Below are 144,179 nucleotides of genomic sequence, written 5' to 3' on the forward strand. Positions count from 1 at the left end.
GTCCCCCAGTGAGAGTCAGCACCTTCAGGAACTGTATCCCAGTGAGAGTCAGCAACTTCAGGAACTGTATCCCAGTGAGAGTCAGCAACTTCAGGAACTGTATCCCAGTGAGAGTCAGCACCTTCAGGAACTGTCCCCCAGTGAGAGTCAGCACCTTCAGGAACTGTATCCCAGTGAGAGTCAGCACCTTCAGGAACTGTATCCCAGTGAGAGTCAGCACCTTCAGGAACTGTCCCCCAGTGAGAGTCAGCACCTTCAGGAACTGTAACCAGTGAGAGTCAGCACCTTCAGGAACTGTCCCCCAGTGAAAGTCAGCAACTTCAGGAACTGTCCCCCAGTGAGAGTCAGCAACTTCAGGAACTGTATCCCAGTGAGAGTCAACACCTTCAGGAACTGTCCCCCAGTGAGAGTCAGCACCTTCAGGAACTGTATCCCAGTGAGAGTCAGCACCTTCAGGAACTGTCCCCCAGTGAGAGTCAGCAACTTCAGAAACTGTATCCCAGTGAGAGTCAGCACCTTCAGGAACTGTCCCCCAGTGAGAGTCAGCAACTTCAGGAACTGTATCCCAGTGAGAGTCAGCACCTTCAGGAACTGTATCCCAGTGAGAGTCAGCAACTTCAGGAACTGTATCCCAGTGAGAGTCAGCACCTTCAGGAACTGTATCCCAGTGAGAGTCAGCACCTTCAGGAACTGTATCCCAGTGAGAGTCAGCAACTTCAGGAACTGTATCCCAGTGAGAGTCAGCACCTTCAGGAACTGTATCCCAGTGAGAGTCAGCACCTTCAGGAACTGTCCCCCAGTGAGAGTCAGCACCTTCAGGAACTAGACCCCAGTGAGAGTCAGCACCTTCAGGAACTGTATCCCAGTGAGATCCAGCACCTTCAGGAACTGCACCCCAGTGAGAGTCAGCACCTTCAGGAACTGTTCCCCAGTGAGTGTCAGCACCTTCAGGAACTGAATCCCAGTGAGGGTCAGCACCTTCAGGAACTGTCCCGCAGTGAGAGTCAGCACCTTCAGAAACTGTACCTCAGTGAGAGTCAGCACCTTCAGGAACTGTATCCCAGTGAGAGTCAGCGCCTTCAGGAACTGTATCCCAGTGAGAGTCAGCACCTTCAGGAACTGTATCCCAGTAAGAGTCAGCACCTTCAGGAACTGTATCCCAGTGAGAGTCAGCACCTTCAGGAACTGTATCCCAGTGAGAGTCAGCACCTTCAGTAACTGTCCCCCAGTGAGAGTCAGCACCTTCAGAAACTGCCCCCCAGTGAGAGTCAACACCTTCAGATACTGTCCCCCAGTGAGAGTCAGCACCTTCAGGAACTGTCCCCCAGTGAGAGTCAGCACCTTCAGGAACTGTCCCCCAGTGAGAGTCAGCACCTTCAGGAACTGCCCCCCAGTGAGAGTCAACACCTTCAGGTACTGTCCCCCAGTGAGAGTCAGCACCTTCAGGAACTGTCCCCCAGTGAGAGTCAGCACCTTCAGGAACTGTACCTCAGTGAGAGTCAGCACCTTCAGGAACTGTACCTCAGTGAGAGTCAGCACCTTCAGGAACTGTCCCCCAGTGAGAGTCAGCACCTTCAGGAACTGTATCCCAGTGAGAGTCAGCACCTTCAGGAACTGTCCCCCAGTGAGAGTCAGCACCTTCAGGAACTGTACCCCAGTAAGAGTCAGCACCTTCAGGAACTGTACCTCAGTGAGAGTCGGCACCTTCAGGAATTGTATCCCAGTGAGAGTCAGCACCTTCAGGAACTGTATCCCAGTGAGAGTCAGCACCTTCAGGAACTGTATCCCAGTGAGAGTCAGCACCTTCAGGAACTGTCCCCCTGTGAGAGTCAGCACCTTCAGGAACTGCCCCCCAGTGTGATTCAGCACCTTCAGGAACTGTATCCCAGTGAGAGTCAGCACCTTCAGGAACTCTCCCCCAGTGAGAGTCAGCACCTTCAGGAACTGTACCCCAGTAAGAGTCAGCACCTTCAGGAACTGTACCTCAGTGAGAGTCGGCACCTTCAGGAATTGTATCCCAGTGAGAGTCAGCACCTTCAGGAACTGTATCCCAGTGAGAGTCAGCACCTTCAGGAACTGTCCCCCAGTGAGAGTCAGCACCTTCAGGAACTGTATCCCAGTGAGAGTCAGCACCTTCAGGAACTGTCCCCCAGTGAGAGTCAGCACCTTCAGGAACTGCCCCCCAGTGAGAGTCAGCACCTTCAGGAACTGTATCCCAGTGAGAGTCAGCACCTTCAGGAACTGTCCCCCAGTGAGAGTCAGCACCTTCAGGAACTGTCCCCCAGTGAGAGTCAGCACCTTCAGGAACTGTCCCCCAGTGAGAGTCAGCACCTTCAGGAACTGTCCACCAGTGAGAGTCAGCACCTTTAGGAACTGTATCCCAGTGAGAGTCAGCACCTTCAGGAACTGTCCACCAGTGAGAGTCAGCACATTCAGGAACTGCCCCCCAGTGAGAGTCAGCACCTTCAGGAACTGTATCCCAGTGAGAGTCAGCACATTCAGGAACTGCCCCCCAGTGAGAGTCAGCACCTTCAGGAACTGTATCCCAGTGAGAGTCAGCACCTTCAGGATCTGCCCCCCAGTGAGAGTCAGCACCTTTAGGAACTGTATCCCAGTGAGAGTCAGCACCTTCAGGAACTGTCCCCCAGTGAGAGTCAGCACCTTCAGGAACTGTCCCCCAGTGAGTGTCAGCACCTTCAGGAACTGTCCCCCAGTGAGTGTCAGCACCTTCAGGAAGTGTATCCCAGTTAGAGTCAGCACCTTCAGGAAGTGTATCCCAGTTAGAGTCAGCACCTTCAGGAACTGTCCCCCAGTGAGAGTCAGCACCTTCAGGAAGTGTATCCCAGTTAGAGTCAGCACCTTCAGGAACTGTCCCCCAGTGAGAGTCAGCACCTTCAGGAACTGTACCCCAGTGAGAGTCAGCACCTTCAGGAACTGTATCCCAGTGAGAGTCAGCATCTTCAGGAACTGTCCCCCAGTGAGAGTCAGCACCTTCAGGAACTGTACCCCAGTGAGAGTCAGCACCTTCAGGAACTGTCCCCCAGTGAGAGTCAGCACCTTCAGGAAGTGTCCCGCAGTGAGAGTCAGCACCTTCAGGAACTGTATCCCAGTGAGAGTCAGCACCTTCAGGAACTGTCCCCCGGTGAGAGTCAGCATCTTCAGGAACTGTCCCCCAGTGAGAGTCAGCACCTTCAGGAACTGTCCCCCAGTGAGAGTCAGCACATTCAGGAACTGTCCCCCAGTGAGAGTCAGCACCTTCAGGAACTGTCCCCCAGTGAGAGTCAGCACATTCAGGAACTGCCCCCCAGTGAGAGTCAGCACCTTCAGGAACTGTCCCCCAGTGAGTGTCAGCACCTTCAGGAACTGTATCCCAGTGAGAGTCAGCACATTCAGGAACTGCCCCCCAGTGAGTGTCAGCACCTTCAGGAACTGTCCCCCAGTGAGTGTCAGCACCTTCAGGAACTGTATCCCAGTGAGAGTCAGCACATTCAGGAACTGCCCCCCAGTGAGAGTCAGCACCTTCAGGAACTGTCCCCCAGTGAGTGTCAGCACCTTCAGGAACTGTCCCCCAGTGAGTGTCAGCACCTTCAGGAACTGTATCCCAGTGAGAGTCAGCACATTCAGGAACTGCCCCCCAGTGAGAGTCAGCACCTTCAGGAACTGTCCCCCAGTGAGTGTCAGCACCTTCAGGAACTGTATCCCAGTGAGAGTCAGCACCTTCAGGAACTGTATCCCAGTGAGAGTCAGCACCTTCAGGAACTGTATCCCAGTGAGAGTCAGCACCTTCAGGAAGTGTATCCCAGTGAGTGTCTTCTGCCTCTACTATGTTGGGTGTAAGTATCTGGTGGGTTTGTGAGCTGTTTGAATGTGGCTGGAAGCCACAGCTGGCATCAGATGGAATGAGTTTATGAGGTTCTGAGTTGTGAGCTGTCATAAAAGCTCTCTGTCAGAGATCTATGTTTAGAGTAATAGTTCCTCAGTTTAATTTAACCTTTCTAACTGTGTGAGAGTCAGAGCAGGAGGCTAAACACAGAGCGTGCCAGGAAATCACAAACTTTCATTAGCATTGTGTGGGATCAAAATCCTGCCTGGATCAGGACTGTGTCTGGATTGGGAGTGTGTTCTGAACAGGGGTGTGTCTGGATTGGGACTGTCTCCGCATCGGGATTGTGTCCGGATTTGGACTGTTTCCGGATTGGGTCTGTGTCCAAATTGGGATTGTGTTCTGAACGGGAGTGTGTCCGGATTGGGACTGTGTCCATATCGAGAGTGTGTCCGGATTGGGACTGTGTCCAGATTGGGACTGTGTCCAGCTTGGGATTGTGTTCTGAACGGGAGTGTGTCCGGATTGGGACTGTGTCCAGATTGGGATTGTGTTCTGAACGGGAGTGTGTCTGGATTGGGACTGTCTCCGCATCGAGAGTGAGTCCTGATTGGGACTGTGTCCATATCGAGAGTGTGTCCGGATTGAGACTGTGTCCGGATTGGGACTGTGTCCAGATTGGGACTGTGTCCAGATTGGGATTGTGTTCTGAACGGGAGTGTGTCCGGATTGGGACTGTATCCGCATCGAGAGTGAGTCCTGATTGGGACTATGTCCAGAACGGGAGTGTGTCCGGATTGGGACAGTGTCCAGAATGGGATTGTGTCCGGATTGGGACTGTGTCCGGATTGGGAGTGTGTCCAGATTGGGAGTGTGTCCAGACCGGGAGTGTGTCCGGATTGGGACGGTGTCCAGAACGGGAGTGTGTCCGGATTGGGACTGTGTCCAGAACAGGAGTGTGTCCGGATTGGGAGTGTGTCTAGAATGGGAGTGTGTCTGGATAGGGACTGTGTCCAGATTGGGACTGGGTCCAGAACGGGAGTGTGTCCGGATTGGGACTGTGTCCAGATTGGGAGTGTGTCCGGATTAGGACTGTGTCCAGATTGGGACTGGGTCCAAAACGGGAGTGTGTCCGGATTGGGACTGTGTCCAGATTGGGAGTGTGTCCGGATTCGGACTGTGTCTGGATTGGGAGTGTGTCCAGAACGGGAGAGTGTGCGGATTGGGAGTGTGTCCAGAATGGGAGTGTGTCCGGATTGGGATGGTGTCCAGAATGGGAGTGTGTCCGGATTGGGAGTGTGTCCAGATTGGGACTGTGTCCAGATTGGGACTGTTTCCAGAACGGGAGTGTGTCTGGATTGGGACTGTCTCCGCATCGAGAGTGAGTCCTGATTGGGACTGTGTCCATATCGAGAGTGTGTCCGGATTGAGACTGTGTCCGGATTGGGACTGTGTCCAGATTGGGACTGTGTCCAGATTGGGATTGTGTTCTGAACGGGAGTGTGTCCGGATTGGGACTGTATCCGCATCGAGAGTGAGTCCTGATTGGGACTATGTCCAGAACGGGAGTGTGTCCGGATTGGGACAGTGTCCAGAATGGGATTGTGTCCGGATTGGGACTGTGTCCGGATTGGGAGTGTGTCCAGATTGGGAGTGTGTCCAGACCGGGAGTGTGTCCGGATTGGGACGGTGTCCAGAACGGGAGTGTGTCCGGATTGGGACTGTGTCCAGAACAGGAGTGTGTCCGGATTGGGAGTGTGTCTAGAATGGGAGTGTGTCTGGATAGGGACTGTGTCCAGAACGGGAGTGTGTGCGGATTGGGAGTGTGTCCAGAATGGGAGTGTGTCCGGATTGGGATGGTGTCCAGAACGGGTGTGTGTCCAGAATGTGAGTGTGTCCGGAGTCGGACTGTGTCCAGAACGGGAGTGTGTCTGGATTCGGACTGTGTCCAGAACGGGAGTGTGTCCGGATTGGGACTGTGTCCAGATTGGGACTGTGTCCAGAACGGGAGTGTTTCCGGATTGGGACTGTGTCCAGATTGGGAGTGTGTCCGGATTGGGACTGTGTCCAGATTGGGACTGGGTCCAGAACGGGAGTGTGTCCGGATTGGGACTGTGTCCAGATTGGGAGTGTGTCCGGATTAGGACTGTGTCCAGATTGGGACTGGGTCCAAAACGGGAGTGTGTCCGGATTGGGACTGTGTCCAGATTGGGAGTGTGTCCGGATTCGGACTGTGTCTGGATTGGGAGTGTGTCCAGAACGGGAGAGTGTGCGGATTGGGAGTGTGTCCAGAATGGGAGTGTGTCCGGATTGGGATGGTGTCCAGAACGGGAGTGTGTCCAGATTGGGAGTGTGTCCGGATTGGGACTGTGTCCAGAAAGGGCGTGTCTGGATTGGGACTGTGTCCAGAATGGGAGTGTGTCCGGATTGGGACGGTGTCCAGAATGGGATTGTGTCCGGATTGGGAGTGTGTCCAGAATGGGAGTGTGTCTGGATAGGGACTGTGTCCAGAACGGGAGTGTGTGCGGATTGGGAGTGTGTCCAGAATGGGAGTGTGTCCAGATTGGGGTGGTGTCCAGAACGGGAGGGTGTCCAGAATGGGAGTGTGTCCGGATTCGGACTGTGTCCAGAACGGGAGTGTGTCTGGATTCGGACTGTGTCCAGAACGGGAGTGTGTCCGGATTGGGACTGTGTCCAGAACGGGAGTGTTTCCGGATTGGGACTGTGTCCAGATTGGGAGTGTGTCCGGATTGGGACTGCGTCCAGATTGGATCTGGGTCCAGAACGGGAGTGTGTCCGGATTGGGACTGTGTCCAGATTGGGAGTGTGTCCGGATTAGGACTGTGTCCAGATTGGGACTGGGTCCAGAACGGGAGTGTGTCCGGATTGGGACTGTGTCCAGATTGGGAGTGTGTCCGGATTCGGACTGTGTCTGGATTCGGAGTGTGTCCAGAACAGGAGTGTGTCCGGATTGGGTGTGTGTCCAGAACAGGAGTGTGTCTGGATTGGGACTGTGTCCAGATTGGGAGGGTGTCCGGATTAGGATGGTGTCCAGAACGGGAGTGTGTCCAGATTGGGAGTGTGTCCAGAACGGGAGTGTTTCCGGATTGGGATGGTGTCCAGAACGGGAGTGTGTCCAGATTGGGACTGTGTCCAGAACGGGAGTGTTTCCGGATTGGGAGTGTGTCCGGATTGGGACTGTGTCCAGAACGGGAGTGTGTCCAGATTGGGAGTGTGTCCGGATTGGGACTGTGTCCAGAAAGGGCGTGTCTGGATTGGGACTGTGTCCAGAACGGGAGTGTGTCCAGATTGGGACTGTGTCCAGAACGGGAGTGTGTCCAGATTGGGAGTGTGTCCGGATTGGGACTGTGTCCAGAAAGGGCGTGTCTGGATTGGGACTGTGTCCAGAATGGGAGTGTGTCCTGATTGGGACGGTGTCCAGAATGGGAGTGTGTCCGGATTGGGATGGTGTCCAGAACGGGAGTGTGTCCAGATTGGGAGTGTGTCCGGATTGGGACGGTGTCCAGAATGGGAGGGTGTCCGGATTAGGATGGTGTCCAGAACGGGAGTGTGTCCAGATTGGGAGTGTGTCCGGATTGGGACTGTGTCCAGAATGGGAGTGTGTCCTGATTGGGACGGTGTCCAGAATGGGAGTGTGTCCGGATTGGGATGGTGTCCAGAACGGGAGTGTGTCCAGATTGGGAGTGTGTCCGGATTGGGACTGTGTCCAGAAAGGGCGTGTCTGGATTGGGACTGTGTCCAGAATGGGACTGTGTCTGGATTGGGATGGTGTCCAGAACGGGAGTGTGTCCGGATTGGGACGGTGTCCAGAATGGGATTGTGTCCGGATTGGGAGTGAGTCTAGAATGGGAGTGTGTCTGGATTGGGACTGTGTCCAGAACGGGAGTGTGTGCGGGTTGGGAGTGTGTCCAGATTGGGACTGTGTCCAGAACGGGAGTGTTTCCGGATTGGGACTGTATCCAGATTGGGACTGGGTCCAGATTGGGAGATGTCCGGATTAGGACTGTGTCCAGATTGGGACTGGGTCCAGAATGGGAGTGTGTCCGGATTGGGACTGTGTCCAGATTGGGAGTGTGTCCGGATTGGGACTGTATCCAGATTGGGACTGTGTCCAGAACCGGAGTGTGTCCGGATTGGGACTGTGTCCAGATTGGGAGTGTGTCCGGATTGGGACTGTCCAGATTGGGACTGTGTCCAGAACGGGAGTGTGTCCGGATTGGGATGTGTTCAGAACGGGAGTGTGTCCGGATTGGGACTGTGTCCATAACTGGACTGTGTGCAGAACGGGAGTGTGTCCGGATTGGGACAGTGTCCAGATTGGGACTGTTTCCAGAATGGGAGTGTGTCCGGATTGGGACTGTGTCCAGAATGGGTGTGTCCGGATTGGGACTGTGTCCTGATTGGGACTGTTCCCAGAATGGGAGTGTATCCGGATTGGGAGTGTGTCCGGATTGGGACTGTGTCCAGTTTTGGACTGTTTCCAGAATGGGAGTGTGTCCGGATTGGGACTGTGTCCAGATTGGGACTGTTTCCAGAATGGGAGTGTGTCCGGATTGGGACTGTGTCCAGATTGGGACTGTTTCCAGAATGGGAGTGTGTCCGGATTGGGACTGTGTCCGGATTGGGACTGTGTCCAGATTGGGACTGTTTCCAGAATGGGACTGTGTCCGGATTGGGACTGTGTCCTGATTGGGACTGTTTCCATAATGGGAGTGTGTCCGGATTGGGAGTGTGTCCGGATTGGGACTGTGTCCAGATTGGGACTGTTTCCAGAATGGGAGTGTGTCCGGATTGGGACTGTGTCCAGATTGGGACTGTTTCCAGAATGGGACTGTGTCCGGATTGGGACTGTGTCCAGATTGGGACTGTTTCCAGAATGGGAGTGTGTCCGGATTGGGACTGTGTCCAGATTGGGACTGTTTCCAGAATGGGAGTGTGTCCGGATTGGGACTGTGTCCAGATTGGGACTGTTTCCAGAATGAGAGTGTGTCCAGTTTGGGACTGTGTCCTGATTGGGACTGTGTCCAGTACGGGACTGTGTCCTGATTGGGACTGTTTCCAGAACGGGAGTGTGTCCGGATTGGGACTGTGTCCAGATTGGGAGTGTGTCCAGAATGGGAGTGTGTCCGGATTGGGACTGTGTCCTGATTGGGACTGTTTCCAGAATGGCAGTGTGTCCGGATTGGGACTGTGTCCTGATTGGGACTGTTTCCAGAACGGGAGTGTGTCCGGATTGGGACTGTGTCCTGATTGGGACTGTTTCCAGAATGGCAGTGTGTCCGGATTGGGACTGTGTCCTGATTGGGACTGTTTCCAGAATGGCAGTGTGTCCGGATTGGGACTGTGTCCTGATTGGGACTGTTTCCAGAATGGGACTGTGTCCGGATTGGGACTGTGTCCAGATTGGGACTGTGTCCAGATTGGGAGTGTGTCCGGATTGGGACTGTTTCCAGAATGGGACTGTGTCCGGATTGGGACTGTGTCCGGATTGGGACTGTGTCCAGATTGGGACTGTTTCCAGAATGGGACTGTGTCCAGATTGGGACTGTTTCCAGAATGGGACTGTGTCTGGATTGGGACTGTGTCCTGATTGGGACTGTTTCCAGAATGGGAGTGTGTCCGGATTGGGACTGTGTCCAGATTGGGACTGTTTCCAGAATGGGACTGTGTCCGGATTGGGACTGTGTCCTGATTGGGACTGTTTCCAGAACGGGAGTGTGTCCGGATTGGGACTGTGTCCAGATTGGGACTGTTTCCAGAATGGGAGTGTGTCCGGATTGGGACTGTGTCCTGATTGGGACTGTTTCCAGAACGGGAGTGTGTCCGGATTGGGACTGTGTCCAGATTGGGACTGTTTCCAGAATGGGAGTGTGTCCGGATTGGGACTGTGTCCAGATTGGGACTGTTTCCAGAATGGGACTGTGTCCGGATTGGGACTGTGTCCAGATTGGGACTGTTTCCAGAATGGGACTGTGTCCGGATTGGGACTGTGTCTAGATTGGGACTGTTTCCAGAACGGGAGTGTGTCCGGATTGGGACTGTGTCCAGATTGGGACTGTTTCCAGAATGGGAGTGTGTCCGGATTGGGACTGTGTCTAGATTGGGACTGTTTCCAGAATGGGACTGTGTCCGGATTGGGACTGTGTCCAGAATGGGAGTGTGTCCTGATTGGGACTGTGTCCAGAACGGGAGTGTGTCCGGATTGGGACTGTTTCCAGAATGGGAATGTGTCCGGATTGGGTCTGTGTCCAGTTTGGGACTGTTTCCAGAATGGGAGTGTGTCCTGATTGGGACTGTTTCCAGAATGGGAGTGTGTCCGGATTGGGAATGTGTCCAGATTGGGACTGTTTCCAGAATGGGAATGTGTCCGGATTGGGACTGTGTCCAGTTTGGGACTGTTTCCAGAATGGGAGTGTGTCCTGATTGGGACTGTTTCCAGAATGGGACTGTGTCCGGATTGGGAATGTGTCCAGATTGGGACTGTTTCCAGAATGGGAATGTGTCCGGATTGGGACTGTGTCCTGATTGGGACTGTTTCCAGAATGGGAGTGTGTCCGGATTGGGAGTGTGTCCAGATTGGGACTGTGTCCAGATTGGGAATGTGTCCAGATTGGGACTGTTTCCAGAATGGGAATGTGTCCGGATTGGGACTGTGTCCTGATTGGGACTGTTTCCAGAATGGGAGTGTGTCCGGATTGGGAGTGTGTCCAGATTGGGACTGTGTCCAGATTGGGACTGTTTCCAGAATGGGAGTGTGTCCGGATTGGGACTGTGTCCAGATTGGGACTGTGTCCAGATTGGGACTGTTTCCAGAATGGGAGTGTGTCCGGATTGGGACTGTGTCCAGATTGGGACTGTTTCCAGAATGGGAGTGTGTCCGGATTCGGACTGTGTCCAGATTGGGAGTGTGTCCGGATTGGGACTGTGTCCAGATTGGGACTGTTTCCACAGTTGGAGTGTGTCCGGATTGGGACTGTGTCCAGATTGGGACTGTTTCCAGAATGAGAGTGTGTCCAGTTTGGGACTGTGTCCTGATTGGGACTGTTTCCAGAACGGGAGTGTGTCCGGATTGGGACTGTGTCCGGATTGGGACTGTGTCCTGATTGGGACTGTTTCCAGAATGGGAGTGTGTCCGGATTGGGACTGTGTCCGGATTGGGACTGTGTCCTGATTGGGACTGTTTCCAGAATGGGACTGTGTCCGGATTGGGACTGTGTCCTGATTGGGACTGTTTCCAGAATGGGAGTGTGTCCGGATTGGGACTGTGTCCGGATTGGGACTGTGTCCTGATTGGGACTGTTTCCAGAATGGGACTGTGTCCGGATTGGGACTGTGTCCTGATTGGGACTGTTTCCAGAATGGGACTGTGTCCTGATTGGGACTGTGTCCGGATTGGGACTGTGTCCGGATTGGGACTGTGTCCAGATTGGGACTGTTTCCAGAATGGGACTGTGTCCGGATTGGGACTGTGTCCAGATTGGGACTGTTTCCAGAATGAGAGTGTGTCCGGATTGGGACTGTGTCCAGATTGGGACTGTTTCCAGAATGGGACTGTGTCCTGATTGGGACTGTGTCCAGATTGGGACTGTTTCCACAGTTGGAGTGTGTCCGGATTGGGACTGTGTCCAGATTGGGACTGTTTCCAGAATGAGAGTGTGTCCAGTTTGGGACTGTGTCCTGATTGGGACTGTGTCCAGTACGGGACTGTGTCCTGATTGGGACTGTTTCCAGAACGGGAGTGTGTCCGGATTGGGAGTGTGTCCGGATTGGGACTGTGTCCTGATTGGGACTGTTTCCACAGTTGGAGTGTGTCCGGATTGGGACTGTGTCCAGATTGGGACTGTTTCCAGAATGAGAGTGTGTCCAGTTTGGGACTGTGTCCTGATTGGGACTGTGTCCAGTACGGGACTGTGTCCTGATTGGGACTGTTTCCAGAACGGGAGTGTGTCCGGATTGGGACTGTGTCCAGATTGGGACTGTGTCCAGATTGGGACTGTTTCCAGAATGAGAGTGTGTCCAGTTTGGGACTGTGTCCTGATTGGGACTGTGTCCAGTACGGGACTGTGTCCGGATTGGGAGTGTGTCCGGATTGGGACTGTTTCCAGAACGGGACTGTGTCCGGATTGGGAGTGTGTCCGGATTGGGACTGTGTCCTGATTGGGACTGTTTCCAGAATGGCAGTGTGTCCGGATTGGGACTGTGTCCTGATTGGGACTGTTTCCAGAACGGGAGTGTGTCCGGATTGGGACTGTGTCCTGATTGGGACTGTTTCCAGAATGGGAGTGTGTCCGGATTGGGACTGTGTCCAGATTGAGACTGTTTCCAGAATGGGACTGTGTCCGGATTGGGACTGTGTCCAGAATGGGAGTGTGTCCTGATTGGGACTGTGTCCAGAACGGGAGTGTGTCCGGATTGGGACAGTTTCCAGAATGGGAATGTGTCCGGATTGGGTCTGTGTCCAGTTTGGGACTGTTTCCAGAATGGGAGTGTGTCCTGATTGGGACTGTTTCCAGAATGGGAGTGTGTCCGGATTGGGAATGTGTCCAGATTGGGACTGTTTCCAGAATGGGAATGTGTCTGGATTGGGACTGTGTCCAGATTGGGACTGTGTCCTGATTGGGACTGTTTCCAGAATGGGATTGTGTCCGGATTGGGACTGTGTCCTGATTGGGACTGTTTCCAGAATGGGAGTGTGTCCGGATTGGGACTGTGTCCAGATTGGGACTGTTTCCAGAATGGGACTGTGTCCGGATTGGGACTGTGTCCTGATTGGGACTGTTTCCAGAATGGGAGTGTGTCCGGATTGGGAGTGTGTCCAGATTGGGACTGTGTCCAGATTGGGACTGTTTCCAGAATGGGAGTGTGTCCGGATTGGGACTGTTTCCAGAATGGGACTGTGTCCGGATTGGGACTGTGTCCTGATTGGGACTGTTTCCAGAATGGGAGTGTGTCCGGATTGGGAGTGTGTCCAGATTGGGACTGTGTCCTGATTGGGACTGTTTCCAGAATGGGAGTGTGTCCAGATTGGGACTGTGTCCAGATTGGGACTGTTTCCAGAATGGGAGTGTGTCCGGATTGGGACTGTGTCCAGATTGGGACTGTTTCCAGAATGGGAGTGTGTCCGGATTGGGACTGTGTCCAGATTGGGAGAGTGTCCGGATTGGGAGAGTGTCCGGATTGGGACTGTGTCCAGATTGGGAGAGTGTCCGGATTGGGAGAGTGTCCGGATTGGGACTGTGTCCAGTTTGGGACTGTTTCCAGAATGGGAGTGTGTCCTGATTGGGACTGTTTCCAGAATGGGATTGTGTCCGGATTGGGACTGTGTCCTGATTGGGACTGTTTCCAGAATGGGAGTGTGTCCGGATTGGGACTGTGTCCAGATTGGGACTGTTTCCAGAATGGGAGTGTGTCCGGATTGGGAGTGTGTCCAGATTGGGACTGTGTCCAGATTGGGACTGTTTCCAGAATGGGAGTGTGTCCGGATTGGGACTGTGTCCAGATTGGGACTGTGTCCAGATTGGGACTGTTTCCAGAATGGGAGTGTGTCCGGATTGGGACTGTGTCCAGATTGGGACTGTTTCCAGAATGGGAGTGTGTCCGGATTGGGAGTGTGTCCAGATTGGGACTGTGTCCAGATTGGGACTGTTTCCAGAATGGGAGTGTGTCCGGATTGGGACTGTGTCCAGATTGGGACTGTTTCCAGAATGGGAGTGTGTCCGGATTGGGAGTGTGTCCAGATTGGGACTGTGTCCAGATTGGGACTGTTTCCAGAATGGGAGTGTGTCCGGATTGGGACTGTGTCCAGATTGGGACTGTGTCCAGATTGGGACTGTTTCCAGAATGGGAGTGTGTCCGGATTGGGACTGTGTCCAGATTGGGACTGTTTCCAGAATGGGAGTGTGTCCGGATTGGGACTGTGTCCAGATTGGGAGAGTGTCCGGATTGGGAGAGTGTCCGGATTGGGACTGTGTCCAGATTGGGAGTGTGTCCGGATTGGGACTGTGTCCAGATTGGGACTGTTTCCACAGTTGGAGTGTGTCCGGATTGGGACTGTGTCCAGATTGGGACTGTTTCCAGAATGAGAGTGTGTCCAGTTTGGGACTGTGTCCTGATTGGGACTGTTTCCAGAATGGGATTGTGTCCGGATTGGGACTGTGTCCTGATTGGGACTGTTTCCAGAATGGGAGTGTGTCCGGATTGGGACTGTGTCCAGATTGGGACTGTGTCCAGTACGGGACTGTGTCCTGATTGGGACTGTTTCCAGAACGGGAGTGTGTCCGGATTGGGACTGTGTCCGGATTGGGACTGTGTCCTGATTGGGACTGTTTCCAGAATGGGAGTGTGTCCGGATTGGGACTGTGTCCAGATTGGGACTGTTTCCAGAATGGGAGTGTGTCCGGATTGGGAGTGTGTCCAGATTGGGACTGTGTCCAGATTGGGACTGTTTCCAGAATGGGAGTGTGTCCGGATTGGGACTGTGTCCAGATTGGGACTGTGTCCAGATTGGGACTGTTTCCAGAATGGGAGTGTGTCCGGATTGGGACTGTTTCCAGAATGGGAGTGTGTCCGGATTGGGACTGTGTCCAGATTGGGACTGTTTCCAGAATGAGAGTGTGTCCAGTTTGGGACTGTGTCCTGATTGGGACTGTGTCCAGAACGGGAGTGTGTCCGGATTGGGACTGTGTCCAGATTGGGACTGTGTCCAGAATGGGAGTGTGTCCGGATTGGGACTGTGTCCTGATTGGGACTGTTTCCAGAACGGGAGTGTGTCCGGATTGGGACTGTGTCCAGATTGGGACTGTTTCCAGAATGAGAGTGTGTCCAGTTTGGGACTGTGTCCTGATTGGGACTGTGTCCAGAACGGGAGTGTGTCCGGATTGGGACTGTGTCCAGATTGGGACTGTGTCCAGAATGGGAGTGTGTCCGGATTGGGACTGTGTCCTGATTGGGACTGTTTCCAGAACGGGAGTGTGTCCGGATTGGGACTGTGTCCAGATTGGGACTGTGTCCAGAATGGGAGTGTGTCCGGATTGGGACTGTGTCCTGATTGGGACTGTTTCCAGAATGGCAGTGTGTCCGGATTGGGACTGTGTCCTGATTGGGACTGTTTCCAGAACGGGAGTGTGTCCGGATTGGGACTGTGTCCAGAATGGGAGTGTGTCCTGATTGGGACTGTTTCCAGAATGGGACTGTGTCTGGATTGGGACTGTGTCCTGATTGGGACTGTTTCCAGAATGGGACTGTGTCTGGATTGGGACTGTGTCCGGATTGGGACTGTGTCCAGATTGGGACTGTTTCCAGAATGGGACTGTGTCCGGATTGGGACTGTGTCCAGATTGGGACTGTTTCCAGAATGGGACTGTGTCCGGATTGGGACTGTGTCCTGATTGGGACTGTTTCCAGAATGGGAGTGTGTCCGGATTGGGACTGTGTCCAGATTGGGACTGTTTCCAGAATGGGACTGTGTCCGGATTGGGACTGTGTCCTGATTGGGACTGTTTCCAGAATGGGACTGTGTCCGGATTGGGACTGTGTCCTGATTGGGACTGTTTCCAGAATGGGAGTGTGTCCGGATTGGGACTGTGTCCTGATTGGGACTGTTTCCAGAACGGGAGTGTGTCCGGATTGGGACTGTGTCCAGATTGGGACTGTTTCCAGAATGGGAGTGTGTCCGGATTGGGACTGTGTCCAGATTGGGACTGTTTCCAGAATGGGAGTGTGTCCGGATTGGGACTGTGTCCAGATTGGGACTGTTTCCAGAATGGGACTGTGTCCGGATTGGGACTGTGTCCAGAATGGGAGTGTGTCCTGATTGGGACTGTGTCCAGAACGGGAGTGTGTCCGGATTGGGACTGTTTCCAGAATGGGGATGTGTCCGGATTGGGTCTGTGTCCAGTTTGGGACTGTTTCCAGAATGGGAGTGTGTCCTGATTGGGACTGTTTCCAGAATGGGAGTGTGTCCGGATTGGGAATGTGTCCAGATTGGGACTGTTTCCAGAATGGGAATGTGTCCGGATTGGGACTGTGTCCAGTTTGGGACTGTTTCCAGAATGGGAGTGTGTCCTGATTGGGACTGTTTCCAGAATGGGATTGTGTCCGGATTGGGACTGTGTCCTGATTGGGACTGTTTCCAGAATGGGAGTGTGTCCGGATTGGGACTGTGTCCAGATTGGGACTGTGTCCAGATTGGGACTGTTTCCAGAATGGGAGTGTGTCCGGATTGGGACTGTGTCCAGATTGGGACTGTGTCCAGATTGGGACTGTTTCCAGAATGGGATTGTGTCCGGATTGGGACTGTGTCCGGATTGGGACTGTGTCCTGATTGGGACTGTTTCCAGAATGGGAGTGTGTCCGGATTGGGACTGTGTCCAGATTGGGACTGTGTCCAGATTGGGACTGTTTCCAGAATGGGAGTGTGTCCGGATTGGGACTGTGTCCAGATTGGGACTGTGTCCAGATTGGGACTGTTTCCAGAATGGGAGTGTGTCCGGATTGGGACTGTGTCCAGATTGGGACTGTGTCCAGATTGGGACTGTTTCCAGAATGGGATTGTGTCCGGATTGGGACTGTGTCCGGATTGGGACTGTTTCCAGAATGGGAGTGTGTCCGGATTGGGACTGTGTCCAGATTGGGACTGTTTCCAGAATGGGAGTGTGTCCGGATTGGGACTGTGTCCAGATTGGGAGAGTGTCCGGATTGGGACTGTGTCCAGATTGGGACTGTTTCCAGAATGGGACTGTGTCCGGATTGGGACTGTGTCCAGATTGGGACTGTTTCCACAGTTGGAGTGTGTCCGGATTGGGACTGTGTCCAGATTGGGACTGTTTCCAGAATGAGAGTGTGTCCAGTTTGGGACTGTGTCCTGATTGGGACTGTGTCCAGTACGGGACTGTGTCCTGATTGGGACTGTTTCCAGAACGGGAGTGTGTCCGGATTGGGACTGTGTCCGGATTGGGACTGTGTCCTGATTGGGACTGTTTCCAGAATGGGAGTGTGTCCGGATTGGGACTGTGTCCTGATTGGGACTGTTTCCAGAATGAGAGTGTGTCCAGTTTGGGACTGTGTCCTGATTGGGACTGTGTCCAGTACGGGACTGTGTCCTGATTGGGACTGTTTCCAGAACGGGAGTGTGTCCGGATTGGGACTGTGTCCGGATTGGGACTGTGTCCTGATTGGGACTGTTTCCAGAATGGGAGTGTGTCCGGATTGGGACTGTGTCCAGATTGGGACTGTTTCCAGAATGAGAGTGTGTCCAGTTTGGGACTGTGTCCTGATTGGGACTGTGTCCAGAATGAGAGTGTGTCCAGTTTGGGACTGTGTCCTGATTGGGACTGTGTCCAGTACGGGACTGTGTCCTGATTGGGACTGTTTCCAGAACGGGAGTGTGTCCGGATTGGGACTGTGTCCGGATTGGGACTGTGTCCTGATTGGGACTGTTTCCAGAACGGGAGTGTGTCCGGATTGGGACTGTGTCCGGATTGGGACTGTGTCCTGATTGGGACTGTTTCCAGAACGGGAGTGTGTCCGGATTGGGACTGTGTCCGGATTGGGACTGTGTCCTGATTGGGACTGTTTCCAGAATGGGAGTGTGTCCGGATTGGGACTGTGTCCTGATTGGGACTGTGTCCAGTACGGGACTGTGTCCTGATTGGGACTGTTTCCAGAACGGGAGTGTGTCCGGATTGGGACTGTGTCCGGATTGGGACTGTGTCCTGATTGGGACTGTTTCCAGAACGGGAGTGTGTCCGGATTGGGACTGTGTCCGGATTGGGACTGTGTCCTGATTGGGACTGTTTCCAGAACGGGAGTGTGTCCGGATTGGGACTGTGTCCGGATTGGGACTGTGTCCTGATTGGGACTGTTTCCAGAATGGGAGTGTGTCCGGATTGGGACTGTGTCCTGATTGGGACTGTTTCCAGAATGGGAGTGTGTCCGGATTGGGACTGTGTCCGGATTGGGACTGTGTCCAGATTGGGACTGTTTCCAGAATGGGAGTGTGTCCGGATTGGGACTGTGTCCAGATTGGGACTGTTTCCAGAATGGGAGTGTGTCCGGATTGGGACTGTGTCCGGATTGGGACTGTGTCCTGATTGGGACTGTTTCCAGAACGGGAGTGTGTCCGGATTGGGACTGTGTCCGGATTGGGACTGTGTCCAGATTGGGACTGTTTCCAGAATGGGAGTGTGTCCGGATTGGGACTGTGTCCTGATTGGGACTGTTTCCAGAATGGGAGTGTGTCCGGATTGGGACTGTGTCCGGATTGGGACTGTGTCCAGATTGGGACTGGTTCCAGAATGAGAGTGTGTCCAGTTTGGGACTGTGTCCTGATTGGGACTGTTTCCAGAACGGGAGTGTGTCCGGATTGGGACTGTGTCCGGATTGGGACTGTGTCCAGATTGGGACTGTTTCCAGAATGGGAGTGTGTCCGGATTGGGACTGTGTCCTGATTGGGACTGTTTCCAGAATGGGAGTGTGTCCGGATTGGGACTGTGTCCGGATTGGGACTGTGTCCAGATTGGGACTGGTTCCAGAATGAGAGTGTGTCCAGTTTGGGACTGTGTCCAGATTGGGACTGGTTCCAGAATGAGAGTGTGTCCAGTTTGGGACTGTGTCCTGATTGGGACTGTGTCCAGAATGGGAGTGTGTCCGGATTGGGACTGTGTCCGGATTGGGACTGTGTCCAGATTGGGACTGTTTCCAGAATGGCAGTGTGTCCGGATTGGGACTGTGTCCTGATTGGGACTGTTTCCAGAATGGGACTGTGTCCGGATTGGGACTGTGTCCAGATTGGGACTGTTTCCAGAATGGGACTGTGTCCGGATTGGGACTGTGTCCTGATTGGGACTGTTTCCAGAATGGGAGTGTGTCCGGATTGGGACTGTGTCTAGATTGGGACTGTTTCCAGAATGGGACTGTGTCCGGATTGGGACTGTGTCCAGAATGGGAGTGTGTCCTGATTGGGACTGTGTCCAGAACGGGAGTGTGTCCGGATTGGGACTGTTTCCAGAATGGGAATGTGTCCGGATTGGGTCTGTGTCCAGTTTGGGACTGTTTCCAGAATGGGAGTGTGTCCTGATTGGGACTGTTTCCAGAATGGGAGTGTGTCCGGATTGGGAATGTGTCCAGATTGGGACTGTTTCCAGAATGGGAATGTGTCCGGATTGGGACTGTGTCCAGTTTGGGACTGTTTCCAGAATGGGAGTGTGTCCTGATTGGGACTGTTTCCAGAATGGGATTGTGTCCGGATTGGGACTGTGTCCTGATTGGGACTGTTTCCAGAATGGGAGTGTGTCCGGATTGGGACTGTGTCCAGATTGGGACTGTTTCCAGAATGGGACTGTGTCCGGATTGGGACTGTGTCCTGATTGGGACTGTTTCCAGAATGGGAGTGTGTCCGGATTGGGAGTGTGTCCAGATTGGGACTGTGTCCAGATTGGGACTGTTTCCAGAATGGGAGTGTGTCCGGATTGGGACTGTGTCCAGATTGGGACTGTGTCCAGATTGGGACTGTTTCCAGAATGGGAGTGTGTCCGGATTGGGACTGTGTCCAGATTGGGACTGTTTCCAGAATGGGAGTGTGTCCGGATTGGGACTGTATCCAGATTGGGAGAGTGACCGGATTGGGACTGTGTCCAGATTGGGACTGTTTCCAGAATGGGAGTGTGTCCGGATTTGGACTGTGTCCAGATTGGGAGTGTGTCCGGATTGGGACTGTGTCCAGATTGGGACTGTTTCCACAGTTGGAGTGTGTCCGGATTGGGACTGTGTCCAGATTGGGACTGTGTCCAGTACGGGACTGTGTCCTGATTGGGACTGTTTCCAGAACGGGAGTGTGTCCGGATTGGGACTGTGTCCGGATTGGGACTGTGTCCTGATTGGGACTGTTTCCAGAATGGGAGTGTGTCCGGATTGGGACTGTGTCCAGATTGGGACTGTTTCCAGAATGGGAGTGTGTCCGGATTGGGACTGTGTCCAGATTGGGACTGTTTCCAGAATGGGAGTGTGTCCGGATTGGGACTGTGTCCAGATTGGGAGAGTGTCCGGATTGGGACTGTGTCCAGATTGGGACTGTTTCCAGAATGGGAGTGTGTCCGGATTTGGACTGTGTCCAGATTGGGAGTGTGTCCGGATTGGGACTGTGTCCAGATTGGGACTGTTTCCACAGTTGGAGTGTGTCCGGATTGGGACTGTGTCCAGATTGGGACTGTTTCCACAGTTGGAGTGTGTCCTGATTGGGACTGTTTCCAGAACGGGAGTGTGTCCGGATTGGGACTGTGTCCGGATTGGGACTGTGTCCTGATTGGGACTGTTTCCAGAATGGGAGTGTGTCCGGATTGGGACTGTGTCCTGATTGGGACTGTTTCCAGAATGGGAGTGTGTCCGGATTGGGACTGTGTCCAGATTGGGACTGTTTCCAGAATGGGAGTGTGTCCGGATTGGGACTGTGTCCAGATTGGGAGTGTGTCCGGATTGGGACTGTGTCCAGATTGGGACTGTTTCCAGAATGGGACTGTGTCCAGATTGGGAGTGTGTCCGGATTGGGACTGTGTCCAGATTGGGACTGTTTCCAGAATGGGAGTGTGTCCGGATTGGGACTGTGTCCAGATTGGGAGTGTGTCCGGATTGGGACTGTGTCCAGATTGGGACTGTTTCCAGAATGGGAGTGTGTCCGGATTGGGACTGTGTCCAGATTGGGAGTGTGTCCGGATTGGGACTGTGTCCAGATTGGGACTGTTTCCAGAATGGGAGTGTGTCCGGATTGGGACTGTGTCCAGATTGGGACTGTTTCCAGAATGGGAGTGTGTCCGGATTGGGACTGTGTCCGGATTGGGACTGTGTCCAGATTGGGAGAGTGTCCGGATTGGGACTGTGTCCAGATTGGGACTGTTTCCAGAATGGGAGTGTGTCCGGATTTGGACTGTGTCCAGATTGGGAGTGTGTCCGGATTGGGACTGTGTCCAGATTGGGACTGTTTCCACAGTTGGAGTGTGTCCGGATTGGGACTGTGTCCAGATTGGGACTGTTTCCAGAATGAGAGTGTGTCCAGTACGGGACTGTGTCCTGATTGGGACTGTTTCCAGAACGGGACTGTGTCCAGAATGGGACTGTGTCCGGATTGGGACTGTGTCCAGATTGGGACTGTTTCCAGAACGGGAGTGTGTCCAGATTGGGACTGTGTCCTGATTGGGACTGTTTCCAGAATGGGAGTGTGTCCGGATTGGGACTGTGTCCAGATTGGGACTGTTTCCAGAATGGGAGTGTGTCCGGATTGGGACTGTGTCCAGATTGGGACTGTGTCCGGATTGGGACTGTGTCCTGATTGGGACTGTTTCCAGAACGGGAGTGTGTCCAGATTGGGACTGTGTCCTGATTGGGACTGTTTCCAGAATGGGAGTGTGTCCGGATTGGGACTGTGTCCAGATTGGGACTGTTTCCAGAATGGGAGTGTGTCCGGATTGGGACTGTGTCCAGATTGGGAGAGTGTCCGGATTGGGACTGTGTCCAGATTGGGACTGTTTCCAGAATGGGAGTGTGTCCGGATTTGGACTGTGTCCAGTACGGGACTGTGTCCTGATTGGGACTGTTTCCAGAACGGGAGTGTGTCCGGATTGGGACTGTGTCCAGATTGGGACTGTTTCCAGAATGGGAGTGTGTCCGGATTGGGACTGTGTCCAGATTGGGACTGTTTCCAGAATGGGACTGTGTCCGGATTGGGACTGTGTCCAGATTGGGACTGTTTCCAGAATGGGACTGTGTCCGGATTGGGACTGTGTCCAGATTGGGACTGTTTCCAGAATGGGAGTGTGTCCGGATTGGGACTGTGTCCTGATTGGGACTGTTTCCAGAATGGGAGTGTGTCCGGATTGGGACTGTGTCCAGATTGGGACTGTTTCCAGAATGGGACTGTGTCCGGATTGGGACTGTGTCCAGAATGGGAGTGTGTCCTGATTGGGACTGTGTCCAGAACGGGAGTGTGTCCGGATTGGGACTGTTTCCAGAATGGGGATGTGTCCGGATTGGGTCTGTGTCCAGTTTGGGACTGTTTCCAGAATGGGAGTGTGTCCTGATTGGGACTGTTTCCAGAATGGGAGTGTGTCCGGATTGGGAATGTGTCCAGATTGGGACTGTTTCCAGAATGGGAATGTGTCCGGATTGGGACTGTGTCCAGTTTGGGACTGTTTCCAGAATGGGAGTGTGTCCTGATTGGGACTGTTTCCAGAATGGGAGTGTGTCCGGATTGGGAGTGTGTCCAGATTGGGACTGTTTCCAGAATGGGAGTGTGTCCGGATTGGGAATGTGTCCAGATTGGGACTGTTTCCAGAATGGGATTGTGTCCGGATTGGGACTGTGTCCTGATTGGGACTGTTTCCAGAATGGGAGTGTGTCCGGATTGGGAGTGTGTCCAGATTGGGACTGTGTCCAGATTGGGACTGTTTCCAGAATGGGAGTGTGTCCGGATTGGGACTGTGTCCAGATTGGGACTGTGTCCAGATTGGGACTGTTTCCAGAATGGGAGTGTGTCCGGATTGGGACTGTGTCCAGATTGGGACTGTTTCCAGAATGGGAGTGTGTCCGGATTGGGACTGTGTCCAGATTGGGAGAGTGTCCGGATTGGGACTGTGTCCAGATTGGGACTGTTTCCAGAATGGGACTGTGTCCGGATTTGGACTGTGTCCAGATTGGGAGTGTGTCCGGATTGGGACTGTGTCCAGATTGGGACTGTTTCCACAGTTGGAGTGTGTCCGGATTGGGACTGTGTCCAGATTGGGACTGTTTCCAGAATGAGAGTGTGTCCAGTTTGGGACTGTGTCCTGATTGGGACTGTGTCCAGTACGGGACTGTGTCCTGATTGGGACTGTTTCCAGAACGGGAGTGTGTCCGGATTGGGACTGTGTCCGGATTGGGACTGTGTCCTGATTGGGACTGTTTCCAGAATGGGAGTGTGTCCGGATTGGGACTGTGTCCAGATTGGGACTGTTTCCAGAATGAGAGTGTGTCCAGTTTGGGACTGTGTCCTGATTGGGACTGTGTCCAGTACGGGACTGTGTCCTGATTGGGACTGTTTCCAGAACGGGAGTGTGTCCGGATTGGGACTGTGTCCGGATTGGGACTGTGTCCTGATTGGGACTGTTTCCAGAACGGGAGTGTGTCCGGATTGGGACTGTGTCCGGATTGGGACTGTGTCCTGATTGGGACTGTTTCCAGAACGGGAGTGTGTCCGGATTGGGACTGTGTCCGGATTGGGACTGTGTCCTGATTGGGACTGTTTCCAGAATGGGAGTGTGTCCGGATTGGGACTGTGTCCTGATTGGGACTGTTTCCAGAATGGGAGTGTGTCCGGATTGGGACTGTGTCCGGATTGGGACTGTGTCCAGATTGGGACTGTTTCCAGAATGGGAGTGTGTCCGGATTGGGACTGTGTCCAGATTGGTACTGTTTCCAGAATGGGAGTGTGTCTGGATTGGGACTGTGTCCAGATTGGGACTGGTTCCAGAATGAGAGTGTGTCCAGTTTGGGACTGTGTCCTGATTGGGACTGTGTCCAGTACGGGACTGTGTCCAGATTGGGACTGTTTCCAGAATGGGAGTGTGTCCGGATTGGGACTGTTTCCAGAATGGGAGTGTGTCCGGATTGGGACTGTGTCCTGATTGGGACTGTTTCCAGAACGGGAGTGTGTCCGGATTGGGACTGTGTCCGGATTGGGACTGTGTCCAGATTGGGACTGTTTCCAGAATGGGAGTGTGTCCGGATTGGGACTGTGTCCAGATTGGGACTGTTTCCAGAACGGGAGTGTGTCCGGATTGGGACTGTGTCCGGATTGGGACTGTGTCCAGATTGGGACTGTTTCCAGAATGGGAGTGTGTCCGGATTGGGACTGTGTCCAGATTGGGACTGTTTCCAGAATGGGACTGGTTCCAGAATGAGAGTGTGTCCAGTTTGGGACTGTGTCCAGATTGGGACTGTGTCCTGATTGGGACTGTGTCCTGATTGGGACTGTTTCCAGTACGGGACTGTGTCCAGTACGGGACTGTTTCCAGAATGGGAGTGTGTCCGGATTGGGACTGTGTCCGGATTGGGACTGTGTCCTGATTGGGACTGTTTCCAGTACGGGACTGTGTCCAGTACGGGACTGTTTCCAGAATGGGAGTGTGTCCGGATTGGGACTGTGTCCGGATTGGGACTGTGTCCTGATTGGGACTGTTTCCAGTACGGGACTGTGTCCAGTACGGGACTGTTTCCAGAATGGGAGTGTGTCCGGATTGGGACTGTGTCCGGATTGGGACTGTGTCCGGATTGGGACTGTGTCCTGATTGGGACTGTTTCCAGAACGGGAGTGTGTCCGGATTGGGACTGTGTCCAGATTGGGACTGTGTCCAGATTGGGACTGGTTCCAGAATGAGAGTGTGTCCAGTTTGGGACTGTGTCCTGATTGGGACTGTGTCCAGATTGGGACTGTTTCCAGTACGGGACTGTGTCCAGTACGGGACTGTTTCCAGAATGGGAGTGTGTCCGGATTGGGACTGTGTCCGGATTGGGACTGTGTCCTGATTGGGACTGTTTCCAGTACGGGACTGTGTCCAGTACGGGACTGTTTCCAGAATGGGAGTGTGTCCGGATTGGGACTGTGTCCGGATTGGGACTGTGTCCGGATTGGGACTGTGTCCTGATTGGGACTGTTTCCAGAACGGGAGTGTGTCCGGATTGGGACTGTGTCCAGATTGGGACTGTGTCCAGATTGGGACTGTTTCCAGAATGGGAGTGTGTCCGGATTGGGACTGTGTCCGGATTGGGACTGTGTCCAGATTGGGACTGTTTCCAGAATGGCAGTGTGTCCGGATTGGGACTGTGTCCTGATTGGGACTGTTTCCAGAACGGGAGTGTGTCCGGATTGGGACTGTGTCCAGATTGGGACTGTTTCCAGAATGGGAGTGTGTCCGGATTGGGACTGTGTCCGGATTGGGACTGTGTCCAGATTGGGACTGTTTCCAGAATGGCAGTGTGTCCGGATTGGGACTGTGTCCTGATTGGGACTGTTTCCAGAACGGGAGTGTGTCCGGATTGGGACTGTGTCCTGATTGGGACTGTTTCCAGAATGGGAGTGTGTCCAGATTGGGACTGTTTCCAGAATGGGACTGTGTCCGGATTGGGACTGTGTCCAGATTGGGACTGTTTCCAGAATGGGACTGTGTCCGGATTGGGACTGTGTCCAGATTGGGACTGTTTCCAGAATGGGACTGTGTCCGGATTGGGACTGTGTCCAGATTGGGACTGTTTCCAGAATGGGACTGTGTCCGGATTGGGACTGTGTCCTGATTGGGACTGTTTCCAGAACGGGAGTGTGTCCGGATTGGGACTGTGTCCAGATTGGGACTGTTTCCAGAATGGGACTGTGTCCGGATTGGGACTGTGTCCAGATTGGGACTGTTTCCAGAATGGGACTGTGTCCGGATTGGGACTGTGTCCTGATTGGGACTGTTTCCAGAACGGGAGTGTGTCCGGATTGGGACTGTGTCCAGATTGGGACTGTTTCCAGAATGGGACTGTGTCCGGATTGGGACTGTGTCCAGATTGGGACTGTTTCCAGAATGGGAGTGTGTCCGGATTGGGACTGTGTCCAGATTGGGACTGTTTCCAGAATGGGACTGTGTCCGGATTGGGACTGTGTCCTGATTGGGACTGTTTCCAGAATGGGACTGTGTCCGGATTGGGACTGTGTCCTGATTGGGACTGTTTCCAGAATGGGAGTGTGTCCGGATTGGGACTGTGTCTAGATTGGGACTGTTTCCAGAATGGGACTGTGTCCGGATTGGGACTGTGTCCAGAATGGGAGTGTGTCCTGATTGGGACTGTGTCCAGAACGGGAGTGTGTCCGGATTGGGACTGTTTCCAGAATGGGAATGTGTCCGGATTGGGTCTGTGTCCAGTTTGGGACTGTTTCCAGAATGGGAGTGTGTCCTGATTGGGAATGTGTCCAGATTGGGACTGTTTCCAGAATGGGAATGTGTCCGGATTGGGACTGTGTCCAGTTTGGGACTGTTTCCAGAATGGGAGTGTGTCCTGATTGGGACTGTTTCCAGAATGGGATTGTGTCCGGATTGGGACTGTGTCCTGATTGGGACTGTTTCCAGAATGGGAGTGTGTCCGGATTGGGACTGTGTCCAGATTGGGACTGTTTCCAGAATGGGACTGTGTCCGGATTGGGACTGTGTCCTGATTGGGACTGTTTCCAGAATGGGAGTGTGTCCGGATTGGGACTGTGTCCAGATTGGGACTGTTTCCAGAATGGGAGTGTGTCCGGATTGGGACTGTATCCAGATTGGGAGAGTGACCGGATTGGGACTGTGTCCAGATTGGGACTGTTTCCAGAATGGGAGTGTGTCCGGATTGGGACTGTGTCCAGATTGGGACTGTTTCCAGAATGGGAGTGTGTCCGGATTGGGACTGTATCCAGATTGGGAGAGTGACCGGATTGGGACTGTGTCCAGATTGGGACTGTTTCCAGAATGGGAGTGTGTCCGGATTGGGACTGTATCCAGATTGGGAGAGTGACCGGATTGGGACTGTGTCCAGATTGGGACTGTTTCCAGAATGGGAGTGTGTCCGGATTTGGACTGTGTCCAGATTGGGAGTGTGTCCGGATTGGGACTGTGTCCAGATTGGGACTGTTTCCACAGTTGGAGTGTGTCCGGATTGGGACTGTGTCCAGATTGGGACTGTGTCCAGTACGGGACTGTGTCCTGATTGGGACTGTTTCCAGAACGGGAGTGTGTCCGGATTGGGACTGTGTCCGGATTGGGACTGTGTCCTGATTGGGACTGTTTCCAGAATGGGAGTGTGTCCGGATTGGGACTGTGTCCAGATTGGGACTGTTTCCAGAATGGGAGTGTGTCCGGATTGGGACTGTGTCCAGATTGGGACTGTTTCCAGAATGGGAGTGTGTCCGGATTGGGACTGTGTCCAGATTGGGAGAGTGTCCGGATTGGGACTGTGTCCAGATTGGGACTGTTTCCAGAATGGGAGTGTGTCCGGATTTGGACTGTGTCCAGATTGGGAGTGTGTCCGGATTGGGACTGTGTCCAGATTGGGACTGTTTCCACAGTTGGAGTGTGTCCGGATTGGGACTGTTTCCAGAACGGGAGTGTGTCCGGATTGGGACTGTGTCCGGATTGGGACTGTGTCCTGATTGGGACTGTTTCCAGAATGGGAGTGTGTCCGGATTGGGACTGTGTCCTGATTGGGACTGTTTCCAGAATGGGAGTGTGTCCGGATTGGGACTGTGTCCAGATTGGGACTGTTTCCAGAATGGGAGTGTGTCCGGATTGGGACTGTGTCCAGATTGGGAGTGTGTCCGGATTGGGACTGTGTCCAGATTGGGACTGTTTCCAGATTGGGAGTGTGTCCGGATTGGGACTGTGTCCTGATTGGGACTGTGTCCAGATTGGGAGTGTGTCCGGATTGGGACTGTGTCCAGATTGGGAGTGTGTCCGGATTGGGACTGTTTCCAGATTGGGACTGTTTCCAGAATGGGAGTGTGTCCGGATTGGGACTGTGTCCAGATTGGGACTGTTTCCAGATTGGGACTGTTTCCAGAATGGGAGTGTGTCCGGATTGGGACTGTGTCCAGATTGGGAGTGTGTCCGGATTGGGACTGTTTCCAGATTGGGACTGTTTCCAGAATGGGAGTGTGTCCGGATTGGGACTGTGTCCAGATTGGGAGTGTGTCCGGATTGGGACTGTTTCCAGAATGGGACTGTTTCCAGAATGGGAGTGTGTCCGGATTGGGACTGTGTCCAGATTGGGACTGTTTCCAGAATGGGAGTGTGTCCGGATTGGGACTGTGTCCAGATTGGGAGTGTGTCCGGATTGGGACTGTGTCCGGATTGGGACTGTGTCCAGATTGGGACTGTTTCCAGAATGGGAGTGTGTCCGGATTGGGACTGTGTCCAGATTGGGACTGTTTCCAGAATGGGAGTGTGTCCGGATTGGGACTGTGTCCAGATTGGGAGAGTGTCCGGATTGGGACTGTGTCCAGATTGGGACTGTTTCCAGAATGGGAGTGTGTCCGGATTTGGACTGTGTCCAGATTGGGAGTGTGTCCGGATTGGGACTGTGTCCAGATTGGGACTGTTTCCACAGTTGGAGTGTGTCCGGATTGGGACTGTTTCCAGAATGAGAGTGTGTCCAGTTTGGGACTGTGTCCTGATTGGGACTGTGTCCAGTACGGGACTGTGTCCTGATTGGGACTGTTTCCAGAACGGGAGTGTGTCCGGATTGGGACTGTGTCCAGATTGGGACTGTGTCCTGATTGGGACTGTTTCCAGAATGGGAGTGTGTCCGGATTGGGACTGTGTCCAGATTGGGAGAGTGTCCGGATTGGGACTGTGTCCAGATTGGGACTGTTTCCAGAACGGGAGTGTGTCCGGATTGGGACTGTGTCCGGATTGGGACTGTGTCCTGATTAGGACTGTTTCCAGAATGGGAGTGTATCCGGATTGGGAGTGTGTCCGGATTGGGACTGTGTCCAGATTGGGACTGTTTCCAGAATGGGAGTGTGTCCGGATTGGGACTGTGTCCAGATTGGGACTGTTTCCAGAATGGGATTGTGTCCGGATTGGGACTGTGTCCAGATTGGGACTGTTTCCAGAATGGGAGTGTGTCCGTATTTGGACTGTGTCCAGATTGGGAGTGTGTCCGGATTGGGACTGTGTCCAGATTGGGACTGTTTCCACAATTGGAGTGTGTCCGGATTGGGACTGTGTCCAGATTGGGACTGTTTCCAGAATGGGAGTGTGTCCAGTTTGGGACTGTGTCCGGATTGGGAGTGATTCCGGATTGGGACTGTGTCCGGAGCAGTGGTATGTCCCGTTTCGGAATGTGACCGGATTGGGACTCTGTCTGGAACCAGAGTGTTTCGGATTGGGACTGTATGCGGAACGGGAATGTGATCGGAACGGGAATGTGTCCGGATTGGGACTTTGTCCGGAACAGGACTGTGTGCGGACTGTGAGTGTGTCTGGACCGGGAGTGTGTCGGAATTGGAACTGTTTCCGGAATGGGAGTGTGTCCGAATTGGGACTGTGTCCGGATTGGGACTGTGTCCTGATTGGGACTGTTTCCAGAATGGGAGTGTGTCCGGATTGGGACTGTGTCCAGATTGGGACTGTGTCCTGATTGGGACTGTTTCCAGAATGGGAGTGTGTCCGGATTGGGACTGTGTCCAGATTGGGACTGTGTCCGGATTGGGACTGTGTCCTGATTGGGACTGTTTCCAGAATGGGAGTGTGTCCGGATTGGGACTGTGTCCAGATTGGGACTGTTTCCAGAATGGGAGTGTGTCCGGATTGGGACTGTGTCCAGATTGGGAGAGTGTCCGGATTGGGACTGTGTCCAGATTGGGACTGTTTCCAGAACGGGAGTGTGTCCGGATTGGGACTGTGTCCGGATTGGGACTGTGTCCTGATTAGGACTGTTTCCAGAATGGGAGTGTATCCGGATTGGGAGTGTGTCCGGATTGGGACTGTGTCCAGATTGGGACTGTTTCCAGAATGGGAGTGTGTCCGGATTGGGACTGTGTCCAGATTGGGACTGTTTCCAGAATGGGAGTGTGTCCGGATTGGGACTGTGTCCAGATTGGGAGTGTGTCCGGATTGGGACTGTGTCCAGATTGGGACTGTTTCCAGAATGGGAGTGTGTCCGTATTTGGACTGTGTCCAGATTGGGAGTGTGTCCGGATTGGGACTGTGTCCAGATTGGGACTGTTTCCACAATTGGAGTGTGTCCGGATTGGGACTGTTTCCAGAATGGGAGTGTGTCCAGTTTGGGACTGTGTCCGGATTGGGAGTGATTCCGGATTGGGACTGTGTCCGGAGCAGTGGTATGTCCCGTTTCGGAATGTGACCGGATTGGGACTCTGTCTGGAACCAGAGTGTTTCGGATTGGGACTGTATGCGGAACGGGAATGTGATCGGAACGGGAATGTGTCCGGATTGGGACTTTGTCCGGAACAGGACTGTGTGCGGACTGTGAGTGTGTCTGGACCGGGAGTGTGTCGGAATTGGAACTGTTTCCGGAATGGGAGTGTGTCCGAATTGGGACTGTGTCCGGATCGGGAGCGTGTCCAGTCCAGGAGTGTGTCCGGATTGTGGAGTTTGAGAAGGAAGCAGCTTGGTGCTTGGCTGTTGACCTGAAAAGAGACAATGCCATCTGCAGCAGCTGTAATCTGGTTGAAGCTAATGAGATGTCTCCCATCTCCCTGACAGGCTGTTACACCCCCCACCCCCATGGCACTGAGCCCAGAGAGTCTCACTCTGCCCTGGGGTGCCCTCTACTGCAATGCTCAGGCAGTACCAGTCACTCTGTCCTTTATTAAACTCAACATGCTCTCCAACCACCAACCATTCACAGTGCAACTGAAAACCCATCCAAACACCGCCCCCGCCCCCCCAGAAAAAACACCCAAAAACCCAAACAAGCACTCCAAAAAATCCTTCCGATTGAGAGGATATGTGGGGCCAGAGCTCAGCTGAGGATAGGACACCGTGACAGGTAACGGCTGTACAGCCAGAGACAGTAGCCAAGTGGTCTCGGCAATGACGATGATGTCTGAAAGAAACAGCGATTGTTTTTACAGATATAACAGATCTGCCAAACCTGGGTTCCTGTTTCTGCTCCTCCCCGCTCTCCTGAAGACAATGATTTTTGCTGGGGTACGGGTTGCACAGGTCCTAGCTGCTCTCCTGTACCTCACCCAAGTAGCCCATTCTTTGTCTGGGAACTCAGTGAGTGTAGACTGGCATTCAACCAAGGAGTGCATCACGGCTTAGCCTGATTATGTTCTGTGCTGACAAACTGTACAGATGCATTTTCCAGTCATTAGGAACAGGAACACTGGAAGATTTCACTTCTCCTTAATCCAGAGGTATTGTGGTCACTGACGGCCTGAGACACAGTCCCAGCTAAGACACAAAGCTACCTTTATATAGCACCTTTAACAGAGTAACTTATCTCAAGGTGCTTCACAGGAGAGTAATCAAAATAAGAGATATTGGGACATGTGACTAAAAGCTTGGTTGAAGAGGTGGGTTTCCAGGAACATCTTCTTCGGCAGTCCCTCGAGATAAAGGAGGTTTTGCTTCCACTCCGGTTCCATGGGTTCTGAGATGGCTGATAAGTCCAATATGTGATTTGTAGATTCTGCCACGTGAGGGGCAGGTGGTGCTTGAAGGGTCATGTATTTGAGTAGTTTGGAGGTTTGTGCGCTCCCTCTGACGTCTCAACTTTCGCCTCCGCATTGCTTGACAAAGTCCCTTGGTCTACGATGTCTTCCCGAATGCTTTCTCCATCTAGGACAGTCGTGAGCCAGGGACTCCCACGAGTCAACGGGGATGTTTGATCTCTTCAGGGATGCTTTGAGGACATCTCTAAAGCGTTCCCATTGTCCTCCTGGGAGTCTCCTGCCATGACCAAGTTCTGGGTAGAAGAGCTGCTTCAGGAGTCTGGTATCAGGCATGTGAATGACAAGTCCCACATAGTGGAATTGGTCTTGGGTGATTAGCACCCCAAAATGCTGGGCAGGTTGGCTTGGGAGAGGACGCTGCTGTTTCACTGCCTTTCTTGCCACCTGATTTGGAGGATCTTGCGGAGGCACCTCTGGTGGTGCTTCTCCAATGCTTTGAGGTGCCTGCTGTAGGTTGTCCAAGTCTCTGAAGCATATAGCAGCGCAGAGATCACTGCTGATCCGAAAGGAGGAGAGGGGGAGAGGTTTAGGGAGGGAATTCCAGATCTTAGGGCCCTGGCAGCTGAAGGCAACTGAAGAGGATGCTCAAGAGGCCAGAATTGGAGGAGTCTCAGAGAGTTGTAGGACTGGAGGAGATTACAGCGATGGGGGCCTGGGGACGAGGCAATGGAGGGATTTGAAAACAAGGATGAGAATTTTAAAGTCAAGGCGTTGCTTGACTGGGAGTCGATGTAGGTCAGCGAGCACAGGGCTTGGTGCATGTTAGGACACGGATGGGAGAGTGTTGGATTGTGATGGATGGGATATGGAATTGAAAGCTCAGCTCAGAGTCAAAAATCATGTAATTGAGCAGAAGCTGGGGTTTGAATCGATTTGCTGCTCCCTGTGGCATCAGTTACTCTCGGGGCCCCCAGGTGGCGCCAGTGCTTTTCCTCTGAAAGCCTTTGGGCAAGGGGGGGTTCCCTCTTGACTGCATCTTCCACTCATTGGCGGCGGCTGGTCCTCCGGCGGCGCCAGGAGGGAGCGGTGCGGCTCCTCTTGCCCCCGACTGGCTGCTCGTTGGTTGGAATGGCGGCGGTGCGGGGCCTGCGGGTGTGTGTGGAGCCGGGGGCCGAGTGTGGGGCCGGGGAGCGGGGCTCGGGCTCCGAGTCGGAGCGGGAGGAGGAGCCGATGGAGGTGGAGGAGGGAGAGATCGAGCCCGAGAAGCTCGATTCCATCTCGGTGCGGAGGTCCCTCAAGGACCTGATCCCGGTGAGGAGACAGCGCAAAGCCGAGGCCTCGGGGCCCAGTGCAGCCGGGGCGGGTGGCGAGCTCCCGGCGCTGGCAGGCCCAGAGGACGCGTGAGAGCCTCGGAAGGGGCGGGAGGCCGGGGCCCATGGTGGGGAGGGGAAGCCGGAGCAGGAACCATCCCCCCCCCGGGGCTCCGGCCTCGGGATCCAGGCACCTGCTGTTCACCGGACTGAGAGCCGCCGGCCGCGGGTTCACTGTGAAAGCAGCAGGAACAGCGCTGTGAAGCCCCTCCTAGTCGAATGACCTAGGAGAGAGAGTTAGAAATGAAAGGAACCGCCAGTAATACAGAGAGTGCGGCACTGTCACAGGGTCAGTACTGAGGGAGCGCTGCACTGTCGGAGGGTCAGTACTGAGGGAATGCTGCACTGTCGGAGGGTCAGTACTGAGGGAGTGCTGCACTGTCGGAGGGTCAGTGCTGAGGGAGTGCTGCACTGTCGGAGGGTCAGTGCTGAGGGAATGCTGCACTGTCGGAGGGTCAGTACTGAGGGAGTGCTGCACTGTCGGAGGGTCAGTATTGAGGGAGTGCTGCACTGTCGGAGGGTCAGTATTGAGGGAGTGCTGCACCGTCGGAGGGTCAGTGCTGAGGGAGTGCTGCACTGTCGGAGGGTCAGTATTGAGGGAGTGCTGCACCGTCGGAGGGTCAGTGCTGAGGGAGTGCTGCACCATCGGAGGGTCAGTGCTGAGGGAGTGCTGCACCATCGGAGGGTCAGTATTGAGGGAGTGCTGCACTGTCGGAGGGTCAGTATTGAGGGAGTGCTGCACCATCGGAGGGTCAGTGCTGAGGGAGTGCTGCACCATCGGAGGGTCAGTACTGAGGGAGTGCTGCACTGTCGGAGGGTCAGTATTGAGGGAGTGCTGCACCATCGGAGGGTCAGTACTGAGGGAGTGCTGCACTGTCGGAGGGTCAGTACTGAGGGAGTGCTGCACTGTCGGAGGGTCAGTATTGAGGGAGTGCTGCACCATCGGAGGGTCAGTACTGAGGGAGTGCTGCACTGTCGGAGGGTCAGTACTGAGGGAGTGCTGCACTGTCGGAGGGTCAGTATTGAGGGAGTGCTGCACCATCGGAGGGTCAGTACTGAGGGAGTGCTGCACTGTCGGAGGGTCAGTACTGAGGGAGTGCTGCACTGTCGGAGGGTCAGTATTGAGGGAGTGCTGCACCATCGGAGGGTCAGTACTGAGGGAGTGCTGCACTGTCGGAGGGTCAGTACTGAGGGAGTGCTGCACTGTCGGAGGGTCAGTACTGAGGGAGTGCTGCACTGTCGGAGGGTCAGTACTGAGGGAGTGCTGCACTGTCGGAGGGTCAGTATTTAGGGAGCGCTGCACTGTCGGAGTGTCAGTATTGAGGGAGAGCTGCACTGTCGGAGGGTCAGTATTGAGGGAGTGCTGCACCATCGGAGGGTCAGTGCTGAGGGAGCGCTGCACTGTCGGAGGGTCAGTACTGAGGGAGCGCTGCACTGTCGGAGGGTCAGTACTGAGGGAGCGCAGCACTGTCGGAGGGTCAGTACTGAGGGAGTGCAGCACTGTCGGAGGGTCAGTACTGAGGGAGTGCTGCACTGTCAGAGGGTCAGTACTGAGGGAGTGCTGCACTGTCGGAGGGTCAGTACTGAGGGAGTGCTGCACTGTCGGAGGGTCAGTACTGAGGGAGTGCTGCACTGTCGGAGGGTCAGTATTGAGGGAGTGCTGCACCATCGGAGGGTCAGTACTGAGGGAGTGCTGCACTGTCGGAGGGTCAGTACTGAGGGAGTGCTGCACTGTCGGAGGGTCAGTACTGAGGGAGTGCTGCACTGTCGGAGGGTCAGTACTGAGGGAGTGCTGCACTGTCGGAGGGTCAGTACTGAGGGAGTGCTGCACTGTCGGAGGGTCAGTATTTAGGGAGCGCTGCACTGTCGGAGTGTCAGTATTGAGGGAGAGCTGCACTGTCGGAGGGTCAGTATTGAGGGAGAGCTGCACTGTCGGAGGGTCAGTATTTAGGGAGCGCTGCACTGTCGGAGTGTCAGTATTGAGGGAGAGCTGCACTGTCGGAGGGTCAGTATTGAGGGAGTGCTGCACCATCGGAGGGTCAGTGCTGAGGGAGTGCTGCACTGTCGGAGGGTCAGTACTGAGGGAGCGCTGCACTGTCGGAGGGTCAGTACTGAGGGAGCGCTGCACTGTCGGAGGGTCAGTACTGAGGGAGTGCTGCACTGTCAGAGGGTCAGTACTGAGGGAGCGCTGCACTGTCGGAGGGTCAGTACTGAGGGAGTGCTGCACTGTCGGAGGGTTAGTACTGAGGGAGTGCTGCACTGTCAGAGGGTCAGTATTTAGGGAGACCTGCACTGTCGGAGTGTCAGTATTGAGGGAGAGCTGCACTGTCGGAGGGTCAGTATTGAGGGAATGCTGCACTGTCGGAGGGTCAGTACTGAGGGAGCGCTGCACTGTCGGAGGGTCAGTACTGAGGGAGCGCTGCACTGTCGGAGGGTCAGTACTGAGGGAGCGCTGCACTGTCGGAGGGTCAGTACTGAGGGAGCGCTGCACTGTCGGAGGGTCAGTACTGAGGGAGCGCTGCACTGTCGGAGGGTCAGTACTGAGGGAGCGCTGCACTGTCGGAGGGTCAGTACTGAGGGAGTGCAGCACTGTCGGAGGGTCAGTACTGAGGGAGTGCAGCACTGTCGGAGGGTCAGTACTGAGGGAGTGCTGCACTGTCGGAGGGTCAGTACTGAGGGAGTGCTGCACTGTCGGAGGGTCAGTACTGAGGGAGTGCTGCACTGTCGGAGGGTCAGTACTGAGGGAGTGCTGCACTGTCGGAGGGTCAGTACTGAGGGAGTGCTGCACTGTCGGAGGGTCAGTACTGAGGGAGTGCTGCACTGTCGGAGGGTCAGTACTGAGGGAGTGCTGCACTGTCGGAGGGTCAGTACTGAGGGAGTGCTGCACTGTCGGAGGCTCAGTACTGAGGGAGTGCTGCACTGTCGGAGGGTCAGTATTTAGGGAGCGCTGCACTGTCGGAGTGTCAGTATTGAGGGAGAGCTGCACCGTCGGAGGGACAGTACTGAGGGAATGCTGCACTGTCGGAGGGTCAGTGCTGAGGGAGTGCTGCACTGTCGGAGGGTCAGTACTGAGGGAGCGCTGCACTGTTGGAGGGTCAGTACTGAGGGAGTGCTGCACTGAGGGAGTGCTGCACTGTCGGAGGGTCAGTACTGAGGGAGCGCTGCACTGTCGGAGGGTCAGTACTGAGGGAGTGCTGCACTGTCGGAGGGTCAGTACTGAGGGAGTGCTGCACTGTCGGAGGGTCAGTATTTAGGGAGCGCTGCACTGTCGGAGGGTCAGTATTTAGGGAGCGCTGCACTGTCGGAGTGTCAGTATTGAGGGAGAGCTGCACTGTCGGAGGGTCAGTATTGAGGGAGTGCTGCACCATCGGAGGGTCAGTGCTGAGGGAGTGCTGCACTGTCGGAGGGTCAGTACTGAGGGAGCGCTGCACTGTCGGAGGGTCAGTACTGAGGGAGCGCTGCACTGTTGGAGGGTCAGTACTGAGGGAGTGCTGCACTGTCGGAGGGTCAGTACTGAGGGAGTGCTGCACTGTCAGAGGGTCAGTATTTAGGGAGACCTGCACTGTCGGAGTGTCAGTATTGAGGGAGAGCTGCACTGTCGGAGGGTCAGTATTGAGGGAGTGCTGCACTGTTCTAGGGACAGTACTGACAGAATGCTGCACCGTCGGAGGGACAGTACTGAGGGAATGCTGCACTGTCGGAGGGTCAGTACTGAGGGAGCGCTGCACTGTCGGAGGGTCAGTACTGAGGGAGCGCTGCACTGTCGGAGGGTCAGTACTGAGGGAGCGCTGCACTGTCGGAGGGTCAGTACTGAGGGAATGCTGCACCGTCGGAGGGTCAGTACTGAGGGAGTTTTGCACTGTCGGAGGGTCAGTACTGAACGAGCGCTGCACTTTCGGAGGGTCAATGCTGAGGGAGCGCTGCTCTGTCGGAGGGTCAGTACTGAAGGTCCGCCGCACTGTCGGAGGTGCTGTCTTTCACGAAACGTTAAACTGAGGCCCCGTCTGCCCTCCATAGTGGGTTTAAAATACCCGCAGCCACTATAAGAAGAGCTGGCTGCTGCTTCCCTGTGCCCAGGACCATTATTTATCCCTCAGTCAACATCCCTAAAACCGTTTTAAAAATATATTTCATGGTATGTGTGCGTTGCTGGTAAGGTCAGCATTTGTCCCCTGCCCCTATTTGCCCCTGGCAACTGACTGTCTTGCTCAGCCATTTCAGAGGGCAGTTAAGAGTCAATCACTTTATTTTTAGTGATGCGTACCTCGATTCTAAAATCCATTTGCTTCTCTACAAGTCCAAGTCTCTCCCTATCAGGAATATAAGGAAAGGGAAGCCAGCCTGGTAACAGACAAAGCAGCTGGACCTCCTGTTTTTTCATCCTGTAAATGTTGTTCCTATTTTCTAGTTTTCTTGTATTGATGTCCATTTAGAGCCCTGCTTCCTCCTGCCTCACGAGTGTGACATAATCCCTACAAATTCTGCTGAGGCTGCACAGTGAAACTGGCACATTAGATACCGGAGGCTCCATGTAACTAGGTCGCGTGAGAGAATCGCAAGCGTTTTTCCGCAGGGAAATGTGATTGGAAACTGCAGTTGAAAAGTACTGGCAGAGCTATGATGGGTCAAATGATGTACTTCTCTTGTAATACATGTGGCCATACTAGGATCTCCAATGCAAATACATTATTGTTTCAAAAAAAGATTCTGACAGTGAGTGGCTGAAGTGTTCAGTCACACTGTCGTTATGGAGTAATCCAGTCAGATGGCTCCTGTAAACAGCAACAGGAGGAGCCATTCAGCCCCTTGAGTCTGTTCTGCCATTCAGTTAGACCATGGCTGATCGGTAGCTTAATTCTATTTTCCTGCCTTTGTTCTAATTTGAAGATTGTGACCCCTTGTTCTGGATTCCCCCACCAGAGGAAATAGTTTCTGGAAGGTGTAACGTGGATGAGGTCATAGAGAGTCATACAGTCATTAGGGCACAGAAGGAGGCCATTCAGCCTATTGAGCCCATGCCAGCACTTTGTCGAGCAATTCAACCAGCCCCAGATCTGTTAACCCTGGATTAACTGAGCCAGCTGCCTGTACCCACCTCATCTCTACTGTCTCTATCATTGTGTGAAACTTGATTGCAAAGGGTGGGTAGAGCCAGCAGTGTATACTAACACTTTGTAATATGCTGCAGACTGGATTCCATAGTCTTATCTCTGGCTCCCACAGCAGCTGTTTACAAGGTGCAGGGAACTTGCTGTTTGTCAACATGTCTTCACTGTGCTTACAGTTAACACTGCAGGTCTCCTGGCTCAGGCTGAGCAATATTCCTTGCACAATGTCGTTCACTCTCCATAAACTTGAGCTCATACAAAACTCAGCTTGCCCAAATCCTAATTTACAGCAAGTCCCATTCACCCATCACCCCCTGTACTTGCTTATTGATATTGGGTCCTAGTCCAGCAACGCGTCAAATTTACAATTCTGATCCCTGTTTTCAAATCTTCCCATGGCCTCGTCCCTCCCTATCTCTGTGAACTCTTGCAGCCCCACAACTCTGCCAATTCTGGCCTCTTGTGCATCCCTGATTTTCATTGCTCCACCATTACTGGCTGTGCCTCCAGCTGCCTAGGCCCTAAGCTCTGGAATTCTCGCCTTAAACGTTTGTGTCTGTCTCTGCTTTAAAACACTTCTTAAAACCTACCTCTTTGACTAAACTTTTGGTCGCCTGCTCTAACATTTCCTTCCAGGGCTCGAAGTGCCTTACGACAGTTTACTCCATTAAGGCGCTATATAAATGCAGGTTGTTTTGCACGCACAGTAAGTTGTTGAAGTGTGTATTGGTCCCTAGGACCCAGCTCAGCGCTTACCTTACCAGCATATACAGCAAACTCATGAGGCAATTAGAGACAAACGGTAAAATAAAAGCAAAATACTGCGGATGCTGGAAATCTGAAATAAAAACAGAAGTGCTGGAAATACTCAGCAGATCAGGCAGCATCTGTGGAGAGAGAAGCAGAGTTAATGTTTCAGATCTGTGACCCTTCACCACAAATGCTGCCTGACCTGCTGACTATTTCCAGCACTTTTCTGTTTTGAGAGACAAACGGTATGAGATGAAAAATAAAACAGCTTGTATTTATAAAAAAGTGAAAGACTTGCATTTCTGTAGTGCCTTTCACTACCTCAGGATCTCCAAAAGTGCTCTACCGCCAATGAAGTGTAGTCACTGTTGTAATGCAGGCAGACTGTTGTTGTATAGCACATTATGAAATTGTCTTCAAGCATTAAACACAACGCGTTACTTCAAAATGCTTTGTTTGCTAAGTGGACAGCACAACAGAAAAGTCCCACAAACAGGGCTGAAAGGAATGAGTAGTTAATCTCCTGTTGATTGCTTGAGATATGTTGGCGTAGTCAGTGAAAGTGGCTTGTACTCAAGGAGGTGTCACAGGATCTTTTATATCCACTTATGACCGGGGCCTGTGTTTAACGTCTCATTCGAAAGACAGCACCTCCAACAGGGCAGCACTCCCTTTGGTACTGCACTGAAGCATTGGCCTGGATTATGAGTATGGGACTTGAGCAAACCACCTTCAGACTTCGAGGGGCACGTGCTGCCACTGGGTGAAGGGATGTGTTACTGATGAGTTAAGATCAGGCACCAGTGTATTGAGGGGAAAGGTCAGCTCACTCACTGCTAGAAAGCCAAAGGGCTGTGTTTTGCCTTTTGATACTGAATGTTTGGTGTTTCTCTGTCATTCACCACTACACTTCGCCATGAGGGTGGGATTCGGTGACACATGGGCTGCCCTTAGTGTCAGCCTACAGGGAGCTAACGGTGAGAAGGAGTCTCTTCAGTGGACATATATTAGGCACTGGGAGAAACAATGGGTCTCCAGTTTATTAAAGGCCCAGTAGTGCAGAGGATGCGTGACATGAGTAGTAATATAGAGCATTGATCCCCGGTCAGAGTCCACTCACAGGCACTGAACCTCCTGCAGCTAAAGAGAGCGGAAAGCTTGATTTCCACCCTGGGAGGGTCAGGAATTTGGGGTGGAATCCAGTTACGCCAGAATTCCACCCGATTTGAATTGATCCTTTAATTGTGATCAGGAGTTGATGGGGTAAGGGAACGATTAGATTTTCTGCTTTACTTGATGGGGGTGAGACTGGGAGAACTCTCATTCCACTTCACATACTTTACATCAGCTTCATCAGGACTCGCGCAGTGCAGAGCTACCCAAAATCCTGTGGAGGACATAAAGAGTCTCCAAACCTTTATTATGGAATAATAATCCATCCTGGGAGCTGAAGGATTGAGGAACACCGGTGGTAGTTGACGTTACAGGACAAGTAGTCCAGCGAATGGGAGTTTACATCCTACCATTGCAGTTTGAGAGATATGAATTCAGGTTAAAACAAAATCTGTAAATAAAAAACTGGTCTCAGTAAAAGTAACCATGAAGCTGTCTTCTTCTTTGGCCTCCTTGTCTCGGGAGACAATGGGTAAGTGCTTGGAGGTGGTCACTGGTTTGTGGAGCAGCGCCTGGAGTGGCTATAAAGGCCAATTCTAGAGTGACAGACTCTTCCACAGGTGCTGCAGATAAAATTGGTTGCCAGGGCTGTTACACAGTTGGCTCTCCCCTTGCGCTTCTGTCTTTTTTCCTGCCAACTGCTAAGTCTCTTCGACTCGCCGCGCTTTAGCCCTGCCTTTATGGCTGCCCGCCAGCTCTGGCGATCGCTGGCAACTGACTCCCACGACTTGTGATCAATGTCACAGGACTTCATGTCGCATTTGCAGACATCTTTAAAGCGGAGACATGGACGGCCGGTGGGTCTGATACCAGTGGCGAGCTCGCTGTACAATGTGTCCTTGGGGATCCTGCCATCTTCCATGTGGCTCACATGGCCAAGCCATCTCAAGCGCCGCTAACTCAGTAGGGTGTATAAGCTGGGGATGTTGGCCGCCTCAAGGACTTCTGTGTTGGAGATACAGTCCTGCCGCCTGATGCCAAGGATTCTTCGGAGGCAGCGAAGATGGAATGAATTGAGACGTCGCTCTTGGCTGACATACGTTGTCCAGGCCTCGCTGCCGTAGAGCACGGTACTGAGGACACAGGCTTGATGCACGCGGACTTTTGTGTTCCGTGTCAGTGTGCCATTTTCCCACACCCTCTTGGCCAGTCTGGACATAGCACTGGAAGCCTTACCCATGCGCTTGTTGATTTCTGCATCGAGAGACAGGTTACTGGTGATAGTTGAGCCTAGGTAGGTGAACCCTTGAACCACTTCCAGAGCGTGGTCACCGATATTGATGGATGGAGCATTTCTGACGTCCTGTCCCATGATGTTCGTTTTCTTGAGGCTGATGGTTAGGCCAAATTCGTTGCAGGCAGCCGCAAACCTGTCGATGAGATTCTGCAGACACTCTTCAGTGTGAGATGTTAAAGCAGCATCGTCAGCAAAGAGGAGTTCCCTGATGAGGACTTTCCGTACTTTGGACTTCGCTCTTAGACGGGCAAGGTTGAACAACCTGCCCCCTGATCTTGCGTGGAGGAAAATTCCTTCTTCTGAAGACTTGAACGCATGTGAGAGCAGCAGGGAGAAGAAAATCCCAAAAAGTGTAGGTGCGAGAACACAGCCCTGTTTCACACCACTCAGGATAGGAAAGGGGTCTGATGAGGAGCCACCATGTTGAATTGTGCCTTTCATATTGTCATGGAATGAGGTGATGATACTTTGTAGCTTTGATGGACATCCGATCTTTTCTAGTAGTCTGAAGAGACCACGTCTGCTGACGAGGTCAAAGGCTTTGGTGAGATCAATGAAAGCAACGTAGAGGGGCATCTGTTGTTCGTGGCATTTCTCCTGTAGCTGGCGAAGGGAGAACAGCTTGTCAATGGTGGATCTCTGTGCTCGAAAGCCACACTGTGCCTCAGGGTAGACATGCTCGGCCAGCTTAAGGAGCCTGTTTAAAGCGACTCGAGCGAAGACTTTCCCCACTATGCTCAGCATAGTGGTCTCAGTAAAAGTAACCGTGAAGCTGTCAGACTGTCATAAAAGCCCATCTGATTCACTAATGTCCTTTAGGGAAGGAAACCAGCCATCCTCGCCAGGTCTGGGTCTCTATGTGACTCCAGTCCCACATCAACATGGTTATTTCGTAACTGCCTTCTGGCCTATCAAGCGCCTCAATCATATTAAAACTGCCGCAAAGAATCAGATGGCAGCAGTTCAGGAAAGTGGCTTATCGCCATCGAGGGATGCTGCTCTTGGCAGCAATGAGAGTGGATTAAAAATAGTTTCTATTCAGGAGACTCTGTAAAGAATGTTATACTGAATATAATCAAAAGCACCATCACATGTAAGAATAAGTCCTGGAGGCTCTGAAGTGAATGTGTCACCCTGGAAAGTACTGAGACAACAAAGTGCTCAGGTTTCAGCCTGGTCTGTGTTGATTTGCCTGATCTCAGATGAGATGTCATTTGGGGTACTGTGTCTGATATTGATCCAGGCTTATGCTCATGATCATTGTCCAGAATCCCCCTTGCAAGAAGTCCGAGGCTTAAAAGGTTAAATTATGAGGACGGTTTGCATGAACTTGGCTTGTATTGCGTGTTTAGAAGGTTGATGCGTGATCTAATTGAGTATTTAAAATGTTACGAGGATTCAATAGGTAGGGTAAGTGTATCAAGGGGTATCAGGTTAAGGCCTGAAAATAGAGGTAAAGTAGAGATCAGCCATGATCTGCTTGAATGGTAGAACTCGCTGTAGGGGCTGAATGGCCTCCTTTCCTATAATACATAGATATTGGTTGAGGAGAGGGTAGGGCTTGTGTGATGATTCCCCAACAGTCTAATAGACTAATGTTTGAAGAATGGCGAAGAGAACAAGGTACCAGAGACAGCTGGGTACCCCAGTGAGAGTCAGCCCCTTCAGCAACTATCCCCCAGTGAGAGTCAGCACCTTCAGCAACTGTCCCCCAGTGAGAGTCAACACCTTCAGGAACTGTCCGCCAGTGAGAGTCAGCACCTTCAGGGACTGTTCCCCAGTGAGAGTCAGCACCTTCAGGAACTGTACACCACTGAGAGTGAGCACCTTCAGGAACTGTATCCCAGTGAGAGTCAGCATCTTCAGGAACTGTACACCAGTGAGAGTGAGCACCTTCAGGAACTGTACACCAGTGGGAGTCAGCACCTTCAGGAACTGTATCCCAGTGGGAGTCAGCACCTTCAGGAACTGTATCCCAGTGGGAGTCAGCACCTTCAGGAACTGTATCCCAGTGGGAGTCAGCACCTTCAGGAACTGTATCCCAGTGGGAGTCAGCACCTTCAGGAACTGTATCCCAGTGGGAGTCAGCACCTTCAGGAACTGTATCCCAGTGGGAGTCAGCACCTTCAGGAACTGTATCCCAGTGGGAGTCAGCACCTTCAGGAACTGTATCCCAGTGGGAGTCAGCACCTTCAGGAACTGTATCCCAGTGGGAGTCAGCACCTTCAGGAACTGTATCCCAGTGGGAGTCAGCACCTTCAGGAACTGTATCCCAGTGGGAGTCAGCACCTTCAGGAACTGTATCCCAGTGGGAGTCAGCACCTTCAGGAACTGTATCCCAGTGGGAGTCAGCACCTTCAGGAACTGTATCCCAGTGGGAGTCAGCACCTTCAGGAACTGTATCCCAGTGGGAGTCAGCACCTTCAGGAACTGTATCCCAGTGGGAGTCAGCACCTTCAGGAACTGTATCCCAGTGGGAGTCAGCACCTTCAGGAACTGTATCCCAGTGGGAGTCAGCACCTTCAGGAACTGTATCCCAGTGGGAGTCAGCACCTTCAGGAACTGTATCCCAGTGGGAGTCAGCACCTTCAGGAACTGTATCCCAGTGGGAGTCAGCACCTTCAGGAACTGTATCCCAGTGGGAGTCAGCACCTTCAGGAACTGTATCCCAGTGGGAGTCAGCACCTTCAGGAACTGTATCCCAGTGGGAGTCAGCACCTTCAGGAACTGTATCCCAGTGGGAGTCAGCACCTTCAGGAACTGTATCCCAGTGGGAGTCAGCAGCTTCAGGAACTGTATCCCAGTGGGAGTCAGCACCTTCAGGAACTGTATCCCAGTGGGAGTCAGCACCTTCAGGAAGTGTCCCCCAGTGAGAGTCAGCACCTTCAGGAAGTGTCCCCCAGTGAGAGTCAGCACCTTCAGGAAGTGTCCCCCAGTGAGAGTCAGCACCTTCAGGAAGTGTCCCCCAGTGAGAGTCAGCACCTTCAGGAAGTGTCCCCCAGTGAGAGTCAGCACCTTCAGGAAGTGTCCCCCAGTGAGAGTCAGCACCTTCAGGAAGTGTCCCCCAGTGAGAGTCAGCACCTTCAGGAAGTGTCCCCCAGTGAGAGTCAGCACCTTCAGGAAGTGTCCCCCAGTGAGAGTCAGCACCTTCAGGAAGTGTCCCCCAGTGAGAGTCAGCACCTTCAGGAAGTTTCCCCCAGTGAGAGTCAGCAACCTCAGGAAGTGTCCCCCAGTGAGAGTCAGCACCTTCAGGAAGTGTCCCCCAGTGAGAGTCAGCACCTTCAGGAAGTGTCCCCCAGTGAGAGTCAGCACCTTCAGGAAGTGTCCCCCAGTGAGATTCAGCACCTTCAGGAAGTGTCCCCCAGTGAGAGTCAGCACCTTCAGGAAGTGTCCCCCAGTGAGAGTCAGCACCTTCAGGAAGTGTCCCCCAGTGAGAGTCAGCACCTTCAGGAAGTGTCCCCCAGTGGGAGTCAGCACCTTCAGGAAGTGTCCCCCAGTGAGAGTCAGCACCTTCAGGAAGTGTCCCCCAGTGAGAGTCAGCACCTTCAGGAAGTGTCCCCCAGTGAGAGTCAGCACCTTCAGGAAGTGTCCCCCAGTGAGAGTCAGCACCTTCAGGAAGTGTCCCCCAGTGAGAGTCAGCACCTTCAGGAAGTGTCCCCCAGTGAGAGTCAGCACCTTCAGGAAGTGTCCCCCAGTGAGAGTCAGCACCTTCAGGAAGTGTCCCCCAGTGAGAGTCAGCACCTTCAGGAAGTGTCCCCCAGTGAGAGTCAGCACCTTCAGGAAGTGTCCCCCAGTGAGAGTCAGCACCTTCAGGAAGTGTCCCCCAGTGAGAGTCAGCACCTTCAGGAAGTGTCCCCCAGTGAGAGTCAGCACCTTCAGGAAGTGTCCCCCAGTGAGAGTCAGCACCTTCAGGAAGTGTCCCCCAGTGAGAGTCAGCACCTTCAGGAAGTGTCCCCCAGTGAGAGTCAGCACCTTCAGGAAGTGTCCCCCAGTGAGAGTCAGCACCTTCAGGAAGAGTCCCCCAGTGAGAGTCAGCACCTTCAGGAAGAGTCCCCCAGTGAGAGTCAGCACCTTCAGGAACTGCCCCCCAGTGAGAGTCAGCACCTTCAGGAACTGCCCCCCAGTGAGAGTCAGCACCTTCAGGAACTGCCCCCCAGTGAGAGTCAGCACCTTCAGGAACTGCCCCCCAGTGAGAGTCAGCACCTTCAGGAACTGCCCCCCAGTGAGAGTCAGCACCTTCAGGAACTGCCCCCCAGTGAGAGTCAGCACCTTCAGGAACTGCCCCCCAGTGAGAGTCAGCACCTTCAGGAACTGCCCCCCAGTGAGAGTCAGCACCTTCAGGAACTGCCCCCCAGTGAGAGTCAGCACCTTCAGGAACTGCCCCCCAGTGAGAGTCAGCACCTTCAGGAACTGCCCCCCAGTGAGAGTCAGCACCTTCAGGAACTGCCCCCCAGTGAGAGTCAGCACCTTCAGGAAGTGTCCCCCAGTGAGAGTCAGCACCTTCAGGAAGTGTCCCCCAGTGAGAGTCAGCACCTTCAGGAAGTGTCCCCCAGTGAGATACTGAGCTCATGTCAAGGCTGTGAATCTCACTGTAATGCTGTGTTGGGTGTCTGCCAGTGTGTTTGATCATGCAGAATTTCAAAAACCTGGGTTGATGATCGCGGTGATGCGACTTAATCATTTTTTCTTTCAATTCCTTTTATATAGGACACCAGCAGGCGTTATGAGAACAAGGCTGGTACATTCATCACTGGCATTGATGTCACCTCAAAGGTACAAACTGCTTTCATCTCTGTCCAGATTTGGGATGTGGTTTAATAATCTCGGGGAATATTTATCGCTGTGAGTGAATGATGGAATGGTTTCTAGCTGTGGGTTCCAGGCAGATGGCGATTAGGTCTCCTTTAAGGCACTGGTTCACTCTGTGTTGTACTATCTGTCACAGGAGATGTTAGCCGAGGAGAGGGATTATCCGTAAACTCCAAGCATCCTGGCATGGTGAGCGGCCCACCTCTAAAGAGGTTTGTGCTGCGTGGCTCACTATGATGGGTTGGCTGAGATAGGCAACCTGTCGTACCAGTAGAGTTACATAAGACACAAGAAATAGGAGCAGGAGTAGACTATATGGCCCATCGAGCAAGCTCTGCCATTCAATACGATCATGGCTGATCTTCGGCCTCAATTCCATTTTCCCGCCCACTCCCCATATCCTTTGATTCCCTGAGAGACCAAAAATCTATCTATCCCAGCCTTAAATGTATTAACGATGGCACATCCACAACCCCCTGGCGTGGAGAATTCCAAAGATTCACAACCCTTTGAGTGAAGAAATTTCTCCTCATCTCAGTCATAAATGATCAGCCCCTTATCCTGAAACTTTGCCCCCGTGTTCTAGATTCCCCAGACAGGGGAAGCAACCTCTCTGTCTGCCCTGTCAAACTCCTTCAGAATCTTGTAAGCTTCAATGAGATCACCTCTCATTCTTCTAAACTCCAGAGCCCATGGACCCAATTTACTCAGCCCTTCATTACAGGACAACCCTCTCATCCCAGAGACCAATCTAGTGAACCTTCGCCTCCAGTGCAAGTATATTTTTTCTTAAATATGGAGACCAAAACTGCACACACTATTCCAGATGTGGTCTCATGAAAGCCCTGTACAATTGTAGTAAGACTTCTTTATTCTTGTACTCCAATCCGCTTGAATAAGGCCAATATACCATTTGCTTTCCTAATTGTTTGCTGTACCTGCATGCTAACTTTGTGTTCCATGAACAAGTACACCCAAGTCTCTCTGAACGTCAACACTTAACAAGTTTCAAGCCTTTTATAAAACATTCTGCTTTTCTATACTTACTGCCAAAGTGAGTAACTTCACACTTCCCTACATTATACTCCATCTGCCACCTTGTTACCCACTCACTTAAACGGTCTATATCTCTGTATATTTCTTTGCAGCCTCTTTGTGTCCTCACGGCTTGCATTCCCATCTACCTTTGTATCGTCAGCAAACTTAGGTACATTACTGTCTTGTCTCTTCATGTAAGTCATTAATATAGATTATAAATAGCTGAGGCCCAAGCATGGATCCTTGTGGCATTCCACTAGTCACAGCCTGTCAACTTGAAAATGTCCCTTTTAACCGTTTTTGCTTCCTGTCCATTAACCAATCCTCTATCCTTGCTCATATATTAACCCCAACTCCATGAGCCCTTGTCTTGCATATTAACAGAAAGCGGCCAAACCTCCATCCTAATCCTTGCAATGCAATTCTTCAATAAAGTTCCAGAATGGGCGTGTGATTGACAAATGAACTTTAAGTGTGAGGTGGTGCATTTTGATGGGAAGTTTTGGGGGGCACCTAATGCTTGAAAAATGAATCAAAATGGGTTAGAGGAGCAGAAGGTTTGAAGTTACTGATTTACAAATCATTAAAGTAGCAACTTGGGTCAATGTGCCATTATTTTTTTTAAAAAAAGCAAACCAAGAACTGGGGTTCATTTCTAGACCAATTGAATTGAAGAGCAGAAAAGTTAATTTGCATAGAATCTTGGTTAGACCACACATGGATTACTGTGAACAGTTCTGGTCTCCATATTATTAATAGGATATAGAGGCTTTGGAGAAGGTGCAGAAAAGATTCACAAGGGTGATACCGGAACTGAAAGGTTATAACTATCCGTAAAGATTGAACAGGCTGGAGCTTTTCTCAAGAAAAGAGAAGGCTGAGGAGGGGTGGCCTCCTAGAGTTTTTTAAAATTATAAAAGTGTTTGATAGGGAAGTTATAGAGAAGATGTTTCCACTTGCGGGCGAGACCAGAGCTAAGAGCCATAGATATAATCACTAATAAATCCAATCGGGAATTCAGGGTAAACTTCTTTACCGAGAGAGTGGTGCGAATGTGGAACTCGCGACCACAGGGAGTTGTTGAGGTGGGAGGATTACTGTTATGAAGGTGCTTCTCTTTTTAAAATTTTTTTTTTGAGGATTCATGTGTTAGTATTGTGGAGACGGATTCACTGGAGAACTGAAGTAATTCCATAGATGTTGGACTTTTTTTTTTAAAAGAGGTCGCCAGAAGAACACTTGAGGTCTTGTTTGAAAACAACCTTTACTGGAAGTCACAGGCCTTAAACTCAATAAACAACAGAAATCTTGGTGACTTGGAGATGTTTATGGAGAAGTGACATGTCATGATTTATGAGGGTCAGGTGGTTCTGACTTGCTGTTTGTTTTCGCTTCTGCAATATTGCTTTGGTTCAGTTGGGGTGTAGACTGTGTTTGAAAGCAGTTGGAGATCAACCTGCAAAGAGAGAAACACCCAGCTTGCTTCCTTCCTCTTGTCTCTATGAAATGCCGCATTTCTCCTAAGGAGCTCCTGGAAAGCTTGCCAGATTAATTCTTGATGCTGCCTGAAAAGAACTGCTCCAAAAAAGATCCCAGTGACCCATCTACGTGTACTTGGATGCCAGACTTAATGCCATTTTGGGACACAACATATCTCGTCCGTTTTCTTCAAAAATTAACAAGTATTTGGCCAAAGTAATTTTTTTTTGTTTTGTTTTTGTTAAAGAGCTCTGCAAAGAAAACCTCCTTATTTTCCGGTTAACCGGGGGAAGTCTTGTTTTATAATAAACTGATAATTTTGTTTATTAAAGAAACCTGGTTGGTGTATTTTATTTGGGGATAAAGAGTAGAGTATATGATTGACTGAATCGGTAACTGGATAAACATTTAAGTATATGTTGTGACCTGTGGAGAAGTGAAACTAGAAAAGACAGTGCACTCCTCCCGCCTCGGTCATAAAATGTAATTGGGAGCTCTGTGCGGGATAGCCCAAAACCGACGACGTGCAATTGTAAGTGGGGTAATAATAATTGAAATGGGAAAAGGAAAGATAAACAGGTTTCTTGTGCATTGGAGTAAAGTTTACACTACCAGAATGTCTTTGTCAATTGCTATGACTTTTCTGGAGAAGGAGGATGTATCCCTGAATGATTAGAGAAACTTAATAGCACTGGAAGCAAAATTGGAGTTAGAGTTAAAACCAGGAGTTAAGAGAGCAGACATAATTAAAGTAGAGTCATAGAGTTTTACAGTACAGAAACAGGCCCTTCGGCCCAACGCACCTGCGCTGAACATCAAGCACCTGTCCAAAACTAATCCCACTTCCCCACAGTTGGCCCGTAGCCTTGCATGTTATGGCGTTTCAAGTGCTCATCTAAATGCTTCTTAAATGTCATGAGTGTTCCAGCGTCTACCACCCCTTCAGGTAGTGTGTTCCAGATTCCAACCACCCTCTGGGTGAAAACATTTCTCCTCAACTCCTCTCCAAGCCTCCTGCCCCTTACCTTAAATCTATGCCCCCTAGTTATTGACCCCTCCGCTAAGGGAAAAAGTTTCTTCCTATCTATCCTATCAGTGCCCCTCATAATTTTGTATACCTCAATCAGGTCCCCCCTCAGCCTTCTCCCGCTCCAAGGAAAACAACCCCAGCCTATCCAGTCTCTCTCCATAACTGAAATGCTCCAGCCCAGGCAACATCCTGGTGAATCTCCTCTGCACCCCCTCCATTGTAATCACATCTTTCCTATAATGTGGTAACCGGAACTGTACACAATACGCCAGCTGTGGCCTAACTAGCATTTTATACTGCTCCATCATAACCTCCCTGCTTTTATATTCTATGCCTCGACTAATAAAGGCAAGTATCCCGTTGGCCTTCCTAACCACCTTATCTACCTGTGCTGCTGCCTTCAGTGATCTATGGACAAGCACCCCAAGGTGCCTCTGTACTCCCTACGGTCCTACCATCCATTGTATATTCTCTTGCCTTGTTAATCCTCCCAAAGTGCATCACCTCTCATTTTTCAGGATTAAACTCCATTTGCCACTGCTCCTTACCATCTTACCAGCCCATCTATATCTCCCTGTAATCTGAGGCTTTCCTCCTCACTATTTACAACACCGCCAATTTTCGTGTCATCTGCGAACTTACTGATCATACCTCCTATATTCACGTCTAGATCATTAATGTACACTACAGACAGTAAGGGTCCCAGCACCGATCCCTGCGGTACACCACTGATCACAGGCTTGCATTCACAAAAACGACCCTTGACCATCACCCTCTGCCTCCTGCCACTAAGCCAATTTTGAATCCAATTTGCCAAATTACCCTGGATCCCATGGGCTCTTACCTTCTTAACCAATCTGCCATGGAGGACCTTATCAAAAGCCTTACTGAAGTCCATGTAGACTACATCAATTGCTTTACCCTCATCTACACACCTAGTCACCTCCTTGAAAAATTCAATCAAATTTGTTAGACATGATCTCCCCCTGACAAAGCAATGCTGACTATCCCTGATCAATCCCTGCCTCTCCAACTGGAGATTAATCCTGTCTCAGAATTTTTTCCAATAATTTCCCTACCACCGACTTTAAACTCTCAGGCCTATAATTACCTGGTTTATCCCTGCTACCCTTCTTGAATAATGGTACCACATTCGCTGTCCTCCAGTCCTCTGGCACCTCTCCTGTGGCCAGAGAGGATTTGAAAATTTGTGTCAGAGCCCCCGCTATCTGCTCCCTTGCCTCACATAGCAGCCTGGGATGCATCTCATCTGGGCCTAGGGATATATCCACCTTCAAGCCCACTAATACAGCCAATACTTCCTCCTTTTCAATGCTAATTTGATCAAGTATATCACAATCCCCCTCCCTGATCACCACACCTACATCATCCCTCTCCATAGTGAACACAGATGAAAAGTAATTGTTCAAAGCCTCACCTATGTCCATCCACACACACATTGCATCTTAGATCCCTAATGGGCCCCACTTTTTGCCTGGTTATCCTGTTGCCCCTAACATATTTATAAAATGCCTTGGGGTTTTCCTTTATCTTGTCTGCCAGTGATTTTTCATGCCCCCTCTTCGCTTTCCTAATTATTTTTTAAGTACCCCCCCTACACTTTCCATACTCCTCTTGGGCCTCCGCTGTTTTCAGCGCTCTGAATCTGCCATGAGCCTCCTTTTTTTTCCTTATCCGATCCTCTATATCCCTTAACATCTAGGGTTCCCTGGACTTGTTGGTCCTACTCTTCACCTTTACGGGAACATGCTGGACCTGAACCCTGCAATTCCCTTTCTAAATGACTCCACTAATAAATAAAAAATAAATTTAAAAAATAAAGTAAATAAATAAACTGGTCTGATGTAGACTTTCCTATAAGAAGCTGCTTCCAGTTCATTTTGGCCAGATCCTGTTTTATCATATTGAAGTCTGCCTTCCCCCAATTCAGTACTCTTATTTCCGGTCCCTCTATCTCCTTTTCCATAACAACCTTAAATCTTAGAGTTATGGTCACTATCCCCGAAATGCTCCCCCACTGCCACTTCTACCACTTGTCCAGCTTCATTCCCTAGGATTAAGACCAGTACCGCTCCTCGTCTTATAGGACTCTACATGCTCCTAAATGCACTTGAAGAATTCCGCCCCCTTTAAGCTTTTTGCACTAATACTATCCCCTCTAATATAGGGTAAGTTGAAATCCCCTACTATTATTACCCTATTATTTTTGCACCTCTCAGAGATTTGCCTACATATCTGCTCCTCTAACAATGTCTGACTGTTTGGAGGCCTGTCGTACACTCCCAGCCAAGTGATTGCCCCCTTTTTGTTTTTAAGTTCTACCCATATGGCCTCATTAGAGGAACCTTCTAGGATATCATCCCTCCTTACTGCAGTAATTGACTCCTTAATCAACAGCGCAATGCCACCTCCTCTTTTACTCCTCCCCTATCACGTCTGAAGATTCTATACCCTGGGATATTAAGCTGCCAGTCCTGCCCTTCCCTCAACCATGACTCAGTGATAACAATAATATCATATTCCCATGTGTTAATCCCCTCAATTCATCTGTCTTACTAGTAAGACTCCTTGCATTAAAATAGATACAATCCAGCCTTGCATTATTTGCTTGAGCCTTAACAGGTCTATATTTACTCTGCCCTCCAGACTGACTTAGCTTCTCATTTATATTTGTGGTGCAGTGGTTAGCACCTCAGCCTCACAGCTCCAGCGACCTGGGTTCAATTCTGGGTACTGCCTGTGTGGAGTTTGCAAGTTCTCCCTGTGACCGCGTGGGTTTTCGCCAGATGCTCCGGTTTCCTCCCACAGCCGAAGACTTGCAGGTTGATAGGGGCAATTTATAATGGCCAATTTACCTAATATAGGTAGGTGGTATGGGAATTGAGGGAAGGTGGGGATGTGAGAGGGTAATGGGATTAATGTGGGATTAGTATAAATGGGTGGTTGATGGTCGGACTCAGTGGGCCGAAGGGCCTGTTTCAGTGCTGTATAAATAAATAAATAAATAAATCCTACTGTGCTTCCACTCTGTATCCTATCCCCCTGCCAAATTAGTTTAAACCCCCTCCCAACAAGGATGTTGGTCCCGTTCCAGTTCAGGTGCAACCGGCCCTTCTTATACAGATCCCACCTTCGCCAGAAACAGGCTCAGTGATCCAGGAAACTAAAGCCCTCCCTCCTGCACCATCTCCTCAACCATGCATTCATCTGCTCTAACCTATTAATATACTCACTAGCCCGTGGCACCAGAAGAAGCCCAGCGAATACAACCCTTGAGGTCCGACTTTTTAATCTGCTACCTAGCTCCCTAAATTCTTTTTGCAGGACCTCATCCCTCTTTCTACCTATGTCATTGGCACCAATGTGGACCATGACCTCCGGCTGTGCACCCTCACCCTCCAGAATACTTTGTAGCCGCTCAGTGATATTGAAGACACTTGCACCAGGGTGGCAACATACCATCCTGGAATCACATCTGCGACCACAAAAATGCCTATCTGTTCCTCTAACCATAGAATCCCCTATCACTATTGCCCTCTTGTCCCTTTTTCTCCATCCCAGCACAGCCGGGTCAGCCATGACAGTCTGGTCACGACTCTTGGTGCATTCTCCAGAGGAACCCCCTCTCTCATCGGTACTCAGAACTGAATATCGGTTAGAAAGTGGGTTGTCCACGGGGACTCCTGCACTACCTACTCTGACTTCTTTGTCTGGCAGCCACCCAGTCACCCCCCAACTGTGCTCGCCTAGACACCGGCTTGACTACCTCCTGAAACGTGCCATCCACGTATTCCTCCACCCCGCGGATGCGCCGCAGTGACTCCAGCTGCCGCTTGAGCTCCGAAACCCGAAGCTCGAGCTTCTGCAACCGGAGACACTTTCTGCAGACATGTTCGCCAAGGTCACAAGGCACGTCCACAACTTCCCACATAATAGCACAGCATTTGAAATTGGAAGAAGAAAAAGGCGATCCAAATGGTAGTTCAGTTGAATTAGTTAGGATTCAGTTGTAATTGGAAATGAAAAAACTCGAGCTTGTAAGAGAATTGACAATGAAGAAACCTGAGCTTGAGGAAAAGGAAAGAGAAGGAAAGGAAGGGAATTTGAATTAGAAATGCTGGAACTAAGACAAAAAGTGACCTTGACTCCAAGGAAAATTCTGGTGAGGAAAGATCTGACTCCAGCCCAGGACCCAATGGAGAGCTGTTTAGATTTGTGCAAGTCCTCCCAAAGTTTGCGAAAAGGGGCGTAAAGGTATTTTTCATTTCTTTTGAAAAGATAGCCAGACAGGTGAAATGGCCAAAGGAAAGCTGGATACTGCTTATGCAGAGCAGGTTGATGGGCAGAGCTCATGAAGCTTTCTGAGCAGGCTTCTGCAGAATATGAGATAGCAAAAAAAAAGCTATTCTTACTGCTTGTGTGTTAGTCCCTAAAGCTTATTAGCTGAAATTTTGCAACCTCTGGAGACAGCCTGGGCAGACTTGTGTACAATTTGAGAGGGTAAAACAAATTAACTTTGATCGTTGGATGTGGTCACAAGGTAGAGGCCACATATGAGAACCTTAGGGAAATAATTCTCCTGGAAGAATTTAAAAATTCACTTCCTCCATTGGTATGAACCCATGTAGAGAACCAGAAGGTTTTGACAGCCAGACATTGAGATTGCTGATGATTACGAGCTTGATTACAAGCTGAAACCTTTTGTCTGTCACTCCTGCAAATCCAAGAAGGGTAGAACATGGGAGGGTGAAAGGAAGGAAAGTAGCCAGCGACAAGAAGGGACATCTTGGAACACCCCAGGACCACCTCCTCAGGCCAGAAAGGAAGATGCTGAGGGTGGAAGTGAGGTCTGCAAGCCTAAGTGTTAACATTGCCACAAGTTGGGACACCTTCATGCAGAATGCTGGAAGTTGCGGGGTAAACCCATAAGATTTATTGGGGTACATAAAGCCAATATAGCAAAAGGGGCCCTGGCCGAGAGTACGACAGATCAGGCTGTAACTCTGACTGCAGCTGTAAGGCCAAGTACAAAAACCACTACGAGTGCGGGAGTCGTCAGTAAGATACGTGAGTGAGAGTTATAGGGAATTCTTGTCAAAAGGAAAAGTAACTCCTTATCCCTCAAGTGAGGCAGGTAAACCTATAGTTATACTTAGGGTTACAGAAGCCACACAAACTCTTTTGCTGGGGAAAGGCATAACTTTTCCACCAGAGAGCACATTGAATGCCGAGGTTTTAGTCAGTGGTATTGGGGGGGAGTATATACCCATACCTTTGTATCGGATGCACCTAGAATGTGATCTAATGTCTGGAATGGTAACTGTAGGAGTTGTCCATAGTTTGCCTGTAGACTGAGTTGGCCAACTCCTGGGGAATAATTTGGTTGGAGCGAAGGTAGTAGCTTCTCCAGTAGTCAAGGAAAGACCAAGTGAAGTCAAAGAGACAGAACAATTGCAGGAAAAGGTTCCAGGAATTTATCCTTCATGTGTAGTGATCCGAGCAATGGCTAAACAAGTTCCATTGTCGGAGGTAAAATTGGTACCACGGATAGCTGAATGTCTGAAACTTTCTTTGGGGATTTGGATAATCCGAAGAAAACGTTCAGTAAGTCTTCTCTGATCAAGACTCAGCAAGCCGATCCAGAGTTAAATAAAGTGGCACAATTGGCTCTAACTGAAGCTGAGGCAAAGGGAGTTAAAAATGGGATTCTGATGAGGAAGTGGAGACCTCCTCACAGACCTGCGGACGAAGACTGGACGGTAGTTCACCAGATAGTGGTACAGCCCAAGTATCATTGGGAAATATTAAGGATAGACCATGAAATTCCTATGGCGGGACATATTGGGATCCGGAAGACCCAATCATGTACAGGTTAACGTTTTTACTGGCCAGGTCTTTCCAGGGACATGCTGCAGTTTTGTAAAACATGCCAGATTGTGGAAAAACCACAACCTGCCATAAAACAGGCACCTCTAATTCCCATGCCAGTTTTTGGGGAACCATTTAGCCAGGTGTTGGTAGACTGTGTAGGACCTTTACCGAAAACAAAAGCGGGACACCAATATATACTCACTATTATGGATATGGCTACTCGTTTCCCAGAGGCTAATCCCTTGAGAACAATTTCTGCTAAGGTAGTGGTAGAGAAGTTAATTCAGTTCTTCACTAGATATGGATTACCGATTGAGATTCAGTCAAATCAAGGTTCCAATTTTATGTCTAAAATGTTTCAGGAGGTTATGGGTAATTTGGGTATAACACAGTTAAAGTCTTCAGAATACCATCCACAGACACAGGGAGCTTTAGAAAGGTAATATCAGACCTTCAAAACGACGATCAGGGCATACTGTCATGAATATCCCCATGATTAGCATAAAGGGCTACAATTTCATTTATTTGCCACTAGGGATTCACCTAATAAGTCTACCGGTTTTAGTCCTTTTGAATTAGTTTATGGACATGAGGCTGGAGGTCCTCTAAAACTAATTAAAGAAAGGTTTTTAGAACAGAGGGATATATCTTCCGTGTTAGATTATGTATCTGTGTACCAGGAGCAGCTCAGGAACACCTGAAAGCTTCCCAAACAACCATGAAGAAATGGACAGACAAGCATGCCAAGACCTGAACATTTCAACCAGGGGATGAGGTGTTTGCATTAGCCTTTACAGGGTGAACCGCTGAAAGCATGGTTCAGTGGTCCATATAAAGTGGTCAAAAGAATTGGTAAAGTAAATGATTTGATTGACACCCCAGATTGCCGGAAAAGGAATCGACTGTCATATCAATATGTTGAAATAATATCATTGCCGGGAGGAGGATAAACAAGCACAGGTATGTCAGGTAGTAGGGACAGGGAAGGATGAAAAGGATAGTGAGGATGAGGCAGAAGGAGGCGTAGACAATTCTCAAATTGAACCTTCTACTATCCAGTTAGCTCATGCTGAATTGTTAGGGAGATTGGACACTATGCTTTCATATTTAGATGCAAAACGACGAGAAGACCTAACAAGGCTACTCACAACATTTAAAGGAGTCTGTAGGGACAAACCAGGATGTACAACCTTAGTCACACATGATGTGGATGTAGGGGAATCCTCTCCTATAAAACAGCATCCATATGGCTTATGTGCAGAGAAACAGGCCCAGGTAATAGCAGAAATCCAATACATGTTGGAAACCACCTAATTGAACCCAGTCAAAGCAGCTGGAGTTCCTCAGTGGTGTTAAAGCCTAAACCTGATGGTTCAACTAGATTCTGCATAGACTACAGAAAGGTTAATGCAGTAACAAAGGCAGACTCCTATCCAATTCCTCACTTGGAAGACTGTATTGACAGAGTGGGCAGTGCCGTGATTCTCACAAAAATAGATTTGTTAAAGGGATATTGGCAGGTTCCTTTAACACCCTGAGCTAAAGAAATGTCGGCCTTTGTCACACCAGATGGACTTTTCCGATGCCAAGTGAAGCCATTCGGGCTAAAAAATGCCCCAGCCACCTTCCGGATACTAATGAACCAAGTGGTAGCCAGTGTTCCTAACTGTGTGGTTTACCTTTTGGATACTGGTGAGGGTGATGGTTCCTCAGAAGAGTGCAGTCAGAGCCAAGTTTGTGGCATCACAGGTGGCTCAGCTGCACAGGAGGGGAGGAAGAGCAGTAGTGATAGTGGACTTGTTAGGGGAAGAGACAGACATTTCTGCGGCAGCAAAAGTAACTCCAGGATGGTATGTTGCCTCCCTGGTGCCAGGGTCAAGATGTCACGGAGCGGCTGCAGGGCATTCTTCCGGGGTAGGGTGAACAGCCAGAGGTCGTGGTGCACATTGGTAACAATGACATAGGTAAGAAGAGGGATGAGGTCCTGAAAGCAGATTTTAAGGAGCTAGGAATGATATTAAAAAGCAGGACCTCAAAAGCAGTAATCTCAGGATTACTCCCAGTCCCACGTGCAGGTGAGCATAAGGAGTATTGAGCGATTGAACATGTGGCTGGAGATCTGGTGTAGGAGGGAGGGCATCAGATTTCTGAGACATTGGGACCGGTTCTGGGGCAGGTGGGACCTGTACATGATGGACGGGTTGTATCTTAGCAGGACTGGGACAAATATCCTCGCAGGGAGATTTGCTAGTGCTGTTGGGGAGGGTTTAAACTTGATTGTTAGGGGGATAGGGGCCTGAGAGGGAGCTCAGATTGGAGGGAAGCAAAACTGGTAACTTGTCAGGGGTGTGGAAACCAGGAGAAAATATCAGAGAGGAATATCAAGTTACAAGGAATACTGGGGGAGATAGATAGCACTCGTGTAGGGAATATTAAATTATTAGGTGGGGTCAGAGTAAGGGAGAAAGTAATAAAGTCTGAATCAGGGTTAATGTGAATGCACGGAGTGTGGTTAATAAGACTGGTGAGGTACAGGCGCAGATTGCCATGTGGAAATATGATGTGGCTATAGCAGAGACCTGGCTCAAAGAAGGGAAGGACTGGGTGTTAAATATTCCTGCATACAAGGTGTTGAAGAAGGATAGGAAAGGGAAAAAAGGGGGAGGGATGACGGTATTGATTAAGGAGAGCATTGCATTGCTGGAGAAAAAGGATGTCCCAGAGGGGTCGAGGATAGAATCAATTTGATTAGAGCTAAGGAACAAAAAAGGTGTGGTTACATTGCTCGGTGTTGTCTGTAGGTCACCAACTAGTGGGAAGGAAGTGGAGGAACAAATTTGCAAGGAAATTACAGAGGTGCAAAGATTATAGGGTAGTTATAATGAGGGACTTTAATTATCCAAATACAGACTGGGATAATAGTAGTGTAAAGGGCATTGAGGGGCAAGAGTTCCTAGAGTGTGTTCATGGAAATTTTCCACAACAGTATGTTACTAGCCCAATGAGAAAGGAGGCACTGCTAGACCTGGTTCTTGGGAATGAGGTGGGCCAAGTGGATCAAATATCAGTAGGAGAGCATTTAGGGGATAGTGATCATTGTATCATAAGGTTTGGGCTGACTATGGAAAAGGACAAAGAGCAATCCAGGGTAAGAATAATTAACTGCAGGAAAGCCAACTTGAGTGGGGTAAGACTGGAGCTGGGGTGAATAAATTGGAGTGAAAAACTGGCAGGAAAACCGGTAAGATGAACAATGGGCGACCTTTAAAGAAGAGAGAGTTCGGCACAGTCAAGGTATGACCCCTCGAAGAGGAAAAGTAGGGCAAACAAATCCAGAACTCCCTGGATGACAAAAGAGGTAACAATTAAGATAAAGAGGAAAAAGTGTGCTTAAGACAGATGGCAGGTAGAAAATACTATTGAGAAGCAGGCTGAAATATAGGAGGTCCAGAGGGGAAGTGAAAAAGCAAATAAAAGCACAGAGAGAGCATGAAAAGAGACAGGCAGCTAGCATTAAAGGGAATCCCAAAGTTTTCTTCTCTTTGGCCTCCTTGTCTCGGGAGGCAATGGGTAAGCGCCTGGAGGTGGTCAGTGGTGTGTGGAGCAGCGCCTGGAGTGGCTATAAATGCCAATTCTAGAGTGACAGGCTCTTCCACAGGTGCTGCAGAACAATTTGTTTGTCGGGGCTGTTACACAGTTGGCTCTTCCCTTGCGCCTATGTCTTTTTTCCTGCCAACTGCTAAGTCTCTTCGACTCGCCACAGTTTAGCCCCGCCTTGATGGCTGCCCGCCAGCTCTGGCGAACGCTGGCAACTGACTCCCACGACTTGTGATCAATGTCACAGGATTTCATGTCGCGTTTGCAGACGTCTTTAAAGCGGACATGGACGTCCGGTGGGTCTGATACCAGTGGCGAGCTCGCTGTCCAATGTGTCTTTGGGGATCCTGCCATCTTCCATGTGGCTCACATGGCCAAGCCATCTCAAACGCTGCTGACTCAGTAGGGTGTATAAGCTGGGAATGTTGGCCGCTTCGAGGACTTCTGTGTTGGAGATACGGTCCTGCCACCTGATGACAAGTATTCTCCGGAGGCAGAGAAGATGGAATGAATTGAGACGTCGCTCTTGGCTGACATACGTTGTCCAGGCCTCGCTGCCATAGAGCAAGGCTTAATACACTCGGACTTTTGTGTTCCGTGTCAGTGCGCCATTTTCCCACACTCTCTTGGCCAGTCTGGACATAGCAGTGGAAGCCTTTCCCATGCACTTGTTGATTTCTGCATCTAGAGACAGGTTACTGGTGATTGTTGAGCCTAGGTAGGTGAACTCTTGAACCACTTCCAGAGTGTGGTCGCCAATATTGATGGATGGAGCATTTCTGACGTCCTGTCCCATGATGTTCGTTTTCTTGAGGCTGATGGTTGGGCCAAATTCGTTGCAGGCAGCCGCAAACCTGTCGATGAGACTCTGCAGATACTCTTCAGTGTGAGATGCTAAAGCAGCATTGTCAGCAAGAGGAATTCCCTGATGAGGACTTTCCGTACTTTGGACTTCGCTCTTAGACGGGCAAGGTTGAACAACCTGCCCCCTGATCTTGTGTGGAGGAAAATTCCTTCTTCTGAAGACTTGAACGCATGTGAGAGCAGCAGGGAGAAAAAAATCCCAAAAAGTGTGGGTACGAGAACACAGCCCTGTTTCACGCCACTCAGGATAGGAAAGGGGTCTGATGAGGCGCCGCTATGTTGAATTGTGCCTTTCATATTGTCATGGAATGAGGTGATGATACTTAGTAGTTTTTGTGGACATCCAATCTTTTCTAGTAGTCTGAAGAGACCACGTCTGCTGACGAGGTCAAAGGCTTTGGTGAGATCAATGAAAGCAATGTAGAGGGGCATCTGTTGTTTGCGGCATTTCTCCTGTATCTGACGAAGGGAGAACAGCATGTCAATGGTCGATCTCTGTGCGTCAGGGTAGACGCGCTCGGCCAGCTTCTGGAACCTGTTTAGTTTTAGTTTAGTTTAGAGATACAGCACTGAAACAGGCCCTTCGGCCCACCGAGTCTGTGCCGACCATCAACCACCCATTTATACTAATCCTACACTAATTCCATATTCCTACCACATCCTCACCTGTCCCTATATTTTCCCTACCACCTACCTATACTAGGGGCAATTTCTAATGGCCAATTTACCTATCAACCTGCAAGTCTTTGGCATGTGGGAGGAAACCGGAGCACCCGGAGGAAACCCACGCAGACACAGGGAGAACTTGCAAACTCCACACAGGCAGTACCCGGAATTGAACCCGGGTCGCTGGAGCTGTGAGGCTGCGGTGCTAATCACTGCGCCACTGTGCTGCCCTAAAGCGACTCGAGCGAAGACTTTCCCCACTATACTGAGCAGGGAGATTCCACGGTAGTTGTTGCAGTCACCGCCGTCACCTTTGTTTTTATAGAGATTGATGATATTGGCATCGCGCATGTCCTGAGGTACTGCTCCCTCGTCCCAGCACAGGCAAAGCAGTTCATGTAGTGCTGAGAGTATAGCAGGCTTGGCACTCTTGATTATTTCAGGGGTAATGCTGTCCTTCCCAGGGGCTTTTCCGCTGCCTAGAGAATCAATGGCATCACTGAGTTATGATTTTGTTGGCTGTATGTCCAGCTCATCCATGACTGGTAGAGGCTGGGCTGCATTGAGGGCAGTCTCAGTGACAACATTCTCCCTGGAGTACAGTTCTAGGTAGTGCTCAACTCAGCGGTCCATATGCTTGCGTTGGTCAGTGATTATGTCCCCCGATTTAGACTTGAGGGGAGCGATCTTCTTGATGGTTGGCCCAAGAGCTCTCTTAATGCCATCATACAGTCCTCTGATGTTTCCGGGGTCTGAGGCCAGATGATTATGATTGCATAGGTGTTGCCAGTAGTCATTTGCGCAGCACCTGGCTGTTGTTTGTGCAGTGCTTCTGGCTGTTTTAAGTGCTACGGATGTTAACTCGCTGGGGGCTTTCTTGTAGTTCAACAGTGCAATGCGCTTAGCGGCTATGACAGGTTCCAGCTCTTCATTATGAGATTGAAACCAGTCTGCATTCTGCTTCACACGTTTACCGTAGGTGGTCAAAGCTGACTCATAGATGGCGTCTCTGATGTGGGCCCACTTGGTCTCAGCATCCCCTGTGGGAGTGTTTTGAAGGGCTGTTACAAGTGAATTTACAAATTTTTGTAACAGCTGTGGATGAGAAATTCTGCTCGTGTTGATGTGCGGGTAGCCCTTCTACTTGGAATGATGCAACTTCTATAGGCATATAAATAGTAAAAGGGTGGTAAAAGGAGGAGTGGGGCTGATTAGGGACTAGAAAGGGGATTTACACATGGAGGCAGAGGGCATAGCGGATGTAGTAAATTTATACTTTGCATCTGTCTTTACCAAGGAAGAAGATGCAACCAGGCAATATTGAAAGATGAGATAAGTCAGACAGTAGAGGGGTTTAAAATTGATAAAGAGGAAGTATTAGATAGGCTGTCTGTAAAGTGGATAAAGCAGCAGAAATGGATGAGATGCATCCAAGAATACTGAGGGAAGTGAGGGTGGAAATTGCAGAGGCACTGGCCATAATTTTTAAGTCTTCCTTAGACTCCAGGGTGGTGCCAGAGGCCTGGAGAATTGCAAACGTTACACCATTGTTCAAAAAAGGGTGTAAAGATAAGCCCAGCAACTACAGGCCAGTCAGTTTAACTTCGGTGGTGGGAAAACTTCTGGAAAAAATAACTCGGGACAAAATCAATAGTCACATGGACAAATGCGAGTTGATTAAATAAAGCCAGCATGGATTTCTTAAGGGAAAATCATGTTTAACTAACTTGCTGGAGTTTTTTGAGGAGGTAACAGAGAGGGTTGATGAGGGTAATGCTGTTGATGTGGTGTACATGGACTTTCAAAAGGCATTTTATACGGTGCCACACAACAGACTTGTGAGCAAACGTGTAGCTCTTGAAATAAAAGGGACAGTAGCAGCATGGATACGGAATTGGCTGAGTGACAGGAAACAAAGAGTAGCGTTTAATGGATCTTTTCAGGCAGAGGAAGGTTTGTAGTGGAGTTCCCCAGGGATCAGTGTTGGGACCTTTGCTTTTCCTGATATATATTAATGATCTAGACCTTGGTGAAAAGGGCACAGTTTCAAAGTTTGCAGATGGTACGAAACTTGGAAGCATCGTGGACTGTGAGGAGGATAGTGTAGAACTTCAAAAGGACATGGACAAGTTGGTGGAATGGGCAGACAGGTGGCAGATGAAGTTCAACGCAGAGAAATGTGAAGTGATTCATTTTGGTAGGAAGAACATGGAGCAGAGGGAGCTAGGTGTACATGTGCATAAGTTATTGAAGGTGGCAGGACAGGTTGAGAGAGCGGTTAATAAAGCATACAGTATCCTGGGCTTTATTAATAGGAGCATAGAGTACAAGAGCAAGGAAGTTATGTTGAACTTGTGTAAGACACTAGTTCGGCCTCAGCTGGAGTATTACGTCCAATTCTGGGCGCTGCACTTTAAGGGAAGACGTGAGGGCATTGGAGAGAGTACAGAAAAGATTCACTAGAATAGTTCCAGGAGTGAGGAATTTCAGTTATGAAGATAGATTGGAGAAGAGAAGGCTGAGAGGTGATTTGATAGAGGTATTAAAAATCATGAGGGGTCTGGACAGAGCAGATAGAGAGAAACTGTTCCCACTCGTGAAAGAATCAAGAACGAGAGGGCACAGATTTAAAGTATTTGGAAGAGAAGCAAAAGTGACATGAAGAAAAACTTTTTCATGCAGCAAGTGGTTAAGGTCTGGAATGTGCTGCCTGAGAGTGTGGTGGAGGCAGGTTCAATTGAAGCATTCAGAAAGGAATTAGACACTTATATGAAAAGGAAGAATGTGCAAGGTTACTGGGTTAAGGCAGGGGAATGGAACTGAGGGAATTGCTCTTTCAGAGAGCCAGTGTGGACACGATGGATCGAATGGCCTCCTTCTGCACTGCAATGATTCTGTGACCTTGATGATGTGCTGGTATACAGTGACACTTGGAAGAACCACTTGGAACAACTAGAGCTCTGTTTAGAAAATTACAATTGGCTGATTTAGTGATGAACCTTGTCAAAAGTGAATTTGCAAGGGTAACATACCTCAGGTATATAGTAAGGCAAGGACAAGTGTTGCCATGAACAGCAAAAGTATAAGCATTGGTGGAGTTCCCTACCCCTCAGACTAAGCGAGAAATCTTAAGGTTTTTGGGGATGTGTGGTTTCTACCGCAAGTTGGTATCAAATGTTAGCACTATAGCTGCTCCACTGATGGATTTGCTACAAAAAAAGAAAACCAAGGTAGTGTGGTCAGGAGAGTGCCAAACATCTTTTGAGAAGCTGAAAGCCGTTTTGGTTAATGAACCAGTGTTGGCTACTCCAAATTTCACTAAGCCCTTCAAGGTAGCAATTGATAGTGACCTAGGGGTTGGTGCAGTCCTGTTACAAGACGATTGACTGGACATGGAAAGGCCAGTGGGATACTATTCCAAAAAGCTAAATCAACACCAAAAGAAATACTCAGCAGTAGTAAAAGAAACCCTGGGATTATTACTGGCTCTTAAGCATTTTGAAGTATCTGTCTGCCAAGACTAGAGAGAGACACTGGTATATACTGATCATAACCCTCTAACCTTTGTGGAAAAATTCAGCAACCAAATTGCAGATGAAGTTTACTATTGCAACCTTATCACTTAAAGGTTATCCACAATGCAGGCAACATAATGTAATTGTGGATGCTTTGTCCAGGATTTAAATCTGCTTTGATTATCTGAGTGCAAAGATGGTACAAAGCAGAACTGTATTAGCTACAGGTAAAGAGTGAATGAGAATGAATGTGTTTGTGTTTTAGACTTTTTTTTCATCTTCTGTTTTTCCATACTTTGTAATGAAATGCATTTGAAGATGGCGTTTCATTCCTCCAAGGATGGAGCTGTTATGAAAGTGCTTCTTTGTTTTTGAGGATTCATGTTAGAATTGTGGAGATGAACTCATTGGAGAACTGAAGTAATCCCATAGATGTTGAACTTTGTTTTTTCAAAAGAGGTCGCCGGAAAGACACTTGAGGTCTTGTTTGAAAACCACCTTTACTGGAAGTCACATGCCTTAAGCTCCATAAACAACTGAAACCTTGGTGACTTGGGGTAATGTTTGCAAAGAAGTGACATGGCCAGATTTATGAGGGTCAGGAGGTTCGGACTTGCTGTTTGGGGTTTCACTTCTATGATATTGTTTTGGTTCATTTGGGGTGTGGACTGTGTTTGAAAGCAGTTGGAGATCAGCCTGCCAAGAGAGAAACATCTATCTTGCCTCCTTCCTCTTGTCTGTGAAATGTCGCATTTCTCCCAAGGAGGTACTGGAAAGCTTGCCAGATTTATTCTCGATGCTGCCTGAAAAGAATTGCTCCAGAAAAGATCCCAGTGACCCATCTACGTGTACTTGGACGCCAGACAGTTTGCCATTTTGGGACACAACATAGCTCATCCATTTTCTTCAAGAATTAACAAGTATTCAGGCAAAATATTCTTTTGTTTTTTTTTGTAACAGAGCTCTGCAGAGAAAATTCCCTTATTTTTCCATTAACCAGTGTGTGTGTCTAAGATAAAAAGGGAACTTTCATATTTCAATCTGTGTGTTAATGCTCTGCTTCATTACTGGATAAGTCTTGTTTTATAATAAACTGTTAATTTTGTTGTTTATTAAAGAAACCTAGTTGATGTATTTTATTTGGGGATAATGAGTAGAGTATATGATTCACTGTATCGGTAACTGAGTAAACATTTAAATATATGTTGTGACCTGTGGAGAAGTGGAACTAGAAAAGACAGTGCAGTCCTCTTGCCTTGGTCGTAACAGTGCATTTAAGAGGAAGCTAGATAAGCACACGAAATAGAAAGGAATAGAGGTTATGCTGATAGTGTGAGATGAAGTAGGATGGGAGGAGGCTCATGTGGAGCGTAAACACTGGCAGAAAGACTTGTTTCTGTGCGAAACCAAACACCACATTAAACACTGCAAAAACATAGGGGAGCGAGTATATTGATTGTGCTGGCCTGGATAAGTTGGTTTTGATTCTCTGAAATCAGTGCAGGGTGGGACAGGGGGACATACATTGCACATGTGACCTGCTTTTGCCTCACCACAGCTTTTTCAGTTTATTTAATTCCACAGGAAGCGGTAGAGAGGAAGGAACAGCGAGCAAGGAGATTTCACTTCCAGGCAGAGGTGAACCTCACTCAGCGGAAGGTGGTGCTGGACAAGGAGATCCTGAAGGAAGGTGACAATTTGATTTTTGTCTGTTCTGGAAAACCTTTGTAGACTGAAAAAAAATAAAGGTGCTTTTGGAGGTTTTATGAAATCGGTTTACTCCTTCTGCTGGACCGTCAGGCATGATGCGGAGTGCCACACTTAATCTAACATCTAACTAGTCTTATTAATCTCATTACCTCTTCCCAGCTAATGAGTCATCCAGAGGGTAGCGGCTGCAGTCCCAACAATGCACCGATATACCATCAACTATAGCTTATATATTTATTTAACTGTTATTTAGTAGGAGGTCTTAAATCTGAATGCACTTCCTTTTGTGCAACACTTGGCGCTTTGTAGATTTTTTTTAACCTTTCACTATCACACTCTGTTGATTGGCTGAAAGTAAAAGCACAGCAAATTAGAACTGAAGGGCTCGGGAAGGTGATTCAAAAGCTTGGAGAACGTCCAATGAGAAACGACTAAGGAATTATGAAAACAACCAATCCTGAATTGATATGGAAGCAGAGCTGGAAAATTTTGAAAAAAGACAGTGAGCCAATTGAATTACACAAAACGCTTTTTGAGAAAAAAGTTGGATGCCATTTTATTTCACAGCAGCTGAAATTTCTGATGTCGAAATAAGGTTTTTAAAGAAACTAAAAACATAAATATTATGTTTCACAATAGCATGTTAAATTTACTGTCTCGATTGTCATTCAGTGACCTCATTCAGTTTTAACTTGAAGAAGCATGGGCTTGGATTTAATATTTGTGCCTAGAACTGTGACTGTCGGTCCAGGCATATGCAATGTCCTCAGTTTCCTAGTATGAGAACCAGTAGTAGGAGTCAGCCCAACTGTCTCTCTTCAGCTTCCACCAAAATGTGCTTGAGTTATTTTTCAAAATTGTTTGAAGAAAAACTGTAGCACAAATTTCAGAAGCATTTCAACTTAAGTTTGAGTTTTTTTATACATATATAAAAAGATACTGTGAGTGATCCACTTCAAGTATGACAGTACTTATTACACACTTGTACATTTTGTTCATGTTCCAATTATAACCAGTCTTGTTTATTTTTATCTGCTACAGTCAAGTTGTGTCTTTAATAAAAATTCAGTTTGCATATATTTGAAAATGATTTGAATACAAATTGGGTGTTAAATTCGGGTAGATTTTCAAGTAAACTTGTAAATAAAAGCTACTAATTTTGTTACATCAGATAGCATGTGAAGCGGAGAGAGACAGTGGGAAAGAAATAGTGTCTGTCTTCCATCCAAGTTGAATTACTGTTTTTCTTTTCCCAAAATTAAAATCAAATTCATTGTATTTTAAAAGCTCAGACAAGTTGTTCTGATTGCCATAAGCTGTGTTTTGAGAGTTAGAAAGTGTAAATATTCGAATTAGTGGCATCTGTGAGACAAAGACGGAGGGGGAATTGGACAGCAAGAGGCACAAGTCTAGGATCAGTCACAAAATACAGAAATCTCTTAGAAGCTTGCGAACCTTTGCTGCCAGTCCAGTTGCAAGCGCTCACAGTGTTTATTCTTCACATTCATAGCTGAGACATGCCAAGATTCCATCAGTGAACCACAACCTATCTTCCCCTCTCCATATAACAAAGAACAGTACAGCACAGGAACAGGCCATTCGGCCCTCCAAGCCTGCGCCGATCTTGATGCCTGCCTAAACTAACACCTTCTACACTTCCGGTGCCCATATCCCTCTATTCCCTTCCTATTCATATATTTGTCAAGCTGTCTCTTAAACGTCGTTATCGTATCTGCTTCCACCACCTCCCCCGGCAGCAAGTTCCAGGCACTCACCACCCTCTGTGTAAAAAAACTTGCCTCACACATCCCCTCTAAACTTTGCCCCTCGCACCTTAAACCTATGTCCCCTAGTAATTGACTCTTCCACCCTGGGAAAAAGCTTCTGACTATCCACTCTGTCCATGCCGCTCATAACTTTGTAAACCTCTATCATGTCGCCCCTCCACCTCCGTCGTTTCAGTGAAAACAATCCGAGTTTTTCCAACCTCTCCTCATAGCTAATGCCCTCTAGACCAGGCAACATCCTGGTAAACTTCCTCTGTACCCTCTCCAAAGCCTCCACGTCCTTCTGGTAGTGTAGCGACCAGAATTGCACGCAATATTCTAAGCGCGGCCTAACTAAGGTTCTGTACAGCTGCAACATGACTTGCCAATTTTTATACTCTATGCCCCGACCGATGAAGGCAAGCATGCCGTATGCCTTCTTGACTACCTTATCCACCTGCGTTGCCACTTTCAATGACCTGTGGACCTGTACACCCAGATCTCTCTGCCTGTCAATACTCCTAAGGGTTCTGCCATTTACTGTATACCTCCCACCTGGATTAGACCTTCCAAATTGCATTACCTCACATTTGTCCGGATTAAACTCCATCTGCCATTTCTCCGCCCAAGTCTCCAACCGATCTATATCCTGCTGTATCCTCTGACAATCCTCATCATTATCCGCAACTCCACCAACCTTTGTGTCGTCCGCAAACTTACTAATCAGACCAGCTACATTTTCCTCCAAATCATTTATATATACTACAAACAGCAAAGGTCCCAGCACTGATCCCTGCGGAACACCACTAGTCACATCCCTCCATTCAGAAAAACACCCATCTGCTGTTACCCTTTGTCTTCTGTGACTGAGCCAGTTCTGTATCCATCTTGCCAGCTCACCTCTGATCCCGTGTGACTTCACCTTTTGCACCAGTCTGCCATGCGGGACCTTGTCAAAGGCCTTACTAAAGTCCATATAGACAACATCCACCGCCCTTCCCTCATCAATCATCTTCGTCACTTCCTCAAAAAACTCAATCAAATTAGTAAGACACGACTTCCCCTTCACAAAACCATGCTGTCTCTCGCTAATAAGTTCGTTTGTTTCCAAATGGGAGTAAATCCTGTCCCGAAGAATCCTCTCTAATAGTTTCCCTACCACTGACGTAAGGCTCACCGGCCTATAATTTCCTGAATTATCCTTGCTACCCTTCTTAAACAAAGGAACAACATTGGCTATTCTCCAGTCCTCTGGGACCTCACCTGTAGCCAATGAGGATGCAAAGATTTCTGTCAAGGCCCCAGCAATTTCTTCCCTTGCCTCCCTCAGTATTCTAGGGTAGATCCCATCAGGCCCTGGGGACTTATCTACCTTAATGCTTTGCAAGACACCCAACACTTCCTCCTTTTTGATAATGAGATGACTGAGACTATCTACACTCCCTTCCCTAGGCTCATCATCCACCAAGTCCTTCTCCTTGGTGAATACTGATGCAAAGTACTCATTTAGCACCTCATCCCATTTCCTCTGGCTCCACGCATAGATTCCCATCTCTGTCCTTGAGTGGGCCAACCCTTTCCCTGGTTACCCTCGTGCTCTTTATATATGTATAAAAAGCCTTGGGATTTTCCTTAATCCTGTTTGCCAATGACTTTTCATAACCCCTTTTAGCCCTCCTGACTCCTTGCTTAAGTTCCTTCCTACTGTCTTTATATTCCTCAAGTGCTTCATCTGTTCCTAGCCTTCCAGCCGTTACAAATGCCATATCCCAGGTTCTTCCCCTCCCCCAACCCCCACCAGCACCCCCCCAACTAACATTGTACCAAACCTACCTCCATTTTGCCAACCTGCAGCACCTTCACCCTGGTTCTGCCAGATCCCCACCCATGCCACTGTAGTCCAGGACCACACCCATTACTGCTAAAGGTGCTTTATCAAAGCAAGATTTTGCTGCTGCTAACCAAGGTCATCTAGCAGTGTTTCCCCAGCTTTCAAAATGAGATGGAATAAGAATTTTATGTATAAATATCCTTTGCTTTTATATAAGAAAGGTTTCACAGAATTGTACACAGAAATTAGTGTGATACAAAACTTCATGTACAGGTGCATTTCCTGTATGACATTTTTCAGATTCACATCTTAGATGTCACACATGATCTCATTCTTGTTTCTTTAAACAGTGGCTGAGGTCATTCAGAGATCAATTGTTTGATCATATGAAAATACGAATTAGGAGCGGATGTAGGCCATTCGGCCCCTTGAGCCTGCTCCGCCATTCAATAAGATCATGGCTGATCTAGTCCCTGGATATTTATTCATGGTGTTTATATTGTGCCATTACTGTCGGTGTACTGAGCAGGGTCTTTATGTAGTTCATTTAGTCCCTATATACCGTACCCTTGCGTTATCCTATATTTCATGGGGTCTGTGTACTGAAATTGCAAACTATCAATGTTTAAGCCAGTTTTTAAAATAATATTTCTTTAATTAACCTTGTGTTCAAATCCCTCCATGGCCCCGTCCCTCCCTCTTTCAGCAACCTCCTCCAGCTCTACAACCCTGCGAGATCTCTGTGCTGTTCCAATTCTGGCCTCTTGCACATCCGATTTCCATTGCCCGCCCCTGGTGGCTAAGGCCTCAGCTGCCTAGTCCTAAGCTCTGGAATTCCTTCCCTAAACCTCTACCCCTCTCTCCTTTAAGTCGCTCCTCTTTGACTAAACTTCTAGTCACCTGTCCTAATATCTGCTTGTGCGGCTCAGTGTCAAACATTTGTCTGATTACGCTCCGCTGGGACATTACTCCATGTTAAAGACAATATATAAATGCACGTTGGTTATTCCTGAAAATTGCCATGTCTGTTGGCTGTGGTTACCTGTTGCTGCTGTGTGTTTTGCAGCAATCCCCAAGATACGCCTGGAGGCTCTTCATGTGACTGGGGTCGATGAGATGAGCACTGAAGAGATTTTTGCATATTTTAAGGAGTACCCTCCATCAAGCATCGAGTGGATAGATGATTCCTCCTGTGAGTGAACTTTCAGGGCTCTTGATTTCTCAGCTGTGGAGACTGAGATGTGATGTACAAACTCAGCATGAAAATTCTTCCTTGGTTTAATGTTTTTGTTTTGGTTTCCACCTCTTGCCTCTTGGTTTTCCTCTTCCCCCGAGTCGGTTTCCCATCCTGATGTCATCACTTTCCCATCACACTGGCCTCCATGGGGGTGATGGAGAGACTGAGTTACTCACCTATTTCCTTCACAATGGGGCTACAATGTGAAAGCACCTTAATATTCAGCATGCTGGTCAATAAAACAGTTGTCACTAAACAACTGATCCCCTTGCCCGACCCCTCCTGCATCCACTGCCCTTCTGAAACTTTAAATGATTTTTGCATACTATTCCAGCCTTTAATCCAGGCTGACATTCCCAGTGCAGTACAGAGGGAGCACCGCACTGTCGGAGGGGCAGTACAGAGGGAGCGCTGCACTGTCGGAGGCAGTACTGAGGGAGTGCTGCACTGTCGGAGGGTCAGTACTGAGGGAGTGCTGCACTGTCGGAGGGTCAGTACTGAGGGAGTGCTGCACCAACGGAGGGTCAGTACTGAGGGAACACTGCACTGTTGGAGGGGCAGTACTGAGGCAGTGCCGCATTGTCAGAGTGTCAGTACTGAGGGAGCGCTGTACTGTCGGAGGGTCAGTACTGAGGGAGTGCTGCACTGTCGGAGGGTCAGTACTGAGGGAGTGCTGCACTGTCGGAGGGTCAGTACTGAGGGAGTGTTGCACTGTCAGTGGTGTTGTCTTTCGGATGAGACATTAAACTGAGGGCCTAGTCTGCCCTCTCGGCTGGATGTAAAAAAATCCCATGGCCGCTATTTCAACGAAGAGCAGGGGTGTTCTCCCCGTTGTCCTGTGACAACTATTTATCCCTCAACGAGCATCACAGAAGTGGATAATCTGGTCATTATCGCATTGCTGTTTGGGGGAATCGTGTGTGCAAATTTGGCTGCCGCGTTTCCTACATTACACCAGTGACTACACTTCAAAAAGTACTTCATTGGCGCTTTGGGATGTCCTGAGGTTGTGAAAGGCGCTATAGAATTGCAGGTCATTATTTTTCCCCTCCCAAACCACAAGTATCGAGTTTATGCTGATTAAATTCATATGTTGAGAGGTGGGCTAATGTATACAAGGTGTAGCTGTGAGTGATATTTTGGTCTTATTTCTGAAAATCTCGTTCCTTGGATGTTTCCTAGGTAACGTGGTGTGGCTGGATGATGTTACAGCCGCCCGAGCCATGATAAATCTCAGTGTTAGGGCAGATGTGAATACCAGTGCCCTTACACAGGCTGAAGTCGGAGGCAAACTCAACTCAATAAAGCAAGGTAATCCCTGAATACTGCCGATTAAACAGTTACCTAGCAACAGCTCCAGGGAACTGAGGACAGGCTGGTGAACCTGCAGGACAGCGATGGTAATCTACTGCAGTGCATTTCACTCTCACTATTAGATCATCTTTTGGCCCATACTGTCCCTTATACTGGATTCTCTGCTATAAACAGTCTGCTGTTTGTCACAGCCGATAACCCGGGGGATAATGCCACACCCTATAATGCACAGTATTTTTGCCACAGTAACAGGCCATTTGGTTCTGTATTGGAGTTTATGTTGCATATGAGCATTCTCTTGTTCTTTTTTTTTTAGAATTAGAACATTACAGCGCAGTACAGGCCCTTCGGCCCTCTATGTTGCGCCGACCTGTGAAACCATCTGACCTACACTATTCCATTTTCATCCATATGTCTATTCAATGACCACTTAAATGCCCTTAAAGTTGGCGAGTCTACTACTGTTGCAGGCAGGGCGTTCCACGCCCCTACTACTCTCTGAGTAAAGAAACTACCTCTAACATCTGTCCTATATCTATCACCCCTCAACTTAAAGCTATGTCCCCTCATGTTTGCCATCACCATCCGAGGAAAAAGACTCTCACTATCCACCCTATCTAACCCTCTGATTATCTTATATGTCTCTATTAAGTCACCTCTCCTCCTCCTTCTCTCCAACGAAAACAACCTCAAGTCCCTCAGCCTTTCCTCGTAAGACCTTCCCTCCATACCAGGCAACATCCTGGTAAATCTCCTCTGCACCCTTTCCATAGCTTCCACATCCTTCCTATAATGCGGTGACCAGAACTGCATGCAATACTCCAGGTGCGGTCTCACCAGAGTTTTGTACAGCTGCAGCATGACCTCGTGGGATCGAAACTCGATCCCCCTACTAATAAAAGCTAACACACCATATGTCTTCTTAACAGCCCTATTAACCTGGGTAGCAACCTTCAGGGATTTATGCACCTGGACACCAAGATCTCTCTGTTCATCTACACTACCAAGAATCTTCCCATTAGCCCAGTACTCTGCATTCCTGTTACTCCTTCCAAAGTGAATCACCTCACACTTTTCCGCATTAAACTCCATTTGCCATCTCTCAGCCCAGCTCTGCAGCCTATCTATGTCCCTCTGTACCCTACAACATCCTTCGGCACTATCCACAACTCCACCGACCTTAGTGTCATCCGCAAATTTACTAACCCGCCCTTCTACACCCTCTTCCAGGTCATTTATAAAAATGACAAACAGCAGTGGCCCCAAAACAGATCCTTGCGGTACACCACTAGTAACTAAACTCCAGGATGAACATTTGCCATCAACCACCACCCTCTGTCTTCTTTCAGCTAGCCAATTTCTGATCCAAAGCTCTAAATCACCTTCAACCCCATACTTCCGTATTTTCTGCACTAGCCTACCGTGGGGAACCTTATCAAACACCTTACTGAAATCCATATACACCACATCCACTGCTTTACCCTCATCCACCTGTTTGGTCACCTTCTCGAAAAACTCAATAAGGTTTGTGAGGCACGACCTACCTTTTCTCTTAAGTCTACCCTATGGAACCCCTTCATTCTTTACAGGCCTTTCATCAAATCACTTCTTTCCTGAAATGAAGAGCCCCAGCCTGTTCAGTCTTTCTGATGATTTGATTTTTCCTTCTAAAAGCATTTTCCTTCCACATACTTGGGGAAAGAGCAGGGGAGTGGGACTAATTGGGTATCTCTTTCAAAGAGCCAGCACAGGCATGATGGACTGAATGGCCTCTTTCTGTGCTGTATCATTCTGTGACTGAGTAAAAGGGCCATTCAGCACTTTGCCCCAAGTATCCAATCTTGTTTTCTGGAAAGTGAATGTCAGCAGGATATTTGTCCGTGAAAGGGATCATAGCTAAGCATGTACCTGACCTCCCTGCACTTTCCAACTGGGCTTGGTTAGTGACTGAGTGGGGAACCCTGGTCAATTATTTTTCCTATCTCTTCTCTCAGAGACTCCCTGGGGACATTGTCTTAACCTGAAACTGTGCCTCAGCTGCAATAAACAAACTCAGCACAGACCAGGAAGCAGAGCGCTAGGTGTCCTGATTTGTGTGGCTTACAGCTACACCCAGGTACTGTGTTTCCCCACTGAGAGAGCTCTTCAACATGCTTCTGTTGCGACTGTGCCTTCAGTTGTTCCCTGGGTATGTTTAATGCAGTGGTATCATTTTTAAGTCTGTGTACCTTCATAATGCAACATACCTCTTATGAGTTGCTCTTAATTCATTGTCTGCCCTTAGTGATGATATCTCACCCAATGTTACACAGCTCACAATTCACATGAATGTAAATTTGATTTCCCATTTAATCGACTCAGCCTGCAGTCAAATGCTGAAGAGAACCAGGGCTAATCTGCCAGGTGTCACAGCCTCTGCTTCATGTAACTCTGACCTGTATGCTCCACTTGAAGACTGTTTGGCAACACTGCAGATTGCCCTCAATGAATCCTGTACATTTTTAATGCTTCTTGCTAAATAGTTTGCAATGCTTTGCTGCAGACAGCTCCAAGGAGCATGACCTGGCTGAAAGGGCCGATGATGAAGAGGAGGAAGAGGGGGAGTTAGAGAAGGATCCCAGAGACTCTGAAGCCGTGGGATGTAAGGCAGCCACAACAGACAGTGAGGTATGTCTGAGTATGACAGATTGGGCTATTTCTTGACATCAAAGCAGCGTTTGGCCGAGTGTGGTATCAAGGAGCCCGGGTAAAATTGAAGTCAATGGAAATTGGGGGGAAATTCTCTACTGGTGGGAGTCATACCTAGCACAAAGGAAGATGGGTGTGGTTGTTGAAGGTCAATCATCTCAGCCCCAGGACATCACTGTAGGATAAAAGCAAAATACTGCAGATGCTGGAAATCTGAAATAAAAACAAGAAATGCTGGAAATACTCAGCAGGTCTGGCAGCATCTGTGGAGAGAGAAGCAGAGTTAACATTTCAGGTCAGTGACCTTTCATCAGAACTGGCAAAGGTTAGAAATGTAATAGGTTTTAAGCAAATAAAGCAGGGGTGGGGCAAGAGATAACAAAAGGGAAGATGTTGAGAGGACAAGGTCACGGAGAATAACTGACCGGAAGGCATGGAGCAAAAGCTAATGGTGTGTTGAAAGACAAAGCATTGGTGCAGAGAGGGTGTTAATGGGCAGAAAAATGAATAGCCTGGCCCCAAGCACAAACATGAAAAAAACAGTGGGCAGGCACATGGTTAAAAAAAAATGAATGATGAAACAAACTAAAATAAAATAAATAAAAAATAATAAGAACGAAAAAATAACGAAAAATAAAAAGTGGGGCCCGTCATGTTCAGAAATTATTGAACTCAATATTCAGTCCGGCAAGCTGTAGCTTGGCTAATCGGTAAATGAGATGCTGTTCCCTGCGCTTGCATTGATGTTCACTGGAGCACAGCAGCAAGCCCAGGACAGAGATGTGGGCATGAGAGCAGGGGGGAGTGTTGAAATGGCAAGTAACTGAAGCTCGGGGTCATGCTTTCGGACTGAGTGGAGGAGTTCCGCAAAGCGATGACCCAATCTGTGTTTGGTCTCCCCAATGTGCACCCTGCCTCCTGTAAGGACTCCATTCCATTTTCCCAGTTTCTCCGTCTCCGATGCATCTGCTTTGATGATGGAACCTTCCACGACAGTGCCTCTGATATGTCTTCCTTTTTCCTCAACCAAGGATTCCCCCCCACTGTGGTTGACAAGGCCCTCAACTGTGTCCAGCCCATTTCTCTGCACCTCTACCCTCACCCGTTCCCCTCCCTCCCAGAATCGTGACAGGGTTCCCCTTGTCCTCACTTTACACCCTACCAGCCTCCACATCCAAAGGATCATCCTCCACCATTTCTGCCACCTCCAGCGTGATGCCACCACCGAGCACATCTTCCCTCCCCTCCCCTGTCAGCATTCTGGAGGGATCATTCCCTCCGCAACACCCTGGTCCACTCCTCCATTACCCCCAACACCTCGTCCCCTTTCCACGGCACCTTCCCCTGCAATCGCAGGAGGTGTAATACCTGCCCATTTACCTCCTCCTCACTATCCCAGGCCCCAAACACTCCTTTCAGGTGAAGCTGCAATTTACTTGTACTTCTTTCAAGTTAGTATATTGTATTCGCTGCTCACAATGTGGTCTGCTCTACACTGGGGAGACCAAACGCAGATTGGGTGAATGCTTTGTGGAACACCTCCGCTCAGTCCGAAAGCAGGACCCCGAGCTTCCGGTTGCTTGCCATTTCAACAACCCCCCTGTTCTCATGTCCACATCTCTGTCCTGGGATTGCTGCAGTGTTCCAGTAAACATCAACGCAAGCTCGAGGAACAGCATCTTATTTACCGATTAGGCACGCTACAGCCTGCCGGACTGAACATTGAGTTCAATAATTTCAGAGCATGACGGGCATCCCTTTTTATTTTTAGCTATTTTTTCTTTTTTATTATTTTTTATTTTATTTTAGTTTGTTTCATCATTTTTTTTTTACCAAGTGCCTGCCCACTGTTTTTATCATGTGTGTGCTTTTGGCCAGGGCTGTTCATTTTTCTGTCAATTAGCACCCTCTCTGCACCAGCGCTTTGTCTTTCAGCACACCATTAACATACCCTGTCCCTTTGCTCCATGACCTTCCGATCAGTTATTCTCTGTGACCCTGTCCTATCAACACCTTCCCTTTTGTTATCTCTTGCCCCACCCCTGCTTTATTTGCTTAAAACCAATTACATTTCTAACCTTTGCCAGTTCTGATGCAAGGTCACTGACCTGAAATGTTAACTCTGCTTCTCTCTCCACAGATGTTGCCAGATCTGCTGAGTATTTCCAGCATCACGGTGTGAGTTCCTCAGGGGTGTGTCCAAGGCCCAACCATCTTCAGCTGCTTCTTCAATGGCCTTCCATCCATGATGAGGTCAGAAGTGGGGATGTTCGCTGATGATTGCACAATGTCCAATTCCATTTGCAACTCCTCAGATACTGAAGCAGTCATGTCCACATGCAGCAAGACCTGGACAACATTCAGGCTTGGGCTGATAAGTGGCAAGTAACATTTTGTTTATTTGTTCATGGGATGTGGGCGTCGCTGGCTAGGCCAGCATTTATTGCCCATCTCTAATTGCCCTTGAGAAGGTGATAGTTAGCTGCCTTCTTGAACCGCTGCAGTGCATGTGGGGTAGATACACCAACAGTGCTGTTAGGAAGGTAGTTCCAGGATTTTGACCCAGCAACAGTGATTTAGTTCCAAGTCAGAATGGTGTGTGACTTGGAGGGGAACCTGCAGGTGGTGGTGTTTCATGCATCTGCTGCCCTTGTCCTTCTAGTTGATAGAGGTCACGGGTTTGGAAGGTGCTGTCGAAGGAGCCTTGGTGAGTTGCTGCAGTGCATCTTGTAGATGGTACACACTGCTGCCACTGTGCGTCGGTGGTGGAGGGAGTGAATGTTTGTGGATGAGGTGCCAATCAAGCAGTTGCTTTGTCCTGGATGATGTCGAGCTTCTTGAGTGTTGTTGGAGCTGCATCCATCCAGGCAAGTGGAGAGTATTCCATTACATTCCTGTCCTGTGTCTTGGTGAACAGGCTTTGGGGAGTCAGGAGGTGGGTTACTCGCCTCTGACTTGCTCTTGTAGCCATGGTATTTATATGGCTACTCCAGTTCAGTTTCTGGTCAGTGGTCACCCCCAGGATGTTGACTTGGAATTATATCGCCATTCCTTTACTGTTGCTGGGTCAGACTCCTGGAACTCCTCTGTAACAGTGCTGTGGGTGTACCCACACCACATTCATGCCACATAAGTGCTAGGCAATGATCATCTCCAACAAGAGAAAATCTAACTACCTCCCCTTGACATTCAACAGCATTACCATCACTGTATCCCCATTAACATCCTGGACGTTATCACTGACCAGCAACTTAACCAACCCAGCCATATAAATGCTGGTGAGGACAGAATTGAGCTTGAATGTGATGCCCTTAACAGTTGAATAGCACACAGTTCAAGCACTCAAGGTTCAAGCATGAGTAATGGCCTTGTGGGGTGCCGCTAGACCAGTAAGGAGGTGGTTACCATAGAACTGTATTTCAGCAAGATTTCTGTACCATGGAACCATATCCTAACAGAGAGTCAGTACTTTCAGTAGAAAGTAACAGAAAATGGGTGAGGTGGGTTAAATATTTACTCTCGTTGTGAATTTCAGTTGTCTTGGAACATATTCTTTGAGTTGGGATCCGGTGAGATGCTTTCTCGGGAACACTGGTGTAAATCTGTCCTGTTAGTGGTTTAAATTACTTTACCTTTTGTTATGACCGAGGCAGGAGGAGTGCACTGTCTTTTCTAGTTCCACTTCTCCGCAGGTCACAAATATTTTAAATGTTTACCCGGTTACTGATACAGTCAATCACATAATCTTAATCCCAGAATAAAATACACAAACCATGTTTCTTTAATAAACAACAAAATTATCAATTTATTATAAAACAAGACTTATCCAGTAACGAAGCAAAGTATTACCACACAGATTGAAATATGAAAGTTCCCTTTTTAAATAACCCCCCCACACACACACACACACACACACACACACATTCTCTCACACACCTACACACATGAAAAAAAAATTCCTTCTGCAGAGGTCTTTTACAAAAAAAAAGAATACTTTGGCCAAATATTTGCTAATACTTGAAGAAAAAAAGAGAAGATATGGAAAGATGTCAGTTGTCCCTTTGGTCCTGCATCTGGGTATATGGAGACGGGTCACTGGGATCTTTTCAGAAGCAGTTCGTTCCAGAGATGTTGAGAAATAGTCTGGTAGGCTTTCCAGGTTTCAGTTATCTCACTCTGGATTCATAGGGTTTTTTCGAAGAGGTACAAAAAGAGGAGCTGACACATTGGATTTCTCAGGGTCTCTTAGAGAGGAGCAGGAAAGATGAGCTGGGGGTTTCTTTTCGGCAGGCTACCAAACCAACAGCTTTTCAACACTGTCCACACCCCAACTGAACCAAAACAATATCTTAGAAACAAAACCACCACCTGACCCTCTCAAATCTTGACATGTTACTTCTCTGTAAACATCTCCCCCAAGTCACCAAGGTCTCAGTTGTTTATTGAGCTTAAGGCATGTGATATCCAATAAAGGTTGTTTTCAAACAAGATCTCTTAAGTGTCCTTTCAGTGAACTTTCAACAAAAAAACAAAGTCCAGCATTTATGAAATCTGCAGTCTTCCAAAATGAATACATTTCCACGCTTTAAATATGAGTCCTCAAAAAATATTTAACAAAAAATGGAAGCACTTTCATAACACCCCCATCCTTGGAGGAATGAAATGCCATCTTTAAATGCATTTTGTTACAAAGAATAGAAAAACAGAAGCTGAAAAAAAGATTAAAACACATTTACACATTCATTCTCATTCACTCTTTACCTGTAGCTAACATAGTTCTGCTTTGTATCATCTTTGCACTCAGATAACTCAAAGCAGATTTAAATTCTAGACAAAGCTTCCACAGTTATGTTATGTTGCCCACAATGTGGATAATCTTTAAGTGATATGGTTGCAATAGTAAACTCCATCGGAATAGTCTAGCATTCATTTTTCCACAAAGGCTTGGGGGTTATGATCAGTATATACCAGTGTCTCTTTGTAGTCTTGGCGGACGTATACTTCAAAATGCTTAAGAGCTAGTAATAATCCCAGGGTTTCTTTTTCCACTGCTGAGTATTTCTTTTGGTGTTGATTTAGCTTTTTGAAAAAGTATCCCACTGGCCTTTCTATGCCCAATCAATCGTCTTGTAATAGGACTGCACCAACCCCTAGGTCACTAACATCAATTGCTACCTTGAAGGACTTAGTGAAATTTGGAGCAGCCAGCACTGGTTCATTAATCAAAATGGCTTTCAGCTTCTCAAAAGATGTTTGGCACTCTCCTGACCACACTACCTTGGTTTTCTTTTTTTGTAGCAAATCCATCAGTGGAGCAGCTATAGTGCTAGCATTTGATACCAACTTGCGGTAGAAACCACACATCCCCAAAAACCTCATGATTTCTCGCTTAGTCTGAGGGGTAGGGAACTCCACCAATGCTTATACTTTTGCTGTTCTTGGCAACACTTGTCCTTGCCCTACTATAAACCTGAGGTATGATACCCTCCTTTTTGCAAATTCACTTTTGGCAAGGTTTATCACTAACTCAGCCGATTGTAATTTTCTAAACAGAGCTCTAGTTGTTCCAAGTGGTCCTTCCAAGTGTCACTGTATACCAGCACATCATCAAGGTAAACAACACAGTTTGAAATACTGGCCAGCTAACACATGGTTCATTAGTCTCTGAAAAGTGGCTGGGGCATTTTTTTAGCCCGAATGGCATCACCTGGCATTGGAAAAGACAGCCTGGTGTGACAACGGCTGATTTTTATTTAGCTCAGGGTGTTAAAGGAACCTGCGAGTATCCCTTTAACAAATCTATTTCTGTAAGAAACATGACACTGCCCACTCTGTCAATACAGTCTTCCAAGCGAGGAATTGGGTAGGAGTCTGTCTTTGTTACTGCATTAAGGATGCTGTTTTATAGGAAAGGATTCCCCTACATCCACATCATGTATGGCAAGGTTGTACATCCTGGTTTATCCCTACAGACTCCTTTAAATGCTGTGAGTAGCCTTGTTAGGTCTTCTCGTCGTTTTGCATCTAAGTATGAAAGCATAGTGTCCCTACTAAATGGTTTCCCAAAAACTGGTATGGGATTTAGAGCTGCCAGTTTTATGGCAGGTTGTGGTTTTCCCCACAATCTGGCACGTTTTACAAAACTGCACCATGTCCTTGGAAAGACCTGGCTGGTAAAAATGTCGACCTATATGTGATTGGGTCTTCCGATTCCAACATGTCCCACCATAGGAATTTCATGGTCTATCCTTAATATTTCCTGGCGATGTTTGGACTGTACCACTATCTGGTGAAGAATCATCCATTCTTCATCTGCAGGTCTGTGAGGAAGTCTCCACTTCCTCATCAGAATCACATTTTTAACATAGTTTCCTTCTGGAACTCCCTTTGCCTCAGCTTCAGTTAGAGCCGATTGTGCCACTTTATTTAACTCTGGATCGGCTTGCTGAGTCTTGATCAGAGAAGACTTACTGAACATTTCCTTCGGATTATCCAAATCCCCCCAAAAAAAGTTTCAGATATTCGTCTATCTGTGGTGCCAATTTTACCTCCGACAATGGAACTTGTTTAGCCATTGCTCGGATCACTACACATGAAGGAAAAATTCCTGGAACCTTTTCCTGCAACTTGGTCTTTCCGTGACTACTGGAGAAGCTACTACCTTCGCTCCGGCCAAATCATTCCCCAGGAGTAGGTCAACTCCGTCTACAAGCAAACTATGGACTATTCCTACAGTTACCATTCCAGACATTAGGTTACACTCTAGGCGCACCCGATACAAAGGTATGGGTATATACTCCCCGCCAATACAATTCACTAAAACCTTGGCATTCAATATGCTCTCTGGTGGAAATGTTATGCCTTTCCCCAGCAAAAGAGTTTGTGTGGCTCCTGTATCCCTAAGTATAACTATAGGTTTATCTGCCTCACTTGAGGGATAAGGAGTTAAATTCCTTTTGACAAGAATTCCCTATAACTCTCACTCAGGTATCTTGTTCACGTCCCACGCACTCTCAGCAGTTTTTGTATTTGGCTTTACAGCTGCAGTCTGATCTGTTGTACTCTCGGTCAAGGCCCCTTTCTCTGCATTGACCTTGTGTACCCCAGTAAGTCCCATGGGTTTACCCTGCAACTTCCAGCATTCTGCATGAAGATGTCCCACCCTGTGACAATGCTAACACTTAGGCTTGCGGACCTCACTTCCACCCTCAGCATCTTCCTTCCTGGCCTGAGGAGGAGATCCCAGGGTGTTCCTAGCTGTCCCTTCTTGTCCCCTGCTACTTGCCTTCCTTTCACCCTCCTACCTTCTATCCTTCTCGGGTTTGTGGGGGTTAACGGACAAAGGGTTTCGGCTTGTAAACAAGCTTGTAATCATCAGCGATCTCAGCTGCCTGTCTGGCTATTGAAACCTCCTGGTTCTCTACATGGGTTCTTACTAACAGAGGGGTTGAATTATTTCGCTAAGATTCTCTTACGTGGCCTCTACCTTTAATGCCCACATCTAATGATCGAAGAGAATTTGCTTTCCCCTCTCAAATTCTATATAAGTCTGCCCAGGCTGTCTCCGTAGGTTCTGAAATTTCGGCCGGTAAGCTTCAGGGACCAACTCATAAGCAGTGAGAATAGCCTTTTTTGCCATCTCATAATCTGCAGAAAACTCCTCAGAAAATGTCATGAGCTCTGCCCATCAACCTGCTTTGCGTGAGCAGTGTCTAACTTTCCTTCTGCCACTTCATCTGTTTGGCTATCTTTTCAAAAGAAATGAAAAATACCTCTACGTCCCTTTCCTCAAATTTCGGGAGGGCTTGCACAAATTTAAACAGCTCTCCAGTGGGTCCTGGACTGGGGTCAGTTCTTTGCTCAGCAAAATTTTCCTTGGAGTCAAGGCTATCCCTTTGACTTAGTTCCAGCTTTTTAAATTTAAATCCCCTTCCTTCTCCTTCCCTTTCCCTTTCCTGCTCCCTTTAAAAAACTTGAAATACAATTTCCAACTTTTCCTGTCCAAGCTCAAATTTTTTGTTTGCAATTGCAACTGACTCCTAGCTAATTCAACTGAACTGCCATCTGGATCGTCTTTTTCTTCTTCCAATTTCAAATGGTGTGCTATTACTTCAGTTATGTCTTTCTTAGCTCCTGGTTTTAGCTCTAATGCCAACCTTTCTGCCAATTCCTTCAGCCTAGCCTTGGTTCAGTTTCTCAAATCACTCAGGGATAAATCCTCCTTTTCCCAGAAAGGTCGTAGCAACTGACAAAGACATTCTGGCCATGTAAACTTTAATCCAATGCACAAGAAACCTGGGTGTTTTCCTTTTCCCTTTTCAATTATTATTACCCCACTTACAGTTACACGTCATCAGCTTTGGGTTATCCCACACAGAGCCCCAAATATATGTTACGACTGAGGCAGTACACTGTCTTTTCTAGTTCCACTTCTTCACGGGTCACAGCATATATTTTAACAAAGTGGTTCCTGACAATGCAGCGGCCCACTGGCAATCATCAGAGTGCGCCAAGATGCACACATGCGCAGCTACATCTTGCCAGGATTAGTGGTGCATGTGCGGTATGTGCTAATGTCATCGCGAATCTGCGCCAGGTCCATCTTCACACATGAGCAATAAAGCGTCATTGGGTAACCAACTGCTCACTCGTCCGGAGCAAGTGGCTGACTGAGGCTGGAGCTGTCCCCCTTTGGCAGCTCGCTGTAGGCTTCGACGCTTCCTTCCCTCAGCGCCTCGCTCCAGACCTCACTGTTCCTCGCTTCGCGACACCCCGCTGTCCGGCCACTCGCTTCCTGTCCCCCCCACCCCCCCGGCCGCTAGCTCTAGGCCGCACTGCTTCCCTCCACTCGGCCACACGCTCCGACGTCGCCCTGTCACCCCTTGCTTCTTCGGGTAGCGCGTGGAGACTGATGAAACGTGGGAGCGAGTGGCCGAGTGGAGGGAAAAGGACGCAGCTCAGAGCTCGCGGCTGGGTGGGGGTGGCGGGGGAGCGAAGCGAGGAACGATCGGCCAGGGGAGTGGAGGGGAGCAGTGAAGTCTGGAGTGAGCAGCTGGGGGTGGGGGTGGGGGGTGGCAGTGGGGCAGGGGGAGGAGGCGGCCGGTGGGGCGGGAGCTAGTAGCTGCGTTCAGGTGAAATCAGTCCTGGTCAGTCATATAAACAAATCACAATAACGAATTGGCAGCACATTTTATACTCTGCCTGATTTTCTTTTCCATCGATCAGGGTGCCAATTCACTATCTTCCAATGGAAATTCAATCCTAAAATTCCTTTTGTATTTAATAGGATTACTGGAATATTAAATGGATCTGAGGATTACAGTTAGTATCCTCTAACTACATAGTAGCATATTACTGGGCTTCCACCCAACTTAATGTAAGGTTAGTTTGTTCGAACGATCTAGCCATAAGCATTTCCTGTGATAAGTTGAGCAGCGCCATCTTTAATCCTGGCAGCTGCCTGAACGTTGCAGACGCTGACATTCCAGTTGAAGAGCCTGTGTTTGTACATGTGCAAGCGCTGCGCCACTTAGTGGTTGCGTTGTCAGCAAACGTAGCCTTATTTTAAATGTTTACCCAGTTACCGATACAGTCAATCATATACTCCACTCTCTGTCCCAGAATAAAATACACCAACCAGGTTTCTTTTAATAAACAACATAATTATCAGTTTATTATAAAACAAGACTTATCCTGTAACGAAGCAGAGCATTAACACATGGATTTAAATATGAAAATTCCCTTTTTAAATGCCCCCCTCCCCTACACACAAATATGCACACTGGAAAAAAATAAAGAAATTCTCTCTGCAAAGATCTTTTACAAAAAAAAGACAAAACAAGGAATACTTTGGCCAAGTACCCGCTAATTCTTGAACAAAAGAGAAGCGAGAGAGGGATGTCAGTTGTCTCATTAGGTCTGGCATCCAAGTATATGGAGATGGGTCACTAGGATCTTTTCAGAAGCAGTTCATTCTGGAGATGTCAAGAAATAGTCTGGTAGGCTTTCCAGGGGAAATGTGGCATCAGGGGTTTCAGTTATCACACTCTGGATTCGCAGGGTTTTTTCGAAGGGGTAGAGAAAGAGGAGCTGATACATTGGACTTCTCAGGGTCTCTTCAAGCGGTACAGGAAAGAAAAACTGGGGGTTTCTTTTCAGCAGGCTACCAAACCAACTGCGTTTCAACATTGTCTGCACTCCAACTGAACCAAAGCAATATCTCAGAAGCAAAAATCACCTCCTGACCCTCATAAATCTTGGCCTGTCACTTCTCTGTAAACATCTCCCCCAAGTCACCAAGGTTCCTGTTGTTTATTGAGCTAAAGGCATGTGATATCCAGCGAAGGTTGCTTTCAAACGAGACCTCTTAGTGTCCTTTCAGTGAACTTTCAACAAAAAAAGTCCAGCATCTATGAAATCTTCAGTCTTCTAAAATGAATCCAGTTCCACACTTTAAATATGAGTTCTCAAAAAGTATTTAACAAAAAGTGGAAGCACTTTCATAACACTTTCTGGAAATGTTCGCTCACTGCCCCATATTGACTTAGGTGATATTGTGACCAAGGGATGTAACAATAACAGTTGGTTCTGATCTGGATCAGATAGTTTTGTAGCTTCCTTCAATCCCTCTGAAGGTGGCTGAGCTAACACTTGGTGACGCAAGGCTTGATACAAATGGTTGAACTGCTTTATTTACACATCAGGTGAATATACAGATCAACAGTTAGTATCAGTTTGGCATTATAATAGAAAATAAAGAATATGCTATGCTTCCCCATGTCAGTGGGTTGTCTTTAATTGAGTATGCTTGTACCTCAGCAGTTTCTCTCTTCCAAAAGCTTTCCTTACTCTCATCGCTCTTTTCACAGGCAAAGACAAAGGACAATTGAGTGTGAGGTACTTTTTACAATAACCCAGACCAGCTAATAAATTGCTTATTCTTTCGACTCGGGGGCAATGTCTTCCAGTTAGGATATTAACTGCCTTTCATCTAGGAACCATCTTTAAACCTGGTCAGAATACACTTTCCAAGAAACAAAATATTAAAAGTAATCCTTGTTTACAAATCCTTTCTGTGGAAAGAAATGTGGCAATAGCAAAATGTAAAGCAGGCTAGTACTATATTGCGCTGTATTGTTGTCGCCTGCTCTCTGCACATGCTTAATAGGGAAATATACGAGAGGAGCACGGATACTGTACTTAGAGTTATCTCTGCTTCTTGCCCTCTCACTTCAGTCCTGATGCTCTCGCAGGTTTCCTGTCACTGGTATCAATCACCCTCATCCACACTTCAAACACATTCAGACTGAAGGTTTAAGTGATGGCACATTGACCTGGTAACAGGCATCTAATCAGCTATTGTACGTTATCGATGCCATGTCAGGTCAACCTCTTGCCCTCTGTGCAGTAAATCTCAGGCACCTGTGCACATGGAGCACCCACTATGTGTATATCTCCTGTTCTATAGTATGTAACAGGCTGTCAGCTGTTTCTCTTCCTGTCCCCTTGCTGTCTGACACCCCCCTCTCCTGGCCACTGCCTATTCTTGGTTGGGTAGGAATCTGCACAGAAATAAAATGTGCGATCTGCCTTGGAGCTAATGTATCTCCCTGACCTTGTTCCAGTTCAGGACATTCATTCTTTCCCTGGTAAAAACAGTTCAGTATCTGCAATCTCACTTTCCTACCACCCCGAAGTATTGTGCCTTTAAAATATCTAACATTCACAAGTCACATTCTCTTTTATTTTATCCTGAGCACTAAATACTCTCCTATTCTTATCCTGAGCGTTAAACACTCGTCTATTCTGTGGAAGTTCAATCATTGAGTATATTCAAGTCAAATCGATAGATTTTTGGGCACTAAGGGAATCAAAGGATATGCGGATAGAGCAGGAAAGTGGAGTTGAAGTAGAAGAAAATCCATGATTTTTTGAATGTTCAAGCAGGCTTGAGGGACTGAATGGCCTATTCCAGCTCCTTTTTCATCTGTTCTTATCTTCATAGAATCTCCTCACACCCCAGCTCGTACTATATCTCCCATCACTCAATGTAGTCTTCAGAGTTTTTCAAATATACTTCCAGACACCAAATTTGCCACTTGGTGTGTCTCTCACATTCCCCCTTCGTGTTTATGGTGGTCATTTCCCTTTATCTCTCTGGGCTAGTCCTGTTCAGTATAGGCACGGCAGTAGTCTTTTGGGGAACTGACGTTTCTCTGATCTCTCCCCTTTATCGCCCAGCTTCCTGGTCATTGTTAATGACACCCACCAAGAGTTGTGTGAGAACAATGACATAGTGCGTTTCCAGTACCAGGCTGAGGCCCAGCCGTGCCCGAGGATCTCCGTGTCTCTGTCTTGCGATATGGCCTGTGCTAGTACTAAGCAAAGATAAATTAACTGTTGAATCATTTCTCTCTTTCTTTGGCTAGTTGGACACACTGTCGCAGGCTGAGCAAGCCTCAATCCTTCGAAACGATCTGCGGCCAGCAATCAGGGCACCACAGGGAAACAAGCTACAAGTGAGATTTGCCACTAAAGGTGAGTGGGGTCCAGTACCACCCCAAACCCCCCCCCCACGCCACCCCCAGCCCCGCCATAGGTACAGGAGCCGTTGACTCAGGGTGAAGATTGGTAGGCAGTTCGACTGTGGTGGGCATCACTGTCTCCCCAATCCTATCCTGGTTTAGTGTTCTCTGTGTGAGTCAGGAGCAGAAGTCCTGGCTACATTGCCTTTCCCTATAACTTGAGACTGGGAGCTGTGGACGAGCGAAGGGATTAGGATGTTTGTATACACAAATCAGTAAAAGCTGATAGGTAGAAAATGTAACTTAGGAATCGCTGGACGAAATAGATCCAGTTCCACCTAGTGCGTCTTCTACCATTCTGGTAGTCGGATGTTACAACAGCAATGAAGTTATTGACCAATCACAGCGATCAATCTCTATCAATGCATTTACAACAGAAACAGACATGAGGTGAGGAAAATTAGGAAGAGCTTTGGAACCACAGTCACCTGTTCCTCCACCCCCCCCAACCCCACCTTAAGCTCCACTCACCAAGCATCCTGTCTCCAATTACTCAAATGCTGAATCCAAAAATATTATTTTCTGAAAGAAATCTATCTAACTTGCATGTGAATGGATTGTTATTTAATTGCTTCACCTACTTGCACAGGAACCTGTTCCACAGATTGACCACTTGCTCACTGAAATATTGTTTCTGCAATTTAAAAGGCTAATGGAATGTTGGCCTTTATCTCAATGGGCCTCGAATACAAAGGGGAGAAAGTGATGTTACAGTTTATATAAAACTCTGCTCAGACCCCATCTGGAGTAACTGGGTTCAGTTCTGGGCACCGCCCCTCAGGAAGGCGGGGGTGCAGCACAGATTCACCAGAATGACCCCGGGGCTGAAAGGGTTAAATTACGAGGTCAGGTTGCACAGACTAGGCTTGTGTTCCCTTGAGTTTGGAAAATTAGGGGTGATATAATCGAGGTGTTCAGAATGTTAAAAGTAATCAATAGGGTAGATAGAAACTATTTCCTCTGGTATGTGGTGGGGTGGGGGAGGGAGTGGGTGGAGTCCAGAACAAGGGGGTGTCATCTTAAAATTTGAGCCAGGCCGTTCGGGGATGATGTCAGGAAGCATTTCTTCACACAAAGGGGAGTGGAAATCTGGAACTCTTCCCTTCCCCCAGAAAGCTGTGGATGCTGGGGGACAGTTGGAGCTTCCAAGACTGAGATTGGTAGATTTTTGTTGAGTAAGGGCATCACAGGATATAGAGCTAAAGTAGGTAAATGGAGGAGGTACAGATGAACAATGACCTAATGGAATGGCGGAGCAGATTACAGGGACTGAATGTCTTCCTCCTGTTGCTAAGTAACCCTGGGCACTGAGGTCAATTGATAATTCCCCTACCACTAGCCCACTAATGCAGCACAAGGGATTGAATCTGGCACCTTCTTGGTCTCTGTGGCTCAGTGATGGCATTTTACCCCTCTGCTTGAGGTGAAGGTGGGCATTTCCTGAGTATTATATAAGGGTGGCGCAGTGGGTAGCACCGCAGCCTCACAGCTCCAGCGACCCGGGTTCAATTCTGGGTACTGCCTGTGTGGAGTTTGCAAGTTCTCCCTGTGTCTGCGTGGGTTTCCTCCGGGTGCTCCGGTTTCCTCCCACAGCCAAAAGACTTGCAGGTTGATAGGTAAATTGGCCATTATAAATTGCCCCTAGTAAAGGTAGTTGGTAGGGGAATATAGGGACAGGTGGGGATGTGGTAGGAATATGGGATTAGTGTAGGATTAGTATAAATGGGTGGTTAATGGTCGGCACAGACTCGGTGGGCCGAAGGGCCTGTTTCAGTGCTGTATCTCTAAATCTAAATCTAAAAAATCTTGACTAGTTGGTGCCTTGTCCTGGGATGCAAGGCTTTTCTTGACCGTTTGCTCTGTGTTACAGATGATCGGAAGGAATTGGGAGCAGCGAGAAGGAGTCAGTATTACATGAAGTATGGAAATCCGAATTACGGTGGCATGAAAGGGATCCTGTCGAATTCCTGGTGAGCGTCAGGTGTAGGGGCTGGTCTGCTGGGTGATGTCCACTGTGTAGTGTTCTCACTAGTGCGTGTTTATATTAGTGTATCAGTGGGATCTGGTGATGCACCGTGTTGTGGATCAGCTGCTGTACTTACCTGGTCCTGACTTTATTCTAATTATCAGGATTCTCAGGATGTGACCATTTATTGGCCATCTTTAGTTTCTTTGAGGAGGAGCTGGTAGGGGGTGCAGGAGCTCCCAGCTTGAACCTCTGCTGTCCATGTGGTCTTGTTATTTGTAGTGGTTTTAATGCAGCTGAGCATTTTGCTGGACCATTACAGAGGGCAGTTAAGAGTAAAACACATTGATGTGGGGCTGGAGTCACATATAGGCTCAGACCAGGCAAGGACAGCAGGTTTCCTTTCCTGAAGAACATTAGTGAGCCAGTTGGGTTTTTATGACAATCCAGCAGCTTCCTGGTCACCTAGTTACTGAGACCAACTTTTTATTTCCAGAAATTTAAAACAATTCAAATTCTCAAATGGCCAGGGTAGGATTTGAACTGAAACAACAAGAAGATGGCCAGTCTGTTTCTGGTGGTGCTGTTTAAGGGAGGAACGTTGGTCAAGGCACCAGTTGAACAACTTGCTCCTCTTCAAATAATGCCATGGGGTCAGTTGCATTATTCTGAAAGGGCTGGATAGGGTAGAAGCTAAGAGATTGTTCCTACTGGTCAGTGAATCTAGAACACAGGGACATAGTCTCAGGATAAGGGGACAATCATTCAGGACTGAGATGAGGAGAAATTACTGCACTCAAAGGGTTGTGAATCTTTGGAATTCTCTACCCCAGGAGGGTTGTAGATGCTCCATCATTGAATACATTTAAGGCTGGGATAGATAGATTTTTGGTCTCACAGGGAATCAAGGGATATGGGGAGCGGGCAGGAAAGTGAAATTGAAGCCCAAGATCAGTCATGATCGTATTGAATGGTGGAGCAGGCTCGATGGGCCGAATAGTCTACTCCTGCTCCTATTTCTTGTGTTCCACCCGAGCAGGCAGCTGAGGCCTCAGCTTATCATCTTGGAAGGGCAGTACTTTTGGCAGTGCGGCACCCCCTCAGCGAGGTTAAGTACCGAGTGGGGTTGTGAACTGGCAGGCTCCTGATGCAGAGAAAAGTCAAGCGGACAGTTGTGGAGTTCCATGAGTACCTCCTTTCATCACAGTCACTAGGATTCTGTATCCTCTCTCTTGCGCTGAGAATCCGCCTACTCCTTCTATAGATTTTTGAACGAGGGCCTGGTTTGTTCATTTTTGTTCACATTGCCTTTCTGCAGGAAGCGGCGGTATCATGCCCGACGGATCCAGAGAGATATTCTAAAGAAAAAATCCTTCCTACCTGATGACGTGGGGCTGACATCACATTATAAACACCACCACTCTGGTCAGTCAACATTCAAGAGGGTGGGGCATGGGGGTTGTGGTGCAGCTGGGTTGGGGCTATCTGTGGCGAGAGAAGTAGAGTGTTCAGCTTAACTGCCTTTCATTAGAATGGGAAGATGTTAGAGATGAACAGCTTTCATGCAAGTACAGAGCCTGGAAAAAGGACAGGAATAGAAAGTGTGGAGGGTAGGAGTGATCAAATGACAAAAGGACTGATGGTGAAAGGCAATCGGACATGCTAATGAAACAAAAGATGAGTCCGGAGGAGGTGTAAATAGTTGCAGAATGTCCATGAGAAAATGGGAACAGCAATTAATATCTAAAGTTGTTAAGCTTGATATTAAGGCCAGAAGGCTGTAAAGTGCCTGGTCAAAAGATGAGGCACTGTTCCTCAAGCTTATTTCGAGCTTCATTGGAATACTGCAGGATGCTGAGGACAGAGTGGGAGTAAGATGGAGAATTAACCAGAAACTCAGGGTCATGCAGACTGAACGGAGGTGTTCCAAAAGCAGTCACTCAGTCTGCAATTGGTCTCCCCCAGTGTAGCGAATACAGTATACTAAACTGAAAGAAGTACACATAATTCGAAGGAGTGTTTAGAGCCCTGGATGGTGAGGAAGTAAAAGGGAAGGGGTTGCATCTCCTGTGCTTGCATGGGAAGGTGCTGTGGAAAGGATAGTGGGTGTTGCGGCTGATTGAAGAGCAGGAAGTCACAGGTTTACTATCGCAGCTCACTCATTGAAGGCTTTGCGCTTTGCTTGATGCCTGGCTGATGTGTTTCGTTGTTTGCAGGTCTAGGGAATGTTCCTGAGGAGCCGATCCAGGAGGAGGATGAGGACGAGGATGAAACGGAGCAGGATATGGAGGAGGATGACCGGGTGGTGGTCGAATATCGCAATGAGAGCCGCACGGGTGGGCACTTCAGCCCCCGGGATTCAGACTCTGACGAGATGGACTACGATCTGGAGCTGAAGATGATCTCAATGCCATCGCCCAAGAAGAGTCTGAAGATGACCATGTATGCAGATGAAGTAGAGGCCCGGCTGAAGACGATTCGGTGAGCATTCCCCAAACACTCTCCAAGCTTCCTCCCTCCCTCTCCTGAGGCGACAGCTCCTCGCTGGGTTCACGGTGGCCAAAGTGTCCCCTGACTCTGGACAGTGCATGTTGCCCAGCCATATGTCTGGCTGGGGGGAACCCAACTACTCCTGACTCTGCCCTCGCCCAGTGCCCACACTGTCCAGCAGTGATCTCTGGATGGTGATCAGGAGTGAATTAGTATTTTGGTAGGAAGAACAAGGAGAGGCACTATAAACTAAATGCAGCAGTTTTAAAGGGGATGCAGGAACAGAGAGGGTGTATGTACAGAAGTCTTTGAAGGTGACAAGACAAAACTTTAAAAAAAAAATATGCAGAATCCTTGGCTTTATTAATAGAGGAATTAAATACAAAATCAGGGAGGTTATTTTAAATCTTCAAAACACTGGAGCCTCAGCTGGAGAATTTTATCCAGGTCATAGAGAAGGTGCAGAGGAGATTTAGAAGAATGGTACCAGGAATGAGGGACTTCAGGTATGTGGGGAGACTGGAGAATGTGGCATTGTTCTGCTTGGAGCAGGGAAGTTTGAGGAGAGATTTAATGGAGGTGTTTAAAATTATGACGGGTTTTGATAGAGTAAGTAAGGAGAAACTGTTTCCAGTGGCAGGAGGGTCAGTAAACAGAGGACTCAGATTTAAGATAATTGGCAAAAGAAGTGGAGGGGGAGATGAGGCACATTTGGTGGAGGAGTCCTGAACCAGAGGGCATAACCTCTACCCTATGAACTGCTTTAATCATCTTAAACTTACAGAGCTACAGGGATAGAGCCAGGGAATGGGACTGATTGGATTGCTCCACAGAAAGCTGGCATAGACTCGATGGGCCTCCTGTGCCGTAATGACCCCATGACCTCAATTAGATCACCCCCTAATCTACTATACTTGAGGGATTACAAGACTAATCTGTGCAACCTAACTTCATAATTTAACCCTTTTAGCCCCAGTACCATTCTGGTGAATCTGTGCTGCACCCCCTGCTTCCTGAGGTGTGGTACCCAGAACTGAACATAGTTGCTCCAGATGGGGTCTGACCAGAGCTTTATATAACTGTATAGAATTGCTAGCACGAGGTGTTTTCTGAACTCCTTCACTGATGGTGTATGTTTTTATTATTCCCCCTCCCTATCTCTGATGTGCTTCTCTAGGAACTCGATAAAGCCAGAAGCAAACATGACGATTGTGTCCAGCAACGTGAGGAACCGGATCGGTGCCAGGCTTTCGACAGAGAAGGTGTCGGATGTGCGGCTACTCCTGGAGGAGAAACGGCAGCTGGCGGAGAGGCAGTTGCCCATGGGAGCTGGCGCGGGCAGCAGCTCAGTCACTGGCACTGGTACTGTCACCTGTTGCCTATCAAACCAACGTCTGCTTATAGGAACATAGGACATTTTTTTTAATTCGTTTATGGAGATGTGGGCATTGCTGGCCAAGCCAGCATTTATTGCCCATCCCTAATTGCCCTTGAGAAGGTGGTGGTGAGCTGTCTTATTGAACCACCGCAGTCCATGTGAGGTAGGTACACCCATAGTGCTGTTAGGGAGTTCCAGGATTTTGACCCAGCAACAGTGAAGGAACGGCGATTATAGTTCCAAGTCAGGATGGTGTGAGACTTGGAGGGGAACTTGCAGGTGGTGGTGTTCCCATGCATCTGCTGCCCTTGTCCTTCTAGATGGTAGAGGTCACTGTTTTGGAAGCTGCTGTCTAAGGAGCCTTGGTGAGTTGCTGCAGTGCATCTTGTAGATGGTACACATTGCTGCCACTGTGTGCTGGTGGTGGAGGGAGTGAATGTTTGTGGATGGGGTGCCAATCAAGCGGGCTGCTTTGTCCTGGATGGTGTCGAGCTTCTTGAGTGTTGTTGGAGCTGCACTCATCCAGGCAAGTGGAGAGTATTCCATCACACTCCTGACTTGTGCCTTGTAGATGGTGGACAGGCTTTGGGGAGTCAGGAGGTGAGTTATTCGCTGCAGGATTCCCAACCTCTGACCTGCTCTTGTAACCATGGTATTTATGTGGCTACTCCAGTTCAATTTCTGGTCAATGGTAACGCCTAGGATTTTGATAGTGGGGGATTCAGCGATGGTAATGCCATTGAATGTCAAGGGGAGATGGTTAGATTCTCTGTTTTTGGAGATGGTCATTGTGTGGCATGAATGTTACTTGCCACTTAGCAGCCCAGGCCTGGATATTGTCCAAGTCTTGCTGCATTTCTACACGGACAGCTTCAGTATCTGAAGAGTCGCGAATGCAATCATCAGCAAACATCCCCACTTCTGACCTTATGACCGAAGGAAGGTCAGAAATAGGAGCGGGGGTCGGCCATTCGATCTGTCGAGCCTGCTCTACCATTCAAACAGATCATCGCTGATCATCTACCTCCACGCCATTATTCCCCACTATCCCTTGATGTCATTAGTATACAAAAGTCTATCGATTTCTGTCTTGAACATGCTCAGTGATTGAGCTTCCACAGCCCTCTGGGCTAGAGAATTCCAAAGATTCACCACACTGAGTAAAGAAATTCCTCCTCATCTCAGTTTTAAATGGCCTGCCCCTTATTCTGAGATTGTGTCCGCTTGTTCTAGACTCAGCGACCAGGGGAAACATCCTATACACATGTACCCTGTCAACCCTGTAAGAAGTTTGTAAGTTTCAATGATATCACCTCTCATTCTTCGAAACTCTAGAGAATACAGGCCCAGTTTCTGCAATCTCTCCTCATAAGACAATCCCGCCATCCCATTGCACTCCCTCTATGGCAAGTATATCCTTCCTTAGATAAGGAGACCAAAACTGTACACAATACTCCAGGTCCTGTCTCACCAAGGCTTTATACAATTGCAAGTAAAAACAAGAAATGCTGGAAATACGCAGCAGCTCTGGCAGCATCTGTGGAGAGAGAAGCAGAGCTCTGCTCTGTATTTCCAGCATTTCTTGCTTTTATTTCAGATTTCCAGCAAATGCATTATTTTGCTTTTATCTATACAATGGCAGCAAGACATCTTTGCTCCTGTCCTTAAATCCCCTTGTAATGATGGCCAACATACCATTTGCTTTCTTAATTGCTTGCTGTACCTGCATACTGGCTTTTAGTGACTCATAAACAAGACACCCAGGTCTGTTTGGACATCAGCACTTCCCAACCTCTCACCATTTAAGAAATACTCTTTCTTAACCAAAGTGAATAAAGAAACTCTCAGAGCAGGGAATATATCACATGCTCAGCAGCAGCCTGTATATCACCAGCATTTTTTGTTTTTATTTCAGATTGTCATAGAGAGATACAGCACTGAAACAGGCCCTTCGGCCCACCGAGTCTGTGCCAACCAACAACCACCCATTTATACTAATCCTACATTAATCCCTTATTCACTACCACATCCCCACCTTCCCTCAATTCTCCTACCACCTACCTACACTAGGGGCAATTTACCATGGCCAATTAACCTATCAACCTGCAAGTCTTTGGCTGTGGGAGGAAACTGGAGCACCCGGTGAAAACCCACGTGGTCACAGGGAGAACTTGCAAACTCCACACAGGCAATACCCAGAACTGAACCCGGGTCGCTGGAGCTGTGAGGCTGCGGTGCTAACCACTGCGCCACTGTGCTGCCCTCCTTGTGGGTGTTAGTTTTTTAAAATATAGAACCGAAACTGTCCTATGAACCACTCACTTTGGGGGAAGAAATAAATTCAAAAACATGTTTAGAAATTTCAGTTATGTGGAGAAGCTGGGATTGTTCTTGTTAGAGCAGATAAAGTTCAGGGGAGTTTTAATAGAGTTGTTCAAAATGATGAACAATATTGATGGAGTAAATAAGGCGAATCTGTTGCCACTGGCAGGAGCGTCAGTGGCCAGAGGACACAGATTTAATATAATTGGCAAAAGAACCAGAGGGGAGACAAGGAAACTTTTTTTACACAGCGTGTTGTTGTGATCTGGAATGCGCTGTCTGAAAGGGCGGTGGAAGCAGATTCAATAGTAACTTTCAAAAGGGAATTGGAGAAATTGTTAAAGAAATAATTTGCAGTGCTTTGGGGAAAGAGCAGGGGGAGTGGGGACTAATTTAATAGCTCTTTCAAAGAGCCAGCACAGGCACGATGGGCCAAATGGCCTCCTTCTGCGCGGTGTGATTCAGTGTGACAGCAGGAATATAACTTTGTTTATTCAACGTGTTTGCTGCTGACACTCAGTGCTGGTTCTGAGATGCTGTGCACCGGGTGACCTTTGACTGATGGTGTGCTTCTCCTGTGTTGGTTCCAGGTGTCAGGCAGCGACTGGGGAAGAGGCCGCACTCCCCGCAGGCTGGCAGTGTCTCCATCACACGACGAGAGCCACAGACAGATGTCCACAGCAGGCTGGGATTCCCCAAACAGGAGAGCAGGAACTTCACACTGGAAAAGAGCAAAAAAATAGGTACGTTTTTTGGGGGGAGTGGGGGGTTGCTGTGGGTTTTGGGGAGGTGTAGTGGTAATGTCATTGAAGTAGTAATCCAGAGGCCTGGACTGTGGACACAGGTTCAAATCCCATCACAGCAGCTAGTAAGATTTAAGTTCAATTAATTAATAAAAATCTGGAATTGAAAGTAACGGTGCGATGAAACTATCATTGATTGTCCTAAAAACCCATCTGGCTCAGTAATGTCCTTTGGTAGTGTGGTTGAGTGGTCTAAGGTGCTGGATTTAGACTTCAGTCTTTTTGTGGGGTGTGGGTTCAGATCCCACCCCTGCCATAATTTATAAGGGGCTGCAGGCAGGAAAGTGGAGTTAGGGCAGCAATTAGATCAGCTATGATCTAATTGAATGGCGGAGCAGGCTTGAGGTGCTGAATGTCCTACTCCTGCTCCAATTTCTTACGATTTTTAGGTAAGGAAATCTGCCATTCTTCCTGGTCTGGCCTACATGTGACTCCAGATCTACAGCAATGTGGTTGACTCGTAACTACCCTCTGAAATGGCCTAGCAAGCCACTCAGTTTCAAGGGCAATTAGGGATGGGTAATAAATGCTGGCCTAGCCAGTGTCACCCACATCCCATGAATGAATAAAAAAAACAAACTGTGCCCACTTCCCTGCACTTTCCAGCAGGGGGTGCTGCAGCTCATATGGCCCCATGTTGCCTGACACACCCCAGTGCAGTGCTGAGGGATTGCTGCACTGTCAGGAGTGCCGTCTTTCAGATAAGGCATTAAACCGAGGCCCGATCTGCCCCCTCGATTGGAGGTAGTGGTAGCATGTACCATCTACAAGATGCACTGCAATAACGCACCAAGGCTCCTTCGACAGCACCTTCCAAACCCACGACCTCTACCACCTAGAAGGACAAGAGCAGCAAATACATGGGAACACCACCACCTGCAAGTTCCCCTCCAAGTCACACACCATCCTGACTTGGAACTATATCGCCGTTCCTTCACTGTCACTGGGTCAAAATCCTGGAACTCCCTTCCTAACAGCACTGTGCGTGTACCTACCCCACATGGACTGCAGCGGTTCAAGAAGGCAGCTCACCACCACCTTCTCAAGGGCAATTAGAGATGGGCAATAAATGCTGGCCTGGTCAGTGACGCCCACATCCCATGAGTGATTGAAAAAAAAATCCCATGACGCTGTTCTGAGAAGAGCAGGGAAGTTTGCTTTGAGTTCTGGCTGATATTTATCCCTCAACCAATACCACTTTAGAAAACAGTAATCTGGTCATTAGGACATTGTTTTTTCTGGGATCTTACTGTGCACAAATTAGTGCTGTGTTTCCTACATAACAACAGTAATTACACTTCAAAGCTACTTCATTGGCTGTAAAGCACTTTGGGATATCCAGAAGTTGTGAAGTGCAAGTCTTTCTTTCCCGAATCAGGCCATTAAAGACCAAAGACATTTCTGATCTGTAGCTCAGTCCCCATGCGACTCAGAAAAGCTTATTTTAAAACATACCTATCTAAAGCAGGGAGCTGATCTTTATTCTGCTATTTCTTCCTAACAGGGAGTTTATGGAGTCGCCTGGGCAAACCCTCGGGGAAAAGTGAGAAGGTGCCGGAGAAAGAGGAAGAGAAGGAACCTGTTGCGGAGAAAGAGGAGGAGGTGGCGGTGGTGGAAGGGGAGGAGAAGGACGAGGATGATGACACAGAGCTCCAACGCGCCTGGGGTGCTCTGATCAGAGAGAAGGAGCGGTCACACAAGAAGAGCCGTTTAGACAACCTCCCGTCACTACAGATTGAAATCAGCCGTGAGAGCTCCACCTCTGACAGTGAGTCTTGACCTCTTGATCCCTGGCCACGAACTCTGACCTACCATGGAGAAAGATGGCAGCTCCCTGGGCACACGGACTATTTGCCAGCCCTGAGCTGAAAACAGGCACCTGTATTTGGAACAAATTCCCGAAATGTTACCGTTCACATTCTGACTGAATTAAATTTAACCTTAAAGCCAAATTGTAGACTGCATTTATTTCGCAGGAATCGTTTTACCGCAAAGAAATCTTGGCTAATCTCCTCTGCCTCCCTCCCTCTCCCCCCCCCTCCTCCCTTCCCTCCGTCTCCTCCCTTCCTCTCCGTCTCTCCCCTTCCCCTCTGTCTCCCCTCTCCCCCCCCCCACCGTCTCCTCCCTTCCTCTCCGTCTCCTCCCTTCCTCTCCGTCTCTCCCCTTCCCCTCTGTCTCCCCTCTCCCCCCCCCCCACCGTCTCCTCCCTTCCTCTCCGTCTCCCCACTTCCCCTCCGTCTCCCCCCTTCCCCTCCGTCTCCCCCCTTCCCCTCTGTCTCCCCTCTCCCTCCCCACTTCCCCCCTCTTCTCTGTCTCCCCTCCCTGTTGCACCCTCTCTCTTTCAGTCCTCGTTAGAAAGACCAGGGCCCTGGAGCCATTTGGGAGTGGGGCAGCTGGGTCTGAGGAGTCTGGGCGGGAGATGTAACCCGGTGTTGCACCGTTCTGTTGTGGTTTGTATTTGTCTAAATTTAAAAAGAAATGTAGACTTTAAGCAGGAAATTCTTTCCAATATAGAGTATGTTTTAGCACTCTGTGTGATCTTTAATATGCTGCCATGGTACTCTGATACTTCACACCACCCAGTGCCCTTGAGCTCTCTGCCAAGCAGCTTTCATACTGCGGTGTGCTCTGGTACTGAGCCTAATATGCTTTAGAATTATGCTGCATTTAATGTGATCTGTTTCAATACGCAAAGTGATATTTTAGCACTCTAGTACACTGCATGCTGTACATTAGTATTCTGTTCGAGTGCTCTGTGGCTGTGATTTAATAATTTACCGTCACGTGAAGCAGCCTCTTCAGTTTCTGGCTGCCATGTAATTCACTGAAGACACACAGTGATATTTTAGTGCCTCCCTCTGTTCCAAGCAGAGATCCTGGCTGACTCTCTCTGGCTGTGTCGTGTGTTCCGACTCTCTCATCTTAGACTCTCACTGTGTCTGCACCATTCTGTTAGTATTTGCGATGAGTTGTGTATGAGAGACGCGGAGAGATTCATTGTTCCAGTGTCACCCTGGAAGTGATTGTGGAGTTGAGGGAACAAAGATCAGACTCAAACTCATCTTGACACAGTAAAAGTTATTGTGGATAAGTTGTTCTTTTAGCAAAGACTTTGTCTTTGATGCTAAAATCTCCTTTTGTTGGCCCAAGGCTGTAAATGCCCCATCAAATCCACTCTCATCCTCCCTCTCTGCAGCCTTCCCTTTTAGTAGCTGCTGGACTGGGTGCTGCAGAATAAAGGGGAGTGTTTTCCTCAGCAAAGGGAATGAAAGGGATGAGTTTGGCAGCTTGTGCAAACAAAACTGTAACTGCATACCCCAGGGGGTGTGACCCCCTTTAACAACTTGAACTTACATAGCCCCTGTAATAAAACACTCCAAGGTGCTTCACAGGTGCGTTACAAAACAATATTTGACACTGAGGCACATTGGCTAGTGGGGGAAGGGGCGGGGGCTGTGAGGAATTGGTGTGTATCAGTGATGTTTCGATCTGGATTCCCGTGTCCTGTATGTTGGGCACTAACGAGCACTCCCAGGGTCAGCACTACCCCTTCAGTATTTAGATGCTATTCCCAAAATACTTGTTTTGTATGGGATCAGTTCAGCTCTGTACTTATACCTGAGGTTTAGCCTATCAGGGCAGCACAGGAAGAAACACCTTTCACGATGAAGTTGGTGCGTTCTTCTTAACTCCTTGGGCCCTTTCTACCAACAGAAATACTCTCTGGTCGTAGCAAATTCACTGTTTCATGAGTTGAAGCTGAGCTGAGTTTCTTGACATTTTACGTCAGTTGAGGCTACGTTTTTTCTTCCCAGTTTAGTCTGTGCTGTATTGGAGGTGCGGTGATCCATGGATCCTGTACCTCACCTGATTTCAGGTGGGACCCCATAGTAAATGAATAACAGGCTGTTCAACTGTGAGGGCATCAGAATGGAGCTTGATCTTTTCCTCACCTTTTCAGCGGGGGCTGCTCGATCATGCTATTGTGTAGTGTCCCTGGATGAATCTTCCATTTGTGTCCCTAATTTGAGACCCTCATACTTTCAAAAAGCCTTGCATTTCTGTAGCGCCTTTCATGACCACAGGATGTCCCAAAACACTTGACAGCCAATGAAGTATTTTGAAGTGTAATCACTGTTGTAATGTAGTAAACATGGCAGCCAGTTTGCACACAGCAAGACGTTAACTCTGCTTCTCTCTCCGCAGATGCTACCTGACCTGCTGAGTATTCCCAGCACTTAGTTTTTTTTGCACACAGCAAGGTCCCACAGATAGCCATGTGATAATGATGAGATAATCTGTTTGGTGCTTTTGGTTCAGGGATGAATATTGGCCCCAGGACACGGGAGAACTCTTCTGCTCTTCAAATAGTGGCCGTGGGATCTTTTACACCCACCTGAGAGGGCAGACAGGGCCTCGGTTTAACGTCCCATCCAAAAGACTGCACCTCCAACAGTGCAGCACTCCCTCAGTCTGTCCCTCCGACAGTGCAGCATTCGCTCAGTATTGAGCCTCTGCCAGTGCAGCACTCCCTCAGTACTGACCCTCCGACAGTGCAGCACTCCCTCAGTTCTGACCCTCCGATAGTGCAGCACTCCCTCAGTACTGACCCTCCGACAATGCAGCATTCCCTCAGTACTGACCCTCCGACAGTGCAGCGCTCCCTCAGTACTGACCCTCTGACAGTGCAGCACTGCCTCAGTACTGACCCTCCGACAGTGTAGCACTGCCTCAGTACTGACCCTCCGACAGTGTAGCACTCACTCAGTACTGACCTTCCGACAGTGCAGCGCTCCCTCAGTACTGACCCTCTGACAGTGCAGCACTCCCTCAGTACTGACCGACAGTGCAGCACTCCCTCAGTACTGACCCTCCAACAGTGCAGCACTCCCTCAGTTCTGACCCTCCGATAGTGCAGCACTCCCTCAGTACTGACCCTCCGACAGTGCAGCTCAGTACTGACCCTCTGACTGTGCAGCGCTCCCTCAGTACTGACCTTCTGAGAGTGCAGCACTCCCTCAGTACTGACCCTCCGACAGTGCGGTGCTCCCTCAGTACTGACCCTCCGACAGTGCAGCGCTCCCTCAGTACTGACCCTCCGACAGCGCAGCGCTCCCTCAGTACTGACCCTCCGACAGTGCGGCGCTCCCTCAGCACTGACCCTCCGACAGTGCGGCGCTCCCTCAGTACTGCCCCTCCGACAGTGCAGCACTCCCTCAGTACTGACCCTCCGACAGTGCAGCACTCCCTCAGTACTGACCCTCCGACAGTGCAGCACTCCCTCAGTACTGACCCTCCGACAGTGCAGCACTCCTCCGTTTCCTACTTGACGATGGTGACTACACTTCAAAAGTATTTCATGGTTGTACAGAGCTTTGGCACAGCCTGCATCTGAGGTTCTAAACAAATGCAAGTTCTTTTTAAACTAATTGCCAGTTTCAAATTAAACCATCAACACAGCAGATTGCCACAATATGTTATGGGAGAGGGGAATGGAGGAGATCGGACAGTTGAGTGGGAGACGGGGCCAGGGGGAGGCGTTGGGGATTGGGAGGAGTTTGTAGATTGTGCTGGGGGATGGGAAGCCAATGTGAGTTAAGGTGGGTGTTGGTGAGTACAGGATGGGAGGGGAAAGGGTTAGATGAGTCACCAGGAACCACAGGGCAAAGTTTCAGCAGTTTAACTTCCCTGTCTAACCCTGCAGGGAAAGACTAACACCCATAATAACTCCTCCCATTTATATAGCACCTTTAAACAAGTAAAACATCCTAAGTTGCTTCACAGGAGCGACGATCAAAATTTGACACCAGGCCACATAAGCTGTTGCGCCACGTGTGCTAAAGCTTGGTTGAAGAGGTAGTTTTTAATTGAGCATTTTACAGCAGAGAGAGGTGTAGGAGGGATGCCAGAGGGCATTAATGTAAGAGTTTGCACTATGTATAAACGTGGATCAGGGAACCGCACTAGGTCGGTGTTTTGGGAAGCCCTGCCTGAGCTGTCTATGAGCAGATTGAGCGAAAGACCTGCTCGAGTCTGCAAATGAAACCCGAGCTGAGGCTGACACAATCCCATCCGACTCCGAGCCCGACCTGCAGCGAGTCCTTCCATTTTTTTCCTGCGGCCGACCTGACCATCAGTTAACTTACCTTCCATTTTTCACTTTGTTCCTTACCTGCACAAGCTTAAAATAACTGTAACAAAACCACCTTTAAAATCCCAAAAGTAAATTAACATTAGAGTCACTTACCTGAGGTGGTGCCAGAGCGTGTCTGAACCAACCAGACCCGGTAGCACGAACTGACCCGAACCGAACCTGACACATGTCGTCGGGTTTGGGTGGGGTCACAGGCCTTTAGATCGAGCTCTCAGCTCAGCAATTAGCATAGGTGCAGCGTTCGAAGACAAGGCACCATTCAAACTAGGGCAATTGTAGCATTTCCCCATCGCTTAAGACTCGCAAACACTGAAAGGACCAGATAGACCCTGGGAGTTTCCTGGTCTGTCGTCCCCTACGATGTAGGAGGTCAGAGCACCACCCTGCACTCCTCACACTCCACACATACTTACACTCCACACATACTACATACACACACTCCACACATACATACACTCCACACATACTACATACACACACTCCACACATACTACATACACACACTCCACACATACTACATACACACACTCCACACATACTACATACACACACTCCACACATACATACACTCCACACATACTACATACACACACTCCACAAATACTACATACATACACTCCACACATACATACACTCCACACATACATACACTCCACACATACTACATACACACTCCACACATACTACATACATACTACATACACGCACTCCACACATACTACATACACACACTCCACACATACTTACACTCCACACATACTACATACACACACTCCACACATACTACATACACACACACTCCACACATACTACATACACACCACACATACTACATACACACACTCCACACATACTACATACACACACTCCACACATACTACATACACACTCCACACATACTACATACACACACTCCACACATACTACATACACACTCCACACATACTACATACACACTCCACACATACTACATACACACTCCACACATACTACATACATACTACATACACGCACTCCACACATACATACTCACACTCCACACATACTACATACACACAAACTACACACACTCCACACATACTACATATGCACACTCCACACATACATACACTCCACACATACTACATACACACACACTCCACACATACTACATACACACTCCACACATACTACATACACACACTCCACACATACTACATACACACACTCCACACATACTACATACACACACTCCACACATACTACATACACACACTCCACACATACTACATACACACACTCCACACATACTACATACACACACTCCACACATACATACACTCCACACATACTACATACACACACACTCCACACATACTACATACACACTCCACACATACTACATATGCACACTCCACACGTATTACATACGCACACTCCACACGTATTACATACGCACACTCCACACGTATTACATACGCACACTCCACACGTATTACATACGCACACTCCACACGTATTACATACACACATACGACACACACTCCACATATGCTACACACACATGTACGCGCATATACATGTGCACAGCCAGAGGCATTGGTCAGGAGCAGAAGCCTCGGCTGATTTTCTTTCCCGAAAATGGTGGCACTAAGTTCAGAAGTGAGGGAGGATTTGGAGGTAAAGTTGAACTGCTCCTGGGTCTTGGTCTGTTTATTCCTGTCCTCCAGCCCAGGGCCACTCCCTTTGCTCTGTTTACTCTTCCAGTCAGTAACTGCCTCATGCTTAGCAACCAGATAACCACTGCCCAGAAACCACTTCATGCTGAAACAGTCAGGACTTCAGTAGGGGAAAAGATCAAGGTGTCTGAGAGACAGTTCAAGATACCAGAGCCGTTTGAGCAATAGACAGGAGAGTGAGGGATTGAGATAGGGAGAGAGAGAGATAGGGAGAGTGATAGGAGGGAATCAAAGAGACAGTGGGAGAGATAGGCAAAGGAACAGAGGGAGAAAGTCAGGGACACAGGGGGGCAGAGAGTAGGACAAAGAGGCGGATCCAGTCCGAAAAGAAATACCCACCAGAGAGAGAGATCAGTCACGCAGAGAAACTACAATGACTCGTAAAACAGCCAGGAAATGGTCAGCCCAATCACGAGGCAAGAGGTAAGATGTGACAAGTTTACCAAAGAAACAATCTCTAATTGATTCTCGACAGGTCCATGAACACAGCTAGATGGGATCACATGGATGCAAAGCAGACATTCATGGGTACGTGCTAACATGTGGGTACATGTTAATATAGATGTTTGAAAATTTTCAGTGCTATGGAGAAAGAACAGGGGAGTGGGACTAACTGGATAGTTTTTTGCAGAGCCAGCATAGGCACATTGGGCTGTATAGCCTGTGTTGTATCATTCTATGCACCAATAGATACAAATCAACAAAGGAAAACACACACACAACATTCTGTGTTAAGTTTGAAAGTGACATACTCCAACAGGAATCTTAAACAAAGCCAATTACAGAGGTATGAGGGGAGAACTGGCTAAGGTGAATTGGGTAAATAGACTGGAAGGTATGGGTGGTAAATAAACAGTGGGAAACATTTAAAGAAACAATTCAAAGGGTTCAACAAAAGTACATTCCCTTCAAAAACAAAACCTCGTCAAGAAAGACCCATCCGTGGCTCATGCAGGAAGTTAAGGATAGTATTAGACTAAAAGAGGGGCTTATAAAATTGCAAAGAACAGTAGCAAGTCCGAGGATCGGGAGTGTTTTAGAGACCAGCAAAGGGCTACCAAACAGTTGATAATAAGGGAAAAATAGAATAAGAGTAAACTAGCCAGAAATATAAAAACAGATTGTAAGAGCTCTTAAAAGTATGTAAAAGAAGAGAGTAGCTAAAGTAAATGGTGGTCCCTTAGAAGCAAATACAGGAGAAATTTTGGGGAATGAGGAAATGGCAGAGATACTGAACAAATGCTTTGTGACTGTCTTCACAGTAGAAGTTGCATGCCAGAAATAGAGGATAACCTAGGGGCTAATAAGAGTGAGGAAATTAAGGTAATTAATAACAGCAGAGAAAACGTACTAGAGAAACTCAAGAGATTAAAATCCAACAAATCCCCAGGACCTGATGGCCTACACCCTAGGGTTCTAGAAGAGTTAGCTGCAGAGATAGTGGATGCGCTGGCTATGATTTTCCAAAAGTCCTTAGATTAGAGAACGATCCCAGCAGATTGGAAGTTGACAAATGTAACACTGCTTTTCAAGAAAGGAGGGAGAGAGAAAACAGGGAACTACAGGCCAGTTAGCCTAACATCAGTCGTTGGGTAAATGCTGGACTCTATTATAAGGAAGTCTTAACAATGCACATTGAAAAGCATAGTATGATTAGAACAAGTCAACATGGCTTTACTAAAGGGAAATCCTGTTTGACAAAGTTATTAAGAGTTTTTTTGAGGATGTAACTAGTAGGGTAGATAAAGGGGAACCAGTAGATGTTGTATACCTGGACTTTCAAAAGGCATTCGATAAGGTGCCACATAAAAGGTTAATAGGCAAGATAAGGGCTCATGGAGTTGTGAGCAATATATTAGCATGGATGGAGGATCAGTTAATAGACAGGAAGCTGAGAGTAGGATCATTTTCAAGTTGGCAAGCAGTGACTATTGAAATGCTGCAAGGATCAGTGCTGGGGCCTCAGCTAGTTACTCTATATTAATGACCTAGCTGAAGAGACAGAGAGTAATGTATCTAAGTTCACTCACAATACAAAGCTAGGTGGAAAGGTAAGCTGTGAGGAGAACATAGAGAGGGTGCAAAGAGATATAGACAGGTTAAATGAGTGGGCAACAAGGTGGCAGACGGAGTATAAAGTAGGGAAGTGTGAAGTTATTCATTTTGGTCATAAGAATAGAAAAGCAAAATATTTTTTGAAAGGTGTGAAAATTCTAAATGTTGATGTTCAGAGAGACTTGGGTGTACCTGTACAAGGCACACAGAAAGTTAGCATGCAGTTACAGTAAGCAATTAGGAAGCAAATGACATGCTGGCCTTTTTAGCAAGAGGGCTAGAGTACAGGAATATGGAAGTATTGATACAATTGTACAGGGCTTTGGTGAGACCACACCTGGAATACTGTGTGCAGTTTTGGTCTCCACATTTAAGAAAGGATATACTTGCACTGGAGGCAGTGCAATGAAGGTTCACTAGATTGGTCTCTATGATGAGAGGCTGAGTAAATTGGGTCTCTATTCTCTGGTGGTTAGAAGAATGAGAGGTGATCTCATTGTAATATACAAGATTCTGAAGGTGTTTGACAGGGTAGACACTGAGAGATTGTTTCTCCTCGCTGGTGAATCTAAAACACGGGGGCACAGTCTCAGGATAAGGGGCCAATCATTCAGGATTGAGATGAGGAGAAATTTCTTCATTCAAAGGGTTTTGAATCTTTGGAATTCTCTATTCCAGAGGGTTGTGGATGCTCCATCACTGAATATATTTAAGGATGAGATATTCAGATTTTTGGTCTCTCAGGGAATCAAGGGATACGGGGAGTGGGCAGGAAAGTGGAATTGAAGCCCAAGATCAGCCATGATCGTATTGAATGGCAGAGCAGGCTGGATGGGCCGAATGGTCTACTCCTGCTCCTCTATCTTGTGTTCTAGGGTGTTCTTGGAATACAGCAACTTCCAGTCCCAATTGCAATCCCCTGATTGTTGACTTCTCCACACTGACAAGGAACGAGCCTGATGAAAGCGGGGGGTGGTGGGGGAAGACATTTTGAAAGTGATGCAACAATTTAATGAAACTTGTGTTCTCACAAAGTCAGGTGACAGAAACCCAGAAATCGAGGAAAGGTAAAACAAAGAGAGTGAAGAGGAAAGCTAAACCCAGAGCAGAACCTAAGCTGCCCAGTGCGAGCCTGCTCCTGTATGACCCGCAGGTACAGTTTTAACATTATCAGGCAAGTGATGGCCGACATTGACAAGCTTCAAACCAGTTTGGCCATTTTAGATTTTCGGCCAATTTTCTCCCCTGTAGACTTTGACCTCAGTACAATCCCTGTGGGTGTCATCTCTCTCTGACATGGCACCTGTGTGACCAGTCTTGGCCAGGATACTGAGCATCTAGGCTTACGAGGCAAGGATGCCAGACGATGGGGGTGTAGTGATTTGTGGCTGAGCTAGTAATCCAGAGGCCCAGGCTAATGACCCAGGGACATGGGTTCAAATCCCACCGCAGGAGCTGGTGGAATTTGAATTCAATTCATCACAAATCTCTTTTAGGGAAGGAAATTGCTGTCCTTACATGGTCTGGCATACATGTGACTCCAGACCCACAACAATGTGGTTGATTCTTAACTGCCCTCTGAAATGGCCTAGCAAGCCACTCAGTTCAAGGGCAATTAGGGATGGGCAACAAAGGCTGGCCTTGCCAGCGACGCCCACATCCTATGAAAGAATAAATAAAAAAAAGGTTGGGCAAGGTCCTGGGGGCTAGCCAGCATCAATGGAACTGGGCAGGACATTCTGAAGGGGAGGGTGAACAGTCGGAGGTCATGGTACACATTGGTACCAATGACATAGGTAGAAAGAGGGATGAAGTCCTGCAACAAGAATTTAGGGAGCTAGGTAGCAGATTAAAAATCAGGACTTCAAAAGGTTGTAATCTCTGGATTACTCCCGGTGCCACGGGCTAGTGAGTATAGGAATAGGAGGATAGGGGAGATGAATACATGGCTGAGGAGATGGTGCAGGAGGGAGGGCTTTAGTTTCCTGGATCACTGGGTCTGTTTCTGGCAAAGGTGGGACCTGTACAAGTTGGACGGGTTGCACCTGAACCGGAATGGGACCAACATCCTTGCTGGGAGGTTTGCTAGTGCTGCTGGGGGGGGTTTAAATTAATTTGGCAGGGGAATGGGATACAGAGTGGAGGTACAGTAGGGGGTGATGCTCAGTCAAATATAGAAGAGAAACTGAGTCAGTCTGGAAGGCAGAACAAATATAGACCTGTTAAGGCACAAGTGAAAAATGCAAGATTGGATTGCATCTATTTCAATGCAAGGAGTCTTACTAATAAGGCAGATCAATTGAGGGTGTTGATTAGCACATGGGATTATGATATTATTGCTATTACAGAGACATGGTTGAGGGAGGGGCAGGACTGGCAACTCAATATTCCAGGGTATAGAATCTTCAGATGTGACAGGGGAGGGGATAAAAGAGGAGGTGGCATTGCACTGTTGATCAAGGAGTCAATTACTGCAGTAAGGAGGGATGATATCTTAGAAGGTTCCTCAAATGAGGCCATATGGGTAGAACTTAAAAACAAAAAGGGGGCAATCATTTGGCTGGGAGTGTACTACAGGCCTCCAAACAGTCAAGGAGAGATACAGGAGTAGATATGTAGGCAAATCTGAGAGAGGTGTAAAAATAATAGGGTAATAATAGTAGGGGATTCAACTTCCCCAATATCAACTGGGATAGTCTTAGTGTAAAAGGCCTAAAGGGGGCGGAATTCTTAAAATGCATACAGGAGAACCTTTTGAGCCAGTACGTAGAAAGTCCTATAAGAGAAGGGGCAGTACTGGACCTAATCCTAGGGAATGAAGCTGGACAAGTGGTAGAAGTGTCAGTGGGGGAGCATTTCGGGGATAGTGACCATAACTCTGTACGATTTAAGGTCGTTATGGAAAAGGACAAAGATCGACCGGAAATAAAGGTACTGAATTGGGGGAAGGCTGACTTCAAAATGATAAAACAGGATCTGGCCAAAGAGAACTGGGAGCAGCGACTTGTAGGAAAGTCTACATCAGACCAGTGGGAGTCATTCAAAGAGGAAATAGTGAGAGCTCAGAGCCAACATGTACCCGTTAAGGTGAAGGGTAGGACCAACAAGTCCAGGGAACCCTGGATATCAAGGGATATAGAGTATTGGATCAGAAAAAAAAAAGGAGGCTTATGGCAGATTCGGAGGGCTGAAAACAGTGGAGGCCCTAGAGGAGTATGGAAAGTGTAGGGGGGTACTTAAAAAAGTAATTAGGAGAGCGAAGAGGGGACATGAAAAAACGCTGGTGGGTAATATAAAGGAAAATCGTACGGCGTTTTATAAGTATATTAAGGGTAAGAGAATAACCAGGGAAAGAGTAGGGCCCATTAGGGACCAAAGTGGCAATCTGTGTGTGGAGCCGCAGGACTTAGGTGAGGTTTTAAATGATTACTTTTCATCTGTGTTCACTACGGAGAAGGATGATGTAGGTGTAGAGATCAGGGAGGGGGATTGTGATATACTTGAACATATTAGCATTGAAAGGGAGGAAGTATTAGCTGTTTCAGAGGGCTTAAAAGTGGATAAATCCCCAGGCCCAGATGAGATGTATCCCAGACTGTTATGTGAGGCAAGGGAGGAGATAGCAGGGGCTCTGACACAAATTTTCAAATCCTCTCTGGCCACAGGAGAGGTACCAGAGGATTGGAGGACAGTGAATGTGGTACCATTATTCAAGAAGGTTAGCAGGGATAAACCAGGTAATTACAGGCCAGTGAGTCTAACATCAGTGGTTGGGAAACTATTGGAAAAAATTCTGAGGGACAGAATTAATCTCCACTTGGAGAGGCAGGGATTAATCGGGGATAGTCAGCACGGCTTTGTCAGGGGGAGATCGTATCTAATAAACATGATGAATTTTTTGAGGTGGTGACTAGATGTGGGTAAAGCAGTTGATGTAGGCTACATGGACTTCAGTAAGGCTTTTGATAAGGTCCCGCATGGGAGATTGGTTACGAAGGTAAGAGCCCATGGGATCCAGGGCAATTTGGCAAATTGGTTCCAAAATTGGCTAAGTGGCAGGAGGTGGAGGGTGATGGTCGAGGGTTGTTTTTGCGATTGGAAGCCTGTGACCAGTGGTGTACCACAGGGATCAGTGCTGGGACCCTTGCTGTTTGTAGTGTACATTAATGATTTAGACGTGAATATAGGAGGTATGATCAGTAAGTTCGCAGATGACACGAAAATTGGTGGTGTCGTAAATAGTGAGGAGGAAAGCCTTAGATTACAGGACGATATAGATGGGCTGGTAAGATGGGTGGAGCAGTGGCAAATGGAATTTAATCCTGAGAAGTGTGAGGTGATGCATTTTGGGAGGACTAACAAGGCAAGGGAATATACAATGGATGGTAGGACCCTAGGAAATACAGAGGGTCAGAGGGACCTTGGGGTGCTTGTCCATAGATCACTGAAGGCAGCAGCACAGGTAGATAAGGTGGTTAGGAAGGCCAACGGGATACTTGCCTTTATTAACCGAGGCGTAGAATATAAGAGCAGGGAGGTTATGATGGAGCTGCATAGAACATAGAACAGTACAGCACATTACAGGCCCTTCGGCCCACGATGTTGTGCCGAACCTTTAACCTACTCTAGGATCAAACTAACTACCTACCCTTCATTCTACTATCATCCATGTACCTATCCAAGAGTCGCTTAAATGCCCCTAATGTACCTGCTTCTACTACCACCGCTGGCAGTGCATTCCACGCACCCACCACTCTCTGTGTAAAGAACCTACCTCTGACATCTCCACGAAACCTTCCTCCAATCACCTTAAAATTATGCCCCCTGGTGATAGCCCTTTCCACCCTGGGAAAAAGTCTCTGACTATCCACTCTATCTATGCCTCTCATCATCTTGTACCCCTCTATCAAGTCACCTCTCATCCTTCTTCGCTCCAATGAGAAAAGCCCTAGCTCCCTCAATCTTTCTTCGTAGGACAGGCCCTCCAGTCCAGGCAGAATCCTGGTAAATCTCCTCTGCACCCTCTCTAAAGCTTCCACATCCTTCCTATAATGAGGCGACCAGAACTGAACACAATATTCCAAGTGTGGTCGAACCAGGGCCTTAAAGAGCTGCAGCATAACCTCGCGGCTCTTAAACTCAATCCCCCTGTTAATGAAAGCCAACACACCATACGCCTTCTTAACAACCCTATCAACTTGGGTGGCAACTTTGAGCGATCTATGGACATGGACCCCAAGATCCCTCTGTTCCTCCACACTACCAAGAATCCTGTCTTTAAGCCTGTATTCCGCATTCAAATTCGACCTTCCAGCATAAAACGCTAGTTAGGCCACAGCTGGAGTACTGTGTACAGTTCTGGGCACCACACTATAGGAAGGATGTGATTGCACTGGAGAGGGTGCAGAGGAAATTCACCAGGATGTTGCCTGGGCTGGAGCATTTCAGCTATGAAGAGAGACTGGATAGACTGGGGTTGTTTTTCCTAGGAGCGGAGAAGGCTGAGGGGGGACCTGATTGAAGTATACAAAATTATGAGGGGCATTGATAGGTTAGATAGGAAGAAACTTTTTCCCTTAACGGAGGGGTCAATAGCCAGGGGGTATAGATTTAAGGTAAGCGGCAGGAGATTTAGAGGGGATTTGAGGAAAAAAACTTTCACCCAGAGGGTGGTTGGAATCTGGAATGCACTGCCTGAAGGGGTGGTTGAGGCAGGAACCCTCACAACATTTAAGAAGTATTTAGATGAACATTTGAAATGCCATAGCATACAAGGCTACGGGCCAAGTGCTGGAATATGGGATTAGAATAGTTAGGTGCTTGATGGCCGGCACAGACACGATGGGCCGAAGGGCCTGTTTCTGTGCTGTATAACTCTATGACTCTGTGACCAGGACTTACCTTAACGGTTGATGTGACAGTTTAGCTGAGGATCAGTTGTTTTCCAACAAGGCTGGGCTTTAGACTTCACTCCAAAGCTCTGCTTCTCCCTCCCACCCTACTTGGCCATCCTGAAATGAGGTACCTCATTCTCATAATGCACTGGTTCACTGAGTTTTGCTCAGTGAGAAGCCTGCACAGTGGTGTCTTAGGGACGGAGGGCCCAATCCAGTCATTGTCTGTCTGCATGGTAGAAGACATCTCAGTTATATGTTTGAAGTTGGATTGCAGATGTTGATGAAAGGTATTCCAGAGTTAGATGCGGTTGGAAGGCTGAAGAGAGCATCACGTTAAACTTGCTGTGTTGTTCCCTTTTCCAAGGCTGCACTGCAGGAGATGATGTCACGACATCCACCAGCACCAAAGGATAGTGGGATAACCAGCATCACCATGGAGATTACGAGCTATGAGGCCTCTGTGAGTATACATGGTTGTCATGAAAACACCCCTAATGAGGTCAGCCACATGTCTGGTTTTAGTTAAATTAAGGTTTTGATCACCCCACCCCCCGCCCCCCATTCCCCCTTCCTCCCCAATGCCTCAGTTGGTAAATTCTCTATAGTAGGCGGCCACTGGGAGCGAGGTGAACCCAGATTCCATCCCAGTCTGTGCTCGGTAAGCTCAGCTCTCGGCCGGGTTCTCCACTTCCCATCAACATCCAGGGAGCCCTGGTTGGAGAGTGCAGGCATGTAAATGTTGGGCCAGGGATGAATCAGGGTCAGTGTGAAGTCTATTGTGGTTGAATATCCTCCATCCCTGCCACTTCCAGAATGGATCCCAGAGTCAAAAGTAACCATGGCAACTGCACAAGGGCAAACTATCAGCAAAGACTGATCTGCTTGAGGCTTGTTTCTCCAGAAATGGGAAGACTGAGGGGTGACCTGATTAAAATTATGAAAGGACTTTGATAGGGTAAATGTAGAGAGGATGTTTATTAGGGAGACCAGAACTAGGAGCCTTCAATATAAGATTAGATTATGATTAGAGATACAGCACTGAAACAGGCCCTTCGGCCCACCGAGTCTGTGCCGAACATCAACCACCCATTTATACTAATCCTACACTAATCCCATATTCCTACCAAACATCCCCACCTGTCCCTATCTTTCCCTACCACCTACCTATACTAGTGACAATTTATAATGGCCAATTTACCTATCAACCTGCAAGTCGTTTGGCTTGTGGGAGGAAACCGGAGCACCCGGAGAAAACCCACGCAGACACAGGGAGAACTTGCACAACTCCACACTGGCAGTACCCGGAATCGAACCCGGGTCCCTGGAGCTGTGAGGCTGCGGTGCTAACCACTGTGCCACCACTGATAAATCCAATGGGGAATTCAGGAGAAATTTCTTTCCCCAGAGAGCGGTGAGAATGTGGAACTCACTACCACAGGGAGTGGTTGAGGTGAATAGTATCAATACATTTAAGGGGAAACTGGGTAAACAGATGAGGGAGAAAGGAATAGAAGGATATGGTCATAGGGGGAGATGAAAAGGGGTGGGAGGAGGCTCGTGTGGAAAATAAACACCAGCACGGAGCAGATAGGCCGAATGGCCTGTTCCTGTGCTGTAAGTTCAAATTAATTCAATGTAAAATCAAGCTGAGTCTAAAGAAGTTTCCGTAAAGGTTTCTGAATCAGTGGCCAACTGTTCAGAACCTCCAGTGTTGGACATTGCTCATTGTGCTATTTCAATACACTGCAGAGGAAGAAATGCCACCTGATCCAGTCACGTCCCGCACTCTCGAAGCAGGTCAGCAGGTTCAAGCTGCCCATGGACATGAAACTGTTGGAAGGTACGTCTGCACTCAACTCTTTCAGCAACATATGTGTACCATCTACAAGATGCACTGCAGCAATGCACCAAGGCTCCTTAGAGAGCTCCTTCCAAACCCGCGACCTCTACCAACTAGAAGGACAAGGGCAGCAGATGCATGGGAACACCACCACCTGCAAGTTCCCCTCCAAGTCACACACCATCCTGACTTGGAACTATATCACCTTTCCTTCACTGTCGCTGGGTCAAAATCCTGGAACTCCCTTCCTTACAGCACTGTGGGTGTACCTACCCCACATGGACTGCAGCAGTTCAAGAAGGCAGCTCACCACCACCTTCTCAAGGGCAATTAGGGATGGGCAATAAATGCTGGCCTGGCCAGCGACACCCACATCCCAAGAAACAAATAACATTTTAAAAAACATAGTCGTGGTTAAGGAACATATCAGAAAGCCAGGAGTTTCTAAGTATCTGCATCTGCATGGGAGTCTTACTGTGCTTGCATTTTCTGAAGAATTATCACTGTCCTTTCAGCTTATCTCACATGGCAGCACATCACCTCTGCAGGTTGAGGGCACAAGCCCCATTGCAGAACGTGAGCACAGAACTGAAGATAACTCATAAATGCAGCACTGACAGAACACAGCATAAAATGAAATATCCTTCTGCTGGTTATGAGGGTCCTGGATTATTCCTCATTCACAGCAACCATGGGGGGGGCACTCTCTGAGGTGTTGATATGTAGAAGGAGCTTTACTCTGTATCTAACCCTGTTTTTTTTTTCCTTTTATAAGGTGGCCTTTATTCCCCAGGCCCCCTTTATACGCAGTTCAAATAAATAACTTCATTAAAAACAGATAAATAAAACAAAATTCAAATTAAAATGCCATTCTTGGCATCAATTATGCACTCCAGTCCCTGCGGTGCCCACCGGTCGCGGAAGGCCTCAAGCGTACCAGCGGACACCTCATGCTCCTTCTCCAGGGACACCCGGGCGCGAACGTAACCGCGGAAGAGGGGCAGGCAGTCAGGGAGGGTGGAACCCCTGACGGCCCGCAGCCTGGACCTGTGAATTGTTAACTTGGCCAGGACCTGCAGCAGACCGACGAGGAGATCCTCCTCCCGGCCCACGCCCTTTCGCACCGGGTGCCCAAAGATCAGGAGCGTGGGGCTGAAGTGCAGCCAGAACTTGAGGAGCAGCCCCTTCAAATACTCAAACAGGGGCTACAACCTCGCACATCCCATGTATACCTGCAACACAGACTCGTCCAACCCGCAGAAAGCTCAACGCCAACTCACAGACACCTCTTCCTACCTCCCTCTGGACCATGACCCCACCACCGAACATCAAGCCACCGTCCAAAGGACTGTCACTGACCTCATCTCCTCTGGAGATCTTCCCTCTACAGCTTCCAACCTCATAGTCCCGCAACCCCGGACAGCACGCTTCTACCTCCTTCCCAAAATCCACAAACGGGACTGTCCCGGCAGACCCATTGTGTCAGCCTGCTCCTGCCCCACTGAACTTATTTCTTCCTATCTAGACTCTATCTTTTCTCCGCTGGTCCAGTCTCTTCCCACCTACATCCGTGACTCTTCTGACGCCCTACGTCATTTTGACAATTTCCAGTTTCCTGGCCCTAAGCACCTCCTCTTCACCATGGACGTCCAATCTCTCTACACCTCCATCCCCCACCAGGATGGTTTGAGGGCTCTCCGCTTCTTCCTGGAACAGAGGCCCAACCAGTCCCCATCCACCACCACCCTCCTCCGCCTGGTTGAACTTGTTCTCACATTGAACAACTTCTCCTTCAACTCCATGCACTTCCTTCAAGTAAAAGGTGTCGCTATGGGTACCCGCATGGGTCCTAGTTATGCCTGTCTTTTTGTGGGAATATGTCGAGCATTCTTTGTTCCAGTCCTACTCAGGCCCCCTCCCCCAACTCTTTTTCCGGTACATTGATGACTGTATCGGTGCCGTTTCCTGCTCCCGCCCCGAACTAGAAAACTTTATCAACTTTGCTTCCAATTTCCACCCTTCTCTCACCTTTACATGGTCCATCTCTGACACTTCCCTTCCCTTCCTCGACTTCTCTGTCTCCATCTCTGGGGATAGGTTGTCTACCAATATCCATTATAAGCCCACTGACTCCCACAGCTACCTCGACTACACTTCTTCACACCCTACCTCCTGTAAGGACTCCATTCCATTCTCCCAGTTTCTCCGTCTCCGACGCATCTGCTCTGATGATGCTACCTTCCATGACGGTGCTTCTGATATGACCTCCTTTTTCCTCAACCGAGGATTTCCCCCCACTGTGGTTGACAGGGCCCTCAACCGTGTCCGACCCATTCCCCGCACCTCTACCCTCACCCCTTCCCCTCCCTCCCAGAACCGTGACAGGGTTCCCCTTGTCCTCACTTTCCACCCCATCAGCCTCCATATCCAAAGGATCATCCTCCACCATTTTCGCCACCTCCAGTGTGATGCCACTACCAGTCGCATCTTCCCCTCCCTTTCCCTGTCAGCATTCTGAAGGGATTGTTCCCTCCGCGACACCCTGGTCACTCCTCCATTACCCCCACCACCTCGTCCCCGTCCCAGGGCACCTTCCCTTGCAATCGCAGGAGGTGTAATACCTGCCCATTTACCTCCTCTCTCCTCACTATCCCAGGCCCCAAACACTCCTTTCAGGTGAAGCAGCGATTTACTTGTACTTCTTTCAATGTAGTATACTGTATTCGCTGCTCACAGTGTGGTCTCCTCTACATTGGGGAGACCAAGCGCAGACTGGGTGACCGCTTTGCGGAACATCTCCGCTCAGTCCGCAAGCAGGACCCTGAGCTTCCGGTTGCTTGCCATTTCAACACTCCCCCCTGCTCTCATGCTCACATCTCTGTCCTGGGATTGCTGCAGTGTTCCAGTGAACATCAACGCAAGCTCGAGGAACAGCATCTCATCTACCGATTAGGCACACTACAGCCTGCCGGACTGAACATTGAGTTCAATAATTTCAGAGCATGACAGCCCCCCACTTTACTTTCATTTTTAGTCATTTTTTCTTCCTTTTTTTTTACATTCCTTTTTACATTTTTTACAATCTTTTTTTTGCATTTATTTCATTTCATCTTAGTTTGTTCAGTTTGCTTACCCACTGTTTTTTTCAGCTTGTTTTTCTTCAGGTTTGCACTTGCTGATGTTCAATATTCAGTATATTCACACCTAATCTGTACTAATGCTTTGTCTTTCAACACACCATTAACATATTGTTTGCCTTTGCTCCGTGACCTTTTGGTCAGCTATGTGGCCTGGTCCAATCTGCACCTTCTCCTTTGTTATCTCTTGCCCCACCCCCACCTCACTTGTTTATAATCTGTGACTTTTCTAATATTTGTCAGTTCCGAAGAAGGGTCACTGACCCGAAACGTTAACTCTGCTTCTCTTTCCACAGATGCTGCCAGACCTGCTGAGTGAATCCAGCATTTCTTGTTTTTGCCGCAGAAAGTACAGGCAGCCTGGCAGTCCGTGAACCTACTTAAAAGTCTATTATAAATAAAAACAAGAAATGCTGGAACCACTCAGCAGGTCTGGCAGCATCTGTGGAAAGAGAAGCAGAGTTAACGTTTCAGGTCAGTGACCTTTCATCAGAACTGACAAATATTAGAAAAGTCACAGGTTATAAGTAAGTGAGGTGGGGGTGGGGCAAAAGATAACAAAGGAGGTCTAGATTGGACCAGGCCACATAGCTGACCAAAAGGTCTATTGCATGGGACTGCCCTGTGTAACACCCTCCATCCCAGGTCCCCGATGTAAAGGGGGAAGACTCCCGCATAGAGAGAGTTTTATTTTTTTTTTTTTCTTTCTTTAAAGGGAGCTTTACTCTGTATCTAACCCCTTTTTTTTTTACTGTCAGCTGCACCTTGTTGAGGCACTCAGCACTCAGTATTCCCAATCACAGAGGAGCCAATCCCCGTTTTTTTTTTTAGGTGGCCTTTATACCCCAGGCCCCTTTTATATTTTTCACGTCCAGGGGGCCTTTATTCCTCAGGCCCCCTTTATATACATATATACAGTTTTAAAATAACTTTATTAAAACCAGATAAATAAACAAAAAACTCAAAATAAAATGCTATTCTCGGCGTCAACGATGCACTCCAGTCCCTGCGGTGCCCACCGGTCGTGGAAGGCCTCAAGCGTACTGGCGGACACCGCATGCTCCTTCTCCAGGGACACACGGGCGCGAACGTAACCGCGGAAGAGGGGCAGGCAATCGGGGAGGACAGACCCCCCCGACGGCCCGCAACCTGGACCTGTGAATTGCCACCCTGGCCAGGCCCAGGAGCAGACCGACGAGGAGATCCTCCTCCTGGCCCAAGCCCCTCCACACCCGGTGCCCAAAGATCAGGAGCGTGGGACTGAAGTGCAGCCAGAACTTGAGGAGCAGCCCCTTCAGATACTCAAATAGGGGCTGCAACCTCGCACACTCCGTATAAACGTGGAACACGGACTCGTCCAGGCCGCAAAAAGTACAGGCGGCCTGGGAGTCCGTGAACCTACTTAAAAGCCTATTGCACGGGACTGCCCTGTGCAGCACCCTCCACCCCAGGTCCCCGATGTAAAGGGGGAAGACTCCCGCGTAGAGTGACCTCCATCGGGGTTTCCTCTCGCCGCTAGATGGCAACGCGGACCGCCAGGGCGTGTCCGGCCGGCTGACGAAGGCAAGGAAGTGGAGAGTGTGCAGGAGCAGCCCGTACAGGAAACCCCTCCACGCCGATTGGAATGGCACGAAGGGCATTTCCGAGAGGCGGCTCGGGTTGTGCGGGACCGGCTCCCGAGGAGGGTTTTGGGGCCTGGGTCCGATGAGCAGTTCCGGCCGAGCGGGTGTCAGCTCGGCCGGGATCGCTCCGCACTCCCGAGCCCCCTCGCCACCCGCAGTGAGGGGCGTCCCGGGGGTTTCGGCTACTCCTCCGCCCGCCGGACCGTCCCCGGAGTCGGCCGCCCTGACAGCCGAGGAGCTCACCTCCGCCGGCGGGGGAGCGCCCTGACTGGAGGCGACCATGTTCCAGACTCGGAAAAGATCCCGGTAAAAGACAGGCAACTCCCTCAGAGAGGCGCGGCTAACGGACTCCACCGGGAGCTGCGTGTCGTCTTGAAGGCAGTGACACTGGCGGAAAAAATACGTCGCCAGTGCACACCATCTGGGAGGACGCTCGACGTACAGGTATCTCTGCAGGGTTCGAAGGCGGAGAGTCGCAGCCTGGGTGCGGACGCACACCAGCGACTGACCGCCCTCCTCGATCGGGAGACTCAGGACCGCGGCAGAGACCCAGTGTTTCCTCTTGCCCCAGAAGAAATCGACGAGTTTCTTCTGGATCTTGGTGGCAAATACAGGGGGCGGGGCCAAAGTGACCAACCGGTACCACAACATGGAGGCCACCAGTTGGTTTATGACCAACGCTCGGCCCCTGTAAGAAAGCACTCGGAGCAGTCCTGTCCAGCGCCCCAGCCGAGCGGTGACTTTCGCCTCCAACTCCTGCCAGTTTGCCGGCCAGGCTTCCTCAGCGGGGCTAAGGTGGACTCCCAGATAGAGGAGGTGCGTGGTGCTCCACGCAAAAGGTGTCATCTCCTCCGGCAGGGAGTCCACCCGCCACTGACCAACCAGGAGTCCGGAACATTTCTCCCAATTGATCCTCGCAGAGGACGCGGCAGAAAAGGTCTGCTGGCAGTCGCGCATCCTCCGCAAGTCAACGGGATCTGTGACCGCGAGGAGCACGTCGTCGGCGTAAGCCGAGAGGACGACCCGCATGGCCGGCTCGCGCAGAGCCAATCCCGTCAACCTCCTGCGAAGCAGGCACAGGAAGGGCTCCACGCAGATGGTATACAATTGGCCAGACATGGGGCACCCCTGACGCACTCCTCTCCCAAATCGAAGGGGCGCCATCAAGGACCCGTTAACTTTGACTGGACACTCTGCGGCGGCGTATAAAAGTCGGACCCGGGCCACAAAATGCGGCCCGAGTCCGAAAGCGCGCAGAGTCCCGAAAAGGTAATCGTGATCCACCCTGTCGAACGCCTTCTCCTGATCGAGGGAGAGAAAGGCGACCGACTGACCAGTCCTCTGGGAAAGATGGATCAGGTCCCGGACCAGGTGGATGTTGTCCTGGATGGACCGGCCCAGGACCGTGTAGGACTGGTCGGGGTGGATCATGTGGGCCAGCACGGAGCCCAGGCGGGTAGACATAGCCCGGGCAAAGATCTTATAATCCGTGCTGAGGAGGGAGACAGGACGCCAGTTTTTAAGCAGGCGGAGATCGCCCCTCTTCGGCAGCAGGACGATGACCGCCCTGCGCCACGAGAGGGGCATCTCCCCGGTCGCCAGGCTTTCCCCCAGGACCCGTGCGTAATCGTCCCCCAGGACGTCCCAGAACGCCCTGAGGAACTCCACGGTCAACCCATCCAGCCCTGGGGATTTGCCCCTCGAGAGCTGGTGGAGGGCGCCAGACAGCTCCGCTAACGTGAGCGGAGCCTCCAATCCTTCGGCGCCCTCCGGGCTGACCTGCGGCAGGTCCTCTCACAAAACTCTGCGCGCATCCTCGCTGGACGGATCCGGAGAGAACAACGCACTGTAATACGTCCGGACCAGGAGGCCCATTCCCTCCGGATCCGTGATGGAGGATCCGTCGTCGGCCAGCAGCTCGACGAGCTGCTTACGGACCCCCCGCCATTTTTCCAGCGAATAGAAGAAGGGTGAGGCGCGGTCCAAATCTTCCAGGATCTGGATCCGCGACCTCACGTACGCGCCTTGGGACCCTATGAGCTGCAGGTCCCTCAGTGCGCCCTTCTTCTCTTTGTACGCCTGCCACAGGGCCGGGTCCGCGACGGCATGACCGAGGCGGGATTCCAAGTCGAGCACCTCCCTCTCAAGGCGCCCGATCTCGGCTTCCCGCCTCTTGGTTGACCCCTTCGCGTACTCCTGACAGAAGACGCGGATGTGAGTCTTGCCCACATCCCACCATAGCCTCAAGGAGGGGAAGCCCCCCTGCTTCCTTCTCCAGTCGGCCCAAAATCGACAGAACGAGTCCCGAAATCGCACGTCCTCCAGCAGCCGGTTGTTAAAGTGCCAGTCGGCGGACCCCGCCCGCGTGCGGAGTGGAATAAACTCCGCCCACACCAGGTGGTGGTCCGAGCACGGCACCAGCCGCATGGAGGCCGCCGAAACGCGGGAGACGTACGCCTGCGAAATGTAGAGGCGGTCGATTCGCGACCCCCCTCCTCCAGACCTCCACGTGAAGGCTCTGGAGTCGGGATGGAGATTCCGCCAGACATCCACCAAGTTAAGGGAGCTGATCAGTCCCCTCAACTTCTCCACCGACGCTTGGCCGCGCTGGGGACCGGAGCGATCCCCCACCTCGAGGGTGCAGTTAAAATCCCCCCCGAGGATGATGCACTCGCCGCTATCGATGGAGCTCAAGAGAGCGGACACTTCTTCAAAGAAGCGCGCTTGCAACGCGCCGGGCCTGGGCGCGTACACGTTCACAAAGTGGAGCGGCACGCTACCCAGGCGAACGGCGAGGTGGAGCAAGCGGCCCGGCACTAGCTCCTTGACCCCTAAGATCTCCGGCTGAAAAGTCGGGGCCAACAAGATAACCACTCCACTAGAAATAGGAGTGAGGTGACTCATGTAGACCCCACCCTGCCACTCCAGGAGCCAGGTGGCTTCGTCTCCCGGAACGGTGTGGGTTTCCTGCAGAAAGCTCACCGCGTATCTCCCTTCCCCAAGGACTGAGAGATTGTGAAATCTGCGGTGAGCCCCCCTGCTGCCGTTGATGTTGAGGCTGGCTATGGTTATCTTCATGTCAAAGGTAATTCAAACCCGTCACCAACACCTCACTGTGAGGAGGGAGTGGAAGTGCACCTGGCCCTCCACTCCCCCAGCAACCCATTGAGGAACACATTAAAACGGCGCCTCTCAACCAGTTTCACGTCCGCGCGCTTGCCCGCTATCTTAAGGGCGGCACGGACGGACTGTATGATCAGCGCCAGATTCGACCAACGGTCGAGGGCCAGCTGAACTTTATTGCGGCAACCTCTGCAAGCCGCGAGGAAATCCCGGAGTTCCGCCGTGGGGATGAGAGGAGATTCGGTGGGAGGCACGAGGGACTCCACCACCTCACTGGCGATGGAATCAAGATCATCCTCCGTGCCCCGCACCGAATCCCCATCCTCCTCCAGGTCGTCACCGCCAGCGGTCGACACATCCACCACACACTGTGGGGCGGACGTCCCGGCTGCGCCAGCTGGTCCCGCCTCCGTCACGATCCCACCCCCAGGATCGATGGCGGAGGAGTCCTCTCTGGGTTCTATTGTGAAACTGGAGCCTGTAGGCACCAGCGGTTCAGGACCCCCCTCCACCTCCATCCCCAGGCCAATGAGTGGTCCAGGGGAGACAGAAGTTCCGGACTCCAGGAAACCAGCCTGAGCCGAGACTGGAGGCGGCGAGAGGAGGCCATCTCCCGCTCCGCCAGCACCCACAGGCCCAGCAGATGGGGCAGCATTCTCAGTTATAACTGGGTCGGGTGTCTCCTGGTTGGTGGTGGACTCCGGCTGGGAGGCCCGACCCTCTGGGGCCTCGCCCTCCCCTTCATTCAGGGCACCCGACCCAGTAGCAGTGGCGGAATGGGCGGTTTCCCCCACCACAAGCAGGGCCCCACTTACTCCTTCAGGAGGGGCCTCAAGTACCGGGGCCATCCCCTCCCCTCCATCCTGAGGAATAGAGTGCTCCTGCCCGGACTTTGCAGCCTTGGTGGTGGCGGTAGGGGGAACCTGAGGACCCGAAACAGGAGGCAGCTCCCCTCCAACAGATGGGCCCTGCACCTCAGGGCCCTGTGTTATTTCTGTGGAGGGGTGCCTTATCCTCTTTTTCCCACTAGGGCGCGGAGACTCAGAGACCTCCATGTCATCAGAGGCCTCCGCCTCCGCACCCTTTTTTCCCTTTTTAGTCACCCTGGGCCTGAGCCCAGCCCTGGGACAGGTGGATTCCATGGGAATGGGCTTTGGGCTGAGCTCAGGCTCGGGTTGAGTCAAAGTGTCCAGGGGACGCGCCTCACGATGTTTCTTTTCTCCCCGCGTCTTCCTTCCGCTCGGACGGACGCTCCCCTCCCCGCCAGAGGCTGTGAAAACCACAGCCTCCGGAACCGACTGAGCGGTGTCTGTTGGATCTGCGGGGGGAGTGGGAGGAGGTGCTGTGGAACCACTCTGGGCCGCCGAGGTGGAGCTGGCGGCCGGGAGGTTGGGGCAGTTCTTACGAACATGCCCCACCCCCTTGCAGACATGGCACCGCGCCCCATCCGAGGTCCAGAAGACGCGGTAGGCCGTCCCCTGGAACTCCACATAAAATTGGCCCTCCGTGTCCTCCTCCCGCGCCAGCTGCATAAATATCTGGCGGCGGAAGGAGTAGACATGTTGGAGGCTGTGCTCCCGAAGACCAAGCCGGACTGGGGTGATCCCCGACCTCACCTCCCCCAGATGGTGCAGGTGGGGGAGGAGGAGCTCACTGGGAATGAAGGGTGGGACGTTGGACAACATTATCCGATGCGCAGTGGCCCCCAGAGGGTCCACTGGCAGGAAGGTCCCCCCCACAGTGAGCCCTTTACTCAGGGCCAGGGACACCGCCCGCTCGGTCTTCAAAAAGAACACAGCCTTCCCATACATCTTTGAGGCCGCAACAATGGCCGAGGGGCCGACAACCACGGCCATTGCCTTAACGCAGGCCTCAATAGACATGTTGGGGTGGGGATAGCACTTCACCCCATGGCTGCATGTCAATAATTTAAAGGGTGACGGGGCCACGTGGGCAGCCACAGAAGCTGCAGCTGCGTAGGTAGTAGAGGGCCCCGCCACCGGTGATGAAGGGCTTGCCATGGGTCTAAGAGCTAAACCCACCCCAAATTGTGGACTTGCACACTAAATAACAGAGATTCACAGAAAAATTTGAAAAGACAAACAAACAAACAACAGGTTAGTGGAGAGGCTGAGGTAAGAGAGGAGAGGCAAAGGCAGGCTGGAAGGGATGACTTGCTTTCTGGAGGTGGTGCTCACAGTACACTTAAAACAAACAGTCTTTGAAGTTGGTCTTCCGGTCTTCTGGTTGGGGGAGTCGTCTTCACCTGGGTCAGCTGAAGCTGCCCAGGCACTATCTATCCCCTTCCGTCTGTTTAGCTGGGCAGCTTCAGCTGACCCAGGCTTGGCAATTGGGGTGGGGAGGGAGCTTCCCTGTGTGCTTTTGCAGCAGCACAGATTCCTGTTGAATTGGCAGCCCCACCCCTTGTTGTTCCAGCCACTTGTTCCTCCCCCAACAGTCCAAAGTAAATTACTGGTGTTCAGCACCCACCTCCAGACAAAGCCTTGTTTCCAAAAAAATGTCTCTTTCTTCTCTTTAAAGGTGATTGTTGTTGGAGTTTTCCTCTGCTTGTTTGTAGAAGCTCTCCCTTGCTCAGTGCAGCTCCTCTCTCCACCTCTGCAACCTCCAACTGCCACCAGCACTCTCAGCTGCACCTCGTTGAGGCTCTCAACACTCAGGCTTCCCAATCAGAGAGCAGACAACCCAGTGCTGTATCTGTCCTGGGAGTGTTTGATGGGGGACAGTGTAGAGGGAGCTTTACTCTGTATCTAACCCCCGTTTTTTTTTGATGGGGACAGTGTAGAGGGAGCTTTACTTTGTATCTAACCCCGTGCTGTACCTGTCCTGGGGGCAAGGACAAAAAAGGGAGAAATCTTGTGTGCTTCAACATTCACATGACAATTAAATAATTACAGAGTGTAAAGATATTTTAAATGCCTTTTTTGTTTGGTTGCAGCTCTTTCACCTCAGGGCTACCTCATGAAGTACTGTTCCATCTGTAAGAGGAGACAAGCTCTTTACAAGAGATCCTTTGATAAGTTTGACAGCAACCGAGATGGAGTCCTCTCATTCCAGGTAATCATAAAGATCCAACAGCCCCTGCAGACTGTCACACAGCAGAAGTCCTCCAGGACACAAACTCTCGGCCTGAACTCCTCAGAAACACATGAAATGGGGTTTGCTTGGCCTTGAAAACGCAGGGGTGGCATGAACACAGAGTCTCTCACAGCTCTCCCAGAGTAACGATTTCCTTCCTTATGGCACTCCAAGAAAAGTACTGAGGGAGTGCTGCACTGTCGGAGGGTCAGTACTGAGGGAGCGCCGCACTGTCGGAGGGTCAGTACTGAGGGAGTGCTGCACTGTTGGAGGGTCAGTACTGAGGGAGTGCTGCACTGTCGGAGGGTCAGTACTGAGGGAGTGCTGCACTGTCGGAGGGTCAGTACTGAGGGAGTGCTGCACTGTCGGAGGGTCAGTACTGAGGGAGCGCTGCACTGTCAGAGGGTCAGTACTGAGGGAGTGCTGCACTGTCAGAGGGTCAGTACTGAGGGAGTGCTCTGGGTGAAAAATTTTTTCCTCAAATTCCCTCTAAACCTCCTGCCCCTTGCCTTAAATCTATGCCCCCTGGTTATTGACCCCTCTGCTAAGGGAAAAAGTTTCTTCCTATCAATGCCCCTCATAATTTTGTATACCTCAATCATGTCCCCCCTCAGACTTCTCTGCTCCAAGGAAAACAATCCTAGCTTTTTCAGTCTCTCTTCATAGCTGAAATGCTCCAGCCCAGGCAACATCCTGGTGAATCTCCTCTGCACCCTCTCCAGTGCAATCACATCCTTCCTATAGTGTGGTGCCCAGAACTGTACACAGTAATCCAGCTGTGGCCTAACCAGCGTTTTATACAGCTCCATCATAACCTCCCTGCTCTTATATTCTATGCCTCGGCCGAGAAAGGCAAGTATCCCATTTGCCTTCCTAACCACCTTATCTACCTGTGCTGCTGCCTTCAGTGATCTATGGACAAGTACACCAAGGTCCCTCTGTACTCTCTAGGGTCCTACCATCCATTGTATATCCTCTTGCCTTGTTAGTCCTCCCAAAATGCATCACCTCACACTTCTCAGGATTAAATTCCATTTGCCACTGCTCTGCCCATCTTACCAGCCCATCTATATCGTCCTGTAATCTAAGGCTTTCCTCCTCACTATTTACGACACCACCAATTTTCGTGTCATTTGTGAACTTACTGATCATACCTCCTATATTCACATCTAAATCATTAATGTACACTACAAACAGCAAGGGTCCCAGCACCGATCCCTGCGGTACACCACTGGTCACAGGCCTCCACTCGCAAAAACAACCCTCGACCATCACCCTCTGCCTCCTGCCACTAAGCCAATTTTGGATCCACTTTGCCAAATTGACCTGGATCCCATGGGCTCTTACCTTCTTAAACAATCTCCCATGTGGGACCTTATCAAAAGCCTTACTGAAGTCCATGTAGACTACATCAACTGCTTTACCCTCATCTACACATCTAGTCACCTCAAAAAATTCAATCAAGTTTGTTAGACACGATCTCCCCCTGACAAAGCCATGCTGACTATCCCTGATTAATCCCTGCCTCTCCAAGTGGAGATTAATCCTGTCCCTCAGAATTTTTTCCAATAATTTCCAAACCACTGATGTTAGACTCACTGGCCTGTAATTACCTGGTTTATCCCTGCTACCCTTCTTGAATAATGGTACCACATTCGCTGTCCTTCAGTCCTCTGGCAGCTCTCCTGTGGCCAGAGAGGATCTGAAAATTTGTATCAGAACCCCCGCTATCTCCTCCCTTGCCTCACATAATAGTCTGGGATACACCTCATCTGGGCCTGGGGATTTATCCACTTTTAAGCCCGTTAAAACATCCAATACTTCCTCCCTTTCAATGCTAATTTGTTCAAGTATATCACAATCCCCCTCCCTGATCTCTACACTTACACCATCCTTCTCCATAGTGCACACAAGTGAGGTTTTAAAAGATTACTTTTCAACTATGTCCTGCGGCTCCACACACAGATTGCCACTTTGGTCCCTAATGGGTCCTACTCTTTCCCTGGTTATTCTCTTACCCTTAATATACTTATAAAACGCCTTAGAATTTTCCTTTATATTGACCACCATTGTTTTTTCATGTCCCCTTTTCGCTCTCCTAATTTTTTTTTAAGTATCCCTCTACACTTTCTATACACCTCTGGGGCCTCTGCTGTTTTCCGCACTCTGAATCTGCTATAAGCCTTTGTTTTTCTGATCCATTCCTCTGTATCCCTTGACATCCAGGGTTCCCTGGACTTGTTGGTTCTACCCTTCACCATAACGGGAACATGTTGGCTCTGAACTCTCACTATTCCCTCTTTGAATAACTCCAACTGATCTTATGTAGACTTTCCTACAAGTAGCTGCTCCCAGTCCACTTTGGCCAGATCCTGTTTTATCATATTGAAATCGGCCTTCCCCCAAATTGGTACCTTTCTTTCCGGTCCTTCTTTGTCATTTTCCATAACTACCTTAAATCTTACAGTTATGGTCACTATCCCCGAAATGATCTCCCACTGATACTTCTACCACTTGTCCAGCTTCATTCCCTAGGATTAGGTCCAGTACCGCCCCTTCTCTTGTAGGACTTTCTACATACTGGCTCAAAAAACTCTCCTGGATGCACTTTAAGAATTCTGCCCTCTTTAAGCCTTTACACTAAGACTATCCCAATTAATATTGGGGAAGTTGAAATCCCCTACTATTATTACCCTATTGTTTTTCCACCTCTCTGAGATTTGCCTACATATTAGATTAGATTTAGATTAGAGATACAGCACTGAAACAGGCCCTTCGGCCCACCGAGTCTGTGCCGAACATCAACCACCCATTTATACTAATCCTACACTAATCCCATATTCCTACCAAACATCCCCACCTGTCCCTATATTTCCCTACCTATACTAGTGACAATTTATAATGGCCAATTTACCTATCAACCTGCAAGTCTTTTGGCTTGTGGGAGGAAACCGGAGCACCCGGAGAAAACCCACGCAGACACAGGGAGAACTTGCAAACTCCACACAGGCAGTACCCGGAATCGAACCCGGGTCCCTGGAGCTGTGAGGCTGCGGTGCTAACCACTGCGCCACTGTGCCGCCCTCTATCTGCTCCTCTATCTCTCCCTGACTGTTTGGAGGCCTGTAGAACACTCACAGCCAAGTGATTGCCCCCTTTTAGTTTTTAAGTTCTACCCATATGGCCTCATTTGAGGAACCTTCGAAAATATCATCCCTCCTTACTGCAGTAATTGACTACTTGATCAACAGTGCAATGCCACCTCTTTTATCCCCTTCCCTATCACGCCTGAAGATTGAGTTGCCAGTCCTGTCCCTCCCTCAACCATGTTTCTGTGATAGCGATAATATCATAATCCCATGTGCTAATCAACGCCCTCAATTCATCTGCCTTACTAGTAAGACTCCTTGCATTAAAGTAGATGCAATCCAGCCTTGCATTTTTCACTTGTGCCTTAACAGGTCTATATTTGTTCTGCCTTCCAGACTGACTCAGTTTCTCTTCTATATTTGACTGTGCCTCACCCCCTACTGTACCTCCACTCTGTATCCCATCCCCCTGCCAAATTAGTTTAACCCCCCCCAACAGCACTAGCAAACCTCCCAGCAAGGATGTTGGTCCCATTCCGGTTCAGGTGCAACCCGTCCAACTTGTACTGGTCCCACCTTTGCCAGAAACAGACCCAGTGATCCAGGAAACTAAAGCCCTCCCTCCTGCACCATCTCCTCAGATGGAGATGGAACTGAGTGGGGCAGGATGATCGAGAGTGTAGAGAATTGACACTCATGCATAGTCGTGTTGCCAGCTCTGGGTGGAAACATTCCTGAAGGGTTGATTACTCAACATCCTGACCATTTGACGTCTGATCACATGACAGCTGCAGACTGCTGGGTTGAGAAATTTAACAGCCAAAGTTATCCAGGGCTTTTAGCAGGAATGCTGGGAAGATTGATTCCCAATTCCTGGGCAACCTGGGAGATTCGGAAACTCAATTCATGACGCAAGACGGTAGAGCACTGCACGAAAAGGGACATAAAAACACTCCCAGTCAACAGGCCCAAAGGTGTGTAGCAAGAATAGACAAGCAATCTCCGGGAGGCAAGGGAGGGACTTTACCCCAACAGCAATTAAATATTCACACCCTAACTCAGACCAATTGTAACACATTTAATGAGTCACACAGCTACTTGCCAGATTCTGGCTGTTCCTGGGAGCAATCTGTATCATTCATTCTCGGGATGTGTGCACTCCTGCCCATTTCTTCAGGAATGGTGATGAGCCATTGCAGTCCCTGTGACAAAGCTGCTGCCTCTTGTGCTGCTTGTAATGTTCGGTACTGGGTTTGATACAACTAACTCTAACTGGCTTCGGAGGGTATGTCAGAGTCAATCACATTGATGTGGGACAGGAATCACACACAGGCCCAGACTGGGTAAGGTTGGAAAGTTTGAAAGGACGTTTGTGAAACAATTGGATTATGACAACAATCCAACAATTCATTGTCACATTAGGGTTAAAGTGGTGTTCCAGAGGTTGGATTGTTATAAATCCTGAACCATCTGGGGAGGAACAGCTGGGACACTAACCAGCAACTCATCCAGTCAGTGCAGAGGTTACATTGGGAATTAAGAGCCTCTCATTCCCACAAACTGCTGAATACCGTCCCGCCTTTTACCATCGAGTCTCCCATATGACAAGTGGGCACATGGGCACAGTCCAGGAGGGTCCAACAGACTCCAATTCATGGGGGTAAAGGGCAAGACACTTTAGTAACTATTATTGTTCAGCTGGGTAGGAGTGGGGACAATAGGGAATGTTGTGAAGGGTTGCAATCTGTCAGGTGCTGCATGAGCTGGGACCATGAAGACTCATTTTATGGAACGAGAAACAGAAACTTGCATTTCTATAGCGCCTTTCGCAACTCCAGAATATCCGAAAGTGCTTCAATAGTTGAAGGCAAATATAGCAACTAATTTCCCCATAGCAAGATCCAACAAATATCAACATGCTAATTTATTTTACTGACATTGGTTGAGGGAGACATGATGGCTGGAGCACTGGAAAACATCCACCACAGCAACACTCCCTCAACAACTCACCACACTCTCCCAACAGTGCAGCACTCCCTCAGTACTGACCCTCCGACAGTGCAGCACTCCCTCAGTACTGACCCTCCCAACAGTGCAGCACTCCCTCAGTACTGACCCTCCCAACAGTGCAGCACTCCCTCAACAACTCCCCACACTCTCCCAACAGTGCAGCACTCCCTCAGTACTGACCCTCCCAACAGTGCAACACTCCCTCAATAACTCACCACACTCTCCCAACAGTGCAGCACTCCCTCAGTACTGACCCTCCCAACAGTGCAACACTCCCTCAACAACTCACCACACTCTCCCAACAGTGCAGCACTCCCTCAGTACTGACCCTCCCAACAGTGCAGCACTCCCTCAGTACTGACCCTCCCAACAGTGCAGCACTCCCTCAACAACTCCCCACACTCTCCCAACAGTGCAGCACTCCCTCAGTACTGACCCTCCCAACAGTGCAGCACTCCCTCAGTACTGACCCTCCCAACAGTGCAGCACTCCCTCAACAACTCACCACACTCTCCCAACAGTGCAGCACTCCCTCAGTACTGACCCTCACAACAGTGCAGCACTCCCTCAGTACTGACCCTCCCAACAGTGCAGCACTCCCTCAACAACTCACCACACCCTCCCAAACAGTGCAGCAGTCCCTCAGTACTGACCCTCACAACAGTGCAGCACTCCCTCAGTCCTGACCCTCCGACAGTGCAGCACTCCCTCAGTACTAACCCTCCCGACAGTGCAGCACTCCCTCAGTACTGACCGTCCCAACAGTGCAGCACTCCCTCAGTACTGACCCTCCGACAGTGCAGCACTCCCTCAGTACTGACCCTCCCGACAGTGCAGCACTCTCTCAGTACTGACCCTCCGACAGTGCAGCACTCCCTCAGTACTGGCCCTCCGACAGTGCAGCACTCCCTCAGTACTGACCCTCCGACAGTGCAGCACTCCCTCAGTACTGACCCTCCGACAGCACAGCACTCCCTCAGTACTGACCCTCCGACAGTGCAGCACTCCCTCAACAACTCACCACACTCTCCCAACAGTGCAGCACTCCCTCAGTACTGACCCTCAGAACAGTGCAGCACTCCCTCAGTACTGACCCTCCCAACAGTGCAGCACTCCCTCAACAACTCTCCACACCCTCCCAAACAGTGCAGCAGTCCCTCAGTACTGACCCTCACAACAGTGCAGCACTCCCTCAGTCCTGACCCTCCGACAGTGCAGCACTCCCTCAGTACTGACCCTCCCGACAGTGCAGCACTCCCTCAGTACTGACCGTCCCAACAGTGCAGCACTCCCTCAGTACTGACCCTCCGACAGTGCAGCACTCCCTCAGTACTGACCCTCCCGACAGTGCAGCACTCTCTCAGTACTGACCCTCCGACAGTGCAGCACTCCCTCAGTACTGGCCCTCCGACAGTGCAGCACTCCCTCAGTACTGACCCTCCGACAGCGCAGCACTCCCTCAGTACTGACCCTCCGACAGCGCAGCACTCCCTCAGTACTGACCCTCCGACAGCGCAGCACTCCCTCAGTACTGACCGTCCCAACAGTGCAGCACTCCCTCAGTACTGACTCTCTGACAGTGCAGCACTCCCTCAGTACTGGCCCTCCGACAGTGCAGCACTCCCTCAGTACTGACCCTCCGACAGTGCAGCACTCCCTCAGTACTGACCCTCCGACAGCGCAGCACTCCCTCAGTACTGACCCTCCGACAGTGCAGCACTCCCTCAACAACTCACCACACTCTCCCAACAGTGCAGCACTCCCTCAGTACTGACCCTCACAACAGTGCAGCACTCCCTCAGTACTGACCCTCCCAACAGTGCAGCACTCCCTCAACAACTCACCACACCCTCCCAAACAGTGCAGCAGTCCCTCAGTACTGACCCTCACAACAGTGCAGCACTCCCTCAGTACTGACCCTCCCGACAGTGCAGCACTCCCTCAGTACTGACCGTCCCAACAGTGCAGCACTCCCTCAGTACTGACCCTCCGACAGTGCAGCACTCCCTCAGTACTGACCCTCCGACAGTGCAGCACTCCCTCAGTACTGACCCTCCGACAGTGCAGCACTCCCTCAGTACTGACCCTCCGACAGTGCAGTACTCCCTCAGTACTGACCGTCCCAACAGTGCAGCACTCCCTCAGTACTGACCCTCCGACAGTGCAGCACTCCCTCAGTACTGACCGTCCCAACAGTGCAGCACTCCCTCAGTACTGACTCTCTGACAGTGCAGCACTCCCTCAGTACTGACCCTCCGACAGTGCAGCACTCCCTCAGTACTGACCCTCCGACAGTGCAGCACTCCCTCAGTGCTGACCCTCTGACAGTGCAGCACTCACTCAGTACTGACCCTCTGACAGTGCAGCACTCCCTCAGTACTGACCCTCCGACAGTGCAGCACTCCCTCAGTACTGACCCTCCGACAGTGCAGCACTCCCTCAGTACTGACCCTCCGACAGTGCAGCACTCCCTCAGTACTGACCCTCCGACAGTGCAGCACTCCCTCAGGACTGACCGTCCCAACAGTGCAGCACTCCCTCAGTACTGACCCTCCGACAGTGCAGCACTCCCTCAGTACTGACCGTCCCAACAGTGCAGCACTCCCTCAGTACTGACCCTCCGACAATGCAGCACTCCATTACTGACCCTCTGACAGTGCAGCACTCCCTCGGTACTGACCCTCCGACAGTGCAGCACTCCCTCAGTACTGACTCTCTGACAGTGCAGCACTCCCTCAGTACTGACCCTCTGACAGTGCAGCACTCCCTCAGTACTGACCCTCCGACAGTGCAGCACTCCCTCAGTACTGACCCTCCGACAGTGCAGCACTCCCTCAGAACTGACCCTCCGACAGTGCAGCACTCCCTCAGTACTGACCCTCTGACAGTGCAGCACTCCCTCAGTACTGACCCTCCGACAGTGCAGCACTCCCTCAGTACTGACCCTCCCGACAGTGCAGCACTCCCTCAGTACTGACCCTCCGACAGTGCAGCACTCCCTCAGTACTGACCCTCCGACAGTGCAGCACTCCCTCAGTACTGACCCTCCGACAGTGCAGCACTCCCTCAGTACTGACCCTCCGACAGTGCAGCACTCCCTCAGTACTGACCCTCGGACAGTGCAGCACTCCCTCAGTACTGACCCTCCGACAGTGCAGCACTCCCTCAGTACTGACCCTCCGACAGTGCAGCACTCCCTCAGTACTGACCCTCCGACAGTGCAGCACTCCCTCAGTACTGACCCTCCGACAGTGCAGCACTCCCTCAGTACTGACCCTCCGACAGTGCAGCACTCCCTCAGTACTGACCCTCCGACAGTGCAGCACTCCCTCAGTACTGACCCTCCCGACAGTGCAGCACTCTCTCAGTACTGACCCTCCGACAGTGCAGCACTCCCTCAGTACTGGCCCTCCGACAGTGCAGCACTCCCTCAGTACTGACCCTCCGACAGTGCAGCACTCCCTCAGTACTGGCCCTCCGACAGTGCAGCACTCCCTCAGTACTGGCCCTCCGACAGTGCAGCACTCCCTCAGTACTGACCCTCCGACAGTGCAGCACTCCCTCAGTACTGACCCTCCGACAGCGCAGCACTCCCTCAGTACTGACCCTCCGACAGTGCAGCACTCCCTCAACAACTCACCACACTCTCCCAACAGTGCAGCACTCCCTCAGTACTGACCCTCACAACAGTGCAGCACTCCCTCAGTACTGACCCTCCCAACAGTGCAACACTCCCTCAACAACTCACCACACCCTCCCAAACAGTGCAGCAGTCCCTCAGTACTGACCCTCACAACAGTGCAGCACTCCCTCAGTACTGACCCTCCCGACAGTGCAGCACTCCCTCAGTACTGACCGTCCCAACAGTGCAGCACTCCCTCAGTACTGACCCTCTGACAGTGCAGCACTCCCTCAGTACTGACTCTCCGACAGTGCAGCACTCCCTCAGTACTGACCCTCCGACAGTGCAGCACTCCCTCAGTACTGACCCTCCGACAGGGCAGCACTCCCTCAGGACTGACCGTCCCAACAGTGCAGCACTCCCTCAGTACTGACCCTCCGACAGTGCAGCACTCCCTCAGTACTGACCGTCCCAACAGTGCAGCACTCCCTCAGTACTGACCCTCCGACAATGCAGCACTCCATTACTGACCCTCTGACAGTGCAGCACTCCCTCGGTACTGACCCTCCGACAGTGCAGCACTCCCTCAGTACTGACCCTCTGACAGTGCAGCACTCCCTCAGTACTGACCCTCCAACAGTGCAGCACTCCCTCAGTACTGACCCTCCCGACAGTGCAGCACTCTCTCAGTACTGACCCTCCGACAGTGCAGCACTCCCTCAGTACTGGCCCACCGACAGTGCAGCACTCCCTCAGTACTGACCCTCCGACAGTGCAGCACTCCCTCAGTACTGACCCTCCGACAGCGCAGCACTCCCTCAGTACTGACCCTCCGACAGTGCAGCACTCCCTCAACAACTCACCACACTCTCCCAACAGTGCAGCACTCCCTCAGTACTGACCCTCCGACAGTGCAGCACTCCCTCAGTACTGACCCTCCGACAGTGCAGCACTCCCTCAGTACTGACCCTCCGACAGTGCAGCACTCCCTCAGTACTGACCCTCCGACAGGGCAGCACTCCCTCAGTACTGACCGTCCCAACAGTGCAGAACTCCCTCAGTACTGACCCTCCGACAGTGCAGCACTCCCTCAGTACTGACCGTCCCAACAGTGCAGCACTCCCTCAGTACTGACCCTCCGACAATGCAGCACTCCATTACTGACCCTCTGACAGTGCAGCACTCCCTCGGTACTGACCCTCCGACAGTGCAGCACTCCCTCAGTACTGACCCTCTGACAGTGCAGCACTCCCTCAGTACTGACCCTCCAACAGTGCAGCACTCCCTCAGTACTGACCCTCCCGACAGTGCAGCACTCTCTCAGTACTGACCCTCCGACAGTGCAGCACTCCCTCAGTACTGGCCCACCGACAGTGCAGCACTCCCTCAGTACTGACCCTCCGACAGTGCAGCACTCCCTCAGTACTGACCCTCCGACAGCGCAGCACTCCCTCAGTACTGACCCTCCGACAGTGCAGCACTCCCTCAACAACTCACCACACTCTCCCAACAGTGCAGCACTCCCTCAGTACTGACCCTCACAACAGTGCAGCACTCCCTCAGTACTGACCCTCCCAACAGTGCAGCACTCCCTCAACAACTCACCACACCCTCCCAAACAGTGCAGCAGTCCCTCAGTACTGACCCTCACAACAGTGCAGCACTCCCTCAGTACTGACCCTCCCGACAGTGCAGCACTCCCTCAGTACTGACCCTCTGACAGTGCAGCACTCCCTCAGTACTGACCCTCCAACAGTGCAGCACTCCCTCAGTACTGACCCTCCCGACAGTGCAGCACTCTCTCAGTACTGACCCTCCGACAGTGCAGCACTCCCTCAGTACTGGCCCTCCGACAGTGCAGCACTCCCTCAGTACTGACCCTCCGACAGTGCAGCACTCCCTCAGTACTGACCCTCCGACAGCGCAGCACTCCCTCAGTACTGACCCTCCGACAGTGCAGCACTCCCTCAACAACTCACCACACTCTCCCAACAGTGCAGCACTCCCTCAGTACTGACCCTCACAACAGTGCAGCACTCCCTCAGTACTGACCCTCCCAACAGTGCAGCACTCCCTCAACAACTCACCACACCCTCCCAAACAGTGCAGCAGTCCCTCAGTACTGACCCTCACAACAGTGCAGCACTCCCTCAGTACTGACCCTCCCGACAGTGCAGCACTCCCTCAGTACTGACCGTCCCAACAGTGCAGCACTCCCTCAGTACTGACCCTCCGACAGTGCAGCACTCCCTCAGTACTGACTCTCCGACAGTGCAGCACTCCCTCAGTACTGACCCTCCGACAGTGCAGCACTCCCTCAGTACTGACCCTCCGACAGTGCAGCACTCCCTCAGTACTGACCCTCCGACAGTGCAGCACTCCCTCAGTACTTACCGTCCCAACAGTGCAGCACTCCCTCAGTACTGACCCTCCGACAGTGCAGCACTCCCTCAGTACTGACCGTTCCAACAGTGCAGCACTCCCTCAGTACTGACTCTCTGACAGTGCAGCACTCCCTCAGTACTGACCCTCCGACAGTGCAGCACTCCCTCAGTACTGACCCTCCGACAGTGCAGCACTCCCTCAGTGCTGACCCTCTGACAGTGCAGCACTCACTCAGTACTGACCCTCTGACAGTGCAGCACTCCCTCAGTACTGACCCTCCGACAGTGCAGCACTCCCTCAGTACTGACCCTCCGACAGTGCAGCACTCCCTCAGTACTGACCCTCCGACAGTGCAGCACTCCCTCAGTACTGACCCTCCGACAGTGCAGCACTCCCTCAGTACTGACCCTCCGACAGTGCAGCACTCCCTCAGTACTGACCGTCCCAACAGTGCAGCACTCCCTCAGTACTGACCCTCCGACAGTGCAGCACTCCCTCAGTACTGACCGTCCCAACAGTGCAGCACTCCCTCAGTACTGACCCTCCGACAATGCAGCACTCCATTACTGACCCTCTGACAGTGCAGCACTCCCTCGGTACTGACCCTCCGACAGTGCAGCACTCCCTCAGTACTGACTCTCTGACAGTGCAGCACTCCCTCAGTACTGACCCTCTGACAGTGCAGCACTCCCTCAGTACTGACCCTCCGACAGTGCAGCACTCCCTCAGTACTGACCCTCCGACAGTGCAGCACTCCCTCAGTACTGACCCTCCGACAGTGCAGCACTCCCTCAGTACTGACCCTCCGACAGTGCAGCACTCCCTCAGTACTGACCCTCCGACAGTGCAGCACTCCCTCAGTACTGACCCTCCGGCAGTGCAGCACTCCCTCAGTACTGACTCTCCGACAGTGCAGCACTCCCTCAGTACTGACCCTCCGACAGTGCAGCACTCCCTCAGTACTGACCCTCCGACAGTGCAGCACTCCCTCAGTACTGACCCTCCGACAGTGCAGCACTCCCTCAGTACTGACCCTCCGACAGTGCAGCACTCCCTCAGTACTGACCCTCCGACAGTGCAGCACTCCCTCAGTACTGACCCTCCGACAGTGCAGCACTCCCTCAGTACTGACCCTCCGACAGTGCAACACTCCCTCAGTACTGACCCTCCGACAGTGCAGCACTCCCTCAGTACTGACTCTCCGACAGTGCAGCACTCCCTCAGTACTGACCCTCCGACAGTGCAGCACTCCCTCAGTACTGACCCTCCGACAGTGCAGCACTCCCTCAGTACTGACCCTCCGACAGTGCAGCACTCCCTCAGTACTGACTCTCTGACAGTGCAGCACTCCCTCAGTACTGACCCTCTGACAGTGCAGCACTCCCTCAGTACTGACCCTCTGACAGTGCAGCACTCCCTCAGTACTGACCCTCCGACAGTGCAGCACTCCCTCAGTACTGACCCTCCGACAGTGCAGCACTCCCTCAGTACTGACCCTCCGACAGTGCAGCACTCCCTCAGTACTGACCCTCCGACAGTGCAGCACTCCCTCAGTACTGACCCTCCGACAGTGCAGCACTCCCTCAGTACTGACCCTCCGACAGTGCAGCACTCCCTCAGTACTGACCCTCCGACAGTGCAGCACTCCCTCAGTACTGACTCTCTGACAGTGCAACACTCCCTCAGTACTGACCCTCCGACAGTGCAGCACTCCCTCAGTACTGACCCTCTGACAGTGCAGCGCTCCCTCAGTACTGACTCTCCGACAGTGCAGCACTCCCTCAGTACTGACCCTCTGACAGTGCAGCACTCCCTCAGTACTGACCCTCCGACAGTGCAGCACTCCCTCAGTACTGACCCTCCGACAGTGCAGCACTCCCTCAGTACTGCACTGGGAGTGTCAGCCTGCATTTTGTGGTCAAGAATTTGGAGTGGGGCCTGAACCCACAAACGTTATGACCCCGAGGTGAGTGTGTGCTAACCATTGAGCCACTGCTGACAACATAATGCATTCATTCCTAGGAAATGGAGAAAGCGCTGATGGATTTGTACTGCAACGCCATCACCTCCCAGCATATCCACCAAGTGACAGGTCTCTTACTGGTTGAGGGGAGCACCAAATTCACATACAAACTGTTCTTTCCACTCTGTGCCCTCTCTGAACGTCTCCTCTACAATCTGTTTGAGTGAGTAAATCTTTGTTTTCTTCCAAAGTGTTGTTTACACAGCAGGTGTCTCATTGTCCACCAGAGCTGGTTGTTGCTTCATTGGGCAAAGGTAGCAACTGCCGCAACCTGATTGATGCCTCTGGGATAGGAAGGGAACGGTTGGGCCGACTGGCCTGCTGCATTTAATTCAAACCTGAGCAAGGGTTCGAACCCATGGAACCTCAGTGAGATTTGTACCCCCGCCCCCCCCCCCCGAGTCTTGTGCCCCGGGAGTCGGCGCCCATGAAATCTAATGCTGTTCACTCACTGCTTTAAAAACAGCAGGATGGATACCTAACTAACAGTGGGATTGACGGTTGCTGCTTCCAATGTACTGCCAGTGGTGGTGGGACTGAGCTAGACGTTCCCGCGGGTAGCCCCTGATTTTCAAGCCTCCATTCCGCACCCCCCCCCCCCCGCCCCCCCCAACCCCATTCAGCAAGGGAGCAATTGAGGAATTAAAGACAGAAAATGCTGGAAATACTCAGCAGGTCTGGCAGCATCTGTGGAGAGAGAAGCAGAGTTAACGTTTCAGGTCAGTGACCCTTCATCAGAACTGGCAAAGGTTAGAAATGTGATGGGCTTTAAGCAAATGAAAGTGAGGGGGGTGGGAAGAGAACAAAAGGGAAGGCCTGTGAGAGGGTGGAAGGAAGGAGAGATTAAATGACAGAAGGGTTAGTCATGCAGGGTCAAAGGGGGTGGTAATGGGGCAAGAAAAGGAACAAAGAAACTAAAGATGTGCCAAGAGCAGGTTGCTACCGTCCAAAAGCAAAAGGGAGAAGAAGCGAAGCATTGCAAAGAAAAGGAAACAAAATGGGGACAGAGATTACTGTCTGATATTGTTAATCTCAATGTTGAGTCCAGACGGCTGTAAAGTGTCTGATTGAAAGATGAGATGCTGTTCCTTGAGCTTCATTGGAACACTGCAGGAGGCCGAGGACGGAGGTGAGGATCAGAGCAAGGTGGAGATTTTAAATGACCGGAAGCTCAGGGTCCTGCTTGCGGACTGAGCGGAGGTGTCCCGCAAAGCGGTCACCCAGTCTGCGCTTGGTCTCCCCAATGTAGAGGAGACCACACTGTGAACGGTGAATACAGTATACTACATTGAAAGAAGTACAAGTAAATCACTGCTTCACCTGAAAGGAGTGTTTGGGGCCTGGGATAGTGAGGAGAGAGGAGGTAAATGGGCAGGTATTACATACACCTCCTAGAAAGGTGTCATGGGAAGGGAAGGGGCTATAGGGGGTCATTGAGGAGTGGACCAGGGTGTCATGGAGGGAACGGTCCCTTCAGAATGCTGCAAGGAGAGGGGAGGGGAAGATTTTTATGGTGGCATCACGCTGGAGGTGCAGGAAATGGCAGAGGATGAAAATGGAGGCCGGTGGGTTGGAAGGCGAGAACAAGGGGAGTCCTTTCATGGTTCTAGGAGGTAGGGGAAGGGGTGAGAGTAGAAGTGCAGGAAATGGGTCGGACATAGTTGAGGGCCCAGTCAACCACGGTGGGGATGGGCAGGGGGAAGGAATCGGCGGTTGAGGAAAAAGGAAGACAGATCAGAAGCGCTGGCATGGAAGGTTGCATCATCCAACCAGATGTGGCAGAAAGACAGAAAGTGGGAGAATGGAATGGAGTTGTTACAGGAAGCAGGCTGTGAGGAAAGTGTAATCAAGATTGCTGTGGGAGTCCGTGGGCTTATTGTGAATATTTGTTGATTGTCTCCATTTCTGGGATAGGCTGAGAAATTGAGACAGTTCAAGGCGAGAGCAGGATGCTCAATAGACAGGAAAAAGAGGTGGGGGAGGCCCTGAGTCGGACTGGAATAAGGAATGTTCCAAAGTCCTGCCTTGTTTCAGTCCTACTCAGGGCTCATTCCTCACCTTCAGGGAGGGAGCACTTGGGTAAGAGTGATCATTGTATCATCAGGTTTAGACTAGTAATGCAGAAAAGCAAAGAATAAAATAAGGAAGAACATCTAGATTGGAAAAGGGCTAATTTCAAAGTAATGAGAAGGGATCGAGCAAGGGTAGAATGGAACCAAAGGCCGACAGGAAAAACTGTAACAACCAATGGGTTATCTTTAAGGAAGAGATGCTTCAGGTACTAAAACAGTTAAAGATAGTATCAAACTTAAAGAAAAAGCCTATAATTGTGCAAAGATGGGAGGCAGGTCAGAAGATTGGACAGAATATAAAAAACAGCAAAGAATGACGAAAAGATTGATGAGGAAGGTAAAATTAGAGTATGAGAGAAAGCAAGCTAGAAATATAAAGACAGATAGTAAGAGATTTTATAGATATTTAAAAAAGAAGAGTTAACAAAGTCAGCGTTGGTCCTATAGAAAGTGGGTCTGAGGAATTAATAAGGGAAAATAAGGATGAATTAAACAGATATTTTGCATCGGTCTTCACTATAGAGGATACAAGTAAGATCCCAGAATTACCTGTAAGTCAGGAAATGGAAGGGAGGGAGGAACTCAAGAAAATTACAATCACTAGGGAAGTGGTACTGAACGAATTGTTGGAGCTGTGGGCTGACAAGTCCCCGTGTCCTGATGGACTTCATCCTCGGGTATTAAAAGAAGTGGCCAGTGAGATAGTTGATGCGTTAGTTTTAATTTTCCAAAATTCCCTAGATTTGGGGAAGGTTCCTTTAGATTGGAAAATAGCGAATGTAACTCCTTTATTCAAAAAGGGAGGGAGACAGAAAGCAGGAAACTACAGGCTAGTTAGCTTAACATCTGTCTTAGGGAAAATGTTAGAAGCTATCATTAAAGACATTATAGCAGGGCATTTAGAGAAAGTCAAGGTAAGCAGGCAGAGTCAACATGGTTTTGTGAAAGGGAAATCATGTTTAACCAATTTATTGGAGTTCTTTGAGGGAGTTACATGTGCTGTGGATAAAGGGGAACCGGTGGATGTATTGTACTTAGATTTCCAGAAGGCATTTGATAAGGTGACATATCAACGGTTATTGCAGAATTTAAAAGCTCATGGTGTAGGGGTAACATATTGGCATGGATAGAAAATTGGTTAGCCAACAGGAATCATAGTAGGCATAAATGGGTCATTTTCTGATTGGCAAGATGTAATGAGTGGTGTGCCACAGAAATCTGTGACGGGGCCTCAACTTTTTACAATTTATATAAATGACTTAGCTGAAGGGACCGAAGGTATGGTTGCTAAATTTTCTGATGACACAAAGATAGGTAGGAAAGTAACTTGTGAAGAGGACATAAGGAGGCTACAAAGGGATTATAGATAGGTTAAGTGAGTGGGCAAAGATCTGGCAAATAGAGTATAATGTGGGAAAGTGGGAAATTGTCCACTTTGGCAGGAAAAATAAAAAAGAAGCATATTATCTAAATGGTGAGAGATTGCAGAGCTCTGAGATGCAGAGGGATCTAGGTGTCCTAGTGCATGAATTGCAAAAGGTTAGTTTGCAGGTACAGCAGGTAATTAGGAAAACTAATAGAATGTTATAGTTTATCGCGAGGGGAATTGAATACAAAAGTAGGGAGGTTATGCTTCAGCTATACAGGGCATTGGTGAGATCACATCTGGAGTACTGTGTACAGTATTGGTCTCCTTATATAAGGAAGGATGTAAATGAGTTGCAGGCAGTACAGAGAAGGTTTTCTAGACTAATACCTGGAATGGGTGGGCTGTCTTATGAGGAACGATTGGACAGGTTAGGCTGGAATTTAGAAGAGCAAGAGGCGACTTGATTGAAACATATAAGATCCTGAGGGGTCTTGACAGGGTGGATGTGGAAAGGATGTTTCCCCTGGTAGAAGAATCTCGAACTAGGGGTCACTGTTTACATATAAAGGTTTGCCCATTTAAGACAGAGATGAGGAGAAATGTTTTCTGTCAGAGGGTCGTGAGTCTTTGGAATTCTCTTCCTCAAAAGGCGGTGGAAGCAGAGTCTTTGAATATTTTTAAGGTAGATAGATTCTTGATAAGCAAGGGGGTAATAGGTTATTGGGGGTAGGTGGAAATGCAGAGTAATCAGTTCAACCATGAACTTATTGAATGGCAGAGCAGGCCCAAGGGGTTGAGTGGCCTACTCCTGCTCCTAATTTGCATGTTCCTATGTACATTCCAACGAGGGCGAAAGGTAAGGGAACCAAAAACAGAGATCACTGAATGACGAGGGAGATAGAGATTCAGGTGTATGATGTATGTCACGTGACTTCTTCAAGTGAGAACTAGGCTATATACAATAAATTGAGAGGGGAGGTGAAGAGGAAAATAAGACCGGCAAAGAGAGAACATGAGAATAGAATGGCAGACAACATAAAAGGGAACCCAAAAATCTTCTACCATCATGTAAATTGTAAGCGGGTAGTAAGAAGTGGAGTAGGATCTACTAGGGAGAAAGAAGGTGATATATTCTGAGAAGTGCAGGGCAAGGCTAATATACTTACCGAGTACTTTGTATCAGTGTTCACTAAGGAAGTGGAATCTGACAAAATATCGTTAGAAGCGGAGAGAGTAGAGACAATGGATAGGGTAAAAATTGAGAGGGAGGAGGTACTAGAAAGGCTGGCTATGCTTAGGGTAGATAAGTCACCTGGTCTAGATGGCTTGCATCCCAGGTTGTTAAAGGAAGTGGGCATGGAGATAGCAGGCTTGTCATAATCTTCCAATCTTCCCTGGATACGGGGGAGGTGTCAGAGGATTGGAGAGCGGCAAATGTGATACCCTTAGTCAAGAAAGGGTGTAAGGACTGCCCTAACAACTACAGGCCAGTTAATTTAACATCAGTATTGGGTAAGGTTTTAGAAACAATAATCAGGGGGAAAAAAATCAACAGACACTTGGAGAGGTTTGAGTTAATTAAGGATAGCCAGCATGGATTTGTAAAAGGCAGATCATGCTTGACTAATATAATTGAATTTTTTGATGAAATAACAGAGAAGTTGTCTATATGGACTTTAAGGAAGTGTTTGATAAATGATTACAATTTAGGTCATAGACAGGCTAGCGAAGACCAAAGTACGGAAAGTTCTCATCAGGGAACTCCTCTTTGCTGACAATGCTGCATTAACATCTCACACTGAAGAGCGTCTGCAGAGACTCATCAACAGGTTTGCGGCTGCCTGCAATGAATTTGGCCTAACCATCAGCCTCAAGAAAACGAACATCGTGGGACAGGACGTCAGAAATGCCCCATCTATCAATATCGGCGATCGCACTCTGGAAGTGGTTCAAGAGTTCACCTACCTAGGCTCAACTATCACCAGTAACCTGTCTCTCGATGCAGAATTAAACAAGCGCATGGGAAAGGCTTCCTCTGCTATGTCCAGACTGGCCAAGAGAGTGTGGGAAAATGGTGCACTGACACGGAACACAAAAGTCCAAGTGTATCAAGCCTGTGTCCTCAGTACCTTGCTCTACGGCAGCGAGGCCTGGACAACGTACGTCAGCCAAGAGCGACGTCTCAATTCATTCCATCTTCGCTGCCTCCGGAGAATCCTTGGCATCAGGTGGCAGGACCGTATCTCCAACACTGAAGTCCTCGAGGTGGCCAACATCCCCAGCATATACACCCTACTAAGCCAGCGGCGCCTGAGATGGCTTGGCCATGTGAGCTGCATGGAAGATGGCAGGATCCCCAAGGACACATTGTACAGAGAGCTCGTCACTGGTATCAGACCCACCGGCCATCCATGGCTCCGCTTTAAAGACGTCTACAAACGCGACATGAAGTCCTGTGACATTGATCACAAGTTGTAGGAGTCAGTTGCCAGCGATCGCCAGAGCTAGTGGGCAACCATAAAGGCGGGGCTAAAGCGTGGCGAGTCGAAGAGACTTAGCAGTTGGCAGGAAAAAAGACAGAAGCGCAAGGAGAGAGCCAACTGTGTAACAGCCCCGAACACCAATTTTATCTGCAGCACCTGTGGAAGAGTCTGTCACTCTAGAATTGGCCTTTATAGCCACTCCAGGCGCTGCTCCACACACCACTGACCACCTCCAGGCGCTTACCCATTGTCTCTCGAGACAAGGAGGCCAAAGAAGAAGGACTTTAAGGAAGTGTTTGATAAGGTACCACATAAAAGGCTGGTTAACAAAATTGAGGCTCATGGAATAGGAGGGTCAGTGTCCAATTGGATAAAAAAAATTGGCTTAAGGACAGAAAACAAGAAGTCATAGTAAATAGCTTTTTTTGCTATATATAAATGACTTGGATCTTGGAATACAGAGTAGAATCTCAATATTTGCCAATGACACCAAACTTGGAGGAGTAGCAAACAGTGAAGATGATAATGAACTGCCTGCAACAGGACATAGACAGGCTAGCAGAATGGGCAAACAGGTGGCAGATGGAATTTAATACTGACAAGTGTGAGTTGATTGATGTATTTTGTCAGAAGGAATAGGGAGAGGCAATATATACTTAATGGCACAGTTGTAAAGAGTGTGCAGGAACAGAGGGACCCAAGGGTTCATGTGTATCAATCTTTGAAGGTGGCAGTACATAGTGCAAGAGTGGTTAATAAAACATATGGGATCTTGGGCTTCATAAGTAGAGGTATTGAGTACAAAAGCAGGGAAGTTATGCTGAATCTTTATAAAGCTCTGGTTG

At 49.5% G+C, this 144,179-nt stretch overlaps 1 protein-coding gene across 1 annotated transcript; it reads left to right on the forward strand.

The window, feature by feature from the left end:
• The first annotated feature begins 32,135 nt into the window (after window positions 1–32,135).
• On the forward strand, window positions 32,136–97,591 carry ncbp3 (nuclear cap binding subunit 3). Its single transcript, XM_068010808.1, has 13 exons — window positions 32,136–32,333; window positions 45,368–45,433; window positions 65,135–65,240; window positions 69,924–70,049; window positions 71,277–71,405; window positions 73,951–74,075; window positions 86,525–86,633; window positions 88,551–88,650; window positions 89,965–90,071; window positions 90,863–91,127; window positions 92,314–92,498; window positions 95,427–95,579; window positions 97,144–97,591. The coding sequence occupies exons 1-13, from the start codon at window positions 32,151–32,153 to the stop codon at window positions 97,416–97,418; spliced, it is 1,929 nt and encodes a 642-aa protein (XP_067866909.1). The 5' UTR covers window positions 32,136–32,150; the 3' UTR covers window positions 97,419–97,591.
• Window positions 97,592–144,179: the final 46,588 nt, after the last annotated feature.

The sequence above is a fragment of the Heterodontus francisci genome, chromosome 30 (assembly GCF_036365525.1).
Source record: "Heterodontus francisci isolate sHetFra1 chromosome 30, sHetFra1.hap1, whole genome shotgun sequence".
NCBI classification, from domain to species: domain Eukaryota; kingdom Metazoa; phylum Chordata; class Chondrichthyes; order Heterodontiformes; family Heterodontidae; genus Heterodontus; species Heterodontus francisci.

Excerpts from the sequence above, each read along its gene's own strand:
- ncbp3 (XM_068010808.1), top strand. The coding sequence starts at position 32,151 with ATGGCGGCGGTGCGGGGCCTGCGGGTGTGTGTGGAGCCGGGGGCCGAG. Across the intron at positions 86,634-88,550 it reads AGTGAGATTTGCCACTAAAG|ATGATCGGAAGGAATTGGGA; the intron begins GTGAGTGGGGTC and ends TCTGTGTTACAG. Across the intron at positions 95,580-97,143 it reads GGAAAAGAGCAAAAAAATAG|GGAGTTTATGGAGTCGCCTG; the intron begins GTACGTTTTTTG and ends TCTTCCTAACAG.